At 34.0% G+C, this 144,179-nt stretch overlaps 6 protein-coding genes, 2 long non-coding RNA genes, 2 other non-coding genes and 1 pseudogene across 21 annotated transcripts; 2 read left to right on the forward strand and 9 right to left on the reverse strand.

The window, feature by feature from the left end:
* Positions 1–4,984: 4,984 nt before the first annotated feature.
* LOC146953611 (uncharacterized) lies at positions 4,985–14,629 on the forward strand. The gene is made up of 5 exons (XR_015029117.1): positions 4,985–5,114; positions 5,241–5,417; positions 6,799–6,853; positions 13,901–13,992; positions 14,466–14,629. It is a non-coding gene; the product is annotated as an uncharacterized LOC146953611 (long non-coding RNA).
* A 763-nt stretch (positions 14,630–15,392) lies between these two features.
* Positions 15,393–16,932, reverse strand: LOC146953612 (uncharacterized). Its single transcript, XR_015029016.1, has 2 exons — positions 15,860–16,932; positions 15,393–15,773 (listed from the first exon to the last, which is right to left on the reverse strand). It is a non-coding gene; the product is annotated as an uncharacterized LOC146953612 (long non-coding RNA).
* A 4,885-nt stretch (positions 16,933–21,817) lies between these two features.
* On the reverse strand, positions 21,818–28,348 carry LOC146953613 (protein S-acyltransferase 11-like). Of its 2 annotated transcripts, none has more exons than XM_085710811.1 (4): positions 28,209–28,348; positions 25,819–26,041; positions 23,937–24,235; positions 21,818–22,588 (listed from the first exon to the last, which is right to left on the reverse strand). In XM_085710811.1, exons 1-4 carry the CDS (start codon positions 28,233–28,235, stop codon positions 22,106–22,108), a joined length of 1,032 nt encoding a protein of 343 aa, XP_085566937.1. In that variant the 5' UTR covers positions 28,236–28,348; the 3' UTR covers positions 21,818–22,105. The 2 variants fall into 2 exon arrangements, with proteins under 2 accessions (XP_085566937.1, XP_085566941.1); XM_085710815.1 differs by having other exon boundaries at positions 25,819–26,088; positions 28,209–28,325.
* Positions 28,349–31,880: 3,532 nt separating this feature from the next.
* LOC146953614 (ammonium transporter 2 member 5) lies at positions 31,881–34,856 on the reverse strand. The gene is made up of 3 exons (XM_085748976.1): positions 34,260–34,856; positions 33,064–33,349; positions 31,881–32,525 (listed from the first exon to the last, which is right to left on the reverse strand). The coding sequence occupies exons 1-3, from the start codon at positions 34,854–34,856 to the stop codon at positions 31,963–31,965; spliced, it is 1,446 nt and encodes a 481-aa protein (XP_085605102.1). The 3' UTR covers positions 31,881–31,962.
* Positions 34,857–39,707: 4,851 nt separating this feature from the next.
* On the reverse strand, positions 39,708–64,534 carry LOC146953615 (uncharacterized). 10 transcript variants are annotated; one of them, XM_085710849.1, is made up of 22 exons: positions 64,395–64,534; positions 64,258–64,291; positions 64,027–64,146; positions 63,806–63,885; positions 63,434–63,538; positions 62,691–62,765; positions 62,406–62,497; positions 62,215–62,332; positions 61,272–61,360; positions 60,772–60,850; positions 60,446–60,537; positions 60,246–60,363; positions 57,948–58,036; positions 57,539–57,635; positions 57,306–57,377; positions 57,136–57,227; positions 56,974–57,061; positions 55,977–56,065; positions 53,364–53,451; positions 53,151–53,242; positions 52,105–52,359; positions 39,708–40,109 (listed from the first exon to the last, which is right to left on the reverse strand). In XM_085710849.1, exons 1-21 carry the CDS (start codon positions 64,416–64,418, stop codon positions 52,113–52,115), a joined length of 1,980 nt encoding a protein of 659 aa, XP_085566975.1. In that variant the 5' UTR covers positions 64,419–64,534; the 3' UTR covers positions 39,708–40,109; positions 52,105–52,112. The 10 variants fall into 10 exon arrangements, with proteins under 10 accessions (XP_085566975.1, XP_085566966.1, XP_085566956.1 ...); XM_085710840.1 differs by having other exon boundaries at positions 53,364–53,454; XM_085710830.1 differs by having other exon boundaries at positions 60,772–60,862.
* Positions 41,073–42,219, reverse strand: LOC146953616 (chaperonin 60 subunit beta). 2 transcript variants are annotated; one of them, XM_085710857.1, is made up of 2 exons: positions 41,911–42,219; positions 41,073–41,277 (listed from the first exon to the last, which is right to left on the reverse strand). In XM_085710857.1, exon 1 carries the CDS (start codon positions 42,066–42,068, stop codon positions 41,925–41,927), a length of 144 nt encoding a protein of 47 aa, XP_085566983.1. In that variant the 5' UTR covers positions 42,069–42,219; the 3' UTR covers positions 41,073–41,277; positions 41,911–41,924. The 2 variants fall into 2 exon arrangements, with proteins under 2 accessions (XP_085566983.1, XP_085566979.1); XM_085710853.1 differs by having other exon boundaries at positions 41,105–41,353.
* A 9,476-nt stretch (positions 64,535–74,010) lies between the features above and the next one.
* On the forward strand, positions 74,011–85,204 carry LOC146953617 (uncharacterized; annotated as a pseudogene).
* Positions 85,205–85,367: 163 nt separating this feature from the next.
* On the reverse strand, positions 85,368–100,111 carry LOC146953618 (isoliquiritigenin 2'-O-methyltransferase-like). Its single transcript, XM_085710862.1, has 4 exons — positions 91,154–100,111; positions 86,127–86,443; positions 85,943–86,007; positions 85,368–85,843 (listed from the first exon to the last, which is right to left on the reverse strand). The coding sequence occupies exons 1-4, from the start codon at positions 91,582–91,584 to the stop codon at positions 85,544–85,546; spliced, it is 1,113 nt and encodes a 370-aa protein (XP_085566988.1). The 5' UTR covers positions 91,585–100,111; the 3' UTR covers positions 85,368–85,543.
* On the reverse strand, positions 94,146–94,253 carry LOC146953619 (small nucleolar RNA R71). Its single transcript, XR_015025226.1, has one exon. It is a non-coding gene; the product is annotated as a small nucleolar RNA R71 (small nucleolar RNA).
* LOC146953620 (small nucleolar RNA R71) lies at positions 99,654–99,760 on the reverse strand. Its single transcript, XR_015025214.1, has one exon. It is a non-coding gene; the product is annotated as a small nucleolar RNA R71 (small nucleolar RNA).
* LOC146953621 (cathecol O-methyltransferase 1-like) lies at positions 99,806–104,863 on the reverse strand. The gene is made up of 3 exons (XM_085710868.1): positions 104,222–104,863; positions 100,893–101,209; positions 99,806–100,356 (listed from the first exon to the last, which is right to left on the reverse strand). Exons 1-3 carry the CDS (start codon positions 104,392–104,394, stop codon positions 100,217–100,219), a joined length of 630 nt encoding a protein of 209 aa, XP_085566994.1. The 5' UTR covers positions 104,395–104,863; the 3' UTR covers positions 99,806–100,216.
* Positions 104,864–144,179: the final 39,316 nt, after the last annotated feature.

Here is a 144,179-nt window from a genome sequence, read left to right on the forward strand (position 1 = left end):
CAAGTCTAACTCTTTCGGAGAAAGAATTTAGCTATGAAACTCACATATGCTTATTGCATTGTTTTTAAAATATCAAATGTTTAATACTAAAACATAAATTATTATGCGTTAAAAATTAGACCCCAACAAATCAAATGTCTCTACAATATTGCGCAATGATATGAACACACATTCTGTCAAAAGCTTTTGAACACTTGCGTAAACATTGGTCCACACTCCACACCATCGCTTTTTTAAAAGTCTTTTACATGCTAACCGGCTATGCCTATTTAGATACACAACTTTTTTTTACTTTTATTAAAACTTCCTAAAAGTTAGGAAAGTCGCAAATCTAAGCTGTTAGCTTTTTTTGTTCTTGCTTTCTTGCTTCTTCCATTTAGCATTGTAACAAAAAAAAAATATCTTCTTCGTTGTAAATCTCCTCTCGAGATCGTAATTGATTGCATAATTATCGTTTTCTTTATGATATTTTTTAGCCTTATAAGGGTATTGGTCCCCTCCCACCTCTCCAGCACCCTCCCGTTCCTTTTTTTAATAATATATATTGAGTATGTGGCATAGAAAAGAGGAGACAATCTAATTGGGATGTCTTTGATCCTTCTTGATGTCTTTCCTATCTTTTGGTTTATCGAGTAAAAAAATATCCTTGAAGGTAAAATATTTTGTGTAATACATACCATTATGGTATTTATATTTTAAGAGATTTATATCCGGGTTTTTATTTCATGGAATTTGATTCCTCCCTTTTCAAATGTTGTTTTAGAAATAGAAATTTACTTCCTACTTATTGCTTATTTTTGACAAATAGTTTTACTTTTCTTTTTATGACAAGAACTTGTTGCTTTTCTTTTTGACAAGAATTTATTGTTTTTCTTTATAGTCATCGATTTGGTTTATGTAAATATTTTCCAATAATTGGTTGTGTGGGCGTGCCATTTTTGAGTTAAGGGTTTGTCATAACGAGAAAGATAAAGAGTAAATCTACGTACTTACACATATTTTACTTTTGATTTTAATTTAACTATATGTAGCACAAGTTTTTATAAACTCACAAAAATTCTGCAACCTTAATCCCATCCCCCCCCCCCATGTGGCCTTTAGGAATTACAGTTGGAACCAGAGCAAGAGTTAAGGTAACTTACTCAGTTGATTTGAGATGATGGCTTCCGTAAAACCGTTTTTGGGTGAAAGGGCCAAACTTAAACCGTCAACCAAGTATCCTTAGTGAGTACTATGATTTTTGGAAAATTCGTATGCAAACGTTCTTAAAGCACAAGTTTCACAAATCTAAAAAGCGGTCAAAAATGGTCCTCACATTCCCACAACAGTTGTAAACGGTGTAAGTTCACCAAAACTAGAAATATCTTGGGATGAAGATGATAACAAAAAGGTTCTATATGACAAGAAGGACATAAACATCCTTATGTCCTCTATAGGGATGGATGAATTCTTTAGGATACCATCAAATAAATATGGGATATTGTAGAAACCATCCATGGTGAACCGAAGATGTAAAATGATCTAGACTCAACACCCTTTTCCAAGAATATGAAATGTTTAGAATGTTACCGGGAGAGAAAATTCTAGATATGCAAAAAAGATTCACACATTTAACCAATCATCTCACCAACCTAGGAAAAACTTTTACTAACAATGATTTGAATTTGAAGGTTCTTAGATCATTAATAATTGCATGGCAATGAAAGGTGATAGCCATTTCACAAAAGAAAATCCTATCATAAATTTCACTGGAAACACTATTTGGAAAACTACAAGAACATGAGTTGGAACTTAGCCGGTTGGAACAACATGAATACGTTACAAATTAAGAAACATAAATATATTTCCTTGAAGGCACAGTCAAATGTAAATCAACAAGAAGATAGTTCGGAAGAAGAAGACTACGTAAATCTTCAAGTAAAAAAATTCAGAAAATTCCTAAAGAAAGACAAGACAATCAATTTGGGCAAGCCAAGATACTTGTTAATAATAAGGAAACATCAAGATCAAATCAAAACTTCATTTGTTTTGAGTGAAAATCAAAAGGTAAGTAATAATAACGCCTCATATCATGAATTACAGAATGCAATTAATGAATTGCATGATGAATGTCTAAAACTTTATAGATTATGTACTATGCAAAAGAAAATAATTTAATCTTTAGAAAGTGAATCTAAAAGCATGCAAAATTAATTAGACAAAGTTAAATCAAATATAAATACTAAAATTGATTTTCTAACTTGTAATAAATGTGCATCTCTTGAATCCAAAATTGATGAAATAAACCAAGTTATATGTAAATATGAAAAAGGTCAAAATGGATTGGATAGTGCTCTAAGCAGTCAAAGATATGCTAAAGATAGAAGTGGATTAGGATATTCAAAATTTGAAAATTTTCGTCAAAACCAAAAGACTATCTCTGTCAAATCTAGTAATGCTTATAACAATGTTCAACCAAGAAAGGTACGAATAATTTTAAATCAAAGAAGACTTATATTATGAATTTCTTCTATACTTACAGGAGAAACATATCTTATAACAAACTAACATGCTCTTATTGTAATAATAAAGGATATACCCCTAATGCATACTCCTTTTGATTTTCACTCAAAATGATAAATCCTTGAAGATTGCTTCAATTCGAAGTGATCGTGGTGGAGAATTTCACAAAGCATATCCTTTGAAGAATTTTGTGATGAACAAGGAATTTCACATAACTCCTTGGTACCTAGAACACCACAACAAAATTGTGTTGTTGAAAGAAATAACATGTCTTTGGAAGAACTAGCAAGAACCATGTTGAATGAAACAAACTTGCCCAAGTATTTTTGGGCAAATGCAGTAAGTAGGACTTACTCCCAATGCCAACTCTTCCCAGTATCAGGTTGAGCAATTAGATAGATCTAGTTGTTGATCTATGATTTCGATGAGCCGATCTCATATCTTGAAAGTCACAGGACAATTGAAGAAAACATGTTTGGAGGTTTTAGAATGATTATTACAAAAACAACATATGGATACTATAAAGCTTCCCCTTGTTCTCAATTAGCAACTGTAAGAAGTTTGTTGTAGGTTACCTTCCAGTAGATAATAGGTCTGGAGGGGGGAACAAAAGTGGTCCAAATCAGCTTGTGCCTAAGAGATCTCTGACTAGAAGCAATAAGAAATCTGTAAGCTAGTTTGTTATTGAGATTCTCATCTACATAATTGGTCCAATTTATCTTGTCATAAAGATGCTCCAAAGGTAGAGAGATTTTATGAATTTTCTCAACAAAATGTATATCTTTGTAGTAAAAGTAATCTGGTATACCTCAAACCCCATTCACAATGTACTCAACCACTTTTATATCTAGAGAAGAATGTAATGTTGTAGGAACTTGCCAGTGCTCAACAAAAGTTTTTTCCAACCATTTATCACTCCAAAAATTAACTCTAGTACCATCACTTATAGTCCAACTTCCATGAGTATTCTCCATAATCTTCAAACAATTTCATAATATTTCTAACATTAAAGAGACTACCTTTACCAAAGCTAAGAATATCATTTGTATACAGACAATGACTAGGAAAAAAACTCTCTCTGGAAGCAAACATTCGTCTTATCCTTCCTTCCAAGACCAAAGCTTGCAAGCCTCAATCAAGTTGAAAAAAGCATGTAGCTTTCCCATTTGTACTGACAGACAACATAGCTGAGTAATAGATAGTCTCAATCAAGTTATAGAAACAAGAATTGAACCCAAAGCACTTTAGAACATGCATTATGAAGGTCCAATCTATCTATAGTATCAAAAGCCTTAGTACTCCTTGTGCTACAATTTTGAGAAAGTAGTTAAGGGTTAGTACTCCTTTTGTTGTTTCTTTTTGTTTAACCTTATATATATATATATATATATATATATATATATATATATATATATATATATATATATATATATATATATATATATAGCATGAGTGTCATGTGCCATCTGACTTCCAAGAAACTTCATCTGCAAGTTTCTTCGTTATATTTGAATCACTTGCGTTGAGGAAACAGTAACTGCTTTTCTTAAAAGCTTATTGAATACTCTTCATATGACAGTTTTCATAAGTTGTATTTTTTTTCCTTGAATGGACTATTGAAGTTGCTCTGAACTTAATTCAGGAAAGTAAGAAGTATTTAGATCGAAATATAATTTTAATTCTAAATGTAACATTACTAAAAAAGAAAACAAGGGTGGAAGGCTTAAACCAATCACAACAAAACAAAGATAACAAATTTTATAAAAAGATGTTAAAATTTAAATTTGTCTCAAAATACACATTAATTTTATGTAAGGAAATGATAACTATGTGGGTAGTAAATAATAATGATTTTGTCTCCGTGATTTTATCTCAGTTGTTAGGAATAATCATAATATATGCAGGGTCGGGGTTCGAACCTCAAACACCCCACTTATTCATCTTGAAAAGGATGAATTTCTATCCACTAAACCACTTAACAAAAAAATATTAAAAAATAATAATGATTCTAAACTTTTCTTTTTCTAAAAAAAAAAAAAAGAAAATAATAAATATTTTCCTTTCGTCAAAAAAGCAAATATTTTCCTTTATCTTCAATAGCAAATAAGTCTTTAATGTAAATAAAATTATAAAAATACCACTTAACAAAAAAATATTAAAAAAATAATAATGCTTCTAGACTTTTCTTTTTCTAAAAAAAATAACAAAGAAAATAATAAATATTTTCCTTTAGTCAAAAAAGAAAATAAGTCTCTAATGTAAATAAAATTATAAAAATAATAAACATGAGTTTATTTTAATTTAGATATATGGAAGAATAATAAATAATTAAAATTAATAACTATTTCCATAATAATAATATTAATAATACAACTTTTAATTAAAAATAAAGGGTGGCTGTCTGTTCAAAAAAAAATAAAGGGTGGCTGATGCACAAGTATCTCGATGCGGGTATCACACATAGACATGTATTAGTTTCTTTGTTAACTTTAGTGTCCACAATATTTTTTTCCCTATATCTCCTTCTCTCTTCATTTCTCACAATCAATATAAATTAGGAGTCCAGAACTCTCTTGTTCACTCTCAATTTCTCTCTCAAATCTCACTTTACTGTATGTTTTCTCACCCTGTTGTTCTGTATATATCCTCTTCTCAATCACTCTCAATTTTTTTTTTAAATTTATATCATTTCATTGATTGAATCATAATTGACCTACTTGGTGCTCTTCAATTTTTAGGATTTAACTACTGAAATATGAATTCTCAAAATTTGAAGAATATTCTAGGACGAAATGAGACTTTTCCTCCTCGGGAGACATCATTTGGAGAGGGATCCTCTCAACCACTTCATCCCTTGATTGATTTAGAGGAAAATGATGATGATCATTGAATCTTCACCTAGGGATTTTGCTAAGGTTTACATCCTTTCATTTTTTTTCTTAATTGTTCTTTTATATTAATATTGTCACATGCACAATTTCTATATAAACGATCAAATAAAAATTCTCATTAATTTATTATTAATTAATAGTTATTTTAGCATTGAGCAATGCTAAGGACAGTCACTTTAACACTCTCCATTAGCTACTCTCTCCCCTACAGGGCCACGTGTCCCACAACACTTTCTCACATACTGGCAACCGGTTGAACAGGTTAAGAGATGACTAGTGTTTTCCTTTTAATTATTAGAATCTCGAAAATTGTTCCCACTGTTCTGTTCTAAACGGATCTTAATCCTTAATGAATCATCTCCGTTGTTGCTGTAAAAGAAATCGATGAAGAAATAACAACACAAGAAAGAAGCTCATCTTAAGCCTTTTTTTTTTTTAATAATTCCCTTCCTTTGCACACCTTACCCATTAGCTTTGACATCTCATCAACTGTCCTCATTGCAAGCTCACTATTGTTGTTCCAGTTTGAAGAATTAATGAGACGCTAAATTGATAACATTTGAAGGAGTTTTATTGTCATTTCGTACTTTTAGGAGGTGGCTCATTTCATAGTTGTGCTGTGATACTGTCGTTGGTGGGTTTCAAAGTTTTGGATATCACTGCCGGTGCAAGAGGGAATACTTGACCTTTTGTTTTTTCTGGTATTGGAGTGATGATAGTTTTTATTTATAAAAAAAAAAAAAAAAAAATCTTGAAAATGGTTTGAATTGATTGGAGGCACGAAGAAGTGAATCGTTACTATATAAATTGTAAAACTTTTGTTGTTTGGAACAATAATTTCACTTGGCCCTTTGTGAATTTTGAAAAAAGATTTGTCTTTTAGTTTTTGTTAATTTGGGTGCTGGAAAGTTGAAGGTGAGTATGGAGCTTCATCTTCCTGTAATGTCACATGAAGGCGGTTTGGAGATATTAGATCTCAGCTACAACACTCCAAACCAACTATGAAATACTTGAACAGTCACATCCTCCCATCCCAACCTCCTCCTTCTTTCTTCTGGTGTTTTTGAACAGTAACATTAGCTATAAAATACTGACCATGGTGTCAGAGATCTCAAACATTTCGGCTTGGAATTAGTTTATCAAAGTTAAAGTCTTCGATTTGCACTTAATAAAATAAAAAAAAAACAAAGAAAAGAAGCAGAGTAGTATACTTTGGAGAGCCAGTAAACTAGTAACCGGGATTTAAGAAAAGTGTGTTGTGGGACACGTGGCCCCTGTAGGTGAGAGAGTATCTAATGGAGAGTGTTAAAGTGATTGTCCTTAGCATTGCTCTTTAGCATTACTACTTCTACAAATCGTTTGCCAAATAAAATATTTTTTGTGATTTTGTTTTTCTTCATCCTAGGCGGTGGCAAATGCAAGGAGAACTCGTCAGAGGACTAGAGATGACATAAATATGGGTAATATCTTACTCCCTACGGTTTTTAATATAAACAAGACAACATGTAAATTTGATCTAAATCTAGACAAACACATGTACATTTTTGTGATATAAAAAATTGTGTTAGTATTACTTTTCAAAGCTAATAATATGTTTTTGTCGTTCAAATTTTGTGTTTAATTTTGATATAAAGATTATCATTGTTTTGTCATTAGAAGAAAAAAAATAGGGAAAGGAAAATTATCATTAATTTTTATTTTATTTTTTTGGTAAATTAAGAGCATAATAACATTAAAGAAAATAGAAGTTTCCAAACTAAGTTGACACACCTTGCGGACCCTAATACCTTGCCAAATGTTCGATCAACCTAAATGGACCTTACAAACATTTTAATCCACGCATGTTGGTCCAACCTCTGGCTTATCCTAACAAACACTAATCAAAGGTTTTCACACTTGGGTATGGATCGACCGTTAACACAAAAACATTCAAAGAACCAGCAACTCCCTCTAGTGACGGCAAAAAGCAATACTGAATTTTTCAAGCCCTATCAGTCCCTTTTGAATCATAAGAATGACAAGAATATTAAAGCAATCATAAGGACATAGACGGGTATTTAAATAAAACCAACGCGGAACCTTATCCTTGAATATCTGCATAACTCAACAGATCTGAAAAACAATCAGAGAATTTCAAGACAGGAACTCGCATAATCAGTAGTACTGACGCCCCCACCTTCCAACACGGACGAGGTAGTACTGAAAACCATAATAGAGATCGTAAAACCACCACCAACCATCCAAATAGAGAAATATCTAGATGCATCACCGCATACCTAAACCTTTGCACACCATGTAGAACATTGACAATCATGAGGAATACGATGCCAAGGAGATCAACCACCGACATAGAAGGGTGGGCGACAACAACGAGAAAACAATAGGAACCACCGGTGAGGCAATCTAAAGTCGTCGATGATGCGTTTGGCATTAATACAATATCGACATTGGGAAATAAACTTAATGGAATCGAGCAATCCTTGAGAATTTGACAGTTTCATCACATTGATTAGATGATTTACATTCAACTTTATATATTGAACTCATTTAAATCCAGACTAATTTTTTTTTTTTTGGGTGGGGTGGGGGGCGCGGGGATGAGACCTAACCTAGTAACTCCACACATAAATGTAGGCCAACCCAAATGGACATTACAAACATTTTAAACCACACAAGTTTGTTTAACCTCCAGTTTATCCTAACAAGCACTAATCATAGACGTCTACACATAAAGTGACAAAATCAAAAACTTTTGCAGTGACGACAACAAGCAATACCGACTTTTTCGAGCGCATTTAGTCCATTTCCATTCATACGAACAACAAGGATATTAAAGAAGTTGCATGGACTGAGACGTATATTCAAACAACACCGACGCGAAGCCTTATCCCTGGAAACCTGCATAACTCAACATATCTTATGAATAATCATAGAATTTTGGGATAGGAGCAAGCATAATTACTAGCACTGACGACATTACCAAATGAGCAGTCAGCATTACCAAAAAGTAGCACTGACACAAGTCACCCCACCTTCCTACACGGATGAGGCACTACCAAGTATCAGAAGAGAGATCGCAGAACCACCACTAACCATCAATATCCAAAAAGATTTGATTGCATCACTGCATACCCAACCCTTTTCACACCTTCTAGAACGGCAACAATCATGAGGAAGATGACACCAAGAGGTTGGGAGAATGAGTTAGGGCTTGGACCACCGAAAAGGGAGAGGGTCTTAGAGAACAACCACCGCCATAGAAGGGTAGGTGATGACGACAAGAAAAAAATTATGAACCAACGGTGAGGTGATTTGAATTCATCGATCCAATCTCGGCGGTTTATTTACATCTCTAAAGGGAGGTATGATGTGGTGCTCACACACCACCAGAGTCCCAAGATACATCTTGTCGGCGAGGGTTTGGACGGTGGGAGGAAGGAAGACAGTTGCGAGGGTGTGGATGGTATTAGGAAGGAGGACAGAGGCAACAATTGATGTTAGTCGTAAATCAAATTCAATTATCATTAGTAATTGTAGCACTAATAACTATTTAACAACTTTCTTAGGTGGGATTTAACCAAGTTACGAAGTCAAATTGTACCATAGTTAACACCTCTCAAATAACAATATATTCTTGTTTTTTTACCTTAAGTAGAAATATGAATGGTTAGGTTTATGGCAACGAGACATTAACTTCATGGAATCGAGCAATCCTTGAGAATTTGATCGTCTCATCACATTAATTAGATGATTTATATTCAACTTTATATATTGAAATTATTAAACTTCAAACCAGTTACATTTGCATGAAAAACAAAGCAAGAAATATAAATAACATCTCTCCCAACCATAAGAAAAGAAAGTGATTATTTTTTAAAATACATTTATTATAACTCTCCTCATAAAGACAATAATTATGCTTCAGTCTTGCCAAAACTCATTGTCATTTTGAACACTTAATGAGATCCTAAGTAAATTTAGCAAAAAAGTGTAAGCCTTCCTCAATCCCAAATGGTCATAACATCAAGGCACATCAAGGCAAATTCTTTAACTTCCTTATCTAAAAACTCACCTACACAAATGAATAGAAAACAAAGGTCAAAAGATCGAATGTCAAATCAAGACAAAACTCCACCCCCTGTCCTAAATTTAAAAGGCACAAATACCTTAAAAAAAAGGTGAAAGACATCACCAAGAACATTTAAGAATCTCTAACCATCCACACATTGTACATATAGAACTTGGTAAAAGAGAAATCACATATAGAAGATAGGTGAAGTTTAGTTTTGAGTCTTTCAAGGACATAAAATAAAAGAGAGCCTATTCTAAAAAGAAGAAAAAAATAGGCTACAACCCTTGAATAAATATAACTTATCCATTATTTTCCCAACAATCGAGTGTTTTCCAATTGAAAACCCCAATGGAGGAAGAATTTTATATAAGAAACAAGAAACTCATCAAATAGAGAACATGCATTCAATATTTTCCTCCAAAATATCATTTGTATGCCTCAAATGATTGGGGAGTAGTACATGCATCCAGTCTAAAACTCTTAAAGAAACTTTTCCACCATAAAAAGTTCTACTTCGAAACAATCCAACCCAAATTCAAATTTTGCAACCCAACAATTAATGTGAAATTTTGTAGATCTCATTCACACTTTATACTAAAAGGAAGTAAAATAACATTTTCATATTATTATTTATTCACCCCACAAACCAATCCACCTCGAAGCCTAAATATATGCTTTCATCAAATCGACGTTGAAAAGAAAGATTTCATTCTACCTAGATTCCTAGAAAGATTCACCCACTCCCATATTTGGAAACCAACACATTATTTCACAATAACTTTTATCAATCAAAAGATACCACCTCTACTTTTTGAAGAGACTAATATAAAAAATAAAATAAAAATGAAGGCTTCGCCGTCAAACCATCACCACTATGTGTGCATATGTCAATAACTTTTATCATGAAGAATACCTCACATTTGTCAACAAAAAAAAAATGAAGAATACCTCACATTAGTTGCAGAATAGATCTTTTCAAGAATTCACATAAAAAAGTGGACCAAGATGTATGAATTGTAATGCCCACATCTTACCTCAATTGAAATCCACATCTAAATCTAAGAATATATGAGAGAGCCATATTGATCTTCAATATCATACATTTTTAAAACTCACTCGAAGCACATAACTCAACTTAAACAACCAAAGAATTTTTTTTTAAGAAGCCAACTTAGTCCACTAAAATTGTTATTACAGAGAATTGAACTAGAGACCATGAGAGTAGCAACCATTAAAGTTTCAAGACAACCCTATCAGACCAACAAATTATGTTTCCATCAAATTGAAATTGAAAGACTACTAAATTAGTATTAGAAACTCTAGATTTATTGAATTCATGAAGAGACGTTCCTCCCATAATTAATAAGCCCAAATCCTCTACCAAAAACCCTCTATTCTCCTAGCAATATGCCTACTCAAAATCATCTGAAAAGAAGACATTCCTTACCCGTTGATTTTCAACTACAGTAGAAACTCTTTAATTTAATACTCGGTAAATTAATAAACTCTCTAAAATAATAAATTTGTCCTGTCCCGATTTGGGCCAATGTAAAAAATTGAAAAACTCGATAAAATAATAAGATAATAATTTTTCGGGAGATCCCTTTATAATTTTCGGTCCCAAAAAAATCATAAATTAATAATTCATAGAAACTGAAAAAAATATATTAAGAATACATTGAACACATTTGTTCCTCTTGTTTACATTTACTGTACTTCAAAAGTCATTATTGATTTCCAATGCATATGAACACAGGAGTTACTAATTTACGTTGAGTCATAAGGTTCGCTGCAACGTAATTCTAAGAGGCATAGACTAATTTGCCTTTTTGTTTGGTATGTACAGTATAATTACTTAAAAACTCTTTAAATTAATAATTATTAATTTATCGATAAATTAATAACTCTCTAAATTAATAAATTTCTCCGGTCCTGACATTATTAATTTATAGAGTTTTAACTGTAGGTCTACTAATTTGTTTGTCATCACTACTTCATAAAAAAAATTGCGCGTAAATGGTAACTTTTGCACATAAATGATAAAGGCCACCTTTCTCAATATAAACTATTTTCTTTGGTTATTAACCTTTCCCAAGATTTGAAATGTTGGAAAATTCTTACTCTTCAATAACTCACAAAAATATGAGAAGTTGTATTTTGGTTGTTAGCTATTCTCTTTGTTTTACAAGAGATAAACCAAAGAATCACTTTTAAGATTGGCCTCTTTGATATCCTCCACAAGCAATTTACTCTTCAATCCATACACTTTCCAAGATCCCCCCTTTTAACACCTTCTATTTTTCTATAAAAATAAGACCCCCAAGAAAAAGATTGTCCACACCAACTACACGCCACCACTTTAGAGAACTATATCTAACCATTATAGAATAATGATAATTAGAAATTTCCCCCAAGCAAGGCCTATAAAGAAACTGAGTTTCTTTCATCCAACAAATCTTGTGAGCATAGAATCCAATATGTGTGACTCACATATTGACTTAGCTAGAACCTTGTAAAATTCATATTCAACAAAAAAAAAAATCAACCAAATTCAATTCCAAAAACAACCTTATAAGAAAACGAATTTTAAAAAAAAAAAAAAACCTATTGTTCACCATTTCAAACTTTTTCTCGTGTATTGCACTGAGGTATAATATATCATGTCAACCTGTTAAAAGACCGTTAGGAATTCAATAATATTATTATATTACAATGAAATAACATAATAAATATTACAAGCAAATATATAGTAAAACATAATGGACTATACCACTACCTTAGAAATCTTAAGGGATTGCGTCCAATAACTTATTATCTAACACCTCTCGTCAAATTCACGATGCAATAACGGAAAACATTGAGAGTTAACATAAAAAGAAAAACATACTCATTAATATAAACTCAAAATACTACCCATCAAGCTAAATTTTACTAAGATTTATGTTTGTTACAAAATTAACCCAGAAAATAAACTAAACCGACTAATAGCAAAGCCAATAGAGATGAGCAACCAAAGAAGCAGCAGTCAAAGTGATGAAACCATATCAAACGAAATCCAGCTCAAACAAAAGAGCCAATATAGGAGAAGCAACCAAAAGATCCAAATATGTATACAATGAGAACACTTCATAAACAAATTATGAGTATTATCTTAATTCGTCAAACTATCCAAAAGAAACACCGTAGAAAGATGCTTCACAAACAAATTGTGAGCACTATCTTGACTCACCAAACAAACAAACAATTAAATAGTGAACACTATCTTGACTCACCAAACAACCAAAAGAAACAACATAATATGGTGCTTCACAAACAAAATGTGAGCACCATCTTGAATCACCTATCAAACATACAAATTGTGAGCACTATCTTGACTCACCAAACAACCAAATCAAACTAAACTAAGCTAAATTAATTCAAATTCAACCAAACTAAACCAAACGAAACTAAACCAAGTCAAATTAATGAACCAATATGAATCAAAATGAACCATACCAAACCAAACTAAAAGTAGATGAAGCAACAACAAAATATCCAAATAAACTCCAACGGTCGCATCACAATTAAGTTAATCCAGCAGACACTCGTATTTATTTATTTTCTTACCATCTCAACAATCATCCTAAAAGTCTCCCACAAATTATTACTAAGATAATCTTTCTCATGTATTTCTTAGTCAAACCATGACATCGAGAGTATCTATCATCTACTACCATGACAATGGCATAAAACATTGAGAATCTTCTTCAACTTTGTCAAATTGGATAAATCATCATTATTGATATATGCGCCAAAAATAAAATTGATCGTAATATATGTCAATATTGATATATTTTTTATATATGATTAAGCTCATTAGATATACGGATAGACGAGCATGTTAATGTCTGTCCTTCCACTAATAATAATAATAATAATAATAATAATAATAATAATAATAATAATAATAATAATAATAATAATAATAATAATAATAATAATAATAATAATAATAATAATAATAATAAGTGTTTGACTTGGGACCTGAGAGTGCGCTCCTCCTCGAGGTCTCGGGTTCGTTTCTCTCTGGTGCCAATTTAGGTGGGCTAATTTAGTTTCTTCAAAAATAATAATAAGTGTTTAGTAAGTGTCATTCAATCTTTAACTCATCTATTATCTATCCTAGTTTAAATTTGACAAATCAAAATTATAGAAACAAATATCATTTCTTGCTATAGGTGTTTCTAAAATCATATAGGGAAAAAACTTGTGTCCCAAATTGTTGTAATATGGATGAAAACTTTTTGTAATTCTTGTTTATTGAAGTTTTATATGAGTGTATGATCAATAAATTTTCTTAACAGCAAACATACATATAATAAATTATGTTATGTGTTTTTATATGCCGATTAATATTATTTTCCTTTAACAAATATCTGATTCATGATTATTGCAGAAGTTCAAGCCATTCTAACTCATGTCATGCACGAATATCCATTGCTCCAACCAATAGATGATATTTATATAAATTTGAAAGAAAGTGAGGTGGTAATAATCTCTCTCTCTCCATGTGCATGAGATTGAATGCATTTGATATTTCAATTAAAATGTTGTTTTTGCAAAATAATTTGTCTCATTTTGTTTATCATTTCATGAATTAATAAAAATATTAAATTTTGTTTTTTCTCATTACATGCTAAACCATTCAATACATTGAGTAGTAGTAGTTATCGTGAAATAAATGAAACAAAATTCAATGTGAGAGATAAATGATATATGGAGAAATTACATGATTTTTCACAAAATAAAAAATATTAAAGTAATTATTAATTCTTGTGTGAAATCCTTAAATATCAAAACAATTAATAATAATAGGATGGTGGGGTGACCTATATTAAAATGTGTATTTTATCAGTTATATTGATGTGTGTCTTAACTACCTAATCAAATATGTAAAGAACTTACTTTTATTGTAAATGTTTGTTGGAGTTTATATTTTTAACTTGAATATTTTCATGCAGGTTGAAAATGTCTGAAAGACACTTGTAATTCAGGAGGAAACCCCTGAGTATGAGATTCAGACACCTGAACCTCCAAAAGTGTGTCACTTAAAGTGCCCACTATGTATGGGTCCTTTCATGGAAGAAATGACAACAAGATGTGGCCATATTTTTTGCAAAATATGTATCAAAGTTGCAATGAAGGCTCGGCGTATATGTCCTACGTGTGGAAAAAAGGCTACTCCAAGGGGCCTCGTAAGGGTGTTTCTTCCATCTTCGGCTGAAGGTATGACCCTTATTTATAACTTGGTGTATTATTAGGATATAACTAAATTTCCGTTAGAAAAGACATATAACTAGATGTGTTGTTATATTATTATTATTATTACTAGAACGCCGACCCGTGCAACGCACGGGTCTCACGGGCCGGAATAATTTGATACATAATAAAACGAATAATTAATAAAGTTTTTAGTCCCTATAAATATATCAATTTTAGTTTTTAGTCCTCGTAAATTTTTTTGATAGATTTTGGTTTCTATAAAAAATTTCAGCACGTAGTTTAGTCCCTATTAAATTAAAATTTATTTAATTATGCTTAAAATTTTAAATTTTTTAATGATCTGTTACATACTTGTTTAAAACATTATAAAATGTTCCTTCGCTTAAACACATACTAAGCAAAGGCAAGCATACTAACTTGGTTTTATCAATCTGTACTTTTAATTTAACATGTGAATGCGTGGGATCTAGTTACTCAAGCCAAATCAGTATTGGGTTTTCTTCATCAAGCATACCAACTTGGTGAATGACTATCTAACATTCAGAAAAATATTAACACCTTCCGGAGGTAAATCTAAAAATAAATTTCGTACATTTAGAGGTTGAAGCGCTAATAAAAGACAATGATAATAAATTGTTGAATTAATACATATGACAATGAATAAATTTATTTAGGTGGACTGGAAAAAGTTTCCTTAGCTAAGTAAATATAGCCGACACAGCAACTTGAAGAAAATTAAAAACCAAACTGTAAAAAACAAAAGGAAAAAACACAGATTATTTAATGTCTGATTTATGCAGATTGAAGGAATTCGATAACAAAGCAAACTGCTCTAGCATTCGAGCAAGCTAAACATCTTTGTCGTCCTTGTGCTCAATTTTGACACGAACAACTCTGGTAGGTTTTGTGGCCGACGTCTGGCCAGCTTCATCATCATCAACAGCCACATAGTCAATGCTATTAGAGGACCTCTTAGCACCTGTTTTGGTGGTTGGTGTGTCAATCACACATGTATTGCTGCATGAGTCCTCAGCCTCTGGTACATCCTGCAGACATTGGCGGCAAACAATTTGATCAATTGTGTTACGGATTAAACCTTTACGGACTCATGAAAGATTAATGTAATAATTACCATCTGAACATTTGAATTGTTTGGCGCAGCACAATCCACACTAAGCTCAACAACAGATCCATCGTCGGAGTTATTAATTGTATTTGTTTCTCTACTGACTTTAGTCTCGTAGAGCTAACGTGCCTGCATGCACCTTCCATTCCACCATAAAGACTCATCGCTACTGTATCAGAACACTTTTCACCACTGTTGCCTCCATCGATTCCTCACCGAACAGATCAGTTACCATACATTGATTGATTAGTAACTAATTTAGTAAGGGAACCATAGTTTCAATTATAAAATTAAAAAAAGTATACCAAAAATTATATTAGGAGAATACCAGCACACAGATTTGTTAGCAAACAAATGAATAGTCACGTAACCGTTTAAAATTCCAGAGTAAACTTAAAAATGTCGTGATTTTATAGGAACTAAACATATTTATTTATAAACATAAAATTTCATTAGATATAGATAAAGAAACTATAAATTGTAATAAGTTAAATATAAAGTATGTAAATAAATTAAAAATTAAAAATATAATTATGTCTATATATACTATATTTTATTACCGTGTTTTTTAAATTCGTTTAAATATTATTTTAATTAATGGTTAAGAAAATGGAAAATTTCTTATACGATATTTAGTGTGACAATAACAATAGTTAAATATCATAGTAATATGAAATCATGAATATAAATATGATAAAGGGCGACAACGGATTATACCCATGTTGGAGAATCGACTTAAACTAAACAATTTTAGAAGCTACTATGCATGTGTTTGATTATGCGGTGACCAAAATTGAGTTTGATTGAATTGATTTTATATATTTTTTTTGAAAAATAAAAGAAGGATTATATTAATTGGAAATGGATCCCAAATTTCTTTTGGATTTTCTTCTACCCAAATCTTATTTAAAAGACTTAAACGCACTTTTGGCCCCTAACTTTATCATAGTTGCAATTTTGGTCCCCTATTAAAAAAACCACTTTTTAACCCCCTAAGTTTACCCTTTTTTTTTCAACTTTAAGGTCCCCTTAATCTTGACTCTATCAACGCCCACGTGGCTCATCACTTAAGTGAGTTGGACGCCACATGCATCATTTTTCAATTAAATTTAAAAGAAAAAGCCACATGTGTATATTATAATTAAAGAAACAAAAAAGAAAAAGATAATGGGAAGGGGCGCACGTGACAATCTTCATCTAAAACACAAACAACGATGTGAGCAGTTCAACATCTTACAACATGAACAACAACAAACCACTTATTATCAAAAGAAAAAAAAAACTATGGTCCTCTTTAGAAAGAATTTATTAGGCCACACTCATGCTTTCTCACCTACCATTTCTTCTTCTTTTTCATGGATAAGAAAATTCAAGGATGAAGGTGACATTCACAGCCATGGTCATGTGTATTTATAGTTATACCGTATGAAAGAAAGAAGTAACAAACAACACCTTTGTGTTCTTAGTAAAGTGGATGAAAAAATGGGGGGAAAAATTAGGTTTAGGGTTAGCTTTACGGATTAAGCATTTACCACGGTTTAGGGTTTATTTTTATCAAGAGAAACAGGTTTAGGGCTTCGTATATATAACCAAAATATTTGCTTCATAAAAAAAAGGCGAGGATAAGAATAAAATTTGTGCGATGCATTTTTTTAGATGGAATTTGTTATGTTAAATTGCAATCGTAAAAGTGTAGAAAATATTTGTTTCAAAAAAAAAAAAAAGGAGGATACGAATGAAATTTGTTAGGTTAATTTTTTTTTTTTTTGAAAGGGAAATTCGTTAGGTTAATTAATAAATAAGGATTCGGATGGCCAAAACTATAGGAAAACAAATTTCGGATTTAAGTGAATTGATAACAAATTTCGGATATGACCAAAATTATAATTAGAGATAAATATGAAATAGTTGTTTCGGAAAATAGAAGAGATAAATACGAAATAGTTGTTTTGGAAAATAGAAGAGATAAATATAATATGATCAATGGCTAAAATTGAATGGCGCCTAAATGCGCAAGATCCAATGGCTTAGAAAAGTGGATGAAAAAATGGGGGGAAAAAATTAGGTTTAGGGTTAGCTTTACGGATTAAGCATTTACCACGGTTTAGGGTTTATTTTTATCGAGAGAAACAGGTTTAGGGCTTCGTATATATAACCAAAATATTTGCTTCATAAAAAAAAAGGCGAGGATAAGAATAAAATTTGTGCGATGCATTTTTTTAGATGGAATTTGTTATGTTAAATTGCAATCGTAAAAGTGTAGAAAATATTTGTTTCAAAAAAAAAAGGAGGATACGAATGAAATTTGTTAGGTTAATTTTTTTTTTTGAAAGGGAAATTTGCTAGGTTAATTAATAAATAAGGATTCGGATGGCCAAAACTATAGGAAAACAAATTTCGGATTTAAGTGAATTGATAACAAATTTCGGATATGACCAAAATTATAATTAGAGATAAATATGAAATAGTTGTTTCGGAAAATAGAAGAGATAAATACGAAATAGTTGTTTCGGAAAATAGAAGAGATAAATATAATATGATCAATGGCTAAAATTGAATGGCGCCTAAATGCGCAAGATCCAATGGTTTAGAAAAGTGGATGAAAAAATGGGGGGAAAAAATTAGGTTTAGGGTTAGCTTTACGGGTTAAGCTTTAGTAAATAAGATTATTATTATTATTATTATTATTATTATTATTATTACTACTACTACTACTACGGAAAGATGGGCACTTGAATGCCTGTTTTTCCGCTCTTTTTATTGTGCTAACGCGTGTAGATTATCAACGGTATTTTACTCATAATTTTTTTAATATAGATTAAAACTATAAGTATAGATATCTTTTGTAAAAAAAGTATAGATATTTGTGACTTTCAAATGTAACAAACTCAACAAATATTTATCTTTTTTCAATGACAACAATAATATAACAAATATAAAAAAAAAATCTTATCTTTTGTAAAATCACGAACAATATAACATTATTATACGAAAATTTGTTTAAGGATATAATTGAAATAACAAAAAAGTCAGCTCAAAATCTCCCCAAAAGAGGCTTTTTTCTTTATATATAGTATAGATTATTATTATTATTATTATTATTATTATTGTTATTGTTATTGTTGTTGTTGATTTTAAAATCCTAATTGATATCCTCGTATAATAATTACAATAATATGATTTTGAAACTACTATTATAAATTATTAGGATATGAATCAAGATTGTCAAAAAAAAAAGGATATGAATCAAGTTGCAATATCTAGTTGGAGTGTTTATGTTATATTTGTTGCATTGTAAAGCAACAAGTAGTGCTAGAAATTAGTTTCTAGTCTTGTGTGGTTTCTCTAATTTATTATGCATATAACAGGATCCTCCAGGTCATGCTAAGGAAAACCGACATTGGAAAAAGCTTTGTGTTACTTTGAAAATTGTTGTGTGGCTTTTTTTCTTCTAATTTATTTGCCATATCTTTACTTAGATATGTTTGTTGGGTACAATTGGATCAATTGGATGCTTAAAGTTTTTGTTTTTTTAGTTATTGGTGAAAAGATAGTTAAGAGTAATGACTCTTAAATCTTGACTTGTTCTTTTATTATGCTATGAGATTTGGGTTCAATTTATGAATTAATGTGGAATTTCTTGAGTCATATGGTTTTAAAGTGTGGTCCATAATATATGTAATTGTAATATTGCAAACTTTGAAATCTCAGTATTGGCATTGCCGCATTGCAGCATTGATTTCAACCACATGGGTCTTCTTTTTTTTTTTTTCAAAATTTACCGCAATTTGTAATCTCAATTGCAAATTTGTGTTTGATCGTGATCTCAATTGCCATTAAAAACCAGGAGTCTATTTTTTATAGAACATTTATTGGTAAAACCACCAAGTGTGCTCACTACTCTCCCCAGATGCATGACATTTGAAATTTCTAGATCAAAATGTAGGCATACAACATAGACCAAGAGACTATTAATTATGCGTTAGGATGTTACATACTTAATTTAATGTCTTCTTTTTCTTGCAATAAACATAATTTATCTTCTTAAAGAATGTTCATTACTTTTTGGGTCATGTTAACTTGTGCCCTTAGGGCACAAGTTAAGGATCTTAAAATATAAATTAAACATAAATTTTATATTGAAAGTATAACTTTTGTAACTTTCAAGACATTGAATGCACAAGTTACAAGAAAAAATTTCTACATTTGCCTTCTTAACTTATGCCTCAAGGGCACAAGTTAACATTTCCCTTACTTTTTCTTATAAAAACCTATTTGTTTTGGTTACTTAACCAATGCCTCCGGGCTACTAGTTAGCATTCTCCATAGTTTAATTTGAATCATAATTTCATGTTTAGAAAGGAGGATAAGCTTTTCTATAAGAAATCTAGTGGAAAAATTCATCACGTACTTAAAAAGTTGAATTTTCATGTTTTTGTATCCATTTAAGATAGCTTAGTATTGTAGTATTGTGATGGTTGTTTGTACTAATTGATATATGAATGACGTATAGTGTACATTAAAATATGGAAGAATTTTAAGTCTAAATTTTTTTCCAAAAGAGTTTAGCTATGAAATTCAAACATGCTTAATGCTAAAAAAAAAAAACAAATTCATGTGTGTTTAAGTTTGGGCCCCAACAAATAAAACGTCCCTATAATATTTTACCATTTGAGTTATATTTACGTAACGGTTTGAAGTCTGAATTTTTTTAGGGGTATAACTAGATAAGATCCTTGGGGGTATATCTTTGGTTGGAGAGTGATTCTACCAGCATCGTTCATGCTTTTAAGAATCTTGATATAATTCCTTACCGTTTGAAGAATTGTTGGAATAACTATTTTTGTTTGGGGGCTTCAAGCGGGTTGTTCTCATATATTCAAGTGATTCTACTAGCTTCAAGCGGTTTGTTCTCATATAATCTGTAAAGGGGTTTATATCCAGGTTTTATTTTGTGGAATTGGATTCCTCCTTTTTCAAATGTTGATTTGAATTTGATCTAGGTTTTAAAAATCCTACTCTTCACTTTCATTTTTTTGACAAATAGTTTTGCTTTTCTTTTATTTTATTTTTATGACAAGAACTTTATCAGATTTTATTTTCCAAATCGTGTCAAAACAATATTTGGATTAATCAAGGCAACTTTCCATTGTTTTCGGACTTTTTAGAGGATTCCGATTATATAATCCAAAAATCATGCAAAAAAGCTTTGGATTATAAAATTCATTTAAGGGGTATTTTCATCAAATCAGATGGCGCATGGCAAGTGAAGAGGGTACAGATAATAAATTCTCTTAAAAAATTGCATACAAAGTTCATTTTTCGCGTTGATAAGTTATTTCATTAGTTTTTTTGTCAAGTAGCCTAGTCGTCGGGGCTCATACATTTTAAATATGAAAAAGTGGAGAGTCTTGAGTTCGAAGTTATGCTTAATATTGTCATTGCAGCTACTAACTGAGTTATGCTTAATGGCATTTATTTCGTAAGTTATTTGTGTTTTATGCAAAATCGACGAACTAACCATATTTCGTAAGTTATTTGTGTTTTATGCAAAATCACGAACTAACCATAACAACCAATATCATTGAAATAACAAAATTAAGGACCAAACTTAACAACATTGTACTCTATGATAAAATATGCAAATGAACTCAAAATCCAAAGGAAAAATGTGACAAAACAACTACTTCACATGCTCCGTATTAGCTCCAAAACTTGAGTCGAAGATTCAAGTGTTGAAAATAAATAACAATATGTCCTAAACCTTCTTACTGATTTCTAGTAAGATACAATGTCTGAACTGAAGACTCAAAAGAGAATGGAATGTGGTTCTAAAGTGAAGAGAAGAAGCTAGGTGAAGATGAAATGAAGAGAAAATGGTAAGTGTCCAACCCTATAATTTATATTTCTTTTCCTGTAGATATTTTCAGTCAAAGCATCTTAGGGAGAGAATGAAAATCAGAGTTGGTCAAGATTAATTAATAAATTTAAGAAAATAACAAGGTATCTGTTTATCATGTATAGTTCTCACACAGGAAGAGTAATTTGAGTGAAAACTCTACACTTCTCTAATAATGGTGTTTCTCTCTAACTTCTCTCTCTTGTAAAAAAGTGAATTTATGCTAAACAAGTATATATATTTTGTGGTGGTCTTCTCTGAAATTTTTTTGGCTACCTATATAAAAGACACAAACACTGATACAGATATCACATAGTCAGAAACCATTGACTACAAAACCTGACAGATTCATCTTATGTATCGTGCCTCTTCTGAGTAACACGGAAGTTTGAGAAAAATCTTGATACAGGATGTTGAAAACCAAAAAATCTAACAAGATTTTGGCAATCTTTCTTTTCTTCTTCATTATCTGCATGCGAACTTAAGTTACTCAGATAAGTTTTCCCTTGATATATAAAAGAGAGCTGCTGCCATAAAAGAACACTCAATCCTATCTGCAATGAAACACTCGCGATAAAAAGATAGGCAAGAAGAAGTCCTCTAGACGATAGAAACAGCGTAGATCTCAAGAAGGCAATTAGAAGTTCATTCATAAGTCGCCATGCTAGATCCCGGCCAGTCATACCCTTTAAGCGTCCGAGGGAGTATGACAATGGTGGCCAAATATGCATGCTAGAATATACAGACATTATAGAGACATAGATTGTGCTCAGCACTGCTGAAATGAGGAAGCAAACGAAGCTGTAGTGATTAGCTGCACCCACACAGTTGCCAATCTGCCAAAGAATTACAAAAGCTATGAACAAACTAACCAAGACAGGGCAAGTTAGAAAATCTACTGTATCACCATAGCCACAAAGAAAAGTATCCATTTTAACACAGTTCATAGGTAATGATTGCAACTATGAAGTCAAGGTATAATAAGATTTTACGTTTATCTAAGCAATAAATAGATTGAATTTCACAATAGTTTTATCGAATGAAAGGTTATTTGAAATTAAATTTATTATCCAATGTTAACTTTTACATTAGTCCCTCTTTTATAATGAGTCAGGGACTAATTTGACATCTATATAAAAATGTCAAGGACTGATTTAGTATTATTTTTTGTCAAGAACTAAATTGGACCGCGAGAAAATTTTGAGGCACCAAAATGGGTTTTTAAGGGTACATAAAAGGAATAATAATTCTATTTCAAAACTGAAACAGCATACACAAAAACTTCTTCGAAAAGGTTCCAAGAAAACCACAGGAAATGGTTTGAGGCTTCAAATTTGCGTACACATAAAGTAAACAACAACAACCATTATAATATTTTATTCAAACAGTAAATGAGAGCTGAATGTATATTGACAATCAAGTCCATGAGCATATTACATTACAAAATAATCAGTGCATAAACTTGTTAACTACAAAACAGTTTCTATAATGGGAAAAACTACTCAAATAGATGAATTAGTGCAAAGAATCATAATGTCATTCACCAGAGCCCTGCCAATGGGAGTGCATCTAACTAAGCACTGGATCCAAAACATACTTCTAACTAATTAAATTATCCTTCCAGGTATCTCCATCCCCTTATCAGCACAATCTTTAATCATTCTATTATGTGAAGTCATTATCAAGCCAGTTCAACATAAAACCTCGGTATAGAAAATCATGTCTTTTTTAGGAAGGGACAGATGATACAAGAGAACAGGAAGCTATAACAAGTAATATATGGGAAAACCATGAGGCCTAGACAAGAATAACAGAAGCTTCAAAAAAGAAAGATACACATTCCCAATCATTACATTCAAAGTTCGAACATCATAATAATTGAACCTTTGAGCCCCTTAAGAACCATAAACCCATAACTATAACACAATACCCTGAAGTTCTTCTGCATTAGCAGCTAATGATTAACATTAACTTCATTTTTTTCTGTTTAACATTGACAGCTATGACAATCTTACTTAGGAAGTTCCTCTAAGGTAGAGTTGTTTTTTTTTTTTTGAGGGGATTTCAGGTATAGTTTTATTATTGAAAAATAAGGCACACAAATAAAAACTTTGATCATGATATTACAAAGAAACAACGGAACACTGAGATTAATATTATCGTAGTAAGATAATGGAAACTTACAAATGGACAGTGATGATCCATGTCCAGTATACATTTTCCGCATGAACGACAATGATGTGCTCTAGGTGACTTTGGCTTCGAGCAGTAGTGACAGAATGTATAATTTTCGAGGTCACCTTGCCCTACCGTGGGGTAGCTTCCCCATAATATATTTGGTGGTGTTCCAGCACACCTAAATGCTGCAAGGCTAAAAAAGGAAAGTGTAGCTATGGACAATATTGTTGTAATGATTGAGTGAAAAATTCCCCATAAAAGACTGACAGAGAAGACTATAGGGTACACTGCCCACACCCCTCCAACTGCAAAAAAAAAAAAAAAAATTAAATAATATGTATGAGAAAAATATATATAGAACGATGCAGTTTTTCATTTTTGGAATGGATGTCAAAAAAATAAATCTAATGAAGAACCATGATAGCAAACTGACATTATCAACATTTTATTCATAACAAAGATATGACCAGATGAGCATCAATTACAATAGGAACTATAAACATTTGATTCATGCCATCTTTTCATAGCCAATCCACACTTTATTTGTGTCAAATCCACAAAGTAATGACCATGCTCGTGTTTTGAATCACATAACAAAGTCACAAAAGTTGAAATTCCTCAATTCTATGAGCCGCAAGAAAAGAGACTTGACAAATATTAATATGCTAACACTACCAACCTAAGTGATGGATTATGATGTCCAAATTTAACTGACAGAAAGTATAATGTTACAAGGTTAACAGCAGAAAGTAATGACCATATTCATGTTTCTAAAAGGTTCTTATGGGGTTGCAGAACACCTAAAGAGGATGCATTAAGTAGCAGTTGAGCTATGGAGATAAGCTTCGAAAACACAGGGCTTTGTCTAAGTAAAAGTAAGACGGATATTATGAAACCTAAGTCAAGTTGGAAGCATACTAATTCTTAGCTGAAAACTGGAGACCATACCGTACCACAAGTCTCGTTGTTTAAGTATCGTCACTCCATCATATAAAATTATGGGGAAATATAGCGAGAGGCAAACCATAAGATTCACGGGTTAATGAAAAGAAAGAATACTTTGAGCACCCTCAAAGGAAAACTTTATCACAGAACTATAAAGAGCAAATAAGAAACCCTAGTGAGAAGGATAACTAAATAATGAGATTGTGAGGTAAAGCTATAGGGGTAGCAGGGAAAATATAAGTCAAAGCAATTAAAGGGATTTAAACTTAAATGAGTTGTCATTACTCATTAGACAGAATTTATCATATGCCATTATGGCAGTGTTTGAAGCATGTAGCTTAACCTCACCTAGTGGGAAAGGGATTATGTTGTTGTTGTATTTATAGTCATAGCACATGATAATTATCACAACAATGGTATTTTTATTGGAAAGATGGAGAAAAAGACATAAGTAACATGATGACAGAATGTCATAGCTTTATTAGACTTTTTATACTATTGCATCGTATATGGGATAAAGTGATCTCATGGCTTCTTTAAGTGCTGGTCCAATTTTTATTTTTAAGGAATTTATTTAGTAGCGTTGTTGAAAGACTGATTATATTTGTTTAGTTGGTGCATCTTTCTAATTTGATCTTGAATTTGCGAATTATGTTAGTTGTGTTTTATTTTCAGTTTGTATAGCTTTTACTCAAAACCTTCTGATCCTAACATATATTTGTAAGGGAAATCGCCTAAACTGCTATGACCAAAGCATTACATATTAACAACTGAAGTATTCCACTCCATCAACTCCCAATTTGAATTTTGTATAAATTCAACCTCAAATGGAAACGGGGTAAACAAGAAAATGAGACCTAGTCCCAGAGGAAAATCAAATCAAATTCTGGTCAACAAGGGTGACAACAAATAAAAGTAGGAATAGAAGAAACAACAGACTTACATATTACAAACAACATAAATATGATGACAGAAGAAAGAAAGCATCGATCACGCAGTACTCTCCACCCGAAGCACTTTTGCTCGCGTTTCTTTTTGTTTTGATTTGTAATGGCTCCACACCAACCACATTTGAAAATGGATGCACCAGATGGAAGCATAACGCGCAGTCCACAACCCCAGCAGGTCGTCTCATAATTATCAGTAACCTCAGTTCCATATTGCTCCTATATGTGATTACAAGAGCAACCAAGGAAGCTACATAATTTTCAAACTGTGGAAGAAAAAAAAGGCAAGCAATAACAGCCATGAAGTAATGACTGAGGCTGAGAGAGAGAAAAATTGCAAGCAGAAGAATTATAGAAGGAAAAACTAGCATATACATTATTCTTTTCCCAAATTTTAATAAACAACTGCAGAAAAGTGACACAAATTCCTATAGTTTCCGATATTTACTTCACAGTTATATCTAAATACAGTGTACTCTTCATTTAGGGGACTGATTATAAGTGTGACACGTAGTATTTTAAATCAAAGGCTTAAATTTGTCTCTCAACTTCTCCTCATCCATATAGTTTTAGGAAACTTCTATGAAGCAATGTGAAAGTTGTATGGGGAAAGTAATTGGCAGGGCCGGCCCATAGCCCGTCGAGGCTGGGCTATGCCACCGGGCCTCGATTTTTTTGGGGCCCGAAACATATTTTTTTTTATATGTTAGGCACTTAATTAGTATTTATATATAGTTAATGCGAATAAGATTTTAAACAAGACGCGGAGCTTCAGTGGCGCACTTGCTTTTGGTTGTGTTTGTGGTTGCGGGTTCAACTCCCACTAAGGTGATTTTTGTTAATAATTTTCTTTTTAGTGTCTTATTTAGGTTTTTTGGGGCCCAAAATTTAAATTTTTTGTGAATCCTTAAAAATTTAAACAGGGCCAACAAATTTGTTAAGACGGCCCTGGTAATTGGTGTTCAGGTGGAAAGTTGTCATGTAACGTGCCATTGTCTTTTCGGCTATGAAACACGAACACAGACACTACCGGACACAACACTAACACCGGGACGTCGACACTAATAATAATTTGAGCAAATGGAAATGTTGAATGTAACCACATGTGGCAGTGTTTTGTCAGAAACCTGACACGCCTTCAATCTAAATTGTCATTCCTACATAACTTCTTGGTATGAAAGGTATATAGCATTCATATTTTTATCACATGGACTTCATTTATTTTAAAATTTTGAAAAACTAACAAACACTTGCATGTCAATTCCAACTTTTCTTAGAGTAATCGTTTTTTCCTAAAGCTCTTTCTTACAATGATGCCAAAGAAAAGCTACAGCTGTACAAAGTGAGATATTTCTAAGACTTTTAACAATACTAGAGTCACTAATACAATAGACTAAGCTTAATATAAACCGACTAAATCTAATACTCTAATACGGGAAAACTTCCAAACTCACCCATAAATTGTAGAGCCTTACCAATGCAACAATTCACCCAGATTCATAGCACTACTCAACTCCCTCTCTCACGTTAATTTATAACCACTGTTCTATTGGTTTTTTCTATTATCAATTCATCAGTTCTACAAGCTTTCATTTTTATCTACTCTGTTCTACCCAATTCTATTCTGAACCCTTCCTTTTGTTCTGTGCAATTTGCACTGCTCTGTAACAACTTACCATCACATTAATATTTTTAGGTGTGATATGCTACTGTTTTAGAGTTGTTTTGAGTTGTTTTATAAATATTGTTGCTTCATATGCATATGTATGAATCGATATGCAATATATATGAATTTATAAATTTGGTAGGATCTTACGATCCGTGTTACAATCTCCCAATTCACGATCTAGTGACCCCTCCCCGATCTTACCTATGATCTCGAGTCTGACTATCTTAATCAAAATTTCATGAAAAACATAGTTCATAATTTAGACACGTTAGCGCAATAAAAACAATAGATAGACCCGGCCCGATTGAACCTTAGCTCCCAATAATTTTTATTGAATGACAAATGTTAGTATGTTAGTTATGAATGGAGATTGAACTCTCTCAACCTACTTATCACTCTTCTCCCTAACCTAGAATCGCCATAGTAACAATAAAATATATGCAAAGTATTGAATTAGCATGATGAAACAAATATAAAAGTTAAATCTTTCATAAGAAACCATTACTCATCATTTTTTTTTGACAGAAAAAAAAAATATTACTCATCAATTCTCTACATTTTCCAGAATTAGAGGAAAGATAAGATTGAAATCATGATTTGACTAATAATTTATCCAAAAAAAAAAAACGAAAAATTAAGAAAATTTAAGCATTAAGAAACAAAAGATGAATGATAAAAATGATGAGAAAAGAAAAAGGATTGATAGATGGAACAAACCTCGTGAGGAGAAGAAGAAGAAGCCATGGAAATTGAGAGTGCCGATTTCGGTGAGAAAATTCAAACTTCAAGAACGCGTGCGTGTGTTTACCTGGGTTTTTAATTTTTTGTATTTTCCTTATTTCTTTTTTCATTAATTTATTAGACCGGTTTTTTACACTAGAAAAACCAAAGAATAAACCATATTGTCAAATGCACCCGACTCAGCCCGATCCAAATCTATGCATGTTTTGAATGGAATCCTGCTCTTTACCCAAACAGTTTCGCTCATTCCCAAAATAAAAGTTGAAAATGCCCCTACGCAACTTAACTTGCGCTAGTGCATTTGTTACGTATGTTAAGTCACGTTACGCGACTCAACATGCGTAAGTGTTATATGAACGTGACTTAAGTCACGCCAAACTACAGCACTAGCGCAAGTTAACTTGCGCTAGTTGGCCGGTGAAGAACAAACGTTTTTCCAACTTTAGACAGCTTTTCAACATTCAATGTACACGTTTTTTACCACTTCACACGTTTTTTTTTACCACATTTATGTTAGATATAACCTAGGTTCACATTTCTACCTATAAATACCCCTCCATACTTACCTAATTCCTCACACCATATCACTTTCTCCCCCTCCTCACTCTCTCCCTCTATTTCTCTTCTTTCTTTTCTTTTTTTCAATATTCTCTTTTGGGGTAAAAGGTGATCAAACTTCGTCGGGGTAAAATAGTGAGTAGCCGACTTGGGGAAGTGATCGACCCTTGGGATAATTTTAAACCTGTTTTTTTTAACCGCAGAAACTTTTTACCGTGGGTAAAAAGAACTTCTTGTGGTAAAAAAAAAAACAGATTTAAATTTAGCCCAAGGGTTGATGATGTATTTTCCCCAAGAAGGCTGCTCACTATTTTACCCCACGAAGATTGTTCACTTTTTACCCCAAAAAGGAGAAAATAAGTAGATTTAGTGAATAACTTCAACATTATTGTATGACAATTGTTGTAATGTGAGAATTATTAATAAAATAAGATATTGTTATATTTACTTTTATTTATATTTAGTCCATTTACTTTTATTTATATTTAGTCCATTTGCTTTTATTTTTATTAATTTAGTCCATTTACTTTTATTTATATTTAGTCCATTTGCTTTTATCAATAATTTAGAATAATGTTAACAATATAATTTCGGAATAATGTTAATAAAATAATTTAGAATAAAGTTAAGAAAATAATTTAGAGTAATGTAAACAAAATAATTTAGAATAAAGTTAATGAATTAATTTAGATTAATGTGCACAAACTAATTTACAATAATGTTAAGAAAATATTTCAGAATAATGTTAATAAAATAATTTAGTATAAAGTTAAGAAAATAATTTAGATTAATGTAAACAAAACAATTTAGAATAATAAATTAATTTAGAATATAGGCCTTAAATGTAACAAAAAAAAAACCAAGGCATAATTGAAAATTATTTAGTGCATAGGTTTTATATGCACTAAATTCAGTCAAAAACAGTAAAAAAAACGTGTAAAACACAATAAAATCATGGTTGAATAACCGACCAAAGTCCAAAAAACGTGTTCTTCAGTTGTGACCACCGGCCTAACTAGCGTGAGTTAACTCACGCTAGTGTAAATCCTGGGCGTGAGTTAACTTGCATAAGTTATAACATCCAACTTATAAAATTACGGCCAACTTATAACTAGCGTGACTTAAGTCACGTAGCGTGACTAAAGTCACGTTCATCTTATAACTGGCGTAAGTTAACTCACGCTACGTGAGTTAACATGCGTAAGGGCAGTATGGACTTTTACTTTGGGAGTGAGCAAAATCATTTGGGTAAAGAGCAGGACTCTTTTGAATGAATTTTGCTCATGGCCCCTCAAACTACCCAAAATAGTGGTGGGGCCCCTCTAAGACTCAGGTGGGCCACGGCTCATCCAAAAAAATTAATTTTTTTAATAAAAGAAATTACTAAAATATTTTTTATTTTTACATAAAATTACATTGTTGTTCACCTGTTCTCCATTTCAAGTCACTCGAAATACGTAAATAATTATTTTGAATTTGTAATGTATGTAATTTAACCTTTTGACAGTCAACTTTGTGTTTAATGTTTATTAAAACTTAACATTTGTGTGTATATATTATAGTTTATTTTTGTGGCCCACTCGGAAAAAAAATTTGCTGAATCACTGGCCCAAAATACTCCCCTTGGTTCGTAACTCCCGATTGGTAGGGTTGAGGAATTAACAACCAATCCAAGATCGAGAGTTAAGAGTCGAACTACCTAGAACACAACCAGAAGCAGTACACATAATAAGCACACGACAAAAGCAACATTCAACACTTAAAATTCAAAACACAATACATTCAAACACAGAATATTCAACATTGGACACCTAAAGTTCATTCAACATTCAAAATGACATAAAATTTGTGACATTCAACTACATTGAAACATAAAATATTCAAAATTGAACGCTTACTTGATTTTTGTGTTTGATTTATTGCTTGAAATTGACGAATTTTGATTGAGTTAGATTTGTTGGAGTAGGGAGGGAAAGGATAAGAAAATGGGTTTGAAACACAAATGGTAACTTATGTTTTTGTTTCTATATGTATCAGTGCACATGAGGGTGTAACTCCCAAACTTGAGTGGTTACGAGTTCGGGTCCCGAACTATTTAGGGTTTACCAACTAACGGAGGTATTTTGGGTAGTTTGAGGGGCATGTGAGTATTTAAAATGACCTAGTGAGCAATTTTTGTTTTGAATTGGATCAAGGCCCGGTCCATCTAACAAAGTGGCCCAACCTGCGAAATATTCACTAACCGATTGGTTGTGAAAAGAAATGTAGAAAAGAGAAAAGGTGATAAGTTGAATATATTTGATGTATTGTTTGATATAAGAGAAATGGATAAGAAATGTCTGTGAAATAAGTATATTCACTCTCTTCTTTTATTTGGTTAGATAGAAATTCAGAAGAGAAAGATCTGATTACTTTTGATATTAAAAAAAAAAAAAAAACCCTTAACTCGGTCTATCTATCTATCTATCTATCTATCTATCTATTCTATAACAATATATAAATGGGATACACTCTTCGGAGTTAGAATTTTTCTTTTCAATTTTACCCCTTCAATAAAACAATTTTATCTATGACAATATGTTAAGAAGATGCATCCTTTTGAGCTAGATTATAGTTAAAGTGTGGGTAACGAGTATGTTACAAATATTAAAGATGCTACCCATGTGGTCATGAGTTTGAGCATTTTTTTCAAACTATGGATATGGAGACCGACACCAAAATAATACCCTACCTGGATTCTACCAGCATCTGAAATTCATGTAAGAATCAAATAAAATCATATGAATAATAGTTTGAACTAAAATTGTAGCCCCAAAATGAGGACTACTCCAAAAGTAAACGTACATAAGTAACGAACACACGATATTCTTTAGAATAGTATGTGCTCATTGTAGGTATTCTTGTCAATTTATAGCCCTTTTCATGCTTTGTGAATCGGTTTTGTTGAGAAAATAGCATGTCACATAAACAAGTGTCAAACAAAATAAACAATGAAAAACCACATGGTTCCAAAATGAAAATACAATACATCAAAAGCATATAACTTATCTTATTCATTTGTTCTGAAAAATTAACATAGGAATTGTAATATTCAATCAACAATAAAACTTTAAGCTTTTATTTTTCTTAAAACAAGACCAAATTGATAACAAAACACATATAATATCTAGTTTCACATCATCTCAATCTGGCTACCACGCTTATTCTTCGTGGTGGCCGCAACTTCAACATCTTCATACAAAGAACTTCCATATTTTGAACTTGAATTTTCATGTTTATCACCTTGACCCCAAATTGCATAAGCTTCTTCACCATGAGCAGCCTCGTCACCGATTTCCATATCCTCTTCAGACATTCTCAAAGGAACGAAAAGTCGAATGAAGACACATATCAAACTTGTACTTATAACATTAACAAAGATAACAAATAAAATTCCAAGGAGTTGGATTCCTATTTGCCTGAGTCCAGTACTAGCCATGTTCATTTGTAATCCATAAAATAGACCTACATATTTGTTATAAGCACCATAGAACAAGTAGTTCAATTTTGGCTCAGCAAAGAGACCAGTGAGAATTCCTCCAAGACTTCCTGCAATTGCATGAGTGTGTAGCACTGCCATTGTGTCATCCACTTTTTGAAGTAGCTTTGATCTTTTGTGGATTACCATCATGGTAAACCATGGAATTGAGCCAGAGAACAACCCCATTATTAGTGCTGCCCATCCTTGTACAACTCCTGAATAAGATAAAATATGTGTATCAAGGTCGGCTCAACGTATATTTTTGTATTCCGGAAACCCTAAACCTAAGCAAGGGTTTGGACCGCGTTATGCATGTGCTTATTGTTTATGCATTTTAATAAAATGTGTAATGTATCTAAAAATAATCAATATAAATATAGAGATTTCTTGGTTACCCTTACTTCTACAATTGTACATTTAGAAATTGGTGACTAATGTTTTATGTTTAGCTATGCAAGTCATTTAATTAAAATATAACAAAAAATAAGTAAGATAAGTGGAAAAATATTTTTTTTAGGGTAAAATGGATATCCTCCGCACACAGCTCTAGAGCGTAATCGCTCGAGTAAGGTAGGACCACAATTAGCAATAAAACTCTCCTTCAGTAAAAGAGATATGAATCATCTCATCCAAGCGCACTTAGTTATAAGTGAAAAAATATTAACTACTATTAAAACAAGTACAAAATAATCCTCATATATATTGGATGTAAAGGGAAAAAAAAGCTTGAAGAATGAATGAAATATTACAAACCTGCAGCAGGGGTAATGCAAACCAAACCAGTAATCATGCCTTGAACTGCACCGATAACAGAAGGCTTTTTGAAGAAAATGACATCAAGGAAGACCCAAGTAAGCAAACTAGTAGCAGTGCAAGCATGTGTGTTCAAGACAGCCAATGAAGCATCCAAACCAACTGAGTAAGGATCTCCTCCATTGAATCCTGTCCATCCCATCCATAAAAGTCCTGCTCCTGCTAACATAAGAAGGAGGTTGTTTGGTGGGAACCTTTCCCTGTCTTTGTTTAGACGTGGTCCAACCTGTCGAATGATGGCATATATTCATTATACGCATTCAGAATGATATGACATATGTGCCTCGATATTAAATCGGTAAAGAAAGGAAGAAGTGCAATACGAGGACTTTTAAAGATGTCATTTTTTTATCGATACACAAATATTAGCTGTTAAATAGTTATAGGGTGAGGGTGAATTCGTTAGTAGTAGGGATCGAGCCATGAACTTTCTTCTTAAAAATTCTTCTACGTCTCAATCCAAACCACTAGACTGGACCTTCGGAGACTCAAGATGTCACTTATCCTTATATTATTCTCACCTAAAGACATTAACTACGTTGTTCAGATGAGACCTAATTAATGCATTAGTGTCGGTATGATATCACCTAGACAAGTTATTTTGAATCTACATGAATAAGTTTAGTTCAATGAACTTTGATATTTGATTTGCATTTTGGAAAAAAAGTAAATTTTTTTGAACCAGCAACTCTACACTTGAAATTGTGGTCATCCTAAGGTAAAAATGTATTTAATTAAAAAAAAATGGCCAAGTTAAGAAAGGAGCATTTAATTTATTCTTCAAAAAAAAAAAAGGAGCATTTAATTTAGACAACTTTCACCTAAACTTTTTAAATTGTTTATCCAGTTCAAATAAATATAACAAGTATTGAAGCTCGTTACCATCAATATAATTTGTTTTACCGAAAATTTGGATGTGATTAACCATAATTTTCAAATGTTCAACTACAAATAGATTTGAACACCTGAAAATTGTGGTTAAGGAAGTTGTAACATCTTATATATAACCATTGGCCATCAACCAAACATAATTAACTTGTTATTTAACCGCGTTAACTATTTAGATTGTTGTCGCAAAAAATTTCAAATTTTAGTTATTCGATTAACACAACTTATATAAAAATCTTGTTACTTACCCAATAAGCAGCAGTAAACCCAGCAACCCCAGAAGACAAATGAATCACATAACCACCAGAGTAATCAATAATCCCCATTTTGGACAAAAACCCATTAGTACTCCAAATACTAAAAGCAGTAAAAGTGTAAGAGAAAGTGAGCCATAAAGGCACAAACATCATCCAAGCATAGAAGTTCATTCTCCCCAACACAGCACCAGCTATCAAAATCAAAGTAATAGCAGCAAAAACACATTGAAAATAAATCATAGTAGCATTTGGAAATGCTCCTAAGAAAGCTTGCTTGAAAAGATACTTTTCATCAAGTGCAAGTGCTGGTTTACCCCAAAATGGAAAAAGTTTATCACCAAATGACATTCTATAAGCCCAAAAAACCCAACAGAAAAACACACATGCAAATGCATAAAGTGACATGAATGCTGAATTCACTGCCCATTTCTTTTTAACCGCGCCACCGTATAAAATTATTAGTCCCGGAACACTTTGCATGCCGACTAATGTTGCGGCCATTAGTTGCCATGCGTTGTCGGCTTTGCTTAGCCATTCGGGACTTGGATCAGATGGTAAAAGGTTGGAGGGAAATGGAACGCCAGACATTTTTTTGGTTAGTGATTTAATTAGTAATATGGAGAGATGAATTAATTTGGTGATTAGTGAGGGTTCATTTATATTTGGAGGACAATGTTTTGATTCTCACGACTAGCTGTATTGTATTGGTTGTTATTATTCATTGTGACATTTTCATAGACTATATCGCTCATGATATTTGTAAAATATTGAATTGAATAAAATTTATAGGCGGGTATAACTAATCATTCTTTTTAACGGGATCATAAAATGTTCATATTTGTCTTGGTGGTACACCAATCACAACAAGGGGCATTATTAATTAATCTTAAACTCCGATTGAGAATGCGGAGATCAGATAAAACACTAACATCTGACATGACACGGACACATAAACGTTGTTCATATCACAAGACACTAATAATATATACTAATTTATTATAATTAAATAAAATAAGAAGATGATTAAAAAAAAGTTAAATTGAAAATAAAAACATGTATCTAATTTGAGCAATTTATTATTTTGTTAAGAAAAATATTCTTAAGCAAGATATGAAAGTTTTTCAGCTTCATTTATCTACAATCAAAAAGGTAAAAATGATGTTCTCAAATGTAATGTGTTTGACCCCCTTATAAAATTTCTTAAAAAAAAAACCTTATTAAATATTATTGCTTGGACAAATCAGTAACGCCTCATATAGATGTGTTTGATATGTGTTCTACGAATGTTAAAGTGTGTCGAAAGTAAAGAAATTCTTTGAAGAGTTGTCGAAAATCTTAGAAATGTTACGTACAAATTTCAGACACCGATGCGTCGGACATAAAGACACACCTTATCTCAAAAGTATATGTAATTTATAGGTTAATTAACTCTTACTCTCTATAGATTTCAGACACCGACGCATTGGACATGAAGACGCTCCTTATCTTAAAATTTTATGTACTTCAAAGCTTAATTAACTATTACTCCCTATATATATGGTACCGATTATAATTTTTATGGATATTGTTTTAGTCTCATTCATTATAAAAAATTGTAATTCTTAAGATATATTTATAGTTTAAATGACTTTTTTACCCTCATTAAAATTTTCTCCTTTTAATATTAGTGAATATATATTTAGAGGAAGCTTTATATAGTAATAAACGTTTGGCATATCTTGTCCTCGTGAGCTTAGTTCGGTTGGTATGGAAAATGCATAAAATATGCAATGGGGTTCAAACCCCGACCACCACAAAAAAAAAAAAAAAAGTTTGGCATATCACTTAGGCGCACAAACACATAATTTGATTATTATTCTACCTTTTTTCAAATATGTTTGTGTGTCTCCAAATAGAGTGTCTAAATAACTATTAGTTTTTTGTTTAAAAAAATAACTATTATTTTTTTGAGGGGAAATGTATAAATAGTTGTGACCAATCAAATATTTTTCATGTATGTAACATCTCACAAATTCCTTTGCAAGTGTATTAGAAAAATGATTTGAAAAAACTAAAATTCATTAATCTAGATTTTTGTTGTTTTTCTACTTATCTTAGGTATCAGAAGGAGTAGCACATAGGGTTAAATCGGTTACGTTTTCTTTTCCTGACAAGTTCATCATACGTAGGAATCTATACATGTTTATTTTCTCCCATTGTCTTTTTCGGGTGCATACTCCCATGATTATTTTATTGAAGAATCCTGAAGCATGAAAAATTAAATTAATATTTAAACAAATTAAACCTCAATCATCAATCATATTGAATTTAGTTTTATCATTATCGATTATTTTTATTGAGCTGTGGAATGATTTAGATCAGAGATGAGATAATGGGTTTGAAGAAGATGTAAAGGAGAAATAATAAAATAAGAAGAGAAACATGTGTTGTTGTATGAGTCATTTTAATCTCAACCGTCTATTTAATATCCAAGGGCCTATAATTGTTCTCACCATTCTCACATACAAAAGTCATTCTCATGTGATATGCCCTCTATATATATATATATATATATATATATATATATATATATATATGAAGAAGAATGTCAATATACTATGTCATAGTAACTGTCTATCAATTAGAAGAATGCAATTATAATATTCGTAAAAAAAAAGTTATTTATGCATATGCTGCAAACGGCAATGTTGTCGTTGCTGTTCTTACAGATGTCAAGAATGTCCTATTCTAATTCTTATATTATTAATTTTGCATAGCAAATGCATACGATAGTTGCATGGGCTGCCATCTTCCAGCTCTTTTCAATTTTAGTAGCTATATTATAGGTACACTTTTAGTAAAAAAAAATGTCAAAAATTGTTGAACTCCTCAAATATAATCAAATTTCAACTAATATATCCATGTTTTTTTAGAGGATATCCATGTTTGTTGTTACTATTCTAAATTTACCATTAAGTTATTTTCTTATTACTCTAGAAAATCAACTTTTACAAGCAGAATTTTCGGACGGAATGCATTGCGTTTGCACTTTGAAATTTGAATCCGTGTTAAGATTTCAAACAAATTTGTCTACCTAAAACACTTTTTGCTACGTCTCTAATTTGCATAAGTGTGAAAAATTAAATTCTTAAAATCTTTTGAAATATCAATCTGAAATTTGTTCCAAGCATGTGACAAAATTTTGACAAACTAACCGTCAAATAATTTTTAAAAGTTTTTCCAAAATATGCGTTGAACTCCGTCCAAAAAGCTGAGATATTTTTTTTGCAAACCGTCAAATAATTTTTAAAAGTTTTTCCAAAATATGCGTTGAACTCCGTCCAAAAAGCTGAGATATTTTTTTTGCAAAATGTAGTTTGTTTTATATCCCAAAACCTTAAGTCAATGGGGTACTTCTACCATCTTTGTTGCAAGACATTATACATTTACCCACAAAACCTTATAAGTCAATGGATTGATGGATCGTGTTCAACCTTCATTTTTCTTTTTGATATAAGCCATATAAATCACACTTGAACACAACATGATCCATCCATAAATTAATGGAGACAGGTTTGGGACAAATTTAAGTAAAATTGACGAATTATGAAACTGAAAGAATTCGTCTATATGGATTGGGAGGGAAAAATTATTTTTGCCTTAAATAGAGATAAAGCAATACTTCTTGTCTACTTGATGAATAAACTGTTATGGCAGGTTCCACAAACCAAATTGAAATAATTTGACAAATCAAATGAAAAATAGGTTCCACAAACTAACTCTACAACAATGGATTTCCACAAACTTTCCCTAAATTGATAACAACAATTGAACATCTATGCAAGGCATATGTAAAAATTGAAGAACTAGAATACTGAAACTTCATTTGAGTTCAATCATCATATTGCATTTCATGTATAATTGTCAAATGATATAAGTTCAACCATAAACACCATCTCAAATCTCAATCTCAAATTAAATAATAATAAAAAAAAAAGTATATGATGAGATATCCATGTTTAAAGGATCTGCATTCCTTGTTTAAATGCATTTTTTCGAAATCAAAGAGAGTTAGGGTTTCAAATACTAAGGCTTTGTTTGGGAGTTTGGAGGGGAAGGGAGGGGAGGGCTTTGGGGGGTTGGAAATATATAGAAAAATGGACAAAAATTTCACATTTTTTAAAAGAACAGTTTTTTAGAGAATGATAAATTAATACTTATGATTAATATACTTTTAATTTTAAGAATATAATAACAACATAGATTGGATTTGAAAAATTCATATAAACCCTCCATAACCCTCCATAACCCTCCCCCAATGCAATTTTTGAGTTCCCCCAAATGAGGGGGATTTTTTATTATGAATAAAAAATTAACCTCCAAAGCCCACTCCTCCCAATGTCTTCTATTTCTTCCACTTGCTCCTTCCTTTTTTCCAAAACTCTCCCCTCCCTTCCCCTCCAAGCTCCCAAACAAAGCCTAACACTCTTTCTTCTTTGTATTTCTCTGATCTTCTTCGAGTTTCTCCAAGATCTAGCTTTCAACACTGGGAACTATCAATATAACTCCACCGACATTTTCTTTATAACTTCGATTTAAATTTCTCCACTTATCAAGTTTCTTTCGATTATCATTGGTACGTTTTTCATATTCTTTGCACATCTTGTGTGGTGTGCTGTGAATAGATGCTATTAATAAATTTCATTTGGCTTTTAAAAAAGGAAAAAGTGAGAGAATTGATGAATAATGGAACCGAAAAGCAAGAATGAGATAGGATTAAATGGGAAGATGTAAAAGTAAAGCAAGAGAAAGAGAACAAGGGAGAAATTCAAAATCATTTTGTAAACCTAAATCTTATGGAAACATCAGTTTTTGTGTGCAAGACTCAAGTCTTTTGAAAGAGAAAATATAATGAAGGTACACCTGAACATGCCCTGGTAACAACACCGAAATGAAATGAAGCTTCAAGATAGTAGCATAATGTGCAAAAAAATAAGGGTTGAATTAATGTCTGATGACCCATATAAGTTATAATACATCAAATAACTGTTCAAGCAAAGGGTAATCTTAAGACTACTCAAATAATGGTTTTTTTTTTTGTAGTGGCCGGGGTTTGAACCCCGGACCTTGCATATCTTATGCATTGTCCATACCAACTGAGTTATGCTCACGAGGACCAAATAATGGTTGTTTAACACAACATCTAAATGTTCTTCATGATATATAATGCTTGTCTTTTTTAATGATGAGAATGATGTTTAGGCGAGTTGGTCCTATACTGACCAGAACCAAGGCAAGGAACAACTCTCAATGATTATTGGTAATGGTACTTAGAGATTACTCGTCAACGACATCATAAACTTGTGAGCAAGAGTTGAACCCACTCCTAAAGGATATAAGTCAACTTAGTACAAACTTAAACAACTTTTGACTATCATATACTCCATCTAGTTCTAAATATAAGCAAAAAGTCAAATGTATTTGATTCATTATGATAATGCTATTTTCTTCATCTGTGTCCATCAAATTCATTATAGCAGCATATACCATATTGAATATGATCCACTTTGAGTGTCATATCAATATAATGGATAGTTAATTACAAAACCATTAAAAATCACATTCAATTTTTTTTTTTTTTGGTGGAGAAAATCACATTCAATATATGCACTCTTCTCTCTACACAAAATTGCCGAAGGCTCCATTAGCCACATAAGTAAACTAAATTACACTATTGTACAAATTCCAATATATTTTACCATTTCATGCTACCAATTACTCAAAGTACTTGAAAGATAGTATGAACCTAAAAGCTTCAGTATCTTCTGCAATAGACGTCTTCAGCAGAAGTTGTTCTTCCTCCTTAAATAATCAAAAATCGAATCATCAGAAAAAGAAAAGATAGATGACACTACTGACAGCAGATGACTAAATCACGCAAGAAAGCACTCCATTATGTACAGCATTGCTTTGTTTAAGGTTGGGAACAAAATTTGAAGATTATATATTTACGGCATGTTTGGATTAGCTACTGACATCTCTTTGGGAGAGCTTATGGAAACAGATTATAATATGGTCCATAAACTGTTTCAGCTTATTTCTATAAGCTCTCCAAGATAGTTCATATGGACTTGCAAGTTAAAATAACACTCCAAAACACTATTAATTTGAACCATGTAGCAGAGTCCTAGCTCGTAAGCAATATGGATGAATTCATGTGATATGCCAATATATTACCACACTATGATTTGTTGACAAAACATTAGAAGATTATAAAATAGGAAGGTAATTAAACGTGGGTAAACCATATTAGCATGAAGTCGGGATGTATGGCACCATACAACCAAAAATCAATCTAGCAGCAGCAATGTATTTCAATAACAAGATATTTAAAATCAATTAAGATCAAATTCTCAACCAACACTTACATAAAAACAACGTTAAAAAATCTTGAAATATCCACGACTTTTGGCATAAGTTGAAATTAGCTTTATCTATCTACATTCTTTTGGAAGTTCTCTCATTTAACTTATTCATAATAGGGATTTTCTTGTGACTGGAAGGTCACGGGTTCAAGTCCTGGAAACAACCTCTTGTGTAAAAAACAGGGTAAGGCTGCGTACAATACACCAAATGGTGGGACCCCTTCCCGGACCCTGCGAATGCGGGAGCTTTAGTGCACCAGGTTGCCCTTTTTTTATAATAGGGATTTTCTTAAAGTGAAAAGGTCCCATGAGATAAAAGCAAATCCAAGCTGACCCTTAATCTAGAATGTACAATAATATCTAACAAGGAACTAAATAACTAATTGTAGAAAAATGAATACCTGTGCCTTCACCAGTGCTCGGTATTGGAAGTCCAGTGCCTCCCAGCACCATGACTTCTCCCCCAAGCTGCTCTCCCACCGTGGTCTCCTCCATCCCATCCACCAACGTGATAGCCACCTCTGCCCGCTGTTGTCTGTCTGGAGATTATTAAAATCTGACCTACCCCAGACGAAGCAATGTTGGACGTATTGACTCAATTTTATCTTTGAAAATGCAAGAATAGAGCTGTAGTTAATTATTGACCGATGAAAGCATGAGAAAAAGTCTTTTTATTACCCCCTATATACATATAAAAAAAAATGATAAACTGAAGTTGCAACTATGGTGTTAAATATAACCTACGGGGAAAGCATGGGATATCAAAAAGGGAAAATGTTAATAATTAAAAAAATAATAAATAAATAAAATAAAAGGAACATTCATAAACAGGCATTAAGAAGCAGAAATCATTCCACAGCTTAAGTGATGAGCTAATATGTAGAAATTTGGGGCCTAACTCATCTTACAAAACCGGCTTGTAGGGTGAGGAGTGTCTCCTCTTTATAAACTCTTATTAAGAGTCCTATCTTAACCAATGTGGGACTAAATCCACCCCCTTAAAGACAAGCCAACACAAGGCAACTAGGAGCAAATCGCAATTAAGATGTGATTACTACCGACACACACCTTCTGGATACTTGAGTGTTGCGCCATTCACAATCCTATCTTCTCCTTTTTTTTGTTATTTATGTTACAATTCTATCAATCTTGTGCTTATAATTCTACCTCTTTAAATTTCATTATCATGAAATGATAGAGATTTGGAAAGATGAAAAGACAGAAGAATGAAATCTTACATGGAGTGAGAGAGTTAGGATGATGAGACGTCTTTGGCGTTGTTGAAGAAAGCAAGAGCACATAGAAGGGAAGCAATGAAACCAAAAAGGAATAAACCAAAGACGAGAGAAATCCCAGCAACCACCAAATCCAATAACACCAAAACCAACATCATCATCTTTGTCTTGTCCTTCAGAGACGATTAGATCAAATTCATGGGTTTTTACACGGACGGTGTTCACAATCAAACAACAAAACCGGAACAGGATACGTAAAAACACTTCTGGGTTATTTTTGTGATGTGTCTGTCGGAGAAAGAAATAGATTTACACTTTGTGGTCAAATTTTTTTCAATGACAATCAATACTTTAGGGATGTCAATCGGTATCGATGGATACAGATAACATAATATTCGGGTGGGTCTATATGTGTAATTGATGAGTTTTTTTTTTTGTGTCGGTGTTCGAACTCCGGATTTTGCATATATTCTTTACAAACAGAGTTAAGATCACGTAGACAATTGATGAGTATTTAGATCAGTGTTTTAAACCCGGACCGACCCGACCGGTTGTATGGGTCGGCCCTCGAACCAGAGGGTGCAGCGATTCGGGCAGGCTACAAAACCAGATATGCAATTAACCAGCTGAAACCCGGTGTGACCCGCCCAGGTCAGTGGGCGGACCGCTGAACCAGTTTAGCCCACCCGACCCGTTTTTCCATTTATTTATTTTTTTGAATAAAAAGACACGGCATGTATAAAGACAAAAACCCTAGTGACACATACTCCCAACCCAAATGCCATTTTCAACCGCCGTTCTCAACTCTCATCTCAACCGATGAAGATGATGAATATGGATATCAAGACTATGACAATTTGACTCCATAGGCATAAATAGTTTATTGATTAGTGAATTGTTATAACTTATTTGAGTTTCCGTTTTTTGTTGACGATGTAACTTACTTGGGTTTGTAAGTCTGTTATATTTTGATTTCCAACAATGTTTAGAACATACTATGTTTCAAGGATGGAATCTGAATTAGAACTTATTATTTGTGAGGTTTTTTATGCAGTAATATTGTTTAATGTATATGAGCTAATTTGAATTTGGATTGGAATTAGCTTGAAGCAGTTAAGAATTAACTTGCAGCTGTGAATATAGTTTTTTTTTAATGTACGAACTTTAAATAGAAAAAATATGATAGGATTTTTTTTTATCAAAATTTCATTCATAATGTAATTTTTGGTCATAAATATTTTTATATAGACCGGGTCAATAGTCATGCGGTCCGACCAGTGACCCACTGACCCAATGCCTTGACCGGGTCGATCACCGGTCCGGGTTTTAAAACATTGATTTAGATACTCACGCGAGTATTCATGGATTTTTTAATTATTTTTTTTTTGTATAAAGAAAAATACTTTTTTAATTATTTTTAAACATCCATACATAATACATTCCGTTCAAATTTCATAACCAGTACTATAATTCAAACAAATTCATCTTACATAATCCCATGCAAATTCGCCATACCATAAAGCATACAAAATTCATGATTTTTACGTAATCCATACAAATTCTTGAAGTTAAATAAAATGATAAAAACATCCAAAAAAAAATTATATATATGATTTTTAGGACATCAGTAAATTAGGTTTTTCTGAGACACCAAACTCACATACACACGCATATTTACTTAATTTATTATTGGGTACGGATACCCGCAGGTACGGTATCATCAAATCCATACAAATTAAGAGAAAAATTGTGTTGAAAGTGTATACAAGGACGTCAAATAAGTAACCTCTCCATTAGCCTTATCACGTTGGATTATCAAGAGTGACCTCTCATGCCTCATCATTCCTATAGATCTCCACAAGGGAGTAAGTTGTTGGTTAGGTAAAGGGTTTTCTGTAGGAAGTCAAATGTGTTTGACATTCCTTTGAAAACTATTTATCCTCTCTTTATGTGTTTTACTTTTTGTTTGTCTTTCATGTGTTCATGTCCTTATTTGCTTCTATTTGTACATCCCTCTTTGCTTCAATATGTCCTTATTGGCTTTATCTCACTTTACTATAGATCACACTTAGTTTCAATCTATTGTCAATTTATCAAACACTTATACAATTGTGTTCATTAGTATAATTGATTAATTGCTTTTAGGTTTAGTTTGAGATTGTACTTGTTTTGTAACTTGTGTGAAATTTATTAATATTAGATTGTGTTAAGATTTAACTTCGAATCTCTCAATTCGAAGTGAATCTTATAATTTGTGTAGTCTTAATAACTTTGTCATAGACGTTGAACCTTGCATAAATCCAATACGTCGTAAATCGTTTTCGCTACAAACTCGATAAAATTTTTAAACGCTATTCACCCCCCTCAAGCGCATATTACCTTGTCATATCGACCAACAATAGTCATTTTGGTCCCTAAATGTGTGACGAATAGTCACAACAACCCTTAAATGTATCAAAATTTCAAAAAAGTTTCTGATTATGCATAAGGGGTTGAAATGGGCTAGGCAAGGCCGGGTTTTGCAAGGACTAATCCTGACCTACTTAAAAAATTATAGGCCTGAGTCTGGCCTATTACCTGTCATAGGCTCATTTTCAATGTCTGACCTAGCCTTTTTAAAGGCCTGATGAAACCTAAAAGCATATTTTACACTAAGGTCTAGCAACACCTATAAGCCTACTACTAAATAGATCAAAACTTATGAAGGCCTAAAGCACACGAATATGTCTACTACTAAATAACAAAATCTCACGGAGTTCTAATCACATCAATATACCTACTACTAAATAACTAAATCATATATATATATACACACACACACACACACACACATATATATATATATATTATAAAGCTTAATAGGCCGACCTAACAAGCTTAATAGGCTTCTTTTGTAAGCCTTAGCATGGCCTATTTAAGTAAATAGGCTTTGCCATTTTATTAATCGATATGGCCTGAGCTAGGCTTTGAATAGGCTAGGCCATAGGCCCCTGTTGGGCGGCCTGGCCTATTCCCACCCATAATTGTGTATTGTTAGTCAAATGAGTCCCGTCGTTAAAATAATCCATCAATATTGACAATAACTCTTTTCTCATAATGACTTATATGCAAAGTAAGTACTTTAGAGATTTATAAGACATTAAGTATATTTAGGGACTGATATGACAGTATTAACGAAACATTTTAACGCAATGAACTATTTTGACTAATGAGATGCAAAATCAATTACTATTTTGAAATTTCGATGTATTCAAAAATTATTTTGACTACTCGTTACAAATTCAAAAACCAAAATGACTATTACCCTCAAAATATAATGAAGGTACATCTGAAAATGTTCAAGCAACAACACCAAATTGAAATGAAGCTTCAAGATAAAAGCAACATTTGCAACAACAACAAAAATAAGGGTTGAATTAATGTCTGATGACCCATATATGTTATAATACATCGAATAATTGTTCAAACGAGGGTGATCGTAAGGTTTTGTTTGGGAATTGCGAGGGGATGGGATTGAAGGGTTTTGGAGGGATGAGATTAGGGCGAAAATAGACAAGTCTTTTTAAAAAAATACGAGTGTGTTTTTCTAGTAAATTATAAAAGAATACTTATAATTAAAGTACTTTTAATTTTGCAAGTATTATAACAATATATATTGGATTTGGAAGATTTACTTAAACCCTCCAAAACTCTCCAAAACCTTTTCTCAAATACAATATTTAAGTTCCCCCAAATTGCAAGGGTTTTGTATTATGAAGAAAACAAAGCCCCTCAAAGTCCCCTCCTCTTAAAGCTCTTCATTTTTTCCACTTCTTTCTTTCTTTCTTTTTTTAACCCCTGATTTCTCCTCCCCTCCAAACTCCCAAACAAAACCTAAGACTACTTAAATAATGGTTGCTTTCGCACAACACCTAAATGTTTTTCATATGATGGTTGTCTTTTTTTTTTTTTTTTCCGATGATAGTAAAGCTTAGGTGAGTTGGTCCTACTCACCATAACCAAGGCAAAGGATCAAATCTCAATGAGCATTGGCAGAGGTACTCAAAGATTACCCATCAATGATAATGTAAAGTGGTGAGTAAAAGTTCAACCCATTAAGATATAAGTTAAATCCATACCAACTAAAACAACTTAAGTTGGTCATATAATGTTTACCTGACCACTTGTTACTTGAAGTTAAAAATATAATTTAAACATGGGTTGTGTTAACCAGTGCCCCCGGGGCACTGGTTAAGAAAACCAAAAAAAGAAAGTTTTAGTTTAAAATTAACACTTTTTAAACCTTTAAATAGTTAACTTCACAAGTTTCAATGCAGTATTACTATATATGCTTCCTTAACCAGTGCCTCGGAAGCACTGGTTAACATTTCCCTTTAAACATGCATGTGAGATCGATTTACCTTTTTTTTTGTTAGATATCTTAATATCCACTTAAAAGATTAACCTCTTCCAACATGTCTTTTTCCATATACATCAATCTGAGATTAATCTAAAACCATTAGCTTAATAATACATTAAAAAGTTTCTTTGAAACAACTTGTGTTTGATTTATACAATAGCAATGTTATTTGAACATCAATTTAATGGGGAAATAGTCACTTTGGTCCTTGAAAGAATGACGAGTAGTCATAATAGTCCCTCAATGTATCGAAATAGCAAAATAGTCCTTGATTGTGCACTTTGTTGGTCAAAATAGTCCTTGATATTAAAATATTTCGTTAATATTGTCATATTAGTCCTTCAATAGACTTACTTATTGTCATATTAGTCCTTATACGTACTTACTTATTGTCATTTTAGTCCTTATATCAAAAGAGTTATTGTGAGTATTAAGGGGTTATTTAAGCTTTAAGGACTATTTTGACTAACAAAGTGGACAATTAGGGACTATTTTGAAATTTTGATACATTAAAGGACTATTATGACTACTTGCTACACATTCAGGGACCAAAGTGACTATTACCCCCAATTTAATTGACAACCACATTGAAAACCATGATTTTACAAAGAAAATTATGTATTTACACGAAAACCAAAACAATAGAGAGAGAAAGTAAAAATATAAGAGTATTACTTTTCCCACCCTATGTCTATCCTCGCGCGCCCTATTTTTTTTTCCAATTTTACCCCTTGTCCGGATTATGTTTTCCGGATTTATTTGCAGATATATCTGGATTGTATATTCTGGAACAGTGTTTTATTAGAACTTTTGCAATTGTAAGGTCTACAATTCGTAAAAGAAAATGCAAATAAACTAAAAAACATAAATAAAAAGACAAAAACATAAAAAAAAAAAATCATTTTATTAATATATGAACAATACATTACAATAATTTTCAAGCTTTCAAGCTTTTTAAGCTTATTACATAATATCCTAAATCTATTTCTAATCATATCCTATTACATAAGCTATATCAGTGGCTCCAGCTCTAACTCCAGCCACTGATGAAGAGGAAAGAGGGTGGGAGGAAAGAAGATGGCGGTGAAGAAAAAAATATGTTGGTGGGGAGACAGAGGGGGCACATGGGCCTCTAGGGAACAAGAGACCATGATGGTCAACATGACACCCAGGCAAACCAACCTCAGATTCAAACTGACCCCCACCCTATTGACCGATCATATGACCCCTGATGCTTTTCCAAAGAGGCCTCTTTCTATGAAAGGTCAACGATGGAAACACATCGTTGTAGAAGAGGAGAAGAGAAGAAAGAAGAAGGTGTGAAATTTTTTGAGAAAATGAACCATATTTATAGGGGAGGGGGGTTAAAAAACGTGTGGGAGGCCATCAATGCCGGTCAAAAAACGTGTTTTTACACTTGACCACCGCCCAAAACGTTTGAAAAACGTTTTCTTTGTGGTGCAGACCACCGGCCTAAAGTTTCTGGTGCAGTCCGGAAGATATAATCCGGATAACACATGCTTTCCGGATAACGTATTCCGGAAAAAGACGATAATGGGGTGTCCCAAAGTGAAACTTGGGACGTTGTGTATGGTGAGGGTTGGTTCGGATTGTATAATCCGGATTGCTTCAGCATTGGATTCTTCTGTGTGGCCTGCATTTAGAGCTGTCAAAACGGGCCGGGCCGTACGGGCCGGCCCGAAAGCCCGAATAAAATGCAGGGCCTGGGCCAAATAATTGCAGCCCGAATCGTTTCAGGGCTTTTTAGCCCGGCCCGAAAAAGCCCGGAGCCCGTTCGGGCTAGCCCGGTCGGGCCTCAGGCGGCCCGCAAGCCCGCCAAAAAATACAATTTTTTTTTTTTTGTCTTTGTGATGGTGGTTAATTAAAGGATCCGTAGACATTTTAGCTAACTTTCAACTTATTAGTCACTTGTCTTGTATAAATAAAATTAGATATTCTAATTGAAAAACAATAATTATTCTAATTGAAAGATATTTTACCACTAAATATAATGGAAATTCTTTTTTTGACAGTTTAAACAAAAATTAAAGTACGAATATTAGTTTTTGTATCCTTTCCCTTCCTTATATTCGAGACTAAAATGATTATACATGAAATTTTACTGTCGTCAGTTACATAAGAAAAGTTAGATTTTGAAGTAGAGTGCAAAGTGCAAACTGGTTATAAGTCATGTAAATGTAAATCCTTAATGTAACGTGTTAAAGTATACTTCTTCTTCAAAAAAAACGTGTTAAAGTATACTTGTCTTTGATTATTGAAAGGAAAAAAAAAAAAAAAGATACGGGCCAGGGCCGGCCCGTTAGCCCGGGAGCCCGTGCAGGGCCGGGCTCGGGCCCCAATTTTCCAGCCCATATTTCGAACCGGGCTTTTTAGCCCGGCCCTAAAAAGCCCGATGCCCGACCGGGCCGGGCCTAAACGGGCCGGGCCGCCCGTTTTGACAGCTCTACCTGCATTGTACCTACAATTTTTGTGGTCCACAACGGCCAAATACCTCTATAAATAGGGGTCCCTGTTTTCATTACAAGTAAACTACACCACCCCATCTGTTTAGGATTCGCGACGATGTCACCCTATCCGGGCTGAAGGATGAGCTGGATCAAATCAACTGTCAACTCAACCGTAGAGACACGAGGAGGGTGGTCGGTGTTGAATATCGATGTCCATTGTCCGACTCAGCCGTGATAATGTGTTATGTTTTAATTAACCACGTGTTTTATGTTGTTTTAATTGCGTGTTAGTTATGTGTTGTTGAATTAAGTCGTTGCTTTATGTTTTAATTGCGTCTTTTATTGCGTGTTAGTTATGTTTTTATTGTTTTAATTTCATTTAATCGATAAAATAACCCAATATATTCTTTTCGGATTACACAATCCGGAAATTCATAGGGCGTCAGTGCATTTTGGATAACGTAATCCGGAACTCTTCAGCATATGATTCTTTTGTATGGACCACATTGCACTAAGATTTTATATGGTCCAAAACATCCAAGGACCTCTATAAATACACCCTCTCCTGTTTTGATCTTCAATACCAGCAAAACACACAAACACACCAAAGCAAACCATATGCAAATTTTTGTCATCAAGCTCAGGATCTTTCTAATGATGTCGCGAATGGATGAGTTAGCTCTCTATTTGACGGCATTATGAAGATCCTGAGCATGCTGTCAAAAATATATAGATAGTCCTTCTAGATTTACAAAAAAAAGTTTGGTATTTATTGTTATGAAAATTATGATTTGATTGCATTGTTCATAAGAAGAGGTTCTTATGAACTCGATCATGTCGGCCTGCCGATCGTAACATGTCAGTTGGCAGGCCGGCAAGATCGAGTTCAAAAGCTCCTCTTCGAACCACCTTCCCAAAAGATTCATTATTTATGTTATTCTGGTGCCATTCGGACTATATAATCCGGAAATACTGCATGCATTTCGGATTATATAATCCGGAAGCACTCAGTAACAACTTGGCCAGTGACGTTTCACCAAAAGGTTTGGCCGGTTAGTTGAGTTTTAAAGCGTTTTTTGGACGGTTTTGAATGAAAAACACGTTTTCTTTTACTTACAAATCACCTAGTACTTGTTTTAGGCTATAAAAAGGCTTGGATCTTCAACATTTTCCTTCATTCTTCTTCACATCCTTTCTTACATTTCTTCAAAAAATTTAAGTTTTTTAGGTAGCTTTTAGGAGTGTTTGTGGTGTCATGGTCATTGTTGACCGTTCCTACGAACCCTGCAATTGCATTGCAGCTTGTGTGGGGTTCATATAACGGTCAACAGAGACCCTTGACATCAAAGAAAGACACAAAATATGAATACCGTATTTGTCCGGAATTTATGTTCCGGAAAAACTAACAATCTTGTTCGGAAAATGTAATCCGGACCAGGGGTATTTTTGGAATTTTTGCAGGGCGCGCGAGAAGGCCATAGGGTGGGAAAAGTAATACTCAATATAATTTGAGTATGAAAGAGAAAGTTGTCACAAAAGTTGTTAGAAAATGGTTGTAAAAATATCCACAAGTCCTAGCTCAACTGGCAAATGCCGAAATTGTTAGGCCGGATGCCATGACCGGGGTTCGAACCCCGGTACCTCCACTTGTGTGTGTGAGTTTATAATGGCTTTGCCATTTCGTCTATCTACCAAAAAAAAAAATGGTTGTACAAATATCATTTCTCTTTATACAAAGCACACAAACACATTAATATTTTTAACTAATGATATTTATACAACAATTTTGTAACAACTTTTGTGACAACCTTCTTTTTCTCCTATATTGGTCAAACACTAGAGAGAGAGTATGAAATAGAAAATTACTCGGAAACATAATGAGTATGAAAGAGAAAATTATTCAGAAATTGTTACAAAATTATTTCTCTCTTTTTATTGATCAAAAACAATAGAGAGAAAAAGAAAGAGAGAAAATAAGAACACTGGTTAAGGAAGCCAAAAGAAAAAAGCATTTAATGTATTAATTACACAACTTTGAATGTAAATATTATCCTTTTTGGGTCATTTTTTAAGCATTTAATGCAAATATTATTATATTTGACTTTTTAACCAGTGTCCCGGAAGCACCGGTTAGCATCACCCTTTCTCTTATAATAATGCTATTTTGTTCATCTGTGTCCATCAAATTCATTATAGCATACCATATTGAATATTATCCATTTTGAGTGTCGTGTCAATATAATTAATGGATAGTTAATTACAAAACCATTAAAATTCACATTCAATGTATGCACTCTTCTCTCTACACAAAATTGCCGAAGGCTCCATTAGCCACATAAGTAAACTAAACTACACTACACTATTGTACAAATCACAATATATTTTACCATTTCATGCTACCAATTACTCAAAGTACTTGAAAGATAGTATGTAACTAAAAACTTCAGTATCTTCTGCAATAGACGTCATCAGCAGAAGTTGTTCTGCCTCCTTAAATAATCAAAAATTGAATCATCAGAAAAAGAAAAGATAGATGATACTACTATTGTGAATAGTTAATCATGATTCTTCCTGCAGATGATGAAATCACGCAAGAAAGCACTCCATTATGTACAGCATATGCTTTGTATAAGGTTGGGAAATATTTTTTTGAAGATTATATATTTAGGGCATGTTTGGATTAGCTACCGACATCTCTTTGGGAGAGCTTATGGAAACAGCTTATTATATGGTCCATAAACTGCTTCAGCTTATATGTATAAGCTCTCCAAGATAGTTCATATGGACTTGCAAGTTACAATAACACTCCGAAATACAATTAATTTGAACCATGAAGCACAGTCCTAGCTTGTAAGCAATATGGATGAACTCATGTGACATGCCAATATATTACCACACTATGATTTGTTGACAAAGCATTAGAAGATTATAAAATAGGAAGGTAATTAAACGAGGGTAAACCATATTAGCATGAAATCGGGGATGTATGGCACCATACAACCAAAAATCAATCTAGTAACAGCAATGTATTTCAATAACAAGATATTTAAAATCAATTAAGATCAAATTCTCAACCAACACTTGCATAAAAATAACGTTAAAAAATCTTGAAATATCCACGACTTTTGGCATAAGTTGAAATTAGCTTTATCTTTCTACATTCTTTTGGAAGTTCTCTCATTTAACTTGTTCATAAAGACCTACTTATAAGGATTTTCTTCAAGTGAAAAGGTCCCATGAGATAAAAGCAAATCCAAGCTGGACCCTTAATCTAGAATGTACAATATATCTGACAAGGAACTAAATAACTAATTGTAGAAAAATGAATACCTGTGCCTTCACCAGTGCTCAGTATTGGCGGTCCAGTGCCTCCCAGCACCATGACTTCTCCCCCAACCTGCTCTCCCACCATGGTCTCCTCCATCCCATCCACCGTGATAGCCACCTCTGCCACCGCCCATACCCTGATAATCACGTCTCGGCTTTGCCTTTACAACTGACAACCAATAATCCCCAATCGCAGTTTGATCAAGTTGTAGTGCTTTCTTATAGCCATCAATATCCTTGAAGTCCAAATGAGCAAACCTGTAAATTTTGAAATTTGAGATTGGAATGCAATACACTCTAATTCTAGCATACATTGTATTTGACAGATTTCCTAGACAGCCACTTATATAGATATAAAAAATGATAAATTGAAGTTGCAACTATTGTATTAAATATAACCTCAAGGGAAAGCATGGGATATACAAAAGGGAAAATGTTAATGATAAAAAAAAAACGGAACATTCATAAAAATGGCATTAAGAAGCAGAAATCATTCCACGGCTTAAGTGATGAGCTAATACTACCAGAAAACATCTGATATTAACTATATAAAATAATTTTCATAAACAAGAGAACAATCTAATCAAGAATGTCCAAAAAAAAAGAGTACAAACCAGTTCGAAGATAAAAAGAAAATGGCACTGAAAAATTGAAGTATGAGTTAGGATATCCAAATAATGCCGCATATGGAAATTTATATTACAGTCTTTGAATGATTTGTCAGGTAAAGTTCAATAAATCATCTGAGCAGTTTACAACCATCTAAACTATAATTTGAAAACCATCAAGGATTTGTTCAGTTCCGTTTAACAATATCACAAGTCACAACAAGATCTATGTGAAAAATATATATCAACAATCATTGCACGGGTCGGATTTGCTAAATCAAATTGCAGACAAGCATGTGGATATAGTGCAATCCTGACAATATTTTGATAAGCTCGTCCAATGTAAACTTAGATAGATATGGTAAGGGTGGAAGGTCATGACATTGACATGCCAAAATATTCAATAGTACATCACAGGTTACAGTAGAACGATAGACATACCCCTTAATATTACCAGAATCATGATATCTTGGCAACGAGATCCTTGTAATCTCTCCGCAAGGACTGAAATGTGCTTTCAGGCTAGCTTTTATCTGAAAGGCCAAAGCAGGCAATATTTACAGACCAACACCATGCAGATATGCAATGGAGAGAGGGCAATGCAATCTACTCCGGGAACGGATGCAACCAAAAACTGAGAAAAAAATTAACTACCTTATCTTCTGCAACGGATGTATCAAATCCAATCACAAATACAGTTAGAGGCTGAAAGCTTTCACCCTTCTGGAATGAGATGCTCAAGCTGCTTAAATTGTTATCAAGGAAACAGGAAAGATATGTAGATATAAGACAAAATATTCAAATGAATCAAGATTAACTATTAGTATGCTTGTACCAGAAAAAAGAACATATTTGAAAATATTTATAATAATGAGAAAAGATTGTCAATTAAAATACAACACTGTAAGAAAAATTCCAATAAAAACACAAACACCATAGAGAAGTAACACAAGAAAAAGCTCTAAAAAATAAAACACGTTATTACTCAAGAGTCACTAATATCATATAGATGAGAACAGAATGCATATACACGAGACTTGATGTACTCAATCCTTATTAACAAATAGAATCAATTAAAAAGGGATAGTATCGAAACAAATCCTACTATATCCCAACACCACAACCCCCTCCCCACCCCCACCCCCTCAACATGGAGAATATACATCCTATGCATCCAACTTGTCACATATGTAAGTAATATGAGGATACGGTAGCGATTTAGTAAATGTATCTTCAAGTTGATCCTCGGAATTCACAAAGTTCTAATGACTCTAGAGAGAACCCTTTCTGTAATGAAATAATAATCAACTCCTATATTCTTTGTCCTCTCGTGATAAACAGGATTGAGGGAGAGGTGCAAAGCTTACGGGTGATAAGACACAAGTTCCATAGGATCAGCCTCACAAAATTGTACTTCTTGCAAGAAAGGTTCCAACTACAAAAGTTCACATATGGCATGAGCCATAGCCTGATTCTTGGTGATGAGGACATAATAAGCAAGGACTCTAGTGAAGTACTTCAAGGACTAAGAAGACCAATGGCAAAGGCACGTGCCAAGAAAGATAAGAAGGCCTTAAACCAATTGGTGACAAATACCATGGAAGTAAAGCCTAAATTAGAAAGAATTGAGCCTAAATTGGTCAACTACATATGTCCACATGAAGATGACATGGGCGCACGAGATGCAGCTCATTTGCATTGTTTTTAATTGGTTCAAGTTGTAATAAAATAGTGAGCTGATGGGAATCGCTTGGTGAGCGGATGGGAATTGCTTGGTTTGTAACCTACCAAGTCATAAAGAAGCGACAAAGGCATTACAGAAAAGGAGTTACACTTGTCACTAGTAAGGCTAATTATTTACCTGGTTCTTCCTCTTTGTAACAACCAGCAGTGAACCCTTTCCTTAGCTATATGTATTCATGCCAGACTTGGGGAAAAAGTTACTCCCTCCATCTCATTTTAGGTGTCCCATTTGAGTTTAGCACACTTCTTAAGATGATGATTAGTTGTGTTGATTTCAATAATGAAAGGTTTGATTTACTAAGATAACCTTATTAATAGTAGTTAGTGGAGTAGCTAGGTGAGTTGAGATACAATAGATAAGGGCATATTAGTGGAAAAAAAATTAATAAATGCTGCATTGGTTTTCTAAAGGGATAAATGATTGAGACAGAAATATTGCAAAATGGACACTTATAATGAGACGGAGGGAGTAGTTGAATTTTGCTGAAAATATACCTTGTGTAAGTGTGAGTTTTGACTCTTTGGTTCTGGATCGGACCACCCATTTTGATCTTATCAAGAAACCAGGTTTTCTTGTGGTGATCATTCCCCAAGATCTACCATTCATCTTCTCCCTGGAAACTTGAGTGTTGCTCCATTTTTTGTTATTTCTTGTTACAATTCTATCAATCTTGTGCTTATAAAGTTATAATTCTACCTCTTTAAATTTCATTATCATTTCAGTTCCATCAACTTCATCATTTTCAAATTACTTATTTAAAGATGCCAATGATAAGCACATTGAATGACAAACCATTCATTTGGGTACTCATCACTTGACTTCTGTACTCGACCAGGAAATATCAGTTTGCTTTTTGCTCTTCCATGAAATCAGACATCCGCCCATGATTATGCAGTAACAAGAAGTATACCTCCTATCACTCGCATCTTCTGCCCAATCGACATTTGTATACCACACGAGTGTTGCTCCCTATCAATGAAAACAAGCCCCTTTCCAAGGTGACCTCTTATATACTTAAGAATTTGAACAATTTAATGTTCCCATTAATCATCAGTATCTACCAGGATCGAGATTAGGCTTCCTTGATTAGGAATGAGCTTTACATTACGATTCATAAGAGTGCCAAGTGGTTTACAATCTATATGACATGTGTCATCTTAAATAATAAGAGTATACGTCCTCTAAGAAATAACAAGACCCGACTTCGATTGAGCTGTCTCAACCCCAAAGTAGAGGATCCATGTCCTCAGTATGAAAGTCTTAAACAAGTTTTGTTTCAATGCCTTGATACCCCCTCATAATCATCAATTGTAACCACAATGTCATCAACATAAACCACTAGGAAATAGACACGAACGCACATGCGGCTTAACCTACTCAATTCCTAAGATTAGGGAATTGAATCAATTAAAAATGGGATAGTATATAAACAATACTGTACTAAAATACCTCAACGATTATAAAAGCTTTTTTTTGCCAAACTTGTCCAAAATCATCGTAAACAAAGGGTATATAACAATTACCTTCTATTGGGGAAACATTCACCCTCTCCTGGAGCCATACCAACTTTGATGGGACGGTTCGCAAATTTTGTGTGATCCAACTCAAGAGCCTATGATAAGAAAAACATATTGATTATTAGCTTAGTTTGTCTTTGCATGGATAAATGAATTCAACGTTATAACCAAAGGGCATTGAACAGTGATAAAACTATATAAGAGAACCTAAACATACCAAATGTCAACCCTCCATATGTCCTACCCAAAATCATAGGGTTGAATGATGCATGTAGCGATAAGCAAAAGTGAGAAAACGCATGGTTGTTATTATATTATGCATATATATTGAGGCCAGCTTTAGAATGCATAACCACACTGTAGGATAAGAAGCAGTATACACAAGTTGCAACTTAAGAACGAATTAACACAACCTACCATGGCATGACTTAAAAAGTTTGCATGAACTTATATGACAACACTTGATCATTCCACGTATAAACAAAAGATATATTTACAAATTACAAGTAACAAAATATTTTAAAAGGACCACGGAAATCATACATTTTGGATCTTTATTATTCGAGGTACAATACATTTTGCAGAACAGAAATGATGAGGAATATCCCCTTTTCTATTGCATAGTTATGCACTAGTGCACTACTGCTTTAACATGGTATATAGTCACATTAATGATGCCAATCCAAAATTAGATTCCAATGATGATGGGAATATACTTGAACAAAACCATGCTCCATACCGTACCTTTAACTACAATAACAATAAAGCCCCAACCACAACTAAATATAAGGTTGCAATTTGTTTCAATAATCAAACATCAATAAAAATTATAGAAAATACTGGGAATGAGAAAGACATTACAATAAAATCAACACATTCAGATTTTACCCATACTATATAAGAAAAGTATAGCTTCCAAAAGTACAAACGTACAACTATCCATGGAATACTATCAGCAGTCCTAAAATGATTTGTAAATACTATACAAGGTCAAAAGACTTGCCTTCTCTGCTGCTTCTGCAGTTGCAAACTCAACATCCACATGCACACGGACGTCAACAACTTCTCCACAATCTTTGAAAATATTTTCACTGAAAAACATATGAAATTAAAAAATTTAAACCGATAATAATCAACAAGAACCACTAAGAAAATCAATACATACATTTCAGCCCGTTGCACATCGAATGACAAGTTTCTAACACATATTGTTTTTGATGCAGCAGTTTTCTCTTTTTGGGTAGCAGGGGTTTCAGGCTGCAAAATTTAAGGAATAAAATCATATCACTGATATGATATTTTACATTGCAATAAGAGAGGATAATGGTCAATTACAAGTTTATTCTCAGCAGAGACTGCATCAGCATCAGACATCTCTATATCCTTAACATCCTTTGCACAAGTCAACTATACTCCAATAAAGAAGTGAACTTGTCAGCAGCATTGACAAGTAGACAAAATAAAGATAAAAACACCGATAAAACCATGTGAATATGAATAAAAGAGCGATTCATCCAATCTTGTGCAGAAACTGATGCAACAAACTAATATGATAGAGAAAAAATTACCTTGTCTTCGGCAAGGGATGTATCAGAACACTTCACAGGTATAGTTTGAGACTGAAATCTTTCATCCTTATGGAATGAGCTGCTCCAGGTCGAATTGCTTAAATATTAAGGAAAGAGAAATACGAAGATGTTAGTACAAGGGAAGGTGTTGAAATGGATCAATAAAAGTTAATAAAGGCTCTTTTGATTATGCTTGAAAAATGCTTTAAACATCAAAAGATGTGTACAAAAGATTTTATAATTGGCCAAGGTTCTAAATAAAATACAAACACCTCAGAAAAAAAAGTTTTAGTGTTTATCAAAAAACAATAATAATTAAAAAAAGTTATATCATCATAAAGGTGCTTTTTTCCTTCGAAGCTTACACACATACACACTACAAGCAAAAAAAAAGTACATAAATAATTACCTTCTATTTGGGGAATATATACCCCTTTCAAAAGCGATACCAACGAACATAAGACGGTTGTAAAATACTTTCTTATTGAACACAAGAGCCTACAATTAGAAAAGAAAATTGATTATTAACTCAATAAGTCTTTAAGTAGGAAGAATTCAACAAGTGTAATCATAGATGAAAGAGGCATAGCAACACAGGGGGGATGAAACCTATATATGTCATTATTTGTCTACACCGTCATTTTCTAAGGGCAGACAAACCATACGGTCCCGATAGGAAAGTTAGTTCAAAAGGTTATACGTTAAAATCCAATTTTGCCTAAATTCACCCCTCGAGGAATGATTGATTTATCATAAGTTTTAATGCTAAAGGGGTATCCAATGGAAAAAAACACAGTACCCACAATAAACAACTGATTAGATCATAATACAGTGTATCAAAGTATGCTATCAAGCCTAGTACAATGTACCAAATGAGTCCTAAAATAGTGCAAACACATGGTGCTCAGTGATGCATGGACCCAAGTAACAACACCTAGTGGAAAAAAATGTGAGAACGCATTGCAGTAAGTGACAAGCATAAAGCAATATAAGAGTTGCAATCTATGAACTGATTAAAAATAATGTACCATTGCATGATTTAAAGTTTTATATTAAGTTATTTGACGGTAATTAATAATTCCACAAGCTATATATGATACATTTATATTAAATTAAATACAAATCAGTGTTATCAACCCCGGATAATGGATAGTAGCAACTGACCCCAAAAACACTATAGTAGGATAACAGATAGTAGTATGGCCACTTACATACAAAAAAATATTACAATTTATGTGCAGACTCAACAATTATCTGTGACTGGCTAGTGAGGAGGGTAAAAAATAACAGTAGGAGTGAAATAGACTGAGAGAAGCATAAACTCTATACTGGTATCTATTAATTACAAAATTCCTAAAATAACCCAACCAGAAAATCTAATATTTAAATGTTAAAGAATGCTTTTTGAATGTTCGATCTCATTCAAAGGTGTGGAGCTATCTCGCCGCGACAACTGCTATATTGGCCGCTGCACTAAAGTGCTCAGCTAATGTGTGTTTAGTAGCGGCCCATAGTGTGCTATTTACTAAACTGATACAAATTAAAAAAAAAAAAAAAAAACTGCAACTCATGTGCAACAAAGTTTTTTAATTAAATCACACTCATACAGTTTGGGTATTACTATTAGAGGTACAATAAATTTTTCATAGAACTGATTCGGAGGAATTTCCCCATTTACATTGCAAATTCACGAATCTCCCATCAACAAATTTTTCATAGAACTGATTCCGAGGAATTTCCCCATTTACATTGCAAATGCATGAATCTCCCATTCATATTAACAAAAAACCCACACATTCATAGTGTTTGTGTTAGAAGTCACATGTTGTGTAATTAGTCATATGTAAAATATCCTTGTGTAATTAGTTGCTAATGGGATTGGAATTAGTAATCACATTAATTTTGTATTAATTGTAAATGCAATATAAATGCAACCTCTGTAGTCTCATTAGACACTCAGAATTTAAATTATAGAAAATTATAACATGAATATTTATGATGCTCATGGACAAGGTGATATGCTTCTTGAAATCAACCATGAACTGTACCATGTTCATCATAATTTCAGGCTGCAATATCAACAATAATAAATCCTACACCACACCTAATTGAAGTAGAATAAGTAGTTTCAAAAACTGTTCCTGTACAGAAAAAAGTCTCAAGTCTTATGTTGCTTCTATCCAGCGAGGTGCCTTTTACAAAGGACAAAACCGTGACGGCTTTACATAAGACCCAAAGCAGACAATATGCTTCAAAAATGCAGTGTCATGGACCTGAGGTCGGAAAATTGGCGCACCAGGTAGGGGTCGAACCTATGTCACACTGGAGGGCTGACAGACCCTTTAGCCCCTTAGCCTCGATTGCGGGCTACTGTTCAAGTGCACCAAAAAGTCCCACATTGTTTGGGAATCGAGACTAAGGATAGTTTTGAATAACATCCACACTTCCCTACCTAACGAGACACTTATACACAAAACCATGAAGGTTTTACACAATACCCGAAGCGGATATTCCCTCAAAAATGATGGATTTGAGATCGGAACAGGAACCAAATTAAATCAATAAATTCCATCAGAAATTCAAGGAAATAAAAAAGTATTGGAAAAAAATCAAACTGCTAAAATTTCATCGTAAGTATATATGAAAAGTATATGGCATTATTGCTTTTTGGCAATTCTAAAATGACTTGAACGATAACTAGTCTTACCTTTTGTGCTGCATCTGCTGTTGCAAACTGAACATGTGCATGGCCTTTAAATTTCCCTTCGCGATCTGTATGGAGACGAATATCAACAATTTCTCCACAATCTTTGAAAATATTTTCCCTGAACAATAATGAAATCAGAATAATCAAACAGGAAATAACGCAGTAGTATCAACGCAAAAAATTAAATGATATATACATACATATCAGATCGTTCCACAGTGTATGACAAATTTCTGACATATATGGTCTTTGATGCAACATTTGTTTCATTTGGTGTAGCTGGGCTTTTAGGCTGCAAAATTCCAGAAAAGTAACACAAAACTGATTAGCAAATTGAAATTGCAGGAAGAAAGGATATTGATCATTTACTACTCTCGTTTCAACAGAAGCAGCATCAAACATCTCCATGCACATGCAATATTTACCGATAAAAACACTAATTTAACCATGAAAATATGAAATAAGGGGATCTTCATGCAATCTTGTGGCAGAATATATGCAACAAATCAATATGAAAGAAAATCACCTTGTTTTCTACAATAGATGCATCAACACCCTTTACAGTGTGAGGGTGAGACTGAAGATTTCCACCCGTATGGACTGAGCTGCTCAAGTTGCTAAAATTATTAACAAGGAAATCAGAAGATGCGGCATAAGGCAAGATATTTAAAAGAATCATATAAAATATTTGGGGCTTGTTTGTTTATGCTTTGAAAAACTCATTTTAATTTCAAATTGAATGGTCTAAGGAAGGACCAGAACTGCAAAGGCCTATTGAAGGAAGTTTTAACATACATTTGTAATGGTCTAATAGGAAGATTTCATGAAAAGCATGTTTTCTAATTAAAAAAGCATGTTACCAAAATTATAAAGATAATAAAATTTGTTAGTCAAGAAAAGAGCATAAAAATGTTCTACTTAAAAGGATCTTTTAGTGCTTAAACAGATATATCATTATAAAATCATTGTTTTACTCAAAGCTAATCAAACACACCATATGCAAAAATAGAAGATATATATAATTACCTTCTACAGGGGGGATAGCCACTCTTTTCTATAGCTAAATCAACTCTCATGCGACGGTTCAATAATTCTGTACTATCCAATTTAAGGGCCTGTAATCATTTAAAAAAAATAAAAAATACTCTCAACTCCATATGTCTTTGCATAGGGCAAGGGTACAGCAAACATACCCATAGCTGATGCAAGAGCAATCTCAACACAATCAATATAAGAGCGTATAAAACAAAACCTAGACATATCAATGTCAACACCAGACAAAAACTAAATGTTATGCAAACACACGGGGTTGGATGATGCATATAGTCAACGGCCCCTACTAAGAGAACACTTGGTAGTTATTGTATTATGGACAAATATAGAGGATATATGGTCAGCCAAACAAGCAGTATAAAAGTTGCAACCAGTGAACCTTTTAAACTAAAGTACTGCTGCATATAAAAATGTTAACATGAAGTTATACAACAATACTTCTTGATTCAACGAGTCTGTTATGGAACGACATTATTAAAATGCATTACATTACATTACTTGATAATACAAACAAGAATAATATTTACAAGATGTGCAACAATGTCTTCTAATAAGATCATGAAAGAGATTTCCCCATTTCAATTGCACAGTCACGCAATTATAATTATAGAACTAGAGCCATAAATACATGTAATCAAAATTGCCCAGATTACTTAATTATATAATTACGATATTTAATAATTATAACATTATTAATAATTCCATTGGAATACTGCGAATACAATAAACTCAAGTTGTTAAAATTTTACCCTAACATATATGAAAAGTATACGAGGTTGTCACTTACAAAGTTTTACCCTAACATATATGAAAAGAATACGAGGTTGTCGCTTACAAAGGCAAAACTATCATTGAAATTTGAATTGTTTTTTGCTGAAAAATGATTTGCACAGACTACATCAGGGCAAACACTTACTTTTTTTGCTGCTTCTGCTGTTCCAAACTCAACATATCCAAAGCCTCTAAACCTCCCTTCGCGATCTGTGTTGAAACGAACATCAACAACTTCACCACAATCTTTGAAAATGTCTTCCCTGAATAATTTTGAAATTAGAAACATAATCCAAAACATAATCGACAAGAAGTTGCGTGAAAAATAATACATACATATCAGTCCGTTCCACACTATATGACAAGTTTCTAACACATATTGTCTTCGACAGAGCATCTTTTTCGTTTACAGTGACTGGGGTTTCGTGCTGCAAAAATCCAGGAAATAACATCACATAACTGATTTGGTGATTTACATTACAGGAAGAAAAAATTCACTCAATTACAACTTTCGTTAAAAATAAGGCAGTATCGAATATTTTATACATCCTTAATCTCTTCCATGTCTACTATGCCTCAATAAACAAATAAAAAAGAGAAAATATATTATGAAGTGCTTACCCTTTCCTGATGCATTTCGGAGACTTTTTCCTCTACTTCTTCCCCAATGTACTCTGGACTCTCCAAATCATCGGGCTAAAATAAAAAGAAAGGAACCAAGATCGTAAAAAATCTGCTAAAAAATAATTATATGTACAAAAGAAGTGTTGCACTGTTCAACATCACAAAGCTATCATCCTCATCATCTAAACTATCAGTGTCACTAGAAGTGTCCATTTTAACAGTTTAAGTCATGTTTTTCAGCATCAGATTCGGCATTCATCTTGAAGAAAAAATAAGATTAAAAAGCAAATAAAATATAAGAACAAATAACAAAATTCTATACACTAAAACTTCCATCTTTATCTTTTGTGCCTCTTCATCCCTAAGTTCAGATCCATCATCCTTACAAATAAAAAAGCCAAACACTAACTTGGTCAACCCTTATATAATGGATCAGTTTATATTTGGGGAATTAATACATCAAAACAAACGGTCTATCGTCATATTGCGCACACACACACCTGAGATGCCCCACCTACAACTGAATGAGTCTTGACTCTTGATGAAGTCAGATGAGTTTAAGTAGCACATCAATACCCTACAAAGTACAAACTAAAATACACTGTCTATTTTCTTCTAACTGAATTATGCATGAACATTGAAAATCATTGATTTTCATTTTCAAAGCACTAACCAATGTTTCTTTACACATAACAGCACAAGAATCAACCACTAACATTAGTCAATAACTCAGTACTTACATTATCCTCGCCAGAGCTTCTGTGAGAATCAGAATCTGAGATACCATCATCCAATGATTCTGAAGGACCGCAACCAGTAGCAGAATCGTTTTTAGCTTCAAGTTTCTGAATACGCAAAAAATAAATTAGACCCAGAATCAACAAAACAGTAACACAAGATCTTCTTTTCTAAAAATATATTACTATACAAATATTGGAATGATACTGAAGCTTTGATAGTTTAGAAATTAAAATGCTAAATATACGTTTTTGTTCACGAGGCAAAGCCCGTTTTACTCCCAACTTTGGTGGAAAACACGGTAGATAATTGTGTTAAATAGCCAATCATATTAATTCGTATCGTAATCGCCATGATTTCTGTCATAACATTACCTTATCATGTTCAGAATCATCTAAATTAATTTCCTCAATCTCTTTCATTGTAATCACTTCCTTCCGATCTTCATCCTCACCTATATAACATTACATAATTATTTTTAAATTAAACAGAAACACTGCATAATAAACTAAACCCTAGTGCAAAAAATCTAAATCCTAAACCCAAATTGACAAAATGAAGCAAATAATAAAGGGAAAAAAAATAAAAAATTTACCAATTTTCAAATAATCTGAATCAGTTTCTTCCTTAATCTCTTTCATTTCAAAAACCTCATCTATTTTCTGCTTCTTTGTAATCACTTCCTTCTCATCTTCATCCTCACACTGCCTCTTACCTATACAATTTTTTTTATTAAATTAAACAAAAACATTGCATAATGCAAAAATCAAAAACCAAATTGACAGAGAAAATCAAATCAAATATGCAAAAAAAATCGAAATTTTACCAGTTTTTGGAGGTGGAATTGGATTATCATAAACCTACAAGAAAAATGGGAAAATGGGTTTAGATTAATTATACAAAGTAAGAAGAAATTGAAGAATTCAGAGTGAAAATTGAAGGTAGTGAAAGAGAAAAACACACTTCGGATTCAGATTCATTGCTCATTGTGGATTGAATTTGAGTGAAATTGAGCGAGAGAAGATAGAGAATTTGGGGCTGATTTAGCCGTTAGGGTTAGGGATTTCTGATTATGAACAAAGATTTTGCAAAGTTGTGAAATTGGAGATTCATCCAAAGATTTAAAAAGAATATATAGTTAAATTTTAACAAAATTATTTTTTATGATAATTAATAAAGTTTAGATGAATTAGATTCTGATACAGAATGAATTGAGATCTGACTGAATGTATTCTGAAACTGAATAAATTTGGATTTGATGAATTTGAATTTGATTGAATGAGTTTGGATATGTAATGGTTATTTGTCTTTAGGTGACTTGAGGTTTAAATGTGAGAGAGAAGCTAAAAAAAAAAAATATGGAGGGAAAAGATGGTGCGGAAAATTATAATAATTGATTTAAGTTTAGATGAATTGAATCATGAGATGCGTTGCAAAAATTTAGATATGATCAATTTGGATTTGTAACTTAGTTGTTTGCCTTTAGGTGACTTTAACCTTGAAAAAGAGAGAATGTGAACAAATATGGAGGGAAAAGATGAGAGAAAACAAGAGCATTGGAAAGATGAAGAGCTAGGTAAGTAATTAAGTAGATGATTTCTTTTAACTAGACCATTGACCCGTGCTACCGCACGGGTCCTACTACATAGAAGTTAATCGAATCAATGAAAAATAATGTAACCATACATTGCCAAATTGTACAATCAGCACAACAGACTTAGTGTTGTCATGGGTTGCAAAGTAGTTTTCAATATCAGTTGTAAATTCACCCCAAAGAGAGCAACGAATCCTGGTATTCCTGAAACACCAAATAACACAATCAACTCGATCATGAGAATAAAGTCATCAATTGAAATAAACCGATAAGTTATATATTGCACATCTTACTCTAAATCCTCGAGTGTAAGATCAATGACTTTGCTTTTTCTTCCATTCTTTTCGGTTTCGCGTACACCATCTTTCTCAACTACATGACCAATGACATCTACAACAAAAAAATATGCATTAACATTACAGCTAGTAACAAATTCGCAAAAAAAAAAAGGTAGGATTTCATACCAGCAACCACGTCCTCTGATGGAGAGATCAAAATGTCTTTGAAAGACATGAATTCAAACACGTTCCGAGGTAAATTGCCTGCATTCACCTTAGTAAATCTCGCATTTGCCGCCATGTTAAGTTTGTGCTTGTGTGGCAAGAGTTTGTAAGGTCCCTCATTAAATCCTACCATGACATTCTCTAACTTATATGTTCCTTCTTCTTCAACCATTCCTTGAATCGTTGGCACCAGGAACTTACGAACAGTGGCATGGATCCTTCCTCGCTAAACAAAAAATAACATGTCATCAAAAATAAACCATATTATATGTTATCATAGTGGCAACTTGAAAAAAGGATCATTTATTTATACAATTGAAACATATAATATACCTTCTCATCAACCAATATCATGTTCATGAAGATAACATCGTCTGGATTTTCCTTATCACGGATCAGCCATATATGGGCCACACGGACAATCAACTTCAAATATCTCCTTCCACCTGTCACAGCTGAGATGGGGGTGAAAGTGTTTGCCATAATAGCAAGTGCAAGAAAGAGTTATATTTGATATATAGTTGCTTAAAGTAGAGAATGGTTGTAATAGCACAACTAAGTGGTATTTAAATAGGTAATTGGCAATTCTCTTCGTCAGTTTCAAATGTGAATAATCGTAGTGTTCTAAAGGTAATAATTACTATTCAAAAGTTTTTAATTGCCATTAACGACGTTTTAAAGCCATTAACTACGTTTCTAATTGCCATTAATACTACGTCATAATTACTATTCAAAATCGAATCAACCTTCCCTAAAAAAAAAATCGAATCAACCTTTAAACAACAATAATTTTTTGAAATAAGTATGTCATAATTGTATTTAATAGGTAGTAATTGGTAGAGTGGTTAGTGCATAATGCGTAAAATCAACTAAAAGCGTGGAGTACCATGGATTAAAAGGACGTTAACGATGTTTTTAATGGCCGTTAACGGCGTTTTCAAGCCATTAATTACGTTCATAATTGCCATTAACAGTACGCAATAATTACTATTCAAAATCGGATCAACCATGATATGTGTTATTTTTTGAAATAAGTACGTCATAATTAATTTTAATAGGTAGTAATTGGTAGAGTGATTAGTGCATATTTTAGTGGTAAAATTCGAGGGAAATTTCACCTTGAAACGCATATCATCCTACCACTCTGTATCAGATAGCACAATATGGTGTAAATAATCCATGTGTGAAACATTGAAATGTCAGTAGCCTAATGCGACAGGAATTAGTGTATGCGTGAAACAGCAAGGCGTGTATGCGTGAAACAGCAAGGCCAAAAAAATGTATGCGCGAAACATCTTCAATTGCCATAAACTTAGGGATGTTTATGTGTATGCGTGAAACATTTTTAATGGCCATTAACGACGTTTTCAAGCCATTAACTACGTTCTTAATTGCCATTATAAGTGAGCATTAATAGGTATTCAATTGGCAGTAATTGGTAGAGTGATTAGTACATGTTTCGACTTGATTAGGCTTTAATAGGTATTCAATTGCATTAACGAAGTGAGAGAACTTTTTTCAAGGTCGAATAAACGGATGTGATCAAATGCTTGAACGGATGAGATTACTCGAGCAATTACATGTTTAGGAGGGAAAAAAGCTAGGGAATTAGGGCAAAGTAGGAAGGATTAGGGCAAACATGCTAGCCAAGCAAGTCTAGCTTTTATAATAAAGGATAAAGATAGAAGATCCTTATCTCTTACCATATTAAGAAAAATGAAATTCAGATTCCTACAATATATGATTTTAATCTTTATCAACCAAAAAAAAACAAATAAAAAAATATTGGCAAGAGAAAAAATCTTTTACAATAATGTGAGAGGTAAGTTGTAACTATGTTATTTTACTTTTTTTTTTTTGAGCAAACTATGTTATTTTACTTGTTAGTGTTTAAAATAGCCTTTTTTTTTTTTTTATTAAAGTACTTATGACTTATGATATCTCAGGTAAACTTTTATGTTATGTTTTGGACATTAAGTAGAACTAATTGCTTAAATAAATATTTATTATTATCTAAATTCTAGCCGGGGCGATGCTAGTATAAGGGAGGGGTAGTCATTCCTACCCAAATTTTTGTTTTTGAACGAGTAGGTATATTTTTATATTAAGCTACCCCTAATAATATATATTTAGTTACCCCAAGTTTTATTTTAAGTGAAATAATTTTTTTCCATCCTTATTTAGTATCCCGTCGAACTTCAAATTATTTGATCATGTCGTATAGGAACCGGAAAATTAACATCCAAAAGAAATAAATAATAAATAATAATAATCTTTGGTTTATTTAACAAATAAAATAAGACAATAGTAGGCCCACACCCCAACCCACCACACAGATAAAATAAGTCAGTTTAGCCCAGATGCAAATATGAATAAATTTGAGTCTTTGAAGGGCATTCAGGTTCAATTTTCATAAATAGCTACTATTAGTTTTTATTTCTTTTGTTGTAGCTTTTTCGGTACAATCCGCTATTCTACTATAGCTTTTTTGGTACAATCTGTTATTGCCGCATTTTTAATATAATCCGTTCTTGTTGAATCAAGTGTATATTTTATGAAGAACATTTTATATAAGTAATAGTTAGTGATTTTTTTTGCCTGGGTTACATTAGTTTTTAAAAAAATTCTTTATAAGTGGCCACCTCATAGAAATATTGCTAGCTTTGCCGCTGAATTCTAGTATGATAATTGTGGAGTTGATATAAAAAAATGTCATTGTTTTTTTTTTTTTTGAAAAAAAAATTATGGAAGGGAGATATATAGAATGGTAGTAATACAGAAGCCATGACAATGGAGGATCAAGGTAGTGGCAGAGCCACATAGCATTCAGGGGATGCACTTGTCATCCCTCAAATTTTTTTTTTTTTTTTTTTTTACATATAGTTCTTCTTCTTTTTTAGCATTTTGAACTTCCTAATATTATTTTATTTTTGCACCGGCTACCCAAAGACCCAAAACACTCTCGACACACTCATTTATACATTACAACTTCTCTCTGAACTTAGAAAACCCTTCTTCTTCCACTACCACCACTCTCTCATTTTGGCGGTAGCACCACCACCACACGTCGTCGCGCCACCACTCAACCCTTCCTTCTTCACTCTCGCGAGCCTACCCGACAATCATCTACAACCTCGTTGATTTCTCTCTATCTCAAAAATATGTTGCAGTGTGAACCACCACCGCCTCCACCTTATTTCGTTGTCCTCCTCACTTGTACAACCACAAAGGAACATTTTTAAGCCTTCGATAACATTGAAACTACCACTAAGGTAATTAATTGAAAAATGTACGGTTTAGGTTGAAATTTGGGATGTTTCGACATGACTTCAATTATAATAAATTTGTTGATTGAATACGCAATTGAGGTCCTAATGATATGTTTGTGAAATTGATTAGAGAATTGTTTTAAAGTAAAATTCTAACATTTATGGCTTATTTGTAAAGTAATTATTGTGAACAACAAATTCAAAGTCATATTTTTCACATGCAGTTTCACTTTTATTGGTTGTTTCGCAATGATGTGCTTGTGCTAGTTGTTTGGCCTCTCTTTTGTGTCTAAAAGATGAACTGTTTTGTGATTATATAATGGTGTATACATCGTCATTTTGCTCATTTTAATTAGTTACAATAATAATGTGTCATATTTATTCAATCAAACTTTAGTTTTGTTTACTGAAGCAATCTTATGAGATAGGCTTTTAGTTTGTGATATATCTTTTAGTAAGCTTCTTCTTTTTTTTATTAGGGTTACAATTTATATAATCCCTAAGACATTTTAGTGTGAAAGATTGTTATATGTACTACAACGAAGAATTATTGTGTGAAACTGTGAATTGCATTACATATGTTTGTGACTTTGTGTGTTGTTAGGAACAAAAAAAACTGCTTAACTTGATATGGAATGTAACTTCTACTGTTTATGTGGCATTGTTTTTAATTTTGTTACATGTCTATGTTATTCACTCTTGCATGGCGCCGTTTCCCGTAGGCAATATCAATGGGTCTCCTACCGTGCGTGGTGCATTATAAGCTTTTTTTTTTTTTTTTTTTTTTTTATGTACTAAATGCATGGGTCAATTTAGGTAATTCATATATAGCACCTATCCTCTTTTTCTTAGCTTGTTGAAGATGTTAATTATTTCCAACTATTTAAATTACTCCCTCCGTCTCTTAATGTAACCCCTTTGCATTTTTCACATTTCTTAAGAAAAGTTGTCGATGTAATTAATGTGTCTGTTTTGTGTATTAATATTACCAAATTGTCCTTTGTTTATATGTGTATTAAATTTGACTATTCATATTTCAAGACGAGTTAGTAGTATTAATTAGGGGTATGTTTAGGAAAAAAGTAATAAATGCATCTAGTAATTTGAAAAGGAGGTTACATTTAGGGACAAAAATAAAATCAAATGAGTGGTTACATTAAGGGACGGAGGGAGTAATATATTAACTATATTCGAATAAAAATAAATTAAGTCTTCGTTTAATATATATGCTACACACTTCGTTCTTTTTTAAGCGTCGTTTTGTAATAGTAACACAAAATTAAAGAAATGTGTGTTTTCCACGTTTTCTTCCTATATGTATCCTATGTTAATCCACCAATAAATTTAGTGTGTTATTTTTCCTTATAACAAAAAATTGTTAGTCACTCTCTTTTTCTTCAACAAATTCTTATATTTTTAACACACTTTATCTCTCTCCCATAACAAACAATTATTTGTCCCCGTGAGCTTAGCTCAATCGACAAGGACAATGCATAATATATGCAAGGTCTGAGGTTCAAACCCCGGATACCACCAAAAATATAACAAATAATTATTTGTAATCTAAATATCATACACATATTTTTTAATAATTGTAAAACAAAATAAAAATGATCTCAACATTTAAATAAGAACACTAAATTCATAGTCAAACGAAACTTAAAAAAAAACAGAGAGAGTAGAGAGTATCATATAGATTATTGTAAGTTGTTTGTTTTTTTTTTTAATTCAAACCGGCGTTGATAAACAATTAAACATTGTTTTTTTATTTTTTTTTGACAGATTAAGATATATTATATATAGGAAAATATATCACGGAAGATTCTAAAAGTTTGTTAGTCTTTAGAAGATTTTAAAAGAACGAAAGTTATTCTTTAAAAGATTCTTAAAGAAAGTAAGTTATTTTTTAGAAGATTCTAAAAGAACGGAAGTTAGTATTCAGGATATTCTTAAAGAATGGAACTTAGTTTTTAGAAAATTCTTAAAGAACGTAGGTTAATATCCAGGATATTCTAAAAGAGCGGAAGTTAGTCTTTGAAAGATTCTCAAAGAACGGAAGTTAGTCTTTAGAAGATTCTAACATACGGAAGTCAGTATTCGGGATATTCTCAAAGAACGAAAGTTAGTCTTCAGAAAATTCTCAGAGAATGAAAGATAGTTTTTTGAATATTCTAAGAGAACGAAATTTATTCTTTAGAAGATTCTCAAAGAATGAAAGTTATTCTTTAAAAGATTCTCAAAGAACGAAAGATATTCTTTAGAAGATTCTCAAAGGACGGAAGTTAGTCTTTAGAAGATTCTAAAAGAACGAAAGTTAGTATTCAGGATATTCTCAAAGAACGAAACTTAGTTTTTAGAATTTTCTTAAAGAACGGAAGTTAATCTTTCGAAAATTCTCAAAGAACGAAAGATAGTTTTTAGAAGATTATAAGAGAACATAAGTTATTCTTTAGAAGATTCTTATAGAATGAAAGTTAGTCTTTAAAAGTTTCTCAAAGAACTAAAACTATTCTTTAGAAGATTCTCAAAGGACGGAAGTTGGTCTTTAGAAGATTCTAAAAGAACGAAAGTTAGTCTTTAAAAGATTATCAAAGAACGAAAGATTGTCTCACTACAACGTGAACAATATTATATATGAAGGGGATAGAGATTTTGGGTTGAATACTTTATAATTTTAATTATACTCTTAAACAAATTTTTCTAAATTAAATAATCCTTAAAAAAAATTCCTATATATTAATGTTATATTGTTTTTTTTAAGGAATTAATGTTATATTGTTGGTAGTATTAAAAAATGTATGGATTTATATTATATTTGTTAAATTATTGTTGTTATTGAAAAAGATAAACATGGTTTCTTGAGTTTGTTATAAGATACTTCAGGAAGACGTATCCTGGAAGAAAAAAAAACGAAGTGTAAAAAAAAAGATTGTGATGTGAAAATTCAATGGAGATGTATATGATTCAATTTAAGATATGAATCACTATAATTGTTTTTCGATAACCAATTAAAAATTATGTTTTTGGTGGATGAATGTAACGAGAAAGAGGAGATAACCTCACATATGGATGAAAATAGAATATGATTTACACGAAAACTTTACATTTTTTATTTTGATCACATGTATTATTTTTTGTATATTGTGACTTTTATAATTATATAGTATTGAAGAGTTCAAGTGTAATCAAAAAAGTAGGAATTTATTGGTGGAGAAAGATAACATATTAAATTTATTGGAAAGATAAAGTGTCTGCAAAAAAGTAGGAATTTATTGGTGGATTTAAATGAGGGTATAATAGGAAAAAAATGTGCAAAAATACACATCGCTATTTTAGTGTTAATTTATAGATGCACATACATATAAAATTAATTGGATTTAATAAAAATATTAACACATATAAAATAAAATTAACTTTTAGGAATTTGTGTAATTTCTGTTGAGATATTTCTGTTACATAAAATAGTAGAAATTCAATGAAAAAGTTAAGTAAAATATTTAATAGATAAGATCAAAAGTTTGTTGAGACATTTATGCCAAATCAAATATTGGTTTTAAAAAATAGAAAAATAATAAAAATAATGCAAATAAACGTGAAAGTGACATGTGGTGGCATAAAAACCTAGTTTATATATATATATATATATATATATATATATATATATATATACACTATTGATATTGATTTTGTTAACATATCTTAGCCGTATCGTATCATAATTAAAAAAATTTGCGTATCCGCGTACCCGTATCGTATCCGGACTTCATAGAATTAAATTATATATATTTTTTATTATATTATTGATGTCATTGAAATAAATAATCATGGTTAGTTTGGTTTGTTATTATAACTTGAAAGCAACGAACGTTTATATTTTTAGTTTTAATCAAAATCTAAATTTTATAAAAAAAAAAAGGGTCTTGCTAACCAGTGCCCTCAGGGCAATGGTTAAGGAATCTACAATTAGAAATTTTGTCTTGGAAACATAAGATGTTACTTTTGATAAAATAATGATTACACATCTTTTTCATTAAAACTTATTTGATTTAGATGTTTAACCATTGCCTTGAGGGCACTGGTTAGCATTCTAAAAAAAAATCGTTCATAATTATCAAACGTTAACATAATAAAAAGAGGGGAAAATCGGACACTTATGTACCCGTCTTTTGACTCCTAAATATAAGGACAATTATTAATTACGTTTTAAAAAATCTGGTCTAATTTTTTCCAGCACACATGGTGCAAATCCATCCATTTCAATGGCTTTCCACAACATCCAAATCCACCGTGTTTTTAACAGTATTTTTGGTTTTTGGTTCATTGACTAAATTACCCTTTTTAAATGAAAGTATGTTTATCAACAATACAATTTTTAACTGGCCAACTTTGGGAACTTTTAGATCAATCCACACCCTTCACTAATTAACAAAAGTAAATCCAATGGTTTAAAAACAAATTGCAACAAAAAAATAAAAAAAGAACAAAGTCTTGCACCGTGAGAGACCTATGATGGTCTCGTACCCTAGCCAGAGCCTGTTTAGTAATTTAAGGGATAACGAAGAACTGACACCAAAAAAAGAGGTTGAATTCCCATAGTTAATATTTTTTTTTAAGATAACATTTTTACCCAAAAACAGTGGTCCTTAACTTGCAACTTGTTGTGAAAGATATTATTTTTTTATTTCACAAATATATCAGTCGGATCTTAAAGTTTCTTATTGTGTGGGTTGTTGTAGGAGTTATTGAAAAAAAATTAAGCGAAAACTACAGTTGCATGAGCAAGGATCTAGTTCTTAACAACAACATGTTCCATGTAATTTGAAAGAGTAACCGTCAGATTCTGGAAAGCGACCTAAAATGTAAAGGTATCATCCTAATGATCAAGAGATAATACGCAAAACATATTTGCAAAGAGGACCATGCCAACCTATTCAACACAAGTTTCCTCAAAGAAAAATTGGAAATTAAATGAGAAGATTTTGTCCCTCATGGTTTAATGAATTTGGTAATCGGTTAGAGTACAGTATTGAAAAAGACGCCGCAATTTTTTTTTATGTTGTTATCTTTTTAGACCTAATTTTGGAAAGCACTTTGGTGGTGATACATTGATAACAGAGAGATTCATAAAATGGAATAAAAAGTTTTACTCATCACATGTTGGAGGAGACAATAATTCTACTCACAATATTGCTTGGAAGAAATGTGGAGATTTGATGAAACAAAATCACCATATTGAAGTTTTGATGTCTAAGCATTCTCAAACAACTTGTAACTTGTATCAAAGGTGGTTGACGGCATCACTTGATTGCATTTGACTTATATTGAAGCGAGGATTCCCTTTTCGTCGTCGTGATGAATCAATAGAATCTTCTGATCAAGGAAACTTCCTTGAAATGCTTAGATGGTTTGCTAACAGAAAAAAGAAGGTGAAGTGAGTTGTATTATAAAATGCTCTTGAAAATGATAAAATGACTGGTTTGTCTACTCAAAAGGAAATTGTCAATGTCTCCTTCGTGGAAACCACTAAAGTTATTGAGGATCTTGGAGATGAATTGTTTGATATTCTTGTTGATGAATCAAGAAACGTGTTGGAACAAAATCTGTTTAACAATAAACCTTGAGAGTTTTGATGATAACAAGGTATTAAAAATTGTCAATTGGACTAGCTAATATTTGTTCAAGTGTACAGGACCATAGTCAAAAAATTTACGTCATATATGGGTTCTGAAGAACAAAAGAGAGCTTAGAAACCAACAAAAAGGAAGCTTTAAGCGTCTGAAGAAAAGTGCTCCTGAAGATAAAAAGTGCTCCTGAAGACAAAGTGCTCCTGAAGATGATGACGTCATTAGAAGCTGAAGTTCATCAGAAGCAAGTTCAGAAGCAACTTCATCAGAAGCTGAAAATCACCAGAAGCTGAAGATTCAGATTTAATACTTCAAAAGTTGTTCAATGGATTCGAAAGCAATGCAGAAGACTGGGAATGCAAAGCAACGGTCATTTTGTGAAGATTTGAAGGTTTTGGATGTTTATCTTCAAAAAGTGTTGACATAGTACAACTGTACGAAGTGTACAACCACTATCTCCACTACTCTGCAGTGTCTCCACTACAAGACAAGAAAACAGCTCTGAAAAACAGCTCTGCCTGCAACGATGTTCCTTCTCAAAGGGAATGGATTTGAAATTAGTTCTTCATAGGACAACAACCAAATCAGGCAAAAGATCATTGGTGATTGATCAAAGCTTCAAACGACTTTTTTTTGATGTGCTGGCAATTTCACAACGTCTCTTTCACACCTCAATATAAAGGAGTAAAGACTTAGAGATTGGTAACAATTTTCATTAGACTCAACAACAATTAACAAGTGCCAAAACTCTACTGAAATTGTTATGCATTTCAAAGTTCACTTAGAATTTCTGTTTTCAAGTTCATATCTTAGAAATTCTAAAGTCTTAAGAGTCTGTATTTGTTTTGTATTGTGAGCACCTCTGATTGTATATCAAGTGTTCAATCTCAAACATTTTTCTGTGTAATTCTGTTTGATTAGAAGTCTCTTGCAGTTGTGCTTGAGCATTAGAAGTCTCTTGATTGTGTTCAGGAGCATAGGAAGTCTCTTGCTTGTGTGCTTGAGCAATTTGAAGTCTCTTGCTAGTTGTAGCATTGAGCAATTGTAATTTGACATTACATTTTAGTGAACTCTCCTTGGAAGTGCAAGGGGGACTGGACTACTTCCGGTTTGTGGGAGGAACCAGTATAATTGCTTTGTGTCTTTCTTCCTTCTCTCTCAGTTTTTATCCGCTGCATCTTAGTTTTGAATCTCACTTCAGAAGCATTCTCATTTTGCTTCTGATCAGTGTGTTTCAACTTAGAAGAAACGAAGAAATTTTAAAACACAATTTTAAAACACATTCTCATCTTGTGTTTTTCTCACCTTCAATTGGTATCTAGAGCCTTGGTTTGTTGTCTTAACACTTAACAGTGTAACAGAAAAAGATCTGAGAAAAACATGTCTGGTGAATCCTCCAATGTTGGACCTATGCACAACGCTGTTCCATATGATTATGGTGACAAGAAATCTAACTTTGGAAAGATTCCTAAGTTCAATGGAGATCCTGAAGAATTTTCTTGGTGAAAAACCAACTTCTACAACTATATCATGGGTTTAGATGAAGAATTGTGGGATATGCTTGAAGATGGTGTTGGTGACTTGGTTCTTGATGAAGAAGGAGCTGCTGTTGATAGAAAGAAACATACTCCTGCCTTGAAGAAACTTTACAAGAAGCATCATATTATCAGAGGAGCACTTGTCACTGCTATACCTAAAGCAGAGTATACGAAGATGAGTGATAACTATGAAGGCAGCAAGAAGGTCAAAGAAGCAAAAGCTCTTATGCTTGTACATCAGTATGAGTTGTTCAAGATGAAGGATGATGAAACTATTGAGGAGATGTACTCAAGGTTTCAAACCCTAGTCTCTGGACTGCAAATACTGAAAAAGAGTTATGTTGCTTCTGATCATGTCAGCAAGATACTGAGAAGCTTGCCTGCTAGATGGAGACCTAAGGTTACTGCTATTGAGGAAGCTAAAGATTTAAACACCTTGAGTGTTGAAGATCTTGTCAGCTCTCTCAAAGTTCATGAAATTAGTCTTAACATAAACCTTCCGAGAAGAATAAATCTATTGCTCTACCATCTAAAGGGAAGTCATCAAAAGATTTTAAAGTTATTGGATATGAAGATGAGTTACCAGATGGAGATTCTGATGAAGATCCTACTGAAGATATGGCTATGCTTTCCAACAAGCTTGAGTACCTAGCAATGAAGAGTAGAAAGTTTCTAAGCAAGAAAGGTGGTTACAAGAGCTTCAAGAAAGAAGATCAGAAGGGTTGCTTCAACTGTAAGAAGCCTAGACATTTCATTGCTGATTGCCCTGATCTTCAGAAGGAGAAGTCAAAGGATAAGTCTAAGAAATCAAGCTTCAACACAAGGAAATTCAGAAAGCAGATTAAGAAGAGTTTAATGACAACCTGGGAAGATTTGGATAGTGAATCTGGGTTTGAAAAGGAAGAAGCTGACGAAGATGCTAAGGTAGCTGTTGGGTTAGTAGCTACTGAGACTTCAGAAGCAGATCCTGACTCAGATTCTGAAGATGAAAATGAGGTATACTCTAAAATTCCCAGAGATGAACTTGTTGAGTCACTTAAAGAACTCCTTACACATTTTGAAATGAGAACCAATGAGTTGAAAGATTTGAAAGAAAAATATGTTGATTTAATGAAACAACAAGAATCAACTCTATTGGATCTGAAAGCTTCTGAAGAAGGACTTAGAGGTTTTGACTTCATTTGTAAAACTTATGAAGAAAAGCGAAAGTATCTTTGTCAGAAGCTGCAAGAAAAGTGTAATGGAAAGTCTTTAAGCAAGCATGAGATTGCTCTTGAAGATTTTATTATGTCTGATATTGATAGAAGCAAAGTTGCTTTAATGATTTACAGCATTTACAGAAACAATGGCAAAGGAATTGGATTTTCAGGAGGGAAACCTAATGAAATCAGTCTCAAAGCATGTTGTGAATGCATCAAGGAAGGATTGAAAACCTTCTTTGTACCTGAAGGTGCTAAGTTGGAAACTGTTGTTCAATCAGAACCTGAAGCTTCTAGCTCTAAGGCTAAGATTACATCAATGCCAAAGAACTCTAAGTCAAAGGCTATGATTAACTCTGACTCTAAGACTTCAAAGACCAGGATTCTAAAGAGATCAGAACCTGTTCCTTAGAGTTTGGTGAAACCTGAATCTGAGGTTCTGAAGTCTAAGTTTCAGAAGAAGACATTTACTGTTTCTGAAGTACCAAAACCAAAGGTTGTTAAACCTAAGGTAATGGTTAACCAGAAGCAACCAAACTTACAGCACAAGGTACAAGAAGTGAAGAGTAAAACTTCTAGTACTAACCTGAAAGGACCCATAAAACAATAGGTACCTAAATCTGAAATTGTCAATACTGCAAATATGTCTAAGAGCAAAGGTAAAGCCAAAATCATGGTACCTAGACAACGGTTTCTCAAGGCATATGACAGGAGAGAAGTCTATGTTTCTCACCCTCACTATGAAAGAAGGAGGAAGTGTGAAGTTTGGAGGCAACCAGGCTGGCAAGATCATTGGTACAGGAACTATTGGTAATTCCTCTATCTCATTTAATAATGTGTGGTTGGAGGAAGGTCTTGAACATAACCTATTGAGCATTAGTCAATTTTGTGACAATGGTTATGATGTGATGTTTGAAAAGACCAACTGCACTGTAATCAACAAGGAAAACAAATACATAGTATTCAAGGGAAAGAGAATGGAGAATGTCTATAAAATCAATTTCTCTGAACTGGTTGACCAGAAGGTAATTTGTCTTCTTTCAGTGAATGATAAGAAATGGATGTGGCATAGAAGGTTAGGGCATGCTAACTGGAGATTAATCTCTAAGCTTAGTAAGTTACAACTTGTCAAAGGCCTACCTGACATTGACTATCATTCAGATGCACTCTATGGTGCATGCCAGAAAGGAAAGATTGTGAAATCATCTTTTAAAACAAAAGACATTGTCTCCACCTCCAGACCCTTAGAATTACTCCATATTGATTTATTTGGACCAGCTAGCACTGCATCCTTATATGGAAGTAAATATGGGTTAGCTATTATTGATGATTACAGCAGATGGACTTGGGTAAAATTCCTGAAAAGTAAGGATGTTGCTTGTGATGTATTCAGCAACTTCTGCACTCAAATACAGTCTGAAAAAGAAATGAAAATTTTAAAAGTCAGAAGTGATCATGGTGGAGAATTTGAAAATAAGCAGTTTGAAATTTTTTGTGAAAAACTTGGAATTGTCCATGAATTCTCTTATCCTAGAACTCCACAACAAAATGGGGTTGTAGAGAGAAAGAATAGAACTTTACAAGAAATGACTAAAACCATGATTCATGAAAACAATTTGGCTAAACATTTCTTGGCAGAAGCAGTGAATACAACATGTTATGTCCAAAATATAATCTATATCAGACCTGTCTTGGAGAAAACAACATATGAACTCTTTAAGGGAAGAAGACCCAATATCTCTTACTTTCATCAATTTGGATGCACATGTTACGTTCTAAATAACAAGCTCTACCTAAAGAAATTTGATGCCAAGGCCCAAAGAGGAATCTTTTTAGGTTACTCTGAAAGGTCAAAGGCATACAGAGTGTATAATTCAGAAACATCATGTGTTGAAGAATCAATGCACGTTAAATTTGATAACAGAGAGCTTGGAAGTAAAACTCCAAATCAAGATGAAAGTTTTGCAGAGATACAGGTTCCTGAATATACATCAGAACTTGATCAGATAGCTGAATCTGAAGACAGTCCAGAAGCTGAACCCACCTCAGAAGCACAAGATGAAGTTGCTTCTGATGAAGCTTAAGATGGCTCTCAGCAAGCTATTCATTCCAGGAACACATTCAAGCATAAGTCTTCACATCCTGAGGATCTAATCATTGGAAACAAAGATAGTCCTAGAAGAACAAAATCATATTTCAGACAAGAAGAGTCTATGATAGGATTGTTATCAGTGATTGAACGCTTTTCCATATAGATATTGTCAATGACCAACCCTCAACCAGCTTCACTCAAACACCAAACTCTACAAATGACCAACCGTCATCATCAAATCTAGCCATTGTACCTGTAGCTAAACCAAAACCTATAAAATTACCTTCATCACCAACCATATTCCTTGATTCTACATTACTTCAGAATGTATGTGAGAACATAGGACAGGAATTGGTTCAGCTGATTCTGTAATGCCCACTTTGATATTTAATTATTTTTATTAAGTTAGAGTCTATTTAAGTGATTTATTTTAAATATGTGAGGTTTTGGTATTTTGTTAAGTGGCTTTATTCTATTATTTATTAGAATATGAGAATTATTAGAGTAAGTAGATTTGGGGGTTAGAATAGAAAGAAGAAAGAGTTATTGGGCCTAAATAGATTTAGGAAGAGTATTTAGTATTATAAATAAGGAAGCTTAGGTTAGAAAGAGTTTTTACGTTAAACCGCTTTTTGGAAAAGAGGAGAACAAGGAGAGAAGAGAAGACAAAGAGAAGAGAGAAGAGGCTGCATCGATTGTTAAGGTAAGGGTGAGCCTAGCATACAATTTTATTAAGTATGTAATTCATATGATTGTATTTAAGAAATTGTAGGATTAGTTTTTGAGAATTTGAGAATTAGGTTAATCAATTGTTGTAGGTTTTAGAGAAGTTGAAATTAGGTTTAATTCAATAAAGATTATAGAAAGTGTATGAATTCTCATGAATTGTTGTGTTTAATTGATGTTTAGATGGTAGAATAGACATAGATTGAGTTCCCTATTATTTATGGGTGTTGGGGGATCAGAAATTGGGTTTTTGTGGTGAAAATGGTGTTAAAATCATAACAATAGATGAAAAACTCGCCAGAAATTCGCTATCAGCGAAATTCTCTGGAACATTTTCGTTATTAGCTAGAATTTCGCTATTAGCGAAATTGCCCAGTGACAGCATTTTCTGTTTCGCGTTCTTGCGTCTTTTTCATACATTTCTGTTTACAACTGGCTTTTGGTAATTTTCGTATTTTTTATTTCTATTTTCGTATTTTTTATTTCTTATATATAATAATATATTATATGATATTAGTAGATAGTAAATGGTTAGTGATATGATATTAATGTAGATAGTAAACATAGAAGTTGTAGATAATCGAGTTTGCTTTCTAATGGCTTTGGAGTGACTCAAAAATGTTTTGTGAATCTTAAGTTATGATAAAAATAGTCCAAGTAGGTCTCGGAAAAACCATTCCCTATTTTGCGTTCTTACATATTTTTCACCCATTTCTGTTTTGAATTGGCTTTTGATGTATGAAAGTTGTAGATAATTGAATTAGCTTTCTAAAGGCATTGGTTTGACTTGAAGATGATTTGTATATTTTGAGTTATGGTGGAAATAGTCCAAGTGGGTCTTGAGAAAACCTTAAGAGAAACTTAGCATAACTAATTCTGAGTTAGTCCAAAACTTATGGTTGGTTCCCAAACTTCAAACTTAAGTATCAGGGGTTTAGTTGAGGTGTTTATGAGTATTTAATCTGTGTTGTGATGAATCTAACTTGGTTTGATATGAATGATGAGTATGTTGTTATAAGATGTTTAAATGTTGTTTATGAATCATATGTGCAATATGTGAAATGTATGTGAAATGTATGTGAAATCTATGTGATGTTTGAATGATGTTTTCATTGATATTGTTATATCCCATGATTAATTTGATGTTATGTTGCTGTTTACAATTAAAGTCACAAGTTGTAAGATGTTGAGTCCATTTGCATACTCATTAAAGTTGAGGGCTTGATGCCCTGGAGCCATTGCTTAACCACGTTGGGGGCTTGATGCCCTGGAGCTTTTGCTCAATTAAGTTGGGGGCTTGAAGCCCTGGAGCCTTTTTACCCTTATATATGTTGGGGGCTTGATGCCATGGAGCTTTTGTTCAATTAAGTTAGGGGCTTGATGCCCTGGAGCCTTTTTACGCTCATATATGTTGGGGGCTTGATGCCCTGGAGCTTTTGCTCAATTAAGTTGGGGGCTTGATGCCCTGGAGCCTTTTTACACTCATATATGTTGGGGGCTTGATGCCCTGATTGGTACCACATGCATTTGCATATTCAAGATGATATAAGAAGATAAGAGTTGCATAGTCGAGTCGAGTTGCATTTGTCGAGTCAAGTGTTAAATTGTCTCATGAAGTTGATGTTGAAGTCGATTAAGAAGTTGTTTAAGTCGATGAAGGATTATGACGTTTAAGTTGATGAATGATTATGAAGTTATTTATGATGAATGATTATGAAGTTGTTTATGATGAATGATTATGAAGTTGTTTATGATGATTGATTATGAAGTGGTTTATGATGGTGATGTTTAAGTTGATGCTATGATGCTATATGATTGATGATATGATGCTTTACGTTTAAGTTGGTAAATGATTATGATGCTATGATTTTACATAATTGTTATTATGATTTATTGATAATGCTTAAGTTGTTAAATATAATTGATGAATTATATGCTTAATATTATTGTTTGTGAAATCTCACCCCTTCTGCTTGAAAATGTTGCTCTTCGTATGGGTAACTTGCAGGTAACCAAGATTAGTTGCGATCGTGAGTGGACTCCTCACAAGTGTGTGTCCTTAGGTGCTCTGATACGTAACGGGATGGGAGTTTTGTTATTGTTTCTGTTCCTTACGTATTGTTTTATGAATTTCCATGAATTTTGATGAACCAAGATGTTATGAGATTTTTATGATGAGGCATGCGTGCCAAGGCTATTTTTAAGTTGTTGAAATAATTTCCGCTGCGAAGTTCTAATTAATTATGTTGCTGAATTTTGAAGGATAAATACTTATTTATTCCATTTTATGATTTTAAGAAGTGTAGCATTCCGTTTAAGTTGTTAAACTCTGATTTTTATTTTGAAATTTTTATGTTGAGAAAACGGGGTGTTACAGATTCAAGCAAGAGCTCACCTAGTGCATGAAGAAAACCATGAGAAGAGATGGAGCAGACTCAAGGAAAGAGTGGATTATGTACTGTATGCACTCCAATCTACATGCCTAGATATTCAAGCTCAAGCTCAGCAGAAGCTTCAAGATTGGCTTAAGGGTATTGATAACAGTCTGCAGGAAGTCAAGGTCCTGAAAACTTGGGTTCAGAGTCCTCCAAGCATCAAAGGGAGAGATATCTATGACTTCATCCCTTCAAGAGTACATCCAAAAGATCTGGATTTGACTTTCCTCACCAATGTCAATCTGAAGAAAGCATCTCCTGATCTAGCTTTAGTTCAAAGGAACATTATCTTGGAAAAACATGTCAAGAAGCTGGAAAAGGATCTGATAGAGCAGAAGCTACTCATGCTGGAATACAAGACTTCTACAGAAGCAAAGCTAGAAGAGGCTAAAGAAGCATTGAGGGAAGCTAAAATCAGAGAGGACAATCTGATTAAGAGTAATGAAGAGTTCAAGCTTGAAATGAAGAATCAGCAGAAAGCCATGCAGAAGAAGCAAGATGATACTCAAGACATGATCAGAAAGATGATGGAAATGATGAACAAACAAGCCAACCCATAGTTGCACACACTTAGCTTGTTTAAATTTTATTTTCCTTCTCTTTTTTTTTGCTCTGATTTATTATGCTTCTGAACTTATTACGCTCCTGATTAATATATGCCTCTGAGCTTCATTCTCTTGCTATTGATATGTCTCATGATTCATGCTCTGATATATGTCTTGCTCTGATATACATTTGATTATTTTGCTTGCTCTATTCTATTTGTTTAGTTTTTTTATGCTCTGATTATAGGATTTTTTTTCTCACTATCTTTTTACTATTTTTCTTTTTGTCTTAAGTTTTTAAACTTTTTGTTGATGACAAAAGGGGGAGTAGTATGTATAGTATTTATAGGCTCTGAGCCCCATTAATTTAAAAATTAAAATTAAATTAATAGGACCAACTTCTTATCTCTTAGTCTATTTTAATGTGAGATTATTTTGAGAGTTATTTCGTTCTTAAATGACGAATTTAATTAACTTGGATAGAACTCAGGGGGAGCTTACAAAACTCACCTTAAGGACTATTAGACTCAGGGGAAGCTTGCAAACCTCATACCCTTAAAAGTCAACTAGTTAATTGAATTAACAACAATTGCACATTTTTAAATACAATTGTTTGTCATCATCAAAAAGGGGGAGATTGTTGGAACAAAATGTGTTTAACAATAAACCTTGAGAGTTTTCATGATAACAAAGTATTAAAAATTGTCAATTGGACTAGCTAATATTTGTTCAAGTGTACAGGACCATAGTCAAAATATTTACGTCATATATGGGTTCTGAAGAACAAAAGAGAGCTTAAAGACCAACAAAAAGGAAGCTTTAAGCGTCTGAAGAAAAGTGCTCCTGAAGATAAAAAGTGCTCCTGAAGACAAAGCGCTCCTGAAGATGATGACGTCATCAGAAGCTGAAGTTCATCAGAAGCAAGTTCAGAAGCAACTTCATCAAAAGCTGAAAATCACCAGAAGCTGAAGATTCAAGATTTAATACTTCAAAAGCTGTTCAATGGATTCGAAAGCAATGTAGAAGACTGGGAATGCAAAGCAACGGTCATTTTGTGAAGATTTGAAGGTTTTGGATGTTTATCTTCAAAAAGAGTTGACATAGTACAACTGTACGAAGTGTACAACCACTATCTCCACTACTCTGCAGAGTCTCCACTACAAGACAAGAAAACAGCTCTGAAACACAGCTCTGCCTGCAACGATGTTCCTTCTCAAAGGGAATGGATTTGAAATTAGTTCTTCATAGGACAACAACCAAATCAGGAAAAAGATCATTGGTGATTGATCAAAGCTTCAAACGACTCTTTTTGATGTGCTGGCAATTTCACAACGTCTCTTTCACATCTCTATATAAAGGAGTAAAGACTTAGAGATTGGTAACAATTTTCATTAGACTCAACAACAATTAACAAGTGCCAAAACTCTACTGAAATTGTTCTGCATTTCAAAGTTCACTTAGAATTTCTGTTTTCAAGTTCATATCTTAGAAATTCTAAAGTCTTAAGAGTCTGTATTTGTTTTGTATTGTGAGCACCCCTGAAACTTTTTTCTGTGTAATTCTTTTTGATTAGAAGTCTCTTGCAGTTGTGCTTGAGCATTAGAAGTCTCTTGATTGTGTTCAGGAGCATAGGAAGTCTCTTGCTTGTGTGCTTGAGCAATTTGAAGTCTCTTGCTAGTTGTAGCAGTGAGCAGTTGTAATTTGACATTACATTTTAGTGAACTCTCCTTGGAAGTGCAAGGGGGACTGGACTACTTCCGGTTTGTGGAAGGAACCAGTATAATTGTTTTGTGTCTTTCTTCCTTCTCTTTCTGGTTTTATCCGCTGCATCTTAGTTCTGAATCTCACTTCAGAAGCAGTCTCATTTTGCTTCTGATCAGTGTGTTTCAACTTAGGAGAAACGAAGAAATTTTAAAACACAATTCAACCCCCCTTCTTGTGATTTTCTCACCTTCAAGACGTATCTGATAAGGAGCAAATAGTTGTTTTTATAAGATATGTTAACAAATATGGAAGTATTATTGAGCGATTTTTAGGCGTTGTTCATGTTACAACTACAACAACCATCTCATTAAAAATTGCCATAGATGATCTATTTTGCAAGTATAGTCTTACTACTTCAAGAATTCGTGGACAAGGTTATGGTGGGGCTAGCAACATGCAAGGACAACTTTCTGGTCTCAAAAGTTTGATCTTAAGGGAAAATTCTTATGTATTTTATGTACACTATTTTGCTCATAAATATTAACTTGCATTGATTGCTATTTTCAGAGATCACCCACAAGTTAACTCTCTTTTTGGAAAAGTATATACTTAAACAAATGTTGTTGGAGGATCTTACAAATGGACTGACATGCTTTGCGAGACACAAAAAATCCTTGTTAAGGAAGCATTGGAGAATGATACAACTCATGAATAAATAGTCTTGATATATAAATTATTACGACAAACATGAGAAACATAGAAAGTTACACCTTTCAAAGCTTCGACACAATTGTCCTTATTGTTTGCTTTGAAATTATTGTTTTAGTCTCCAACTTTATAAAATTAACTGCTGACAAAGTTACTAGCTAGTAAGTAACTTTTATTATTTATAAAATTCCATCACCCCCGACATGGCTGAGACATCACTACAAACAACATGAAATTTGGAAAATCCAGCTCTCTTACATAAGCTCTCAAATTCTTCTTCAGTTCTTTCCTTTCCATTTGTTATTAAAAACATGAGATTGTCAACAGCACAAGCATGCTTAGAGATTTTGCTTTGGTTTGAGACCTCTGGAATTATATAATCCAAAACAATCACCTTTCCATGTTTTGGTAAAGCTTGGTGACAATTTTTTAAAAACTTCACACATTCTTCATCTGGCCAGTTATGACATACAAGCTGCAATTTAAGAGAAAAAAAAAATGATTGGATTTTTATTTTATTTTATGTAATACCAAATTGTTTAAATTTTAAATTTTATTTATGATGTAGACCAACCTTTAGTAAAATGGCATCACCACTTGGAACACTTTCAAACATATCTCCTCCAACATGCTCTAGTCCTACAAGCAAAATAAAATTTATGGTACTTATTATTTTTGGCTTAAAGTAAAGGACCTTAAAATCTTCATATTTTAAATATTGTTGAATGTACAAAAATAGATTGATTGATATAATTTACCTGGATGAGCAGGTGCATTTTGAACAGCTTGTGGCAAGTCAAAATTGACTCCCTTAATTGAAGGATATTGAGAGATAATGAGTTTTAGGGTTTCTCCTACTCCACCTCCAACATCAACCAATGTTGAGATTCCTTCAAAACCTTTATATAATTTGAGGATCCTTTTAATTTCTAATGGTCCAGATTGGCCCAGTGCTTGGTTGAAAATATCATTCAATTCTTTATTTGTCTTGGTGTACTGATAAAATGATGTCCCATTGATACTTTGAAAAAGATTTTTGACATCAGGATCCAATATTGCATCCTTTGCATCACCCCTACAAGTGCATATAATCTATTTTACCATACAAATATGTCTATATTTACTAGGAGTCCTGTAAAATTTTGTTTTTGTTTTTGAGTTTGAAACATATAAAAAAAATAAAGGCAAATGTCGATTGTTACTGAAAAAACAAGAAACAAATGCAAACATAATAAGAAACTTCTACGGTATATTTGCAAATTAGATGCTCCGCTACTCTTATTATCAATGGGACATCATAAATTAACTATTATTTTGTTTTGTCAACAAAAAAAAAACTATTATTTTGTTGACAATACTTTTAATTTACAACTACTTCTCTATTCCTTAAAAAAAAAACTACTTCTCTATTCCCAATCATTTTTATATTTCCATTTAACTCATGAAAGGTCAGTTGCTTTGTGTTTGCTGTGTTCATCTATACTATATATAAAGAAAACTACCCCTTTCAGCATTTTGAGTTGGACTTTTCTTTCCAAAGATACCCTTAATTTATAATTTTAATTTTAAATTTTAAATACAAATAACATATGTAACAAATAGATAAGAATAAATTCAATTTAAGGAGAAAACTTACACACAATTCCTTATGAACTGTTCTCACTAATCGTCTTCGTTAACCCTTGTTATACCCTAATTTTGGACCTAAAAATACTAATCAATTGTCCCTTTCTTGCATTTCAAGTCATTTGATATGTCTCTGAACAATTGCATTTTTCTCTGCATTCTATTTCAATGTTATTTGCAAAATTCATATGCAAGGGTATTTTAGTCATTTCTTATGTTAAAATCTCTTTCAATCTTTAAAAATTTGTTTGAGTCTTTCCATTTGGTTAGAATAAGTATCTGTTTCATTCTATGTCAAAATCCATTTCAAAAATTGCATTTGAAGTCATTTTGAGTCAGTTTTGCCCCTAGGGGCATTTTAGTCTTTTCATGTGTTAAAACCCTGTTTAAATCCTAAAAAATTGTCTCTGAGTCTTTTAATTTTGCTTGTATGAGTCTTTGATTCAATTTCTGTTAAAAATCCATTTTTCAATTGCATCTGAGTCATTTTCAGCCCCAGGGGCATTTTGGTCATTTCACACGAAATTTCGGCAGAGAGGTACTTTAAAGTACCTCATTTAGGCCATTGGTTCATTTTAGTCCGTTTTGTCAATTTTAATCGTTTCACTTTACGTTTAGTCAAGTTACCATTTTTTATTCCAATTTTATCTTTAGTTTTTTTTCTAAGTCCAAGGTGTCCAAAATTGCATTCAAGTCCCTTTAATTTTCTTTTTAGGCCTTTTAATTTTGTTATTTTGCAATTTAGTCCTCTTTTGTCCAAATCATCTATTATGTACACGTGTCAGAGTCTTAGTGGTCCACAGAAGTTTGTTACAAGGGTATGCCACATGTCAAAACCCCATTGGTCCAGTCCATACATGTGTCAGCTATAAAAGCCAACTCACCAGTCAAAGTCAGCAACCACCATTCATTTTCTGTACACATCATCAAAAACAGAAATTCCATTCTCTCTCCACCACAAAAAGATCAAAACGCAGAAAAACTCAAGAACATGATGAACGAATTCATCATCTTCAAACCCTAATTCATCAAATTTCCCCAGAAATCATCACAATTCGTCACTAACATTCATCATCAACATGAATCATCATTGAACCGCAATCAAAAATTCCAGAGAAACAAACACCATTAGAGTTAGTTACGTATTGTAACAAACCCTAATTTGTCCAATTTTTCCGTCAAAATTCAATCTAACCGATCAGAATCAGTAGCAGCTCTCAGATACATCATCATCATCGAGCAAGAATCACGCGAACGTTGCAATTCGAGTGCGAGTTCGTTACGGAGCGTGAAAAACTCAAGCACCGATCACAGGAGGCGCGTGCGTGAGTCAGAGAAGAAGAGGAATCAAAGCGAAGGCGAACCGGTTCATCATACTCGTTGAAAACGAAGAACACGAAGAGAGAGAAGAGGAAGAACCTCCAAAGGTTGAACTCAGATACTTACCAGAAGCCAGGACGAGGCAACAACTTGCTCTATCGTCTTCCTTCGTCATAACCTCCAAATATTCATCAGGTAAACCTCTTTCTCTCTTCTGTTCTTATTTTGTTTTTGTTCGAATCTGCTTCTTTAGATCTAGTAGGATCCAAGGCTCGTCTGAGAATTCTAAGGTCGGATTCGTCATCGCCACAAAAAAGGATTTCAGAAAACATGAAAATATTTCGAATCGGAGAAGTTTGAGTCACCGGCGCCGGAAACCGTCGTCGGTAACCGTCGCCGGAGTTCCTTCTCTCATCGGAGAAGATGACCGGCCTTAGAACAAAGAGGAAGAAGGAGAGTTGCAGACTCTCTCTCTCTAGATGGACTTAGAGAGAGAAGTTGGAATGGGAAATGTGAGTTGGACCGGTTCTGTGGATTTTATACTCTCCCTGAACCGGTTTAACCCACACCAAGCCCTAACCCGGTCCATTTCCTCCCTGGAGCCCATTCTGCCTGGCCTGTGCATATGCTGCTCTTTGCGCCCCCCATCCCTGCGTGTTTCTTGCTATTTCTGCTATTCGTACCCCCTGTTGTGTTAGATTTTCATGATAAGAGTCCTAAAATTTTTTTACGTGTCCTTAATCATTTTTCTTGACTTTTTTTGTGACATTGTTATGTGGTGAATCTTGGTAAAAAATATGTGTAGCACTCTTTCTATTTGTTTACCATTTTTTTTTGTTAGAATTAGTAATTTTCTTGCACTTTTTAGCCTAAAAGATCCTTTAAAGAATTCCTAAAAAATTCCTATGTGTTCTTAATCATTTTCTTGATATTTTTGTAATATTGTTATATGTTGAATCTTGGTTAAAAAGTATGTGATATTTTCTTGTCAATTGTTTACTATTTTTGTTAAAAACTTGTGAAAATTTTATATGTTTTTGTGTCTAAAAATTCCTTAAAAATTCCAAAAAATTTTCATACACATTTCTTGATAACTTTGTGGTGTTCTTGTGATAATTTTGCATAATAAAAATTGGTAAAAGATAATGTGGCTAATTTTCCTATTATTTTGTGATATTTTGTGCTAAAATTGAGTGAAACTTTGCTTGATTTCAATCCCAATTGCTTGATGAGCACTTGTGACCTATACCACTTGGTCTCATAGGGTTTTAGTTGCTGTTTGTGTTTAATATTGTTGCATAATGGTGAATTTTAGTTGGTTACTTAGCTTACAAGTTAGTTGAGTAGTTAATAATGCAAATATGCTTAAAATTTATTTTAAAATGCCAAGTAAATCATGTTGCCTTAATTCCCATTCCAAGACTTGATTCTAAATCTTTAAAAATGTATTGGAATGTGTGAATTATAGGTCATATGGTTCTTGCATTCTATGAACAAATTTTAGCCATGTTTGCACTCATTTTCTATCCTTTATGTTCTAGTGTTTCTCTTGCTTTATTTCTTTTGATATTGTCATGTGCTACTAACTCCTTTCATTTCATGTTTCATCATTTCATAAGCATTTCCATTTCATCCCATATTCATCTCTATTTCTTTCTTGCAATTTAATTTGTACCAAAGTTAGAATGTAAACATTTAGGAGTTTTGTAATATTTTCCTTTATGCACTTTTAATTTTCTTGGCAAAGAGGCCATAGAATGTATCTAGGGTATGATGTAAAGGACAATGGACTCTAATGATGTACACCGACACATGCACACACGCCACTTTAGATATAGCTAGAATATGCATGTTTAGATGTATGTTTAGGATTGTATGCTTAGATGAATGTTTAGGCTTTATACTTAGAGAAAAAATCAACTTTCCAAAAAAATATGAACAAACTTCACCCAAATCTTTTTTACAACAAACCTTGGGGTCAAAACCCCATTGATTTTCCTTTTCATTTTCTTAATCAAATTTCAATAAACTTTAATCATACTTTGACTTGTTTTTGCAAATGACTAATTCAACCTCACAATTTCCCAATCTCATGCCCTTGAGGCCTCTTTCCATTCTTCAAAATCCAATTTTCAAACTTAAAATCAACCAACAAAAACAAAAACATTTTTGAGAGAGAACTACGGTGGATTTGATCCCTTAAACGGGTACGTAGGCAAGGAACAAAATTCCTTCAATTCGACTAAATTAAAAATCCAAAAACATTCTTCTCCCTCCAATTCTTCACTTAGAAAACTCTTAGGATTAATAACATTTTCAAAATGGCATTTAAAAATAAAGCGCGCGCGTAGAAATTAAAGACGGTTCCAATAGAATACTATAGTCGTTATGGGTGCCTAACACCTTCCCGTAGCGAAAACAACTCCCGGACCTCGATTCTCAAGGGTTTTGCTTACTTTTTCCCTTCCCAAGAAAAAATAAGATATCACCGGTTAAAAAGGTTCAAACGTAATCAATGTTTGACACCCGAAAACCAAGATAAAACAACCCTCTTTTACCTTCGTTAAACACAAATCAAACTCACAAAAAACTAGCACAAAACAAAAACTCATGTTACTTTTTTATCAGCCGATTTTATGTTGTACATCTGTGTTGTACTCCTCAATACAACCGACAAAGACTTTCAAAAAATTAAATAATTTGTATTTTAAACTAATTAAATTAATTAAATGATATGTATTTTAACTTGTGTGTTCACATTCAAATATTCTGTCTAATCTAAATTATTGTTAACATGCAAGTATTTTTCTAATATAAATTACTTTTAGCTAGTACTTACCAAACACTGTTACATCCTCTATGGATTAATGTTGAGAGTGGACCCAAAGAGCCTCCATCTTTATCTAATACAAAGTATTGACCAATTGGAGAAAGAGCATAGACCCTTTCTTTCTTACCATCTTCATTGGTACGAATGGAGCAAGTGAGAAGAGAATAACTAGCCAACACAGGTAACATGCGTTCAAGCCTCTCAGCCAATTCCGGGTGTTGATTTGGAAGCTGAGAAGCAATTTCAGAAGCAGAAAAACTAGAATGTTCACTTGAATTTTGTAACTTAGCTATGATTTCAAATAAATTGAGATCAACAGCAGCATTTAGTATTGCAGGAAAAATCCTACTAAAACATAGTAACAATGCAGAAAGGTAAGCATCATCAACTTTTTCTACCTCATTAGTAGGAACATTATTTTGCTTAGAATTGGAACTCATTTTTGCTAGGACGTTCTTTATGGCACAATTCGTTTTTTTTTTTTTTTTTGAGTTATATGCTTCAACTTTGTAACCCTATATATATAGACACAATATATCCATATATATGAACGTTGCTTATTAAGACACGTAGGAATCCAATTTGTCTATAATCTTTTTGTGCACATTTTCAAAACATGTGCCGGTTATATTTTCCTATTAGACAATAACCGATGTTGATTTTGCGGACTTTTCAGAAGGTATATTTTCCTATTAGACAATAACCGATGTTGATTTTGCGGACTTTTCAGAAGGTGTAGGTGTGGAAAAAATTTCTATTTAAGGAATTGTAAGTCGATATATATTATGTATCCTTATTTATTAATTTTGTTAAGTCTGAAGCAATTTAAACTAATATTTTCCCGCTCATTTGCTGTATTAGGTTAGCAGTAATTTAACATAATCCATGAAAATAGAGAGAAAAACTTAGAAAACTATTGTATTGATAATAGTTGAAATGTTACAAAAATGAAAAGAGAGTTACAAATGAGTCAACCTTGTGACTTATATAGTAACAAACTAGGACCCTAACTGTAACGACCCGATTTTTCGGACGTTAATTAACAAAATTCTTAATGAAAAGATGAATATTTTTTTAAAAAAAAATAATAATATTAGTAATGTGAAACTCATCAAATCTAAAATAATCAATAACTCATCTCCTCTTTGAATTTTCAAAATAGTAAATTTTACATCAAAAATATAATATTCCTAATAACAAGACACGTGGCCTTTCTCTACCCAAGACGAAACGTAGCTGGTCATAGTTTCGGATGCTTGTGAGAAGTTTTCTCAACAAGGCTAATACCAATGTCAGAATATATCAAGCCTCCAAATGTGCACCACCGTTTTACTTGCGTCTTCATCTACTAGATCACTTTGCCTCCCCGGCGCCACCGCTGAGGAAGAAAGACGGATTGACGGTCATTTGTTGATGAGTCAACAATTAGCTAGTTTTAATATAATATTTGGTTTCGTTTTAATTAGATTTAAGTTTATTTTATTTTAATATTACTTCCTTTTTGAGCTATTTTACTTCAATTGCATATTATTATATTTCAGGAACGAATATTTGATAGATTGAGCCTTGGAGCAAAAGAAAGAGGATTAGGAGCTGATTCGGGTGAAAGATACGAAGATTGAATACAAAAATATAATTCCCCAAAGTCAGAAGCTTGGCACGGGCAGTGCCAACAATTGGCACGGCCGTGCCACCCTCCAATTCCACTTTTGCTGCTTTTGCTTCATGTGCAAGCTACCTGTTTTGACCGAAAATCTCGTGGTTTCTTGTGGAACATTCTACTAAATAGTTGCTTAGGTTTTAAGTCGACAATAAGACTATTGGGATTGTTGGATAAGTCTAATGACATAATCCTAATCAAACCAAGCTTTAACCTTAATTTTATGCAACCCTAATTTATAATCTAAAGTCACCGTTTTAACATGAATTAACCATTATCAAACTGTGGAAACGAAAGTGGAGGGTTTGATAATTGTTAATCCATTATCTCAAATATCAATTCATAATGCGAACGCAGAGCTTTGATATTGGAACAAGTGAATTTAGACAAGAATTGCAAAGGCAGCGAAATAGTCTTTGCAATTCTTGAGACATTGGTAGTTTCAATCCTTATAAGCCTCTTCTAGTAATCAAATCAGCGAAATAGGTTTGATTACTAGAGGTAAACTCTCACTGGACTTGGTCGGAAAGGTGAGGGGCTAAAGGGAAACCTGTCTTTAGAAATTAGATCTAACATAAAATTATAAGTTAAGGTTTTGGTTTGTGAATGACTTGTTATTACGATGAACCAATAATCCCAAGGTTCCTTTTATTTTTATTATTTTCTTTTAATTAAAAAATCCAAACTTTATAAACTTAAAACTCTATTCTAATCATTATTGAAAGTTAATTGAATTCATAACTCCCTGTCGGAACGATATCTTTTTATTACTACATCGGTAAACCGTGCACTTGCGGTTTATCCCATCAAGTTTTTGTCGCCGTTGCCGGGGAGTTATTGCAATTTGATTAATTTTTTTTAACGATTAGACTGAAAAAAAAAAAAATTTTCTTTATTTTTTTTATTTTTTTCTTTCTTTCTTTCTTTTTCTATTTCTTCTTTTGCCTTTAACTTCTTGGGAAGCATGAAATAATAACGATATGGCTGAGGAACGCACTCTCAAAGAGTATGCAATCCCATTTTCTGATGAGTCATACGATGCTATTGTGTACCCAACGGTTGAGGACAATTTTGAAATAGAACATGCACTTATTCACTTAGTGCAGCAAAATCAATTTTTCGGATCCCACTGAGGATCCGAATTTTCATATTTCAACTTTTTTAAGACTCAGTGGAACCTTGAATGCAAACCAAGAGGCCGTAAGGCTGCACCTCTTTCCTTTTTCCTTAGGGGATAGAGCTAGTGCTTGGTTTCATTCATTGGAAGTCGGTTCTATCACTTCATGGCACCAAATTAAGCATGCTTTTCTTGCCCGATTCTTTCCCTATTCTAAAACTGTTCAATTAAGGAATCGAATCAAACAATTCACTCAAAAAAGATAGAGAATCTCTTTACGATGCTTGGGAGCGTTTCAAAGAAATTCTTAGACTTTGTCCCCATCATGGTTTAGAGAAGTGGCTTATTATTCACACTTTTTATAATGGTCTCTTGTATACCACAAAAATTTATATTGATGCAGTTGCAGGTGGAGCTTTGATGAATAAAACATACACAGGAGCATATGCTTTGATCGAGGACATGTCACAAAACCACTATCAGTGGACCTACGGAAGGGACATCACTAATGTTGCTCCTTCAACATCTAAAAAAGAGGTAGGTATGTATGAAATTTCTACCGTTGATCATCTAGCTGCTAAGGTTGACGCACTCACACAAAAATTTGATAAAATGAATACTAGTGTTGTCACACCTGCCCCTGTATCACCTCTTTGTGAAGTTTGTGGTGTATTTGGCCATATTGGCATTGATTGCCAACTAGGTAGTGTTGTTAGAAGTCCTGAGCAAGTAAACTATGCTCAATATAATCAAGGGTTTAAGAACGGTCAATTTTTTTTTCAAAACCCTCAAAATCTTTTTTGGACAACAAACAACACCACCCAGTTATGCAAACAACCAAAGAGTCCCTCAAAAATCCAGCTTGAAACTTTTTTTAGAAAATTATTGTATAAATCAATCCGAGCAGCTCCAAGAGCTTAAAAACCAAACTGAATTTTTGAAGGACTATCTTGCCAAACTTACATCGAAAGTAGACTCCATAGTTACTCACAATAAGATGCTAGAGACTCAGACATCTCAAGTGGCTACTTCCTCTCAAACCTCCGAAGTCCTTCTAGGCTAAACCAAAACCAACCCCAAAGACCACATAAGTGCTATTACTCTTAGGGATGGTAAACAATTCGAGGACCCCGTTGTGAAAGTTAAGAACAATGAAGGAGAGATAGGGAGTGATGAGCCTCAAAGTGAGAAAGCCATATGAGAGAATGAAAAGCCATTTGTTTCACCATCTCATGAGCCTGAAATTCCTTTAACACAAGGTTTTGTTAAATCCAAGTTAGATGACCAGTTTAGGAATTTTATTGAAATACTTCCAAACAAATTGGCACTTAAACATAAGAATCTAGGGAGTTTTTCCATACCATGTGTCATAGGATCCGAGATTATAGAAAGAGCCATGTGTGATTTGGGAGAGAATGTTAGTTTGATGTCATTGCCCCTTTCTGAAAGATTGGGTATAGGATAGTTAAACCACTTTCTAACAGTCAAGCTAATGAATCTAAACGAGTGCTTCGTGGGAGGCAACCCACACATTTATCTGCTTTTATTTTGTTTGTTTTTCGTTGTTTTAAGTGTTTTGTAGGTAATTGTCCGAGTATGATCCGAGAAAAGTGAAAATTTTTGAAGCCCCCATGACCAGAAGGTTGGCACGGCCTGTGCTAAGGTTGGCATGGCCGTGCCAGACATGACAAACCAAAACGAAGCCAAACAACAGAAACTTGGCACGGCCCGTGCTAAGGTTGGCACGGCCGTGCCCGACCTCTAGGTAAGTATAACCATAATTTTTTTCCTTCTTCTTCCCTCATTCTCAAACACAAACATCACTCATCCTTCAAACTTCTCTCTAAAACCTCTATAACCAACAACCTTCAAACCTTCATATCTCCCTTGTATCTTCACCAAATCCATCAATTTCTTCCCCAAACCAGTTCCAAACATCATTCTAAACAAAACCCACCAATCAAAAACAACTTTCATCCACCCAAACCCATAATTCACAAAAATCATAGTCCATTAAACCCTAACCCAATTTCTTCACCAACCTTCATCATTAAACTCAAATACCTTCATTAAACCCCAACTAAATCACTAAACCAACCTTTCCCACACGAAACCTAACCTTAACCCAAACCAAAACCAAGTCAACTAGGTCAATGGCATCCAAGAGGTAAGGAGATTGAAGCCTCTAGAGGTGGTGCAAGGAATAAGCAATCAACAACCCGCAATCATGGGATCCAATTCTGAGCAAATGAATAGGTATAAATCTCTAATCTCTAAAACTATATCTCCTTGCAGGTACCTTGATGTTAATGAATAGACTAGAAATAGAGGAACATGTGATTAGGCTGTTGAATAACACAACCCTGTGCTTAGGTACCTTCAGAGGGTTATGGCTTGTACCATTTGGGGTAGAACCGAGTTAGGGAACACTAGGACAGATGAGCTCTTCATGTTATGGGCTATGCTATATAACCACCCTGTAAATATTTGTTCCTACTTGCTTGATTATGTTTCCTATGTAGGTAATAGTTCTGACGGTAAGGGAGAGATAATAGTAGGTGGTATCATCACATACATAGCTAGGCAATTTGGAGTGGGAGAAGATGAGGGGATAAATCCAATTGAGAGAAACAATAGGCTTAACATAGAGACCCTCGTTGCTATGAACTTCATAAAACATCATCCGCCCATGAAATATTCACTCAAACTCAATGTGCCTATTTAGTTACTACTTTCTAACCCATCTCGGACTAACAACGAGGTGGAAGCAAATTTGTTGTATGTTGATGATGACCAGGTACATGAAGAGCAGAATCTAGATGCGGAAGAAGGTGCTAACTTGCACCATGATGGAGGGCACCATGACCAAGAAGCCGGTAAGCTAAATGACAATGAAAGATGGGCATGGATGCAAACTGAGGTTGAGAGGATAAGCACCGAGCAACAAAGGCAAGGTGTTGAATTTTCGGGGCTAAGAAATGATGTCCAAAGTGGCAACCGCATAACTGAAGAAAACAATGAAATGCTCCAAAGGATGATGCAACACTTTCATCTCCAAGGTCCTCCTTATGGACCCCAATGATAAATTGTGAGCTTTCCTCTTCCTCTCTTCCCTTATCTCTTCTTTCTTTCTCTTACTCTTTCGTCTACTCCTTCTTCTTCTTCTCCTTCTTACTCTTTCTTGCTATACCCACATCTTGTTTTATTGTGAAAATTCTCCAATGAGAAAAGCACTCAGTTGCAATCCTTGAGTAAGTGTATGAGTAAGTATTTTAAGGAACACGCTCTAACTTTAATGGTAACTTAGACCCTTAAAAGTCTTCAGAGTAAAAGTAGTATAAGTTTGTATGGGAAATAATGTGCTATATTGTTATGTGTTAAACTAAAATGGGGCGGGAGAATGGCACCAACATGTGGAGGAAAGGACACCCCCTCTCTGACTTCCTAAATGTGGTGGTGACTCCCTAATTGAACTTAAGTTCTAAATCCCTCAAAAGAGGAAATAAATTCATCAAAGCAAGGATGAAAGGACACCTTCTCTATAAAGATTTCCTACGCGGAGATGATAAAAAATTGCAGCATTACTTAGGGTGATCATGGAATCTAGGAGGAAAGGACACCCTCTCCATAGAGACTTCCTATGAGAAAATGGTAGCCCCTAAGCAATCTGCAGCCCCAAGTGCTTAATTTGTTACTTTAATTCTAACTAAATTCCCATCTCTCTTATATGAAATGAAGAAAGGACTTTTCTTGGTTACTTTAGTATTACGGATAAAACCTGTTCCTCATAATATCTGTCTTATACAGGAGCAAGAAAAGGGTAGGACTGCACACACACACACACACTCACTTGAGACTTGTTGTTGGGTTGAATAGGTTCACAAGGAATCTTGAAGTTGTGATTAGTGTACATTGAAATAAAGCCTTAGGGGAGACATGAGTTTTCAATTGAATTGCCATATGTTAAATCTTTTTGTTGCTGCTATGTCTATGCCTTTTGCTTGAGGACAAGCAAAGCTTCAAGTGTGAGGGAGTTTGATGAGTCAATAATTAGCTAGTTTTAATATAATATTTGGTTTCGTTTTAATTAGATTTAAGTTTATTTTATTTTAATATTACTTCCTTTTTGAGCTATTTTACTTCAATTGCATATTATTATATTTCAGGAACGAATATTTGATAGATTGAGCCTTGGAGCAAAAGAAAGAGGATTAGGAGCTGATTCGAGTGAAAAATACGAAGATTGAAGACAAAAATATAATTCCCCAAAGTCAGAAGCTTGGCACGGGCAGTGCCAACAATTGGCACGGCCGTGCCACCCTCCAATGTCACTTTTGCTGCTTTTGCTTCATGTGCAAGCTACCTGTTTTGACCGAAAAATCTCGTGGTTTCTTGTGGAACATTCTACTAAATAGTTGCTTAGGTTTTAAGTCGGCAATAAGACTATAAATAGAGTAGCCATCTATCATTAACATTCATCTTTTGTTCTTGGAATAAAAGTTCACCTTAATTTTATTGTTATTTACTTTTATGTTCTTCTTCTTCTATATGTCTACAATGAACGTTAGTGAGTAGACTCTTCTCTTGTCTTGGGATTGTTGGATAAGTCTAATGACATAATCCTAATCAAACCAAGCTTTAACCTTAATTTTTTGAATTAACCATTATCAAACTGTGGAAACGAAAGTAGAGGGTTTGATAATTGTTAATCCATTATCTCAAATATCAATTCATAATGCGAACGCGGAGCTTTGATATTGGAACAAGTGAATTTAGACAAGAATTGCAAACGCAGCGAAATAGTCTTTGCAATTCTTGAGACATTGGTAGTTTCAATCCTTGTAAGCCTCTTCTAGTAATCAAATCAGCGAAATAGGTTTGATTACTAGAGGTAAACTCTCACTGGACTTGGTCGGAAAGGTCAGGGGCTAAAGGGAAACCAGTCTTTAGAAATTAGATCTAACATAAAATTATAAGTTAAGGTTTTGGTTTGTGAAGGACTTGTTATTACGATGAACCAATAATCCCAAGGTTCTTTTTATTTTTATTATTTTCTTTTAATTAAAAAAATCCAAACTTTATAAACTCAAAACTCTATTCTAATCATTATTGAAAGTTAATTGAATTCATAACTCCCTGTCGGAACGAAATCTTTTTATTACTACATCGATAAACCGTGCACTTGCGGTTTATCCCATCAAGTTTTTGGCGCCGTTGCCGGGGAGTTATTGCAATTTGATTAATTTTTTTAACGATTAGACTGAAAAAAATCTTTTTCTTTATTTTTTTTTTATTTTTTTCTTTCTTTCTTTCTTTTTCTATTTCTTCTTTTGCCTTTAACTTCTTGGGAAGCATGAAATAATAACGATATGGCTGAGGAACACACTCTTAAAGAGTATGCAATCCCATCTTCAGATGAGTCATACGATGCTATTGTGTACCCAACGGTTGAGGACAATTTTGAAATAGAACATGCACTTATTCACTTAGTGCAGCAAAATCAATTTTTCGGATCACCCACTGAGGATCCGAATTTTCATATTTCAACTTTTTTAAGACTCAGTGGAACCTTGAATGCAAACCAAGAGGCCGTAAGGCTGCACCTCTTTCCTTTTTCCTTAGGGGATAGAGCTAGTGCTTGGTTTCATTCATTGGAAGTCGGTTCTATCACTTCATGGCACCAAATTAAGCAAGCTTTTCTTGCCTGATTCTTTCCCTATTCTAAAACTGTTCAATTAAGGAATCGAATCAAACAATTCACTCAAAAAGATGGAGAATCTCTTTACGATGCTTGGGAGCGTTTCAAAGAAATTCTTAGACTTTGTCCCCATCATGGTTTAGAGAAGTGGCTTATTATTCACACTTTTTATAATGGTCTCTTGTATACCACAAAAATTTATGTTGATGCAGTTGCGGGTGGAGCTTTGATGAATAAAACATACACAGGAGCATATGCTTTGATCGAGGACATGTCACAAAACCACTATCAGTGGACCTACGGAAGGGACATCACTAATGTTGCTCCTTCAACATCTAAAAAAGAGGTAGGTATGTAGGAAATTTCTACCCTTGATCATCTAGCTGCTAAGGTTGACGCACTCACACAAAAATTTGATAAAATGAATACTAGTGTTGTCACACCTACCCCTGTATCACCTCTTTGTGAAGTTTGTGGTGTATTTGGCCATATTGACATTGATTGCCAACTAGGTAGTGTTGTTAGAAGTCCTGAGCAAGTAAACTATGCTCAATATAATCAAGGGTTTAGGAACGGTGAATTTTTTTTTCAAAACCCTCAAAATCTTTTTTGGACAACAAACAACACCACCCAGTTATGCAAACAACCAAAGATGGCATCATTTGGACCAACCTTTAGTAAGATGGCATCACCACTTGGAACACTTTGAAACATATCTCCTCCAACATGCTCTAGCCCTATAAGCAAAACAAAGTTTATGGGACTTATTATTTTTGGCTTGAAATAAAGAGCCTTAAAAATTTCATATTTTAAAATATCGTTTTTTTAACGAATATTTTAAAATAGGGTTTATATGTGTTTACCCCCCTGTAATATAGGTCATTTCCGGTTTTCCCCCCTGTAAAATATTTTTTTTGAATTTCATCCTTGAAATTTGAAAATATTTTGGTTTTAGACCTTCATTGAATATTTCACCCCCTGTAATTTGAGCAAATTTAGGTTTACCCCTCTTGTAATTTGAAAAAAATTTGGTTTACCCCCCCTGTTCATTTGAGCAAATTTCGGTTTACCCCCTGCCATATCTTTGATTTTGTACTGTCAAAACTCATGAAGGTCCAAAACCAAAAATCTTCAAATTACGAGGACGAAATCCAAAAAAAATATTTTACAGGGGGTAAAACCGGAAATGGCCTATATTACAGGGGGGTAAACACATATTAACCCTTTAAAATATTGTTGAATGTACAAAAATAGATTGATTGATATATTTTACCTGGATGAGTAGGTGCATTTTGAACAGCTTGTGGCAAGTCAAAATTGACTCCCTTAATTGAAGGATATTGAGAGATAATGAGTTTTAGGGTTTCTCCTACTCCACCTCCAACATCAACCAAAGTTGAGACTCCTTCAAAACCTTTATATAATTTGAGGATCCTTTTAATTTCTAATGGTCCAGATTGGGCCATTGCCTTGTTGAAAATATCATTCAATTCTTTATTTGTCTTGGTGTATTGATAAAATGATGTCCCATTGATACTTTGAAAAAGATTTTTGACATCAGGATCCAAAATTGCATCCTTTGCATCATCCCTGCAAGTGCACATAATCTTTTTTACCATAAAAGTATATCTACATTTACTTGTAGTCCTGTAAAATTTTGTTTTTTGTTTTGAGTTCGAAACAAAAAAAAATGGTAAATGTTGATTGTTACAAATGAACTTCTACGATACACTCGTAAATTAAGATGTGCCATGCTACTCTTTTTTTCTTTCCTAAGTCTATAAATGAACTATTATTTTGTTGACAATAATTTTAATACTTTCCACAAATCGAGTGTTAACTAGCCGAGTTTACCGATTTTACGTTTTTAGGTACTAAAATCGTGTTAACTCGGAGGTAAACTCGATTTATGGTAAAATCGGAATGTTTGACGAGTTTGACTCGAGTTAACTCGGTCAAAATCGGTAAACTCGTGTAAACTCGACCAAGTTTACCGAGTTTACATCTTAAAAAAAATTAAGAAAAATTGGGCCATTTTTGACCCATTTCATTTCAAAGCCCAATTCCTTTTCTTCAAGTCCAAAGGCTGAATAGTTTCCTGTCCGTAACATGTTGCCTGGCTTCCTGAAATGAAACGTTTCTTTTTCTTTCTTCTACGAGTTCTCAAACCATGAACAGGGGAGCACATACCAGTTAGGGTTATAGTGGTGGAAGGAAAACTATTCCGATTGCGACGCCAGTGATTGCGACGCCGGTGCTGGAACTTATAATTTTGCAAGTTTATTTTGTATTTTGATGTTTAGTTGAACATAATGCTTTATTATGGTGGTTGAAAACCTTTATAATATATAGCATATTTTGCACTATTAGACTATTTACAATATTATATTAGTTTACATATGTCATGTAAATAGTACATTTTATTTAATTTTAATTTTAGGTAAACTCGTACGAGTGTTCGAGTCGAATTTACGAGTTGAGTTTACCTAGGCAAAACGAGTTGAAGTAAACTCTCGAGTTGTAAAACCTTGTAGTTAACTGCTTTTCTATCCCCCATCATTTTTATATTACCATTTTTCCCATGAATGGTCAGTTTAAGATAACTTTGTTTTGTGTTAGCTGTATCCATAAAGTATAACACAACTCTAAAAAGAATTACTTTTTGTGTTCTATGATTAATTAAGTTGCAGTCTCTATTATATATGTATACGATTTTCAACAGCAAAATATAAAATAAAATATTTGTGTGTGATGGTTATAGTCCACATTGTTGGCCAAATTTGTTGAATTTTCAACAGGAGTCGTACGTCATCTTTCACGAAAAATATTGATGGAATTTTCCATCTTCTGTCTTGAAACCATATTTTTTTTTTTATAGAATTAATATTAAAGTATAGTTAATAAATTATAGTTAGTTGATATGTAAACTATGGTTAGTTGATTGGTTAGGTAGTTAAGAGTTAGTTAGACAAACTCACTCTATAAATATCTCTCATTATTGTACTTTTTGGTTATCTTTTATCAATATAATTCATTCTAGGGTTTTTATAGGTATGTCCCACATGAAAGCTTTATCCATTGGATTCCATGATTACTAACAATAAATGTTAATTTGTACCCTTACTGCTCAAATTAAAAACTTAAAGATAGAATTATTTTATTAAAAATTGTATATTTAATATTTTAAAAGTGTAAATATTTGTGTTTTTAATACAAAAGTTATTTCTCGATTTTCTTTTAAACTCCTTAACTTGTGAACACTTCGTAAAATGACCTCATTATGTCTGCTTTGGATTGAAATAAGTTTATCTGAAAATATGCGCCCGAATGAATGTTTACGTTATTACGAGTAAATCACCATTTTGGATTTTGGAATTTTAAATGTATGTCAATTTGAGATCTCAAACTTATAAAATACAAAATTGATTTTTCAAATTATGTAAGGTCAGAAAAATGTTCCCCCTCATAGAATCCACATGTCACACAACCTCGGATAAAAGTTTCATTCTCATGTAAATGCATCGGAAGTTGAGGGAAACGTCAACCAGAGTTCATGTATTTCATTCAAACTCTTTTTTAGAGATGTTACGAGTACATTATATAGAGCATTTTGATTGACTTTAGACAATTTAACGGGGCAAATTAATATTTCACATATATAGGATCTCTAATTCCCATACTACTATAATTTCTTACTATAAAAAAAAGACTAATAAAAATGATGGTATACTCTTCTTCTTTTCTATCTTATATGTTCACAATAACACTATTCGTATGAGTCAAAATTTGATATTTTATTTTTGTCGACCAAATAACAAGTAGAAAAATGGGATGGTACCAATGTCTTAATTTATCAATGTTTTAAGTGGAGTAATTGTTGTAAAAAGAAGTTAAAAGGGAGGGTTTTTAAGAATCCAAAAACTTTATTTGATAAACTTTTTCTTATATTTGAGATTAAAGTTGTATGGAGGGAAACAAAAAACTCTGATGCTGATTTGTTAAATTGTTAGGACTGTCGACTATAATGATTTTAGCCATTGACAACTTAAGATTCAAAGAAAACTTGCAAATAAATTTATAACATTTACCTATCTTCGAAAATATTAGCATAATTCAAGGACCATTTTGGTCTAATGCTTGGTACCTCTAAATTTTCCAATAAATTACAACTATCTACCACTTTTATTATGGGATGATTTAATGTTAAAAAGATAGGACTAAGGTTCGAGCCAATCCCTAGTCCTAAAGAAATAAGGTAAATATATAAATTTCGTTGTAAGTGTTTTTAAAATTGTAAGGTTTTTTTTTTTACTTTGGACTGTGACACTGTTTTAATTTAAATTTTTGTTACTAAAAATAGTGAAAGTCTTTTTTTTTTGACAAAAAAATAGTGAAAGTCTTTTTTTTTGACCAAAAAATAGTGAAAGTCTTGATGATCACAATTTTCTAATTAAATAGGAAAAAAGAATTAAAAAAATGTATATTTTTAAACTAATTAAATGATATGTATTTTGATGTGTGTGCATATTCAAATATTATGTCTAAGTTATTGTAAACATGCAAGTATTTTTCTAAAATAAATTACTTCTAGATAGTACTTACCAAACACTGTTACATCCTCTATGGATTAATGTTGAAAGTGGACCTAAAGAGCCTCCATCTTTATCCAATGAGAAATGATATTTTGACAACCACTTTTTGACAACTTTTGAACAATTTTCTTTCTCATACTCACATGATGTTGTTATCCACTCTCTTCCTTTTTCTCTCTCCATTGTTTTTGACCAATAAGAAGTGAGAAAAACAAGGTTGTCAACAAAGTTGTCACCAAATGGATGTCAAAATATCATTACTCTTGTCCAATGCAAAGTATTGACCAATTGATGAGAGAGTATAAACTCTTTCTTTCTTACCATCTTCATTGGTACGAATGGAGCAAGTGAGAAGAGAGTAACTAGCCAACACATTCAACATACGTTCAAGCCTCTCAGCCAATTCAGGGTGTTGATTTGGAAGCTCATAACCAATTTCAGAAGCAGAAAAACTAGAATGTTCATTTGAATTTTGTAACTTAGCTATGATATCAAATAAATTGAGATCAATAGCAGCATTTAGTATTGCAGGAAAAATCCTACTAAAACATAATAACAACGCAGAGAGATAAGCATCGTCAACTTTTTCTACCTCTGCGGGAAGCTGAGTTTGTTTGGTGTTGGAACTCATCTTAACTATGAGTTTTGCACTTTCTCTAGTTTTGGTGCTCGTTATATATATAGATGAACATACTTCCTCAATAGTTATATGTAACCATTAGTAGAATAATCATTGATGAATTCTATATGTTTGGATATTATTTTTTAAGTCAATTGATTCTAAGTTTGAATATTATTTGGAGCAGGTATTGACTTTCACAATTTGGAAAGTGTCATTTATATGGTAATTCAAGTGGCTTTAGTTGAATTTTTTTCTTCAACAGTATCTCTAAATTAATATTAAGTGTATCATTCTTTAGTTATTATTTACTTTATATTTATAATAATGAACATACATCAATGGTTAATAAGGATGATTTCGTAAAATTGTCGTTGTCTTTCTCTCATTCATCATTTTTTTTCTTAATATATGTATTAGATTGTACAATATCGTGATTAGTGTGGATTTGAGAGAGTATAACTTATCAAAACAGTATTTAAGAGAAGCATGCTAATTAATCTATATTTAAAAGGGTTTTTCTAACATGTGCAAATTTGCACATGATAAGAAGTTTAAAGTAGTAAGTTTGTATAGGAACTTGTGCATTTTATATTAGATATATAACTTTTTAATAAATAATTGTGGTTTTCAATAAAAAGTTGCTACTTTTAATATCCTTATCATGTGCAAGTTTGCACATGTTAGACAAACCCTAAAAGTTAAACAATATTTAAAAAGCTCAAAAGTCATGTATATAATTTTTTTTTTTTGAAGGATGTATACAATTTTTCAAAAGTTAAACAATATTTTTTCTACCTCATTAGGAGAAAGATTATTTTGTTTAGAATTGGAACTCATTTTTGCTAACTGTTTTATGGTTATATTCACTTTTTTTTTTTTTTTTTTTTCTGTGTGTCATTTCCTTCAATATTGTGATCCTTTATAGGCTCTGTTTGGTAAAATTAGCTGATAGCTTTTAGCTGATAAGCTAGTTGAAGTGTTTGGTAAAATTAGCTGATAGCTTTTGCTTTGAATAATAAGGATAAATATGGAAGAAAAAATGAGAAGCTAAAAGCTATAAGCTCAAAAGCTACTTGAAGTAGCTTCTGAAAAATAGTTTATAAGCTCCTGAAATAAGCTATAAGCTCGTTGTACCAAACAGAGCTAAAGTGTTACCAAACAGAGTTTTTTTTGTCAAATGAGCTTATAAGCTAAAAGTTAAGAACTAAAAGCTCTTTTTTTGGGTTTACCAAACAGAGCCATATATAGACACATAGGAATCCAATTTGTCTTCCCTCAAAAAAAAAAAAAAAGGAATCCAATTTGTCGATAATTTTGATGCACATTTTCAAACATTGCAATCGCAATTAATTAACGTGATTACATGTGTTTGGTTATATTAGTCAATGTACGTCAGCCAAGTTGAGTATGTCTTGGGGAATCAGGGAAATATCCTCACTATTTTTCAACTCTAATTTAAAAAGAGAAAACAACAACGAGGTTTAAAAAAATTATTTAAAAAATAAATGATAAAAGTATTCAATGCACTACTTTTTTTTTTTTTTTTTTACCTCAGATTTAAATGGACTCGACATTTTTTTTTTTTGAGAAATGACCTGATTTCAAGTCTCTCCTGTGACCTATGAAGCGCAGACACTCATCGAACTAGGTGTGTTCCGATATCAAACATGTGCCGATCTCAGACTTCGATTTTGATTCCGACACATGAATATATTGAATTATGTATTTTATCAAATTATAATCATTGTCAATGTGTCACTCTCTTTGTCGTGTCGATTGTCCGTGACAGAGTTCATGCTTCATAGTCTGTCAAGAGTTGCTTTAATTGGTCTTCACACCTAGATCATGCAATCCACGTTTCTCTAGTCTTTTATTGCAACATCAGTTTATGGATAGTCACCACCTTTGTTAACATATCTGATGGATTCTTACTTCCTTGAATTCTTGGCTAAATGTATCGCACTCTGACTATCACTATACAACGCACACTTCTCCTTGATGAATCCCAACTCTGTTAACAATCCTTGAAGCCACGCCCAAATAAGTTCACAACCATAACATAATTTCTTATCCATTTTATCACAATATCAACTTCACCAATTCATCAAACAACAACTCTCATCATCAATACTCATTTCTCACAAAATTCACAAAACACCACAACTTATCTAAACATCACATTTAACACAATTACTTCCATGAATTTCAACATAAACACATACTCAATATCATGACAAGTAATTAGAACATGATTTGAGCAATAATCATAAACAATATCATGAAATTCACATAAATAAGCCAACACTTCATAATCAATTATTTCTATATCATCAAACATGAGTTTTAGTGCATCAACAACTTATTTTCATAGATTTCATCATACTCAAAATTAGCACAGTTAATGGAGCATGAAAATCAACTTTAATCAACATCAATTTCATAAATTCCCAACAACAAACATGATCCAAATATCATACAAGTGATTTTTAATTCAATGAGTGAATATAGTTTGTTCCCCCTTACCTCTAACTCCCAAAAGCTAAGTTTTAAGCTCTAATCTACTCTCCCTCTTGAGTTTCTTCAAGCTAGGTCCTCTTCTCCCTTGAGATTCTTCTTTCTTCCTCTTTCTTTCGATTTTTCTATACTCTCACCTTGCCTCTTTCTAAGTGAAACTTACCAAATGAATTTCCAAACTAGGGTTATGACTAGAAAATTGTTGTTGACATTTGAAACAAGGCTGATGAACACTTGTAATAGACGCAAATTCCCCCTTGGTAGTTAATTGTCGCCGGTTATTACCATCGGTAGTTAACTATCGAAGTTTCCCTCGGCAGTTAACTACCGATGCGTCCTGCACATATGCAGGAACAGAAGCATCAATTTCTTTGTAATAACTTATAAATGTGATTTGTTTGGTTTGTGCAGGCAAGGTTTTTTGCGCATTTTCCTCATCTTTACAGTGTTGATGAAAGTGCAAAGTATATCTCAAACTATCCGATCGTTGGCCAAATGGGAGATACAGAGGGGTCATGGAGAGGGGAAGACCTACCGTACATTGCTTGATCGTATGGAGATGGCTGACGTATGTTGGATGTCGTACGAGGAACACCGACAGATCCAGGAGTTTTAGGAGATATTTTGGTATTCAAGCTGGATCATGTGTGGTGTTGAGAAAGTGTACTGTCACTTGCCTGAGCGAGTTAAACGGCAGTACGAATACATGCATGACATAGCAAGGAAGATTTGGAGAACCTCTTTGAATTTGGTGTTTTCTTCTCCCTACTCTTTATTTCTAGTAATCCATAATTTTGATATATGTTAATTGTTTAGGTTAATTGATACATGCTAAGTGATTGAGCAATACTTTGAAAACCTAATTTGATATTTAAATCACTTCAAATTATTGATACTGTCTTTTTAATTGATTCATCATATATCAAATCATGTTGTATTTTTTATAATATTTATTTCATAAAATTTAAGGGAGTATATATTTTAACATAAAGAGAAGAAAAGAGTGTATTTATGCTTGAAAGGAGTGTGTATTTCTCATATAGTTCTTGTCTTCCATTCCAGAAATAATATTTCTCTTCTCTCAATTTTCATTCAATCAAACGAAATAAGATAAACTATTACATTTTTGTTTTCTCGTATTATTGCTCGTCTCTTTTTTTTTTTTATTGATTATCGTAATCAAATGTATTAGTTCAAAGAAATCTATAGTTTTTCACTTATGTGACGAATGCACTGCACTGAATGAAAGTAGATGCCGTGTTTTATGAAAAGTTTCCCGTCAAAGATTGAATTCTTTAATCCCCGTCAACACAAAGAAAAGATAGGAGTACAACATGCATCTAAGAAAATGAATGTAAGAAAATGAATGTGTCAATCAAACTCAATATACAAATTAACTGACAAGAATAAATTGATGTGGTCACTTCTAAACTTTGAAGTTGTCAAAAATAATTTTGTGCATCTCAAATACATTTAAAATAAAAAAATCCCAATAACATGGTTGCAAAGACCCTAAGTTATGATTCAAAATAGCATTTAAAGAAATACATTTGGTATATAACATTTTTTTAACAAAACATTTGGTATAACATTTCCGAATAAATTGTTTGAGATAAATGGATATGTGGCTGGCAAACCTAAAATTAAGGAAGTTTGAATTTTGCATAAGAAAATGTTGTATATAACGAACGTAAACTTCATGAAACATGGTGAACATATATGTGTGTGTTTGGTTCTGCGGTGATAAAAATTGATTTTGATAGAATTGATTTTGAATGAATTGATTCTGATCAAAAGTGAGTTGAGTGAAATTAATTTGTGTTTGGATACATTAATATGAAAGTGATACTTATCAATGTATGTTGTTTGGATAGTTTGAATCAAAATTGATTTTAAATGTATAATTACCGAAATGGGCGTCATTAAGTATTTATAATTAGATTTCATTTCAATTTTATATAATTATTCAAGTTTAATTTGTATCATTAAATTTAATAATTTATAATTGTAAAAAAATTAGTTATTTATAAAATTGTTTTTACAAAATTATTCATAGATTATTTAAATCATATATTATGGGTTGATATGATAAAAAAGTCCATGAAAAACGTGAATTTAAATTATTAAGAAACCTATAATATAAATAGGTAGGTTTTTATCATGTACTACGTCAAAATAAATAAGACTGGAGTTTAATCGTACAAAATATATCAGCAATTTTTTCTAATTGCTAGTTATTGTTTTAGTGCAATTTATGATATACTGAAAAAAAAACTATCGCAGCTCCTAAATAATGTGTTGTGTGAAAAGGTTTAAAGGAAAGGATAAATATGTAAAAAGAGAGCATCCACTCATAACATAATAAATAAATTGTAATCAATTCCCACCGTTGTTTGCAAAAGCTACTAATACCACCAGCTTCAATTAGAATTGCTTTTTAGATGCCAGACTCAATTTTAAAAATGGCTACCCAAACATCAATTTTTTAGCAAACTCACTTTTAAGATGTCTAAACTCACGTTTACCGCTCCCCACCACGCAACCAAACGAGTACTATATGTTTAGTATAACCGCGGTGGACCTTTTTCAACCTTACATATACTCAGTGGCGGTTTCACCGCCCGACGATTCCGGGCATGCGCCGTGCTCCGGCCCCAAATTTACAACAACAACACTGAACATTAAACATAACAACAACAATGTAAAACAACATAATTAAACAAAAACCACGTCATAGATCAGCTAGATTGAATCCAAGTCTATCTATATATGTAATCCTTGATTACCTTGTAGGTCTTGAGCCAAAACAAACTTTTTAGAATCTTATTTATAAAAGTTTTTAAGTTCTTAGACAACTTTTTGGAGGCAAAAATGCTGTTGCACATTTCCTTCCTATTTTTTTTTTTTGTTGTTTCTTTATATTTTTAGAAAATGACCGCCTATCTTATTTATTAAAGTTCTTAAGTCTTTTAAACAACTTTATGGAATCAAAAATGTTGTTGCACATTTCCTTCCTATTTTTTTTGTTGTTTTCTCTATTATGTTAGAAAATGACCATGTATCTTATATCTTATTTATAAAGTTCTTAAGTTTCTTAGACAACTTTTTTGGAGTAAAAAAGTTGTTGCATATTTCTTTCCTAATTTTTTGTTGTTTCTCTATTTTTTTTAAATGATCGCGTATCTTATCTTATTTATAAAAGTTCTTAAGTTTCTTAGACAACTTTTTAGAGTCAAAAAAGTTGCTGCGAATTTCCTTCCTTATTTTTTTTTATGTTTCTTTAATTTTTTGGAAAATAATCGCCTATCTTATTTATAAAAGTTCTTAAGTCTCTTCCTTCAAAAAAAAAAAGTTCTTAAGTCTCTAAGACAACTGTTTGTAGCGAAAAAAGTTTTTGCACATTTCCTTCTCTATTTTTCAAGAAAATGATAGTGTATTTTATCTTATTTATAAAAGTTCTTAAGTCTCTTAGACAACTGTTTGTAGCCAAAAAAGTTTTTGCTCATTTTCTTCTTATTTTTTTTTGCCGATTCTCTATTTTTTTTAGAAAATGACCGCATATCTTATTTATAAAAGTTCTTAAGTCTCTTAGACAACTTTTTGGAGCCAAAAATGTTGTTGCACTTTTCATGCCTATATTTTTGTTTTTTTTATTTATTTTTTTTAGAAAATGATCGTGTATCTTATATCTTATCTTATTTATAAAAGTTCTTAAGTTTCTTAGACAACTTTTTGGAGCCAAAAAAGTTGTTGCGTATTTCCTTCCTAATTTTCTGTCGTTTCTCTATTTTTTTTAGAAAACTACCGCGTATCTTATATCTTATTTATAAAAGTTCTTATGTCTCTTAGACAACTTTTTTAAGCCAAAAAATGTGTTGCACATTTCCTTTCTAATTTGTTTGATGTATCTTTATATTTTTGGAAAATGAGCGTGTCTCTTATCTTATCTTATTTATAAAAGTTCTTAAGTCTCTTAGACAACTTTTTGGAGCCAAAAATGTCGTTGAAGTATAAATTACTTTGGGGGTTTAATTTTATGTCTTTTGGAAGCATTATCAATGATTTTTTTTTCATAACAAAGATTGGACCAAGGGTCAACCCTAATCGCTTTCAATGATTTTTTTCATAACAAGGATTATACCAAGGGTCAACCCTAATCCCTTATCTTTTTACCTTAGTTTTAATGTACTTACAAAACACATCCAAAAACTAGCACCAATATGTATGGGTTCTGTAGATGATGTAGTCTTAATTGGAGAGTCGAGGAGGATTTTAATGGTATGTTGGAGACTTGGAGACAAGTCTTAGAAGCGTAAGACTATCATTTGACTAGAAGCAAGACATAGTATATGTAATGTAATTTACGTAAAAGACGAAGTAGTTCGACCTTAGATGTGAAAGTTGGAAATCTTATCATACAACTTACACAGTTTAAATATCTTAAGTTCATTCTTTCAACAAAAAAAAAATATTGAGTTCATAGTAAAAAATGACAGAGAAATAAAAGCAGATGTAAATCATTGTATTCAAGTTGGATGGTTGAAATGGTGAAGAGCCTCAGGTGTTTTTTGTGAAACAAACGTGTCGTTTAAGTTAAAGTGAAAAAATACCAGACAATTGTCAGAACAACGATGTATTATGGAACATAGTATTGGAGGTTAAGAACAAACACGAGAATAAAGTAAGTGTGTGGAGATGGGAATGTTGTGTTGAATGTGTGGTAAGACTAGATGAGGTAAGATTAGAAATGGCAACACTGTAGAGATAGTTGGGGTAGCACCTATAGTATAAATGTTGTGGAAAATAGGTTTAGGTGGTTTGAATATGTAGAAAGAAAATCTGTAGATTCTATAGTAAGTAGAGCAGATCAACACACATCGTGAGTTAAGTCACGCTGAGTTTATAATCTGAGTGAGTTAACGATCACGCTGAAAGTATCGAGCGTAACTTAAGTCACACGGGGTACTTCCACCATTCAATTGGGAGTAAGTGTTATTTGATGGGAGAAGAGCAATTTTCAAAGTTTTGATCAATTCAAAGGGCCTACGAAGGATTTACCATCTTGTCAAGCTTGTAGGACTGATCTCATCCCATACTTCATGACTGCATGCACCTCCGTGGAGCCCATTCTCCTTCCATGGTTTGAGTGATGCCCCTTAAGTGATTGTTTGGATTGAGGGTTTAGGAGAGAAATGGAGGAGAGAGTTTACTTTTCTTTTCTAAATTATGGACATTATAAAATGATTTTTAGAAAATTAAATTAACAACATGATAAATGAGCATATAATACATCAAAAACACTTAATTTATTTTAAAAAAAAACATTTTACACTGTTCGTAATTTAAAAAATAAAAGTGAACCCTCCAACTCTTTTCCTCCTAAACCCACAATCCAAACACACTAAATTATCAAAAAATTGCTCTTGAGGCACATATAATTTGCTCAAGGCACATTAAACCAAAGAAAATAGTACTAGTTAATTGATACATATCCTAAACGGTAGAGTAGTGATATTTGTACAACTCTTTGGAACAACTTTATTGACAACTTTGTTTTTCTTTCATTTGATTGGTCCAAAACAATAGAGAGAGAAAAATAAAGAGAGAGAATAAAAACATGATATGAGTATGAGAGAAAAAGTTGTCAAAAAGTTGTTAAAAAATGACTGTACAAATATCATTTTTTAAACGGTAATTGATTACCATTCTAGGCTTAGTGGAATGAAAATTGCTGTTCACACATTAGAGAAGGCTGGGACACACATGTAAAATACGTTTTTGCCCCCTCGGCAGTTAACTGCCGAGGAATTAAAAATCCGGCTGCAGTTAACTGCCGAGGAATTCCTCGGTAGTTAACTGCCGAAGTTTTCTGAACATAATCAGAACGAACAGAAGCAGTTTCCAGTTTCATTCTTTTGGTTCAAACACATCCAAATTCACTCCAAAGCACATTTTCACGAATTGCAAGTCAATCATCACCACATTATCACAAGTAAGTACCCTTAATCATTGCAATGTTAATGTTAGTTTGTTTAGGTTTATTTTTTTAAAAAATTAGAGTAGTTTGCATGTGGTTAGGTTAATGATGATTTGATGATTAAAATTGACAATTTGATGATTGCATGTGTAGTTTTTGAATTGATAAATGAATGTAGATGTTGCCTATGCTGTTTAAATGATAATGTGGCTTTGAATGGTGGCAAATGAACACAATTTGAATATGTTTTATACCTTGCACACAAAGTGTTTGATCAAATGCCTCAATGATAATTATATTGATTATTTAGTTAGTTTAGGTTATGGAAATGATAGAAGTGATGTTAATTATAGTTTGATTAAGTGTATATTGATTTTTTAGTGTATTTAGGTTATGATGTAAATGATTAAGTGTATAGAAATGATTAAGTTATGATGGTTATGATGTATATTGATTTTTTAGTGTATTTAGGTTATGATGAAAATTATATTGTATGAATGATTTTATTGTAAGTGTATAGAAATGATTAGTTTAGGTTATTGATTTTATTATAATGATGATTGTATGAATGATTTTAGGTTATCGAAATGATGTTGATTGTTGTTAATGTTAATGATTAAGTTATGACTAGTGTGTTTAATGTGTTTGATTATGTTATGGAAAATGATGTTAATTTATTAAAAATTTGTGTAGATATGGCCGATCAGGAGCCCATTGATCCATCTAAGATGATAGGTGGTAGGCGTGCTCAGACACAAAGCTACCGGAAGGAGAAGGAGAGGAGAAACGCACATATCCCAAAGAGGGGAAGAGGTCGGAGGGGGGGGGATGGCTCAGGGAGTTCTCAGCCTTCTGAGGCTTCTCAGGCACCGCCTGAAGAGTCGCAGGTGGTTGACCCGACCCAGGCGGTGGAGTACCTGAATTATCAGGATCACCATGATGTGACCGACGGTGGGTACGACGAGCAGTATATGCCAGAGCAGCCGCATATGCCAGAGGAGCCAGACGAGGATGACATTGCAGCAGCGGCTGCCCCGGAGGTGTTGCCTACGGACGCTCCCTTTCCTGGAGGACCGCAGGACATATCTTTGCTTCACTCTTATGCCAGTCATGTGGCATTGCCGCTTTGGTATAATAAGGATGACGTAAGTATTTTTTTTTTAAATGTTCTTTTTTAAATGTTAACTTTTATATATGTTTTTTTTAATTCCTTTCTTTATGTTTAATTATTTTCTTTATTTTTCCTTTCTTGATTTAAATTGTTTTATTTATATGTTTAGATTATATGTTTTATTTATATGTTTTATTGATATGTTTTATTTATATGTTTTATTTATGTGTGATTTTCTTTAAATTGTTTTATTTATATGTTTTCTTTATATGTTTTATTTATATGTGACTTTCTTTAAATATGTTTTATTTATATGTTTTATTTATATGTGATTTTCTTTTAAATTGTTTTATTTATATGTTTTCTTTATATGTTTTATTTATATGTTTTCTTTATATGTGATTTTCTTTATATGTTTTCTTTATTTTTATTTTAGCATTTGTTAAGTTTAATATTTATTAGTTAAATGTTTACATTGTTTAAACTATGTTTATTTTTCTATTTTTGCAGTGCCGCAAGAAGCGTTTTGTAAAACCAATTAATCATGGCCCCAAGATTTTGAGTCTCGGACGTCCAAACCCCAATCAGAGATGGTTTTGGGATCCGCTTATGCAGAGTGGCTTACATGATTTGGTATACTTGGGCTACGCCACTGTGCCTCACGCTTTGCTGATGACTTTATGCGAGAGGTGGCATTCCGAGACCAGCACTTTTCACATGCCTATGGGGGAGATGACTGTGACTTTGGATGATGTCGCATGTCTTATGCATGTCCCGATTGAAGGGCGGATGTTGGGCCACCGGAAGAAGATGCTGAGACATGAGGGAGAGGCACTACTGATGACTCACTTGGGTGCGTCGAGGTCGCAGGCAGAGAAAATCTGCAATACTGAGTATGGTGGATACATTAGTTATCCTAAGCTGAGGGAGTTTTATACGACGCACCTTGGTAGAGCCAACCTTTTGGCGGATACACAGGATCCAGAGGAGCTGGAGGAGTTGGAGAGGGTTAGGACTTATTGTGTGAAGTCCTACCTTCTATACTTGGTTGGATGCCTGTTGTTTGGGGATAGAAGCAACAAGCGCATCCAGTTGATTTATTTGACGACTATGGCGGACGGCTACGCGGGGATGCGTGCTTATTCATGGGGAGGGATGGCACTTGCATACCTGTACGATGAGTTAGCTCAGGCTTGTTTGCCCGGAGACAGGCAGCTTGGGGGAAGCGTGACACTGCTCACTGTAAGTAAAAATTAAATTTAAATTTAATTTTTTTTGTTAACTATTATTATTTTGTTATATTTTGTTATATTTTTTCGTTAACTTTAATTTTTTTTGTTAACTATTATTATTTTGTTATATTTTGTTATATTTTTTTTGTTAATTGTAAATTTTATTTTTTTAGTTAACTTTAATTTATTTATATGTGATTTGTATGGTTTATGCAGGCATGGTTTTTGTCGCACTTCCCTAAGTTTTACACTGTTGATCCAAACCCGGACTACATTGAAAATTTACCGGTTGCGGCGAGGTGGACTCTTCAGAAGGGTCATGGAGAGGGGGCCACGTATCGGTCATTGCTTGATCGCATTACGTTTGATGACGTATGCTGGAGGCCGTACGAAGGGCACAGGGAGTTCCAGCCTTTCGAGGAGGTATTTTGGTATTCTGGCTGGATCATGTGCGGCGACCGTAGGGTGTACCGTCACCTGCCGGAGAGGGTATTGAGGCAGTACGGATACGTCCAGTCGGTACCTAGACCTCCGACGGATGTTCCAGCGCTGACACCGACTGAGATTGTGCAGGCCTTCTCGGACTTCCGCACTCACACACTTAAGGAGGCTAATTGGGGTGAGCAGGCAGGAGAGCAGCCATGGCGTATGGCAGAGGGCTATGTACGATGGTACACGCTTATGTCTCACCCTCAGATTTTGCCACTTCTTCCGGGAGATGTTCCGAGGCCTCCAAACGAGGAGCAGATCGTTGCAGAGCAGTGGGAGCGGTACGAGGCGAGAAGCTCCCCTGACACCTATGACATGGTTAGCGGCGCTGTTGCCCATGCTGATGAGTTTTTGGGTCAGGAGGTGATGAGCATGACCCCTCAGCAGTTGTATGCGGCCTTGCAGGATGTTAGGCAGCAGATCGCGCCGATCATTACCAGGAGGAGAGCCCAGAGACCGAGGAGGAGACACCAGCAGCACCAGCATGACCAGGACCAGCAGTAGGATTTTTAGGATTAGGACTGCTAGTATTTTTAGGATTTATTTTTAGGACTTTGGTGTATTTTCATGACATTTGGCCGTTTTGTTAGTACAGTACATTTGTTGTTACTTTGTTTGGATGACATTTTTTTATGACAATTGCTCGTTTCCGTATTATATTTTCAATTTCAGTTATGTATGTAATTTGATTTGACTAGCTTTATGGTTTGGCATCGAAACAATGTGTTTACAATGTGTAAAAACACATGTAACAGGTTCTGCCTTCAACAGGTTCTGCAAATTCTGGCTTCAGGATTACTCGGCAGTTAACTGCCGAGGAAAAGATGAAACCGGCGGTAGTTAACTGCCGAGGTTTTCCTCGGTACTAAACTGCCGAGGTTTTCCTCGGTACTAAACCACCGAAGTTTGTTTTTTGATTTTTTTTTTTGATTTATTTTGTTTACTTAGAATTTTATGTTATTTAAAATATTGCGATAGAGTGAATTCGAATAAATATTGCGATAGCGTGAATTCGAATAAATATTACAATAGCATGAATTCGTTCGAATAAATATTGCGATACAGGTTTCGTTACATTACATAAATGGGGCATTCCAACTACAACAACTGTCTTACCTCTGAAATGGGGTAAATTCAAACTTGCCAAACGGCGAGGACTCAAGCATTTCGCTCGCTATTCATGCTTTCCTTTGAAAAGAATAAATTTTTGTCAGGCTTGATTTAGATGAAGGTATTCAAGTGCCACCGAAATGAGGTCCATTCCTTGACACCTAATACCTTCATCTAAACCAGCCTAACAAGAATTTAACCTTTTCAAAGGAAAAACATGAATAGCGAGCGAAATGCTTGAGTCCTCGCTGTTTGGCAAGTTTGAATTACCCCATTTCAGAGGTGAGACAAATGTTGTAGTTTGAATGCACCTTACCCTAACTAAAGACGATCTTCTGGCGGAATCAAGTTGTTGATGATATCTTCAGTTGATCTCAGCAACGTCACTCGCATATCGATCCACTGGAACTTTGTGTGCTCCCAATACATGCTCGTCACGTTTTCGTCGTTCTTTAACTCCACCCAAGTGAATGATACGCTCCCCTCGTCGAGCTTTGGACGTTTATACAAAATATTTTGCACCCTCCTTGTGTCTCTGGGGTTGACTCCTTGGTAGAATTCATTCAGTTGATCCTTGAGACCTCTTAACGCTACATCAAGGCACCGAACCTTCAACCTATGAGTTTCTCCGCCGTTGAATGTTGCATGAACGTCGATCCATCCGGCCATTGTTTCAAATCTACACACATAGAAATTTAAAAGAATCAATGAAAAACTCATTCAAACATTGCAAATTATACATAGACTCTAAAAATCATAAAAATAACCCTAAAATGTAATTGTCTAAAAAAAAAAATTAACGTAAAATATAGCAAAATTATTCAAATTATATTTACTCTTAAAATAAATCATATAGTCTTACTAAAATAAAATTAAAAATATAAAACACCAAATAAAAAAATAATCCTAAAATTTTTAAATTATAACATAATCATCATGCAAACATTTTAACAAAATTAATCAACTAACATCTAATCTAAAAATGATTTATCACATGTAAATCTAATTAAAAACTAAAATAAAAAATTAATTTAAAACACCAAATTAAAATATAACCAATAAACTTTAAACTATAACATAAACATCATACAAACATTTTACTCTAAAAATGAATTATACTATGTAAATCTACTCAAAAACTAAAATAAAATAAATATACTCAAAAACTAAAAAATAAAAACATTTATAACAACTAAAATTTAAGTTAATAGCATTATAATTACTTACTTGTGATTTTGTTGAATAAATTTGGTTGGATTTGGTTGGGTTATTTAGAGAGATTTGTGAGAGAGATTTGAGACAAAAAATTTGAAGATGTGATGAATAATGGAGATGAGAAAGCTTCTGCCAGACTTGTAGCAGAAAACTTCGGCAGTTAGCTACCGAGGAATTCCTCGGCAGTTAACTGCAGCCGGATTTTTAATTCCTCGGCAGTTAACTGCCGAGGGGGCAAAAACGTATTTTACATGTGTGTCCCAGCCTTCTCTAATGTGTGAAGAGCAATTTTCTAGTGGAATCTATCACTTTAAAAACGATGACCCACAAGGCAGAAGCAAATTTAGAAACGATGCTTAAAGTCAAAACAAATCATAATTCGCCAGCAAAGTGCAACTTTTCTACCAGCGGCCATTTTCAATTTGTACAGCTTGCTGCAATATTCAAAAAGTTAAATTACGTTTAATATTCATCAATACTATATGACAGGTTCTTTTGGTGAATAGTATATGACAGGTTTGAGAAAAAAAACAAGGCCTTATATTACTTATATATTACTTACCAGAAAAAGAAAAAAAAAACATCTAAGATTTCAAGCTCAAATATATTACTTATATTGATTGGAAAAGAACAAGGCGTTGACAAGTCTTAAACGGAAATTACCATCGTTCCAATATATGACAGGTTCTTTTGGTGAATAGTATATGACAGGTTTGAAAATTAACTACCATTGTGGGCAAATGGTATTATTTGAGGGTATTTTTGTTAGTTTGAAGTGCATGTGAACAAACTATAGGTGTCTAAAGAACAATTTTGCCACCACCCTCTCCCATGTCGGCCCACTTATTGAATCTCATGATTTTCTTCTTTAAAGTAAACTAAATATGGTATTTCTCATTGTCACTTTTGCCTAAGAGTTTTATTCATATTTATTTGTCATTTTTTTTATGAAAGGGAGGGCCGAAGCCCGGAAAAAGAAATTACATCTTAATCAAAATGCGGAAAAGTAACCCTCGCTTGATCAGCAGCTAACAAATGGTTAATTTGAGTTGGACACGACTCATAAAACATCATCTCATTCCCCATGATACATCCAATATTAGCTAACTACTCATATTTATTTGTCATTTCACTAAATGATTGAACTTAAGTGGTTGATGAATTATAATTAAAGAAAATTGTCTACAAGAATTTGAGTTGGAATCATATTTGAAACAACATGAAATATTTTATAAGTGTTACATAAAAAGGACAAATAATTTCATAAAAAGTAAAATAATATATTGATTATTTTGATATGGGAGAAATAAACAAGTAAATAGACAAATACCTCTCGAAATTATAAAATTTTGCAACTACCCACTCCCCCCCGGAAATTTAAGAAAAGACAAATACCCTCATAAAATTGTAAATTGTCAGGGAAATTAGTTCCTCCGTCCATTTTCTCAGTTAAAGTTGATGACGTGTCTGTTAAATATTGACCATGTGGCACTGACGCATGTCAAATGGATAGTGACACATCACAGGGGGTATTTGTCCATAATTGTGGGGGCATTTGCCCATTTTAAAAAAATTCTAGGGGGGTATTTTGCTCATTTTTTGAATTCACCATTATTTCCTTCATTTTTTCATGGAATAGGATTTTGTAACGGATGCTTTTTTCCCACCATATAACATTACTTTATGGAAATGAGTATGTATGCATTGTTGGTCTAAAATAATTATGTATGCATATTATTTGAAGTGTATAATAGGATTTTTGTGTGTTTCCTTTCTTATGACATAACAACTCATAAAAACCAACATAGTAAGAATCCTTAAATAAGTTTTTAAACATAACTCTTCACCATAATGACGTTCCATCCATAATACACAACCATCCACATTGCAGAAGGTATGTGATTTATTTGTCATGCCCTTGTGAATATACCTCTGCATGTGTTGTGATAATATCTATAAGTTCAATAACTCATATGTTTAATGTGATAATATATTGTGATAATATGCATATATGTAATAACTATGTTGTAGTTGTATATTTGTAGGTTTAAAAACTTGTTTAAGCATTATTGCTATGATGGTTTTTATGAGTTGTTATTGTATATATTGAAGTTTTTTGAATTAGGGACCAATGTGAGTTTTTATTGCCAATTTCAGGGTGCATTTTGCACATAAGTTACAAATTTAAGGAGGAATTTTGCATAAATTCCATTGTCACGAAAACTGAAAAATTAACACACAATTCACCTCATACTTTTATTTCCATTTAATGATACAAGATAGGACTTTGGCAAGTGCACCAAATACTATCGAAGTAGTAAAATATCGATCCCACGAGGACTGTTTTTAATCTCAATAATTCAACTACGTTGTATTTTAGGATGTGTAAAAGTTGTTTTAATTTGCCACTAGGCAGTAGATTGGTCTGATTGCATAAAAGTAATTGCTGAAAATAAATTGGTTTTCAAGAATAAGAGAGTGATGAGTTTAGGTCTTTCGAATCATCGATGTTCCCCTAATTGTTATGTTGCACCTATTCGTATGAATGATCTTCTAATCCCACGATAGTTAACAAAATAGTCCTAATCAATCCCTTGAGTTAGGACCCTCTTCTTAAACTACAGCCCCTAATCCCTTAGGCGGTCTAATAATCTTTGAAGGTTTAAAGCACGTTAACCTAATATCACTAATAAACGATTATCCATTCCTAGACTAACCATGTTTATTAGAACAATTCAATAGGTCTAAGTAGAAAGCTATGGTCAGTAGTCATTCATTCTCACTAAATCATATTTATATTTGATCAGGATATAAAAAGCATTAAGAACAATTGAATTGAATAAAGACTAGAATATCATTCACAATAAATAGAGTTTCACAACATAATATCTCAATTAGGGTTACAACGAATCATCTCAGACCTAACCTCTAATGGATTTAGCTACTCATAATAGTGTTTACAAATAACATATTCATTAGAGGTAATAAAACATACACAAAGTGGTTAGAAGATGAAGAAATCGTCCCCCTTGGCTTCCTTGCAGTCACAAAATCGCACTTTGCTCTCTAGAATTCGTAACCCTTGTTTTTGGAATAGACTTCAGCTTAAATAGGCATAGAATATCGCCTAAATCGTGTCATGTTTTAAGTGAATCGTGACACGTTTTTACCTTCTGGAGCAAGAAACTGAATTAGGATTTCACCAAATCGTGTCACGTTTTACCAATCGTGACACGTTTTCATAATGTCGAATCAAAACTTCTTGTGCTTCCCAAATCGTGTCACGTTTCTGATAAATCGTGACACGTTTTTCTTCTTTGCGTTTTCTTCAGTTTTTCTGCTCTTTTTGCTGCATAAGTCTTCTTGTGAACTCCTTTTTGTGATGAAAATACATATAAAATTACGTAATGACAAGATGTCATCACAACCCCGAACTTAAACCATTCCTTGTCCTCAAGGAATTTACTTGCAAAGCTGACAATCGACAGTAAAATAACAATTACCTGATCAAGCAGTAATACCCAAAAGTTCAACACCTTACTAGCTAAAGATGAGCTAGTTTGACTTGTACGCACCCACTAATTCACAACTCCACGCAAAAATATGAAAGGGTTCACACACAGTCGACATGCAATCTACATATTACCATACGCTTGAAAAGTTTCTAAACGTCAATCAAAATCAATGTCAATGCACACTTTGAGGTCTTTAAGGGTTATAACGGGGCTTAGGTGAAGGTGGGACAATATTTGGATAAGTAGGCTACACAAAATTTGAGTTAGGCACTCCTACGGAAATTAAAGCACAAAATTCAATCCTTCATTCATTCACCTTATAGAACCACAATTAATGCAAAGGTACTAGAGAATATTTATAACATTAGGGACAATCGAGTTTGAAGTTACTCGGATGTTCAAAGTTTGGTCCCTTTTTCATCATTCATTTTCATTCATTTTTTTTTCATACACCATTTTTGAGTGTATTTTTGCATTTTGCATGACAATTCTTTTTCTTTTTGTTCTTTTATTCTCTAGTACCCCCACCCTAAACTTAGTTGGTTGCAAATTCCAATAGCAACCCCAAACTTAATCTTTAGCAACATTCTACAATGCCTAACTCAGAAGAACAATAAGGGACAAGTCCTAAAAGTCTCTAAGCTTGTAATGTAGTTTGTCACCGAACAAAAAGTTCTAATCCTACCGGCTCAAAAGAAAAGGATAAAATATAACAATTATAATCAGGGTAGGCTTCAAAAGGCTCACAGGACCAAGCACTTTTGCCTCAGTGTGCTAATGACAAAGACCAATCAACAGTAGAGAAAAATCGCAAGTTCTAGAAATGTAAATGCATGGAACACTCTATATAAGTAAATTGAAAAAGAAAATTTGGCCATAAATCCTTACAGTTTAGATATATGGGAGTTGTGACTACCTATCTTTAACTGCCGTACACTTCGCCTTTAAAAACCAAGTCACTCCTCCTTTTGAACTTTTGGAATACCACTTGAACAACTATTTGTTATCAAACTGTAAAAAGTAAACTAAACAAACAAATTCATCAATAATAAACAAGTGCAGGAATAATTACATAAACGGGGGGTGAAACCGAGTTAAACTTAACCAAAAGCAAATAAAATTGTTCGAACATAATAGTTAAAGTTACAAAACCAAAGTGCCGAAACAAAAAACAGAAAAATAATAAAAGAATGGGCCATCAGTAGCCCAATCAATCCTGCATCTGATCCTCCGGAATCCATGTGCTGGGGTTCTCCTCCTCATAGGTGTCCTCCCCAAAGTGATATCTAGACTGGGCACCACCAGCAGCAAAGTCAGCTCTAATCTCCTGCTCTCTAGCCTGAGCTCGACCTCTGGTGACATCAAAGTAATGGTCCATAGCCTCCTCGGACCCATCAAAGCGCTCAAAAACCCAGTCATCTTCCTCCTGTTGAGGCAGACCGCCTCAGTGAACTCCTGACCAAATCTCGGACGGTTCCAGTACTCCTGATCTGACACCTCATTCATCCAGTTGGCATGGCCGAACATGTAGTCCAGCATCATAGGATGAATGGGTGCATAGGTACCCTGCTGACTGCTCCCTCTCCAGCAAAAGTCTGACTCTGAGGTGGTGGCTGTGGCTGATGTGGTGGTGGTGACTGTGGCTGTCCTGATGCTGCTGCCTCGACAACCTGAATGGCATGTAGGCCATCCATATAAGTATCTGTTATGGGCTTCATCATGGCTGCGCTCAAATCATTTGTGAAAAGATCGCACTCTTGCTCCTCAGAAAGCCAACTGATAAGGCTTAAGTGAGGAAGCGCCTTCTTGGTACCTGAAGCAAACATGTAAATATTGTTGGCAATTAACTCACCAACATTGATGGGTGAGCCATCAAGAATAGCAGACAGCGTCAATAAGCGGGGCAGCGGAATCTCTGAAGTACAAGAGGTGCCCTCAATAGTTTGCACCACAAAAGATGCCCAAGCTTTAGCATAGGGCTTGAAGTCAGCCCTCAGCAACATGTGTGACCCTCCATGCCACTTAGCTCCCTCCACAAAAATTTGCAACAACAACTCCTCCCACCTCTCATCATCCCAACCTTTGCACTCCTCCATCCTCCTCTTCACATCACACGCCTCTGGTGGCACTATCTCCAGCAAGTCATTGATCCTCTCCTGGCTGTAATCAATCTCCTTCCCCCTGACATAGGACACATACTTCCTCCCCATGTACCAAGCATTCGAATAAAACTCTATACCCACCGTCTTGTTGTTTTATCTTGGTTTTCGGGTGTCAAACATTGATTGAGTTTGAACCTTTTGAACCTTTGATATCTCATTTTTTCTTGGGAAGGGAAAAATAAGAAAAACCCTTGAGAATCGAGGTCCGGGAGTTGGTTTTGCTATAGGAAGGTGTTAGGCACCTATAGCAACTATAGTATCCTATAGGAACCGTCTTTACTTTCTACGCGCGCGCTTTATTTTTAAATGCTATTTGAAAATGTTATTTACACCTAAAGGGGGTTTACTAAGTGAAGAATTGGAGGGAGAAGAAGATGTTTGAATTTTGTTTTATTGGACTTGGAGAAGTTTTGACTTCTTTCCTACATACCCTTTTAAGGGATCAAACTCCATGTAGTTCTCTTCCACAAAATGTTTTTGTTATTGTTGATTGATTTTAATTTTGAAAATGGAATTTTGAAGAATAAGAGAGAGAGGCCTTAAGGGCATAAGATTTGGAAAAATGTGAGGTGAGATTAGTTATTTTGCAAAGGAAGTCTAAGTATGATTAAAATTCATTAAGGTTTTTGTTTAAGAAAATAAAGGGAAAATTCAATGGGATTTTGATCCCAAAGTTTATTTAGAAAATTATTTGAGTGATATTGTTCATATTTTTTTTGAAAAGAGAATTTTTGTCTAAGTTCAAAGCTCCTAAACATACATCTAAGGCATACATTCCCTAGGCATACATCTAAAGTATCCATGTGATGTGTGTGCATGTGTCGGTGCTTGTGTCGGTGTACATCATTAGAGTCCATTGTCCTTTACATATGCCCTAGTTTACATTCTATGGTCTTGCGAGAATTTAAAAGCATAAAGTAAAGTACAAAATCCCTAGGCTTTACATTCTAACTTTTGCATGAATTTTAAAGTGTAAGAAAATAAAGACCAAGGATATAAGATGGAGGATGAGACGCTTATGGAATGCATGAAACATGAAGTAAAGTGGTTAGTAGCATAAGACATGATAGAATGGAATTTAAAAGCACAAGAAACACTAAAAAAAACTTGACAAAAGGTAACAAGACTCTTAACCTAAAAGTAGCAAAATATGCCTAAAGTTTACCATAACATCAAAGCAATTATATGACCTATAACTCCCCTATCATGCCAATTTTCAAAGGTTTTTACCACAATCAATAATATGAGAATTACAAGGACACATTCAAATCAAGAATCATGATATACTTTAGACATATTTGGCATTTAACTTTCACAAGCAATATCCACATAACTTGCAACACGAGAAATCAACAAGTTACATTCACAAACAGCAGAAAAAAGGGACCCAAATTAGAGACAAACATATCACAAGATTGCACATTAAATGTTAATGTCAACTTGACAAAATATCATATCAAAACATAGTAAAAAAAAAAAAAAAATTCACAAGAAAAACAAACAAATCACAAGTGATATCAAGTATATTTCTTTTATTAATTTTTAATATGTAAAACATTCACAAAAATACCAAGAAACACATTAAAAACATATAGGAAATTTTCTAGGATTTTTACAAAGTTTTTTTTGCAAGCAGTGGTGTAAATATCAAGAAACAGTGTTCGAATAGCAAAAATATTAGCAAAAACGCACAGAAAAAGTCCAAGCCCAAGGCAGTGAAATCCAGTTTCAGAGAAGATCAACAGAGACCCTAGGATTGATCCAGATGGATCGGGTCCTAAATCTAACGGTTCCAATCAAACAGGAGCATGGTACGACACAGACGCGCGCGCGTGTGATTGATAAGGCAGATATATAAGCAAAAATCATGGGGAAACCCTCACAACAACACACCGTTTCTCTCTCTAAGGTTACAACTTAGAGAGAGAAGCTCTCTGCCAGCCTTCAATGTTTCTGGAAAAGGAGAGAGGAAGAGGATGAATACTCATCCCTTCCGGCGAGAAGTAATTCTCCGGCGCGGTTACCGGTGGTGGTTTCTGGCGCCGGAAAGCTCCTTCATCTCCGATCTAATTTTTTTTACCTTTTTAGGATCCTCTTTCTCTCTTCTTTTCGAATCTGAACTCGGATTCTTGAAACAAAGACCAGACGCTACTAGATCTACAATTATATCGGCCAAAAATTTACGAAACAACGAAAGGAAATAAACAAAGGATGGAGCGGTTACCTCTATTGTTGATTCACGAATGTGGATTTAGCTTGCTTGAGATCGCAACCATTCCATCCTCTTGCTCAGTCCGGTTCGTGTTTCAGTTCCTAGTAAGCTTGTGATGTTGTCCCTTGAACGATTCTGAATCTTTTCACCTTTCTTCTCCTCCGTTCTCGATTCCAATCCGTTACACCGAAGTTTTATTTGCGTTCGAACGATCTGAGATACCAATTTTTGCTGTGATGTTGTTGTTGTTTGATTCGGATTTTGAATGTTAGGGTTTGAGGAATTCGATTTCTTGGCGAATTTCGGTTTTAAGGGGATAATTTGTGAAACAGTTGATGAATCTGGATGAATTTCTGGAAATGTTGTAGTTGAAGGTTTGAAGGTTCTAAAGGTTGAAGATGAAGATCTTCAATCTCTCATGGCTTTCGATCTGGAAAATGGAGAGAGAAAATGGTATAACTGTTTTTCTGTGACTTTTTGTGATCTGTGCCCAATGATTGAATTCCCTTGACTTTGACTGTGACTGGACCTTTATAGATGATGACTGTGAACTCTGGACCTGTCATAATCTGCCATGTGTATAGGGACTGTAACTAACTCCCTTTGGACTAATCTGCAAAAAACTGAAATAAAAGGACTAAAGTGCAAAATAACAAAAGGACTAAAATGTAATTAAAATAAAATTGGTAAAAAATGTAACTTGAAAATAACGTAAAGTGAAACCAATAAAAAACAGAAAATGGACTAAAATGAACCAATTACTAAATGAGGTACTTTAAAGTAACCTCTCTCTGTCAAAATTTCATGTGAAATGACCAAAATGCCCCTATGGACTAAAACGACCCAAAATGACTCAAATGCAATTTTAAAATGATTTTTAACAGGGAATTAAAGCAAGAGTTTATACAAGCATATTGAAAAGAATCAGAGACAATTTTTAGGGATTAAAAGAAATTTTAACACAGGAAATGACAAAAATGCCCCTAGGGGCTAGACTGACTCAAAATGACTCAAATGTAATTTTTTAGAAATGGATTTTAACATGGAATTGAAACAAGGATTTATACAAACAAATTGAAAAGACTTAAACAATTTTCAAGGACTAAAATGAGTTTGAATGCAGGAAATGACTAAAATACCCCTTTTATGAATTTTTGCCAATAACATTGAAATAAAATGCAGAGAAAGATGTGATTGATCAGAGACAATTTCAAATAACTTGGAATGCAAGAAAGACCCTTTGGATGATTCAAAAATGCAAGAAAACATAGACAAAATTACAGTTGAATTTTTTTCCAAAACAAAGGCAATAAAACATGCAGCTAAAACATAGTGAAATATCAGGGTAAACAATATCAAATTGGCAATCTCTCAGAGATGAAAAAAATATTTTGAGCAAGTATTTTTAGGTCCAAAATTAGGTTATAACAGCTGCCCCTATTTAAGTTTCTTTGTCCGGAGGGTCAAGAGACGAAGTCTTTGATTTGACGGGACGAAGATACTTAAATATTAACATTTGCACTGTTTTTGGACATAAAAATACGCTCTCACATTTTCAAAAACATGAATGCCATGCAACATTTCGATTATGAATGCAAGACAAACAACTGGAGTCTACAGAGCATGCCATATCACTGGGGATCTAGGTAGACATTAACAAGGTAGACAAGCCAGGGGACAAAAGGGAGGTACAAGCTGTTCTTTGGATCGAACTAGCCACTTGACCATGTGATACAGACAGAAGGTGAGTGCAAGCTGTTCTTTGGATCGAACTCGCTGCTTGACTGGGAATAGAAGTACAGGACAGGTACAAGCTGTTCTTTGGATCGAACTTGTCACTTGACCGAAAACAGAGACATATAGGAAGATACAAGCTGTTCTTTGGATCAAACTTGCTACTTGATTGAAAACACAAACAGATAGGCAGGTACAAACTGTTCTTTGGATCGAACTTGCTATTTGACCTGGAGGCATAGACAAAAGGTTGATACAAGCTGTTCTTTGGATCGAACCTGCTGCTTGATCAATATCACAACATGTTGGTAGGTGAAAACTGTTCTTTGGATCGAACTTGTGGTTTGACCTGTAACAAACATAAGCAGGGTACAAACTGTTCTTTGGATCGAACTTGTCGTTTGACCGGAAACATAGGCATACAAGCAGGTACAAGCTGTTCTTCGGATCGAACTAGCCACTTGAACAAGACATATGGCAAGATGCATTGGAGGTTTGATTTAACAAGATACAAATTGAGGGTAGCCTGGCATTGACTGGATTTGAAGATAGACATGACCATTTTTGTTGGCCCAAAAGCAAATTGAGAGTGGATTAGCATTGATTTGAATTGCATTAAAAGTTGACATTGAAAGAGACATTGGAAGTTGAAAATAATCAGAGACACAAACATAGACATTGAATTGAGAGTTTGAAATTGAATTGAATTGGAAATTGAAATTGAGTTGAATTGACAGTTGAGATTGAACTGATTTGACAGTGGAGATTGGAGATGAATTGAAAGTTGGAATTGGGAATGCAACATGTATGTATGGTATAACAATATTATCAAATGTATGAGCACACAAAATGCATGATTATGCATGTATGAATGCTTGAAATGCATGATTGGTTTGTAGTTTGACTGAGAAGTTTTACAGAGACAGACGAAACATTGGAAGATTAGGCACGTAGTGGCTCGTGCTGTAACATATTCACATGGAAATCCTCTTTGGAGAGACCGTCATTGAGAGACGTATCAAAATCATGGCTGAGGGCAATACATTATATCACATACAAAACTTGTAGAAGAGGGACCTTGGAAGGTTCTTTGAAACAAGTCGCCATTGCTAGGCGTGTCAGTGCTGGGTAAACATTGGATGTTCGCGTCTGTGGTCAATGCTTTTCATATCATTTCATTCTTTCTTTTCCTTTATTTTTCAATCCCATTTTTACCTGAACCGCCCTTTCGGGTTTTCGATTCATTGGGAATAAATTCTTTTCACTGCCCCATTTTTGCCTGGATTGCCTTCATAGGTCGTCAATCAGCGGGGTGCTCATTTTTGCCTAAGCCGCCCTTTCGGGTTTTCAACTTAGCGAGCTTTTCATTTGTATTTTTTCTTTCTTTTACTGTCATTCTGTTTTTTCATTCTTGCCATTGACCACAGATCATCCTGGGGAACAACCTGCTTGTAACATGTATTGAAATAGACATTGACACTCGTTTATTCATGCATGTTTCACTTGGAATGTACCCTATTGCTCAGGTTTGCTTTCAAAATAGACAGAAAAGATTTTTTCAATTTTCAAAAATGTTTGTTTCAGACATTGACATTATCAAGTAGAAAGAAAATATTTTGTATATAGCATTGAAAGTAGCAAGAAAGTAGAGTTTCAAACAACAGCACATGCTCAAATTGATGTAGAAGAGTGGAAGCCAGCCAAAGGCATAACTCCACAGATTTACAAAGCTTGGAAAATGGTAATTTTATTGTTTGGTGGTACATTGAACACGATGACCGCTACACTTCATAGAAATTTTGAATTCACAAGTAGAGAAGCTTCTGATGAAGACGATCATTGACAGTTGCAGATGCCCCAAAGGGGGTGATGGTGATTTGCCAGATGTAGTTACTTGTCTTCTATTATCAATCTCATTTTTGTATGAACCGCCCTTTCGGGTTTTCGGCTCATCGAGACGCTCATTCTTGCCTGAGTTGCGTACAATCTCAGCGAGCTTTTTCATATTCATTTTTTTTGTCCCTAACTTTTGCCTGGATCGCCCTTTCGGGTTTTTGATCCACCGGGAAGCTCATTTTTGCCTAGGCCGCCCTTTCGGGTTTTCGACCTACCACGTTGTTCTTTTCTTTTTAGACAAAGTATTTCTTGACTATATCGGCATTTACAGGATTCGGAAGTTCAACACCATCCATATGTGTAAGGATCAAGGCACCACCAGAGAAAGCTTTCTTGACAACATAAGGACCTTCATAGTTAGGTGTCCACTTGCCCCTTGGGTCGGGTTGCTGGCTTATTCTCCTTTTCAATACAAGTTCGCCTTCCTTGAATTCTCGAGGTCGGACTTTTTTGTCAAAAGCATTCTTCATTCGCACTTGATACAACTGTCCATGAGTCATAGCATCCATACGTTTCTCCTCAATCAAATTCAACTGATCATACCGACTTTGACACCATTCAGCCTCAGTTAATTTTGCTTCCATGACCACTCGAAGAGATGGAATCTGCACTTCTAGAGGGAGAACTGCTTCCATACCATATACCAAAGAGAAAGGAGTTGCCCCGGTTGAACTGCGCACCGTAGTACGGTAACCATGCAAGGCAAAAGGCAGCATCTTGTGCCAGTCTTTATACGTAGTGACCATCTTCTGAACAATCTTCTTGATATTCTTGTTAGCAGCCTCAACTGCACCATTCATCTGAGGTCTATAAGGGGAAGAGTTGTGATGTTCAATCTTGAATTCTTCACATAAAGCTTGCATCATGTTGTTGTTTAGATTGGAACCATTGTCAGTAATGATCTTGTTAGGAACACCATATCGACAGATGATGTTATTCTTGATAAACTTCACTACCACTTGCTTGGTCACATTTGCATAGGAAGCAGCTTCAACCCATTTGGTGAAGTAGTCAATTGCCACTAGAATGAAACGATGTCCATTAGAAACTTTTGGTTCAATTCTCCCGATCATGTCAATTCCCCACATAGAGAAAGGCCATGGGGAAGATATAACATTGAGGGCATATGGAGGCACATGAATCTTGTCAACGTAGATTTGACATTTGTGGCATCTCTTGGCATGTCTGTAGCAGTCACGCTCCATAGTCATCCAATAATAGCCGGCTCTTAACAGTTTTCTTGACATAGTGTGGCCTGTAGCATGGGTCATAAAGCTACTGTCATGTACATCATGCATCAATTTCTCAGCTTCTTGCTTATCAACACATCTCAACAAGACCATGTCATAGTTCCTCTTGTATAGGATTTCTCCGTCCAGAAGGAATCTACTAGCCCATCTTCTCAAGGTCTTTTTATCCCTGTTGGAAGCACCAGGTGGGTATTCATGATTCTGCAAGAACTGTTTGATATTATAATACCAAGGTTTTCCATTATTCACATCTTCATCAGCTTGATCTGGCATATTTTCAATAGTAAACACATGAGCGGGTCTATCAAGATGCTGCACTTTGATTACGGGCACATCATTCCAGTGATTCACACGAAACATGGAAGACAAAGTAGCGAGAGCATCAGCCATTTGATTCTCATCCCGAGGGATATGGTGCAGCTCAACCTTGGTAAAGTATGTCAACAGACGTCTTGCATAGTCACGGTAAAGGATCAACTTCTCATGGTGAGTCTCCCATTCACCTTTTATCTGATTAATAACGAGTGCAGAATCTCCATAGATGTCAAGATGCTTAATTCTCATATCAATAGCCTCTTCAATGCCCAAGATGCATGCCTCATATTCAGCCACGTTGTTCGTGCATTCAAAATTTATTCGTGCAGTGAAGGGAATGTGGTGTCCTCGCGGGGTTACAATAATGGCCCCAATCCCTTTACCGTAAGCATTGACAGCACCATCAAATACCAATCCCCATTTGCTATTGGGATCTGGCCCTTCATTAATCAGTGGTTCTTCACAGTCTTTTGCTTTTAGATACATAATCTCTTCATCAGGGAAATCAAACTTGACCGGCTGGTAATCCTCAAGAGGTTGACAAGCAAGATGCTCAGCAAGGATACTTCCTTTGATTGCTTTCTGAGCTTTGTACTCGATATCATATTCAGACAACAACATTTGCCAACGTGCAATCTTTCCAGTAACAGCAGGCTTCTCAAAGATGTATTTGATTGGATCCATTCGGGATATCAACCAAGTCGTATGATTCACCATATAATGACGTAGGCGTTTGGTAGCCTAAGCTAAAGCACAACAAGTCTTTTCAAGCATTGTATATCGAGTCTCACAGTCAGTGAACTTCTTGCTCAGATAATGGATAACATGTTCTTTCTTTCCAGTCTCGTCTTGTTGACCGAGAACACAACCCACAGAATCATCTAACACTGATAGATACATAATCAAAGGCCTTCCTTCCACTGGTGGGACAAGGATAGGTGGTTCCAACAAGTATTCTTTAATGCTATCAAAAGCTTCCTGGCATTCATCATTCCATACAACAGGCTGATTCTTTCTGAGCAATTTGAAAATTGGTCCACAGGTAGTAGTCATGTGAGATATAAATCTAGAAATATAGTTCAGGCGTCCGAGGAAACCTCTGACTTGCTTTTCAGTTTGAGGGGCCGGCATCTCTCTGATAGCTCTGACTTTGTCAAGATCAACTTCAATGCCTCTTTGGCTGACAATGAAGCCTAGAAACTTTCCAGATCTTACACCAAATGTACACTTGTTAGGATTCAACCGCAGCTTGTACTTTCTCAATCTCTCAAACATCTTTTTCAAATACACAATGTGCTGCTTTTCATCACTTGATTTCACAATCATGTCATCAACATATACTTCAATTTCTTTGTGAATCATATCATGAAACAGAGTAGTCATGCCCCTTTGATAGGTAGCACTAGCATTTATCAAGCCAATCGGCATCACTTTATAACAGAACGTTCCCCATGGAGTGATGAAGGACGTCTTTTCTCTATCTTCTAGTGACATCCGTATCTGGTTATAGCCAGAGAAACCATCCACAAAGGAGAACACTTTGGATTGGGCAGTGCTGTCAACGAGCACATCAATATGAGGCAATGGGAAGTTATCTTTCGGACTGGGTTTATTCAAATCTCTGTAATCAACACACATTCGAACTTTCCCATCTTTCTTTGGTACTGGAACAATGTTGGCAATCCACTCGGGATATTCAGCTGTCATGAGGAAGCCCGCATCAATTTGCTTCTGCACCTCAGCCTTGATCTTAAGAGCCATGTCTGGTCGAGACCTTCTCAATTTCTGTTTGACTGGAGGGCATTCAGGTCTTGTCGGTATCCGATGTTCCATAATCTTGGGATCTAGACCCGGCATATCTTCATAGGACCATGCAAAGACATCTGGATAATCATGGAGAAGCTGAGTGATCTTCTTTTTCACTTCTGGCTCGAGTGCAGCACCAATCTTGATCTCTCGCTTGTTCTCTTCAGTACCCAGGTTGATAAGCTCAATCTCTTCCTGGTGAGGCTGAATGGCTCTTCTTTCTTGCTCAAGCAGTCGAGTGATCTCATATGGTATCTCTTCATCATCTTCCTCATCTTCAGCTTCATATACAGGGAATTCAAAGTTTGGATGAACCATAGGGTCACTGTGTTCAACGGGTTTATCATGGTTCAATCTGCATAATATGATTGGGATGATTTTAGAAAAATGTTTTTTTCATGCAGATTTTTGAAATTAATAAGAAAATACAGATGTTTTGGTTTTTTCTGGCATTACCATTATTTCCAAGAAAAAAGGCACTAAAAAAAACAAAGAGTCGCGGAAAAGACGACAACTTTTATTGATAACGGCAATGCCGAAACAAACATGCCCTTACAAGAATATCACTTTCGCCTTGGGCAGAGCAAAAGGATTGTTATTTTGAAAACAAAGAAAAGCATGAGCAACAAGACACATTACATGGAAGCATGCATGACTAAAGTAACATCAATGGCCTCCCAATTTCTCACGGTGCCTCCTGGTACAACAAACGTAGGCACATGACTACTTTCAGCAGCATCTTCAGCAATAGCATTGATAAACCCAGCACTATAGAAAGTTCCTGTTGAAACGCCTGAGGTCGGGGAGAACCCAAGGCCCTCTTTACGCTTATTCTCCAAAATCTGTATCACTTTTCCCCAGCCGGCAGCTTGCCCTTCTTGAACAGCTTTCTGGGCGTCTTTTAATGAGGCCATACTAGCACTAGCCTTCCGGGGCTCTGACCCTTCAACAGTCAAGCCTTGAAATGACGTCCCTTCAGCGGACCCTGCTTCAACACAAGAGAAAGATGACACTTGGCTAACTAGATACGCTTCTTCACCATGTACAGTGACAAGCTTACCATTCCTCACAAACTTGAGCTTCTGATGTAGAGTAGAAGTTACTGCCCCAGCGTCGTGAATCCATGGCCTTCCGAGGAGACAATTGTAAGAAGCATTGATGTCCATGACCTGGAAAGTGATCTCGAATGTCTCGGGACCGATGGTAATTGGTAGATCTACCTCCCCAAGAACATCCTTGCGAGATCCGTCGAAAGCCTTAACCAAATAGCTACTTCCTCTTAGGGAAAGTCCATGATGACTCAACTGTCTCAGTGTAGACTCAGGCATTACATTTAAGGATGATCCAGTGTCCACCAACACATTGGATATCATGTCAGACTTACAGTGTACTGAGATATGCAAAGCTAAGTTGTGGTGTTTTCCTGCTTCGGGGAGTTCATCATCACCAAACCCCAAGTTGTTGCAAGCAGTAATGTTACCCACTATTCCATCGAACTGATCCACGGAGACTTCATGATCAACATAGGCCTGTTCCAGTACTTTCATCAACACTTTCCTGTGAGCTTCTGAGCTCAGGAGCAAAGATAAGATGGATATCTTTGACGGAGTTTGCAGCAGCTGGTCAACAATCTTATAATCGCTCTTTTTAATAAGCCTCAGAATTTTGTCCAGATTAGACTCTTCAATAGACTGGCCTGATGGGCCGGCGTTCTTGTCAACAGGAGGAGCAACCAGTGGAGTTATTGTGGCAACAGGTGTAACCACCTTCTTTTGGAACAAGGGTGGACGGACCTTTTCGCTTCTTAGAGCTGTAATTTCTTCGGCAACGTTGTCAACCGTAGCTGGGGATACCAAAGGCACTTCTACCCCATTCTCAATCATAGTTGCATCATACTTGTAAGGGATCGCCTTAGTGGAGGTATAAGATACCGGGCCAGGTAACCTGATGACTAAGGGTTCAATATCCGTTTTCTGAGATGCACTTCCAGTAGGAGAATCATGAAACACTGGCACAATCACACAAACGTCACTGGCAATCAAGTGTTTGCTATCCATCAGGCTTTGTATATCACCTTGTACCACACAACAACCCATAGAATTTTGAAGACATTCTGCACAAGAAGCATGATCGTGATTAAACAAGGAAGCTTGGCAAAGTTTGACATGTAGCGGCACCAAAGGAGTAGCAACATTACGGACATCTAAAATGGGAGCCTCCTGTGGAACACGAACTCTTTCGAAAGCCTCGATCATGTTAACGGCAGCATGGTTTGGAAGTGGATTATCAAGGACATAAGGAACACTATTTTCAAAAGTCAACCGTCCTCTGTCTATCAGATCCTTCACAACATACTTCAGAGCATAACAACCTTCCACATCGTGGCCTTGAGCACCTTGATGGAATTCACATGTGAGATCCTGTCGGAACCTGGGAGGCAATGACGTAGGCGGAGGCTTGCCTGGTCTAGTGACGCAGTGGCCTTTAGCAAGTAGAGTTGGGAGCAGATCAGCATACCGTATTGGTATTGGTGGAAAATAAGTCTTGGGCCGAGGACCCTGTTGTTTCTGCTGTTGCTGTTGAGCAGGAGGCTGCTGTTGTACCTGCTGAGCAATGGCATTAACGGGCACTGGTGGTTGACCCGGTGGCAGAGGATATTGCTGGTAAAATGGTGGGAAGAAAGGATGCTGAGAATACTGCATATGTTGGTAGGGCCAAGGTAACTAGCAGCAGCCATAGCCTGGTTACTAGACACCATCCCTACTTCGGATTCTTTCTTCTTATGGTGGCCGTTACCATACTTCTTAGGTGCACTAGCTGAGGACTCACCCTTTTCAAGAACAATGATACCCTCTCTGACAGCCTCCTCTAGACGAGTTCCCATAGTAACCATGTCGAAGAAATTATTCGGAGTAGAAACTATCATTCTTTCAACATATTCCTTCTTCAAAGTTTTCAGGAATGTCTGTGTCAGTTCTTCCTCATCAAGCCGAGGAGAAACACGGGCAGCTGCCCCTCTCCATCTCTGAGCGTATTCACGGAAGGTTTCATCTGACTTCTGAGACAAAGACTTAAGAGAATCCCTATTCGGCTTCAAGCAGGTGTTAAACTCATAGTGACTCTCAAAAGCAGCAGCGAGTTCCTCAAAAGTATGGATATTGTCTTTGCTCAAGCCAGTGTACCAGTCTGCCGCATCTTCCATCAAGCTATCCTGGAAGCAGTGGATCATCAGTGCATCGTTATCTGCATAGTTGGCCATCTTTCGGACGTACCGAATGACATGACTATGTGGACAAGAAGTTCCGTCGTATTTGTCAAAATCTGGCACTTTGAACTTCTTAGGAACCTCAAATCGGGACACCAGGCATAGATCACGAGCCTTAGCAGAAACACCGTTCCCACGGCTAGCTTTAACCTCTCGGAGCTCTCCAGCTAGCTCCCTTAACTGTTCTCTTATGGCCTCCATTATAGGGTCCTGTCCACGCGGAGTATCAACATCGATTATCTGTCGTACAGTGTGTACAACAGGATCGGTAACAACAGTAGTTACTTGAGGCATAAAGGTACTCGTAGCAGCGAAAGTTATTGTAGGAATAGGTCCTTGATTAGCAACACCAGAAATACCAGCCGCAGTATTAGGAGCATAGAAAGCTGAGAGTCCATAAGGGCGACCATTGGGCATAACATACCGAGCATCAGAAACCACAGTGGATAGTGGAATAGATGGAATCGTCTCAGTAGAAGCTGGAACAGATGTGGCTGGTTGTTCTTGTGCAGCCATCAGAGTAGACATAGTGTCATGAGCCTTAGCCAAGTCTTCTTTCATAGCAGCCAATTCGGCACGAAGCTGAGCATTTTCTTCATCAAAGTTAGCCATGTTTCTTCTCTTGTACAATCTTGTCTGATGAATTCTAGCTGGTTGGTAAACTTTGCGAGCACGAGCCACCTTTTAGACAGCGGCGGAAAAACCAGGAGGCAATGAACACCATGGAAGTTTTTTTGCGACCAATGAATGCATATGATGCATGAGATGTGTAAATGCATATGCAAAAAAAAGACTCTTTTTGTGTTACCGAAGGGTTTTAGACAAATTAAAAATTTGTAAACATTACTAAACAAACTGAGACATTCAAACATCACAAGGTCTTACAAGATAACCCCCTTTGAAATACTAAGCCAAGGGATAGACTTTGAAATGTAAAACAGTAACGACTGGAAATAATAACAGAAATCCTCAAGCATAGGAAGTGGAAGTATCATCCTCAGACTCGGACTCAGACTCATAGCTGCAGTATCGGGCATAGAAGTTACGGGCCCCCTAGCCCTCTTGGAATCCTTCATAAGCAACTTGTCCTTTTCTTCAATTTCTCTCCTAGCTTTAGCCAACTCTTTCTTCAATGTCAAAACCTCATGAGTCTTCTGTTCATCTTTTCCATCCAAAGTCATGATCAAATTCTCAGCCTCATAGTATCTAGTCTTCCATTGGTGCTTCTCTCGGCTCTTCATGGCTAGATGCTCCTGATACATCTCCTGAGTAGGTGGAAGTAGAGGCAAAGACATGGTTGGAACAGATGCAGACACATATCTCATGGCGGGGTAAGGCATGCCAATCTTCTCAGCTTGGTTTATCACCCACTGAGTATAGGCCTCATGAGCAATACCGGATCTCACACCCATATGTTTCACCTCTTTCTTCCGAAGCTTGGACCAAGCCTCTATGAAATCTTCTCTTATTCCTGTAGGAGCATTAGAGTAATGGAAGAAGTAAGGAGATGTAGCGAGGTAGATGGGCTTCTCTTTCATCGGGAAGCCAAATTGATGCAAGGCGAGCTCCGGGTTATAGTTGATTCCACCCCGGGTACCAAGAAGAGGTACATTAAGAAAATTCCCAACTAGAAGATGGCCATAGATGGGTTTGGTTATCTACGGTTCATAGCGTCATAGAACAATTAGAAGTAAAGTGCCTAAACGCGACAACACGCGTCGACAACATCACCCCCAAAATGCCTCAACTATGTGGGATTGATCGCATAATCCAATACACGAGGCAACCCTCGGAATGAATTGTCAATTATATCCCTCTTAAATCCTAAGTTCACTCAGCCCGGGTGTAGGATTTTTTGATATTCTCACCCCACACATTTGCAAGAATTTAAACATTTATTCACATAGGAAAGCAAAAAGAAGCAAGTAAAAACGAAAGCGCAAGCGTGGACATAAAGACTAGGCATAACTCTCGAATCCCCCCAGCGGAGTCGCCAGCTGTTTTATCTTGGTTTTCGGGTGTCAAACATTGATTGAGTTTGAACCTTTTGAACCTTTGATATCTCATTTTTTCTTGGGAAGGGAAAAATAAGAAAAACCCTTGAGAATCGAGGTCCGGGAGTTGGTTTTGCTATAGGAAGGTGTTAGGCACCTATAGCAACTATAATATCCTATAGGAATCGTCTTTACTTTCTACGCGCGCGCTTTATTTTTAAATGCTATTTGAAAATGTTATTTACACCTAAAGGGGGTTTACTAAGTGAAGAATTGGAGGGAGAAGAAGATGTTTGAATTTTGTTTTATTGGACTTGGAGAAGTTTTGACTTCTTTCCTACATACCCTTTTAAGGGATCAAACTCCATGTAGTTCTCTTCCACAAAATGTTTTTGTTTTTGTTGATTGATTTTAATTTTGAAAATGGAATTTTGAAGAATAAGAGAGAGAGGCCTTAAGGGCATAAGATTTGGAAAAATGTGAGGTGAGATTAGTTATTTTGCAAAGGAAGTCTAAGTATGATTAAAATTCATTAAGGTTTTTGTTTAAGAAAATAAAGGGAAAATTCAATGGGATTTTGATCCCAAAGTTTATTTAGAAAATTATTTGAGTGATATTGTTCATATTTTTTTTGAAAAGAGAATTTTTGTCTAAGTTCAAAGCTCCTAAACATACATCTAAGGCATACATTCCCTAGGCATACATCTAAAGTATCCATGTGATGTGTGTGCATGTGTCGGTGCTTGTGTCGGTGTACATCATTAGAGTCCATTGTCCTTTACATATGCCCTAGTTTACATTCTATGGTCTTGCGAGAATTTAAAAGCATAAAGTAAAGTACAAAATCCCTAGGCTTTACATTCTAACTTTTGCATGAATTTTAAAGTGTAAGAAAATAAAGACCAAGGATATAAGATGGAGGATGAGACGCTTATGGAATGCATGAAACATGAAGTAAAGTGGTTAGTAGCATAAGACATGATAGAATGGAATTTAAAAGCACAAGAAACACTAAAAAAAACTTGACAAAAGATAACAAGACTCTTAACCTAAAAGTAGCAAAATATGCCTAAAGTTTACCATAACATCAAAGCAATTATATGACCTATAATTCCCCTATCATGACAATTCTCAAAGGTTTTTTACCACAATCAATAATATGAGAATTACAAGGACACATTCAAATCAAGAATCATGATATACTTTAGACATATTTGGCATTTAACTTTCACAAGCAATATCCACATAACTTGCAACACGAGAAATCAACAAGTTACATTCACAAACAGCAGAAAAAAGGGACCCAAATTAGAGACAAACATATCACAAGATTGCACATTAAATGTTAATGTCAACTTGACAAAATATCATATCAAAACATAGTAAAAAAAAAAAAATTCACAAGAAAAACAAACAAATCACAAGTGATATCAAGTATATTTCTTTTATCAATTTTTAATACGTAAAACATTCACAAAAATACCAAGAAACACATTAAAAACATATAGGAAATTTTCTAGGATTTTTACAAAGTTTTTTTTGCAAGCAGTGGTGTAAATATCAAGAAACAGTGTTCGAATAGCAAAAATATTAACAAAAACGCACAGAAAAAGTCTAAGCCCAAGGCAGTGAAATCCAGTTTCAGAGAAGATCAACAGAGACCCTAGGATTGATCCAGATGGATCGGGTCCTAAATCTAACGGTTCCAATCAAACAGGAGCATGGTACGACACAGACGCGCGCGCGTGTGATTGATAAGGCAGATATATAAGCAAAAATCATGGGGAAACCCTCACAACAACACACCGTTTCTCTCTCTAAGGTTACAACTTAGAGAGAGAAGCTCTCTGCCAGCCTTCAATGTTTCTGGAAAAGGAGAGAGGAAGAGGATGAATATTCATCCCTTCCGGCTAGAAGTAATTCTCCGGCGCGGTTACCGGTGGTGGTTTCCGGCGCCGGAAAGCTCCTTCGTCTCCGATCTATTTTTTTTTTAGCTTTTTAGGATCCTCTTTCTCTCTACTTTTCGAATCTGAACTCGGATTCTTGAAACAAAGACCAGACGCTACTAGATCTACAATTATATCGGCCAAAAATTTACGAAACAACGAAAGGAAATAAACAAAGGATGGAGCGGTTACCTCTGTTGCTGATTCACGAATGTGGATTTAGCTTGCTTGAGATCGCAACCGTTCCATCCTCTTGCTCAGTCCGGTTCGTGTTTCAGTTCCTAGTAAGCTTGTGATGTTGTCCCTTGAACGATTCTGAATCTTTTCACCTTTCTTCTCCTCCGTTCTCGATTCCAATCCGTTACACCGAAGTTTTATTTGCGTTCGAACGATCTGAGATACCAATTTTGGCTGTGATGTTGTTGTTGATTGATTCGGATTTTGAATGTTAGGGTTTGAGGAATTCGATTTCTTGGCGAATTTCGGTTTTAAGGGGATAATTTGTGAAACAGTTGATGAATCTGGATGAATTTCTGGAAATGTTGTAGTTGAAGGTTTGAAGGTTCTAAAGGTTGAAGATGAAGATCTTCAATCTCTCATGGCTTTCGATCTGGAAAATGGAGAGAGAAAATGGTATAACTGTTTTTCTGTGACTTTTTGTGATCTGTGCCCAATGATTGAATTCCCTTGACTTTGACTGTGACTGGACCTTTATAGATGATGACTGTGAACTCTGGACCTGTCATAATCTGCCATGTATATAGGGACTGTAACTAACTCCCTTTGGACTAATCTGCAAAAAACTGAAATAAAAGGACTAAAGTGCAAAATAACAAAAGGACTAAAATGTAATTAAAATAAAATTGGTAAAAAATGTAACTTGAAAATAACGTAAAGTGAAACCAATAAAAAACAAAAAATGGACTAAAATGAACCAATTACTAAATGAGGTACTTTAAAGTAACCTCTCTCTGTCAAAATTTCATGTGAAATGACCAAAATGCCCCTAGGGACTAAAACGACCCAAAATGACTCAAATGCAATTTTAAAATGATTTTTAACAGGGAATTAAAGCAAGAGTTTATACAAGCAGATTGAAAAGACTCAGAGACAATTTTTAGGGATTAAAAGAAATTTTAACACAGGAAATGACTAAAATGCCCCTAGGGGCTAGACTGACTCAAAATAACTCAAATGTAATTTTTTAGAAATGGATTTTAACATGGAATTGAAACAAGGATATATACAAACCAATTGAAAAAACTTAAACAATTTTCAAGGACTAAAATGAGTTTGAATGCAGGAAATGACTAAAATACCCCTTTTATGAATTTTTGCCAATAACATTGAAAATAAATGCAGAGAAAGATGTGATTGATCAGAGACAATTTCAAATAACTTGGAATGCAAGAAAGACCCTTTGGATGATTCAAAAATGCAAGAAAACATAGACAAAATTACAGTTGAAAATTTTTCCAAAACAAAGGCAATAAAACATGCAGCTAAAACATAGTGAAATATCAGGGTATACAATATCAAATTGGCAATCTCTCAAAGATGAAAAAAATATTTTGAGCAAGTATTTTTAGGTCCAAAATTAGGGTATAACACTTGTGGGCCTGCTCGAATATCATACTCACAAGGGACTCCCACCCTCTCTCAGTGATAACTTGGTGGAACTCGGGGTTGGAGATGAGTTTGGTGAAATCAAAACCTCTTTCGGGAATAACCCGATAGCCACGGATGTCTTTAAAACAGTCTCGGGCAGCAGTATTATAAAACCGGTGGTTAACAGATGGTGGTGGGGTGGTGTTAGGGCTAGGTTTAATGGGCTGTTTGCGTTTGGGGGCTATCTTGGCCTTTTTGGATGGTTGGGATGTGGCTTGGGACTTGCCTTTGTTCCTTGTTTCCACCATGGTTAGGGTTAGGGTTTGGAGAAAAATGGATATTAGGGTTAGGGTTGGAATGGACATGATGGATATGTTGGATTTGGGTTGTTTGTGGGTGATTATGAAGGTTGATGGTGATGGTTTGATGATTGGAAGATGAAAAGATGAAGATTTTTGGTAGAAAAGGGTTAGAAAATCGTAGGTTAGGGTTCTGGGAAAATTTTGGCAGAGTTTGGCTACTTTTGGAAGTGAATGGAATGAAAATCGTGTTGGGTTTATTTATAGGCTGGGAAAATCGTGTCACGTTTGGCCAAAAACGTGTCACGATTTGGTTTTGTAACAGTTTAATTTTTGAAACTGCAAAAATCGTGTCACGTTTGGGCGAAACGTGTCACGATTACTCATTTTTGAAAAATTTCTTGCCCGGAAATCGTGTCACGTTTTGGCCAACGTGTCACGATTTCAGTATCGTGACACGTTTTAAGCAATGTCGAATGACACCCAATTTTCAACTTAGAAATATTTTGAAGAGCTTCAGAGGGCAGGCAAATCGTGTCACGTTTTGCCCTAAACGTGTCACGATTTGGCCAGTACTGGTCAATTTTTTTTCTTCCTCTGTCTGTTTCAGCTAAAATCTTTTTGTATTTTTGAATATTTGAAAGCAATAAAAATAATAAAAAGAAATACTACCTGGTTGCCTCCCACCAAGCGCTTCTTTACCGTCACTAGCTTGACTTCTGATGACCCCTAAGGATCATTCAAAATCAGTCATACCCTTGCTTTTGGTAGGTCGCCACCAAGATATGGCTTAACTCTTTGCCCATTCACCTTGAAACTTCGATCACCTTCAGGTGTCATCAATTCAACAGCTCCATGTGGTGACACACTTTTCACCAAGAACTGTCCAGAACACTTTGACTTGAGCTTTCCAGGAAACATCTTCAACCTGGAATTATACAACAACACTAGTTGTCCACAGTTAACATCCCTAGACACTAAGTTTTTGTCATGATACCTTTTAGTCCCGGCTTTATAAATGAGCGCATTTTCATATGCTCTAAGCTTCATCTCCTCAAGTTCATTAAGTTTCAAGAGTCTCTTCTTACCAGCGGCTTCTTGATCAAAATTTAAGGCCTTAATGGCCCAGTATACCTTATGTTCTAGCTCAACTGGAAGATGACATGCCTTTCCATAGACTAACTGATAGGGTGAGAGCCCTAGATGAGTCTTAAAGGCAGTTCTATATGCCCACAGTGCGTCGTCTAATTTTTTAGACCAATCCTTCCTATTTGACGCAACTGTTTTCTCTAAGATTTGTTTTAGCTAACGGTTTGAAACCTCTGCTTGACAACGGTCTTGGCATCATTAGCAACATATGGTATCGCTTCAACCCATTTTGTGACATAATCAACACAGACAAGAATATGAAGAAAAGAGTAAGAGGAAGGGAAAGGTCCCATAAAGTCGATGCCCCAACAATCAAATGGTTCAACTTCGATGATTCCTGATAGGGGAATCTCATTCCTCTTAGAGATGTTACCTGTCCTTTGGAATTTGTCACACTGTGCAACAAAGTCGTGGCAATCCTTGAAAAGGGTGGGCCACCAGAACCCACTTTACAAAATTTTCGCAGCGGTTCTTTCTCCACTATGATGGCCCCCATAAGCTGAGCTATGGCAATGCCATATGATACTATGAGCTTCCTGACCTGCAA

The sequence above is a fragment of the Medicago sativa genome, chromosome 1 (genome assembly GCF_051527215.1).
Source record: "Medicago sativa cultivar Bolivia chromosome 1, Bolivia_mono, whole genome shotgun sequence".
NCBI lineage: Eukaryota > Viridiplantae > Streptophyta > Magnoliopsida > Fabales > Fabaceae > Medicago > Medicago sativa.

What these genes read in the sequence shown, in the direction of transcription:
- LOC146953613 (XM_085710811.1), bottom strand. Translation starts at nt 28,235, where the DNA reads ATGGCTTCTTCTTCTTCTCCTCACGAG. An exon ending in ATTTATGTTGTTTGTAATAT is followed by an intron (nt 24,236 to 25,818) that starts GTAAGTCTGTTG and finishes TTTTTTTTGCAG; the next exon opens with TTGGAGGGGTGTGGGCAGTG. An exon ending in TGGATCATCACTGTCCATTT is followed by an intron (nt 22,589 to 23,936) that starts GTAAGTTTCCAT and finishes ATTCTTTGGCAG; the next exon opens with ATTGGCAACTGTGTGGGTGC.
- LOC146953614 (XM_085748976.1), bottom strand. Translation starts at nt 34,856, where the DNA reads ATGTCTGGCGTTCCATTTCCCTCCAACCTTTTACCATCTGATCCAAGT. An exon ending in GGTTTACTGCTGCTTATTGG is followed by an intron (nt 33,350 to 34,259) that starts GTAAGTAACAAG and finishes ATCATTCGACAG; the next exon opens with GTTGGACCACGTCTAAACAA. An exon ending in TTGCATTACCCCTGCTGCAG is followed by an intron (nt 32,526 to 33,063) that starts GTTTGTAATATT and finishes TATCTTATTCAG; the next exon opens with GAGTTGTACAAGGATGGGCA.
- LOC146953616 (XM_085710857.1), bottom strand. Translation starts at nt 42,068, where the DNA reads ATGATGATGTTGGTTTTGGTGTTATTGGATTTGGTGGTTGCTGGGATT.
- LOC146953615 (XM_085710820.1), bottom strand. Translation starts at nt 64,418, where the DNA reads ATGAGCAATGAATCTGAATCCGAA. An exon ending in GCAATGAATCTGAATCCGAA is followed by an intron (nt 64,292 to 64,394) that starts GTGTGTTTTTCT and finishes TTTTTCTTGTAG; the next exon opens with GTTTATGATAATCCAATTCC. An exon ending in AATTCCACCTCCAAAAACTG is followed by an intron (nt 64,147 to 64,257) that starts GTAAAATTTCGA and finishes AAAATTGTATAG; the next exon opens with GTAAGAGGCAGTGTGAGGAT.
- LOC146953618 (XM_085710862.1), bottom strand. Translation starts at nt 91,584, where the DNA reads ATGAGTTCCAATTCTAAGCAAAATAATGTTCCTACTAATGAGGTAGAA. An exon ending in AGAGGATGTAACAGTGTTTG is followed by an intron (nt 86,444 to 91,153) that starts GTAAGTACTAGC and finishes ATGCACTTGTAG; the next exon opens with GGGTGATGCAAAGGATGCAA. An exon ending in AAATGCACCTGCTCATCCAG is followed by an intron (nt 86,008 to 86,126) that starts GTAAATTATATC and finishes TTTTGCTTGTAG; the next exon opens with GACTAGAGCATGTTGGAGGA.
- LOC146953621 (XM_085710868.1), bottom strand. Translation starts at nt 104,394, where the DNA reads ATGGAGAGAGAAAAAGGAAGAGAGTGGATAACAACATCATGTGAGTAT. An exon ending in AGAGGATGTAACAGTGTTTG is followed by an intron (nt 101,210 to 104,221) that starts GTAAGTACTATC and finishes GTGCACTTGCAG; the next exon opens with GGATGATGCAAAGGATGCAA. An exon ending in AAATGCACCTACTCATCCAG is followed by an intron (nt 100,357 to 100,892) that starts GTAAAATATATC and finishes TTTTGCTTATAG; the next exon opens with GGCTAGAGCATGTTGGAGGA.